General features: G+C 42.9%; 1 protein-coding gene across 2 annotated transcripts; it reads right to left on the bottom strand.

The window, feature by feature from the left end:
* Positions 1–49989: 49989 nt before the first annotated feature.
* Positions 49990–136715, bottom strand: LOC126339944 (uncharacterized). 2 transcript variants are annotated; one of them, XM_050001674.1, is made up of 8 exons: positions 136427–136715; positions 126569–126776; positions 116693–116978; positions 113729–113897; positions 81415–81693; positions 70115–70312; positions 66802–66967; positions 49990–50391 (listed from the first exon to the last, which is right to left on the bottom strand). In XM_050001674.1, the coding sequence occupies exons 1-8, from the start codon at positions 136571–136573 to the stop codon at positions 50252–50254; spliced, it is 1593 nt and encodes a 530-aa protein (XP_049857631.1). In that variant the 5' UTR covers positions 136574–136715; the 3' UTR covers positions 49990–50251. The 2 variants fall into 2 exon arrangements, with proteins under 2 accessions (XP_049857631.1, XP_049857632.1); XM_050001675.1 differs by lacking the exon at positions 81415–81693 and having other exon boundaries at positions 50048–50391; positions 136427–136580.
* Positions 136716–144179: the final 7464 nt, after the last annotated feature.

Here is a 144179-nt window from a genome sequence, read left to right as displayed (position 1 = left end):
AAAAAAAAGACTCTCATTCCCTAACAGAGGATGAGGTTACATAGCTAACTGTTTAGCCCACTACCCTGTCTCTGTATTTTGGACTGGTAATTCCCTCATCTGACAGCAATTGGTTTCCTACAACATACCTATATTCAAGCAACTGCCTGAGACTAACTTTGCTGACAGCATGTCATTTTGTATTAATTGTACGTCAGCAGCCTGTGCCAGCAACCTTCACTATTTACTGAATCCTTAGTCTAACACGTGTGCTTACAAAACTGTAAGGCGAAAGTAACTTTCGCATCATAGGTCACTGCCAAGTAATATATACCAATGGCAAGTAACGTAGCTCAATGAAACATTGACCATACATAGAGAAAGCTATTACAGTAATGTACAGAAGGTAATTGAAGGAAATGCGCTTAAAGACAGACAGAAATGGTACTTTTATTCAAAGACGATAATACACTCTAGTCAATACGATTCATGATAGTCCCCTTAACGTTACAAAAGGCGGAACACAGTTCTCAATATGGCGTGAGATGACCACAGACGATAGAGCATGCCCTGCAACGTGCTCCCATGTTTTCAGAGTTGGTAAGGATCCTATAGTAGGCCGTTCCATTCCTCCAAGAACAAGGTTGACAACCGCTGAATGGTCATTGGAGCAATGGGACGTGCTGGGATACGTCTTCCCAGCGCATTCCATACGTGCTTCATGGGACCGAAGAATGGGCAGGAAAGTCCATTTGCAGACCACTCCTACAGAGCTGCCGTCACACGGCAGGGCGTGGTACAGCGTGTCTTGTGGTTACATTTGCACACGGTGTTTGGCGAAGGTCCCTTGTTGCGTGCTGCACGATGCAGTGATCATTCTCATGACACTAAAACGTTGTTTCTGGATCATATTGTAATGAAGCACATCACATCAGTGCACTGTAGCTGCTAGCTGATTGACATACACTGTCTTTTCACGTTCCTTAAACTGCCTCGTGTTGTGGGGCTCGCTTGATACTGCTCTAAAGTCACGCTGATCTCAAGCAATGTGACTTTCTGCTTTCTGAGAACGATAGAAAGACATCTGGCAACATCATCTCGCACATCCATTCATATCCACTGAGTTCTTAATATGCTATGCTACCTCATCTAGTTGTTCCTTAAATTTTTCAGAGCAGTGTACATTAAAGCATTCAAATAATTCACATAGTAAGCTATACTGGCCTGCGACCTTTTTAACTATGAATGGCAGGTTGCCTCGCCTTACAACAACTTAATCAGTAATTCAGTTTCAGTCAAGGTGAACTGGATCGTAGCAGATCAGATAGCCATTTACTGCTGCTCCCCTGATGTTAACAACACTGGTTCTCTCATCTCCTGGCGAAGCCTGCCTGGGTAACGTCAGTACCTGTAAATGGCAGCTTCATGGGCCAACTCGTCCTTCCTGAACCAGCTTACGCCATGGACATCCCTGGCTACTATTTCTGCAACATACGAACAGAAAAGGTTTTTGGGTTGTGTGGACATACTTCTAAACAATACTGAAGTCAATTCGTTAATAGGTATTAACAACGTCAAGTGCATACACAGGAAATAACATAAAAAGGAGTCAGCAGTCAGTTCTCAAAATCTGCTAAACAGCAAATATAATACAGAACACTACTATATAATTTGCCCCGTAAAACTCAACCAAGTTTACAGAATAAAGGCACGAAAAAAAATGATCCAAATGATAACCCTATGTGAAAGGAGCGTAAGAAAAATCATAATAAGTTATTTTACGCTGCAGTATACCCAACCAAAGTAAAACCAAATCAATACTAAACAAGCAATACAAGAGAATGCATATCAGCAGTAACACCCTTGATCTAACTGCATCCTGTGAACTAGAAAATAAAACAATACAAGCCAGCAACAATGACATAAAAATTTCACTGAACACACTATAACCAGTGCAGCATCTCCAACTTGAATACTCCAGGCCTGACAACAACCTCTTTGTGTGTAACAAACATAGTTAGTTGGTGACTAGATTTGGACAACCCAGATACAGTCGCCAGCTTTTCAAAACAGCAGTGTCACTCCAGACACTGCCTAATTTAACTGTTGTTACCGAAGACTCACTAAAAGTAACAAAACTTGACTCTAGCCCCCACTGAGTTTCCTGGATCAGCAAAGGAAAGCACTGGCCGCTACTCCAGACTGGAGCTAAAACCACCACAAACTCCACCTGCAAATCAACCTCCCTGCCCCACTGCATTCTGCATAATTCCTGCTTCATTGGTTCAGCCGGCTGCCTTTTTCCAATTTGCTAGCAGTGTTGCTTCTTTGCTGGTCTTCCAGAAAAGCTCTGTCTGTCCCATTAAGGACGTCCGCAGCCGGTGGCAACAGCAATCGAATCGTCACCCGTGTGCAGTGAGCTGTGCTGACTCTGGCCATTCCTGGGCCATCATTGCTTCAGCGCCACATCAATGAGTTGTTTGCCACTGTCCATGGCATACGGGCGCTGATTCGAAGATGTTTCCACTACTCTTCCAGTCACCAGGTTCCTGGCGCTGCGTCTGCAAACTTACCGATATGCGCCCCCATAGTGGAGGGAGCCACACAAAAGCCGTCCTGGCACCGCCAGCTACGTGAAGCAGGTATTCAACGAGGCCTTTAATTTCTAATTCTTGACGCAGTATTTTATTTTAGAGCAAATCGTTGAGTTGTGGTACTTAAAGGAGGAAATATGAAAAAGAAACTATAGCATTACTACCAGTATCACTGAAAATGGCAAAGAAATAAAAAATGTAAGAATTATCATCACGAGATTAACACACACAGAAATCTCATCCAATGTACAAGATATTCATCTACTATGTTTATGCAGTGTCTTTAATTGCTGAGCATTCTTCTTCTTTTTTGATCCTCGGTAGCTGCGTGGTCAGCAAGGCAGATTGCTGACTGAATGCACCCGGGTCGATTTCTGGCCTTGTCGGTGAATTTCTCTTTTTAGGGTTGGGTGTTGTACTCACCTTCGTATCGCCATAAACGGAATTCTACAGTTGAGAAGGCCGCATGGGCACGTTTCAAAAACCAATAATTTGAAAAATAGTTTTTCTTCTTGTTATGTTTCTTTAATACTAACCGCCCATACTAACTGAGATTCCATTTCATCTATTTTACTCCTTCCCTCGACCCTTACCCAACAGTTACCTTGTTTCGGTGAAAGAAAGCCTTACTCTCGAGTAGTTTGCTGTACAGTTGTTCAGTAATGCATTTGGTTTGGTTCAAAATGGTTCAGATGGCTCTGAGCACTATGGGACGTAACTTCTGAGGTCATCAGTCCCCTAGAACGTAGAACTACTTAAACCTAACTAACCTAAGGACATCACAAACATCCATGCCAGAGGCAGGATTCGAACCTGAGACCGCAGGGGACGAGCGGTTCCAGACTGTACCGCCTAGAACCGCTCGGCCCCCCCGGCCAGCCATCTGGTTTGGTAGCCAAAATAAACATTATAACTGAATTCCACTGAGAAATATTCATACTACACGAAATGCATCTAAATAGAATGCACGTCGTTTTTGCGACGTTCACACAGTACTCACTTGCATTCGTTTTTGTCTCTTGTACCCCATGTGTCATTTCTGTATTACTCAGTCTTGTTTCGGTTTTCTGTCAGTACCAGTTGTAATTAACTAGTGGACAATGTGGATGAAACACATGTCCCCATGTATTCATGACGGCACGTGGTGCAACATTTTGCAATCTGCTGAACGATTGCCTTAAAGAAATTCTTCCGTACTGTTACGGACTGCACGATTCAAGAGTCGTTGCATTACTCTGCGGTCTGGACGTTTTCATTGTTTTGTCCAGTATACATGATATATGTGAGCTTGTTTCTCACTGTGTTGCCAACTTCGAGTACAAAGAGTCCAAGAAAAAGTTATCTTTGCACATGAAACACACTAAGTGAAATACAAGTGTTTCCATGTTCTTGTATTATTCTCAGAATAGTAATAGTGTAAAGGTACAGCCACAATTATTCAGTAACCAGCAGTTAAATACCATCCATTACTCATGTTCAAACAATCATATGTTGACTCCATTTTAGTAATGACTCTAGGGACCTGCTACAACCCCTAATGTTTCGTTCAAAGAGGGATCTTGAGGGAAAGATCAGAATAATTACAGCACACACAGAGACATTCAGTCATCCTTCCCACGCTCCATACGGGAATGTAACGGGCATCCTAAATACTGGTACAAAGTGACAAACAATCTTGACGAAGTTCTGGAATTTTGTTTGTACATTGTTATGTACGTTCTAAGTGAAATAATTTTATTGAAATTTTCTGGCATTCAGCTACTCCTCCTGCAATGGCCCAGATAAACCCATTAATGTGTAGCCCGATGGGCCACTGCTTTTCACACTAGTGGGTGTAACCTGTGTCGAAGCAAAAGGAAAGTTGTCACGGCATCATGATGGAAGGAGCTGTAGAAGGGATCCACTGACGTGTTGGAAGCATCTGCCCCCACATTAGAGAAAGCCTCATTCCCACAGGTTCAGCCAGCGTTGTTCAAGGACCATAGTACAGGCGCAATGGTGACACGAACTATGCCACAACCAAGCGTTGTACTGAGGCGCTTCCAGCGGCTATATAACCAAAGTTGTGGTGCTATCAAAATGACAGAACCGAGGGACGATAAATACGACATATCCCTGCTATACATTACCTCTCTTCGTTCAGAGCTAGGTACGAGAAGTACTCCACGACAGTCGTCGACATGTTATGACTCAGAGACTAATATTGGTAAACATAGACACCAGCGCTAGCTGCAGGAACATGGGGTACGCCTGGTCTTGAAGGTACCAAGGGCTGAAGTGGAGCCTTAAAGCTGGGAGCCATCTGCAGGCTGACTTCAATTGGCTTCAGGGTGCCAACCCGTGGTTCAAAAATGGTTCAAATGGCTCTGAGCACTATCGAACGTAACTTCTGAGGTCATCAGTCACCTAGAACTTAGAACTAACCTAAGGACATCACACACATCCATTCCCGAGGCAGGATTCGAACCTGCGACCGTAGCGGTCGCGCGGTTCCAGACCGTATCGCCTAGAACCGCTCGGCCACAACGGCCGGCCCAACCCGTGGGGCCAGGATTTGCACCACCCTTCATGTGGCTCCACCTGCCCTGATTGCACACATTCTGCTACCGAGGATTTGCGTCCGTTAGTCATTGTCGTGCTCAGGTGGTCCATACTCATCTGCGCCAAGCAGAATGACCAACCTACTACTTTCTGGACCAGACGTAGCACTACACTAGACAGGTGACCTCACTTTCTCATGGCTTCTGCCTGTTTGGCTCGGTACTTCTGTGGTCCAATCGTCTCCAGAGGCCGCCAGCTAAGGAGACTCCAATAACCAAGACCAGTCTGTGCCACTGGGTGCTAACCATAGCACGATGTCGTGTCAATTGCTGCATTGTATTTAATGAATCAAATGGGCAAGAGTTTGCTCAAGGCATCTATCACTTTATGACGACCATCCATCTGGCTCTGTGTACCGGCTGCTTCGAAAAACGTGATTCATCATCACGCGCTGCAGCGAGATCTCTAAGTTAAATAGCCATCTCGAACTCGTTGCTTGTTTAATGAATAGTGCTACTAGTCACACCTTTCGCTTTTTTTGCAAAACATAGATGAATACATTGTTCCATATTAAGAATAATGTCAGATACAGAGATTGCATTTAAAAATATGCTGAAGGAATGTGTTGTGCACTGTAAGACCACCTTCTACGTTTCATATCCACACATGGTCATTATTACACAGTTATAAATGTCAAAAAATGTTTATAAATACCGACAAACTGTAAATAAGTGCAACAATTTACACTTGCCTGACCATTGGCCACATTCTCAGGCTTGAGGATCGCCCTCACTGCCGATGTGGAGCCCATATGACAGTGGCTCACCCTTGCTCATAGACGCCTCTAATTTAACTGCTTTGAGGAAGCGTCTTAATATTCCTCAGATGCTACATCTGGTTCCAGCAGATGACGCCAACTCGGCGGACCGGGCTTTACAATTTGCCCGCAAAGGTGGCTTCCATTCATCCCTGTATGGTAGGGCTTTATTGCGTCATTGATTGCCTATGGGGTTGGTGGGGCATCCGTAAGCGGCTGCCCCTCCACACATCCACGAGTCCCTTGGCGGCCCTTGTTGGGTGGCCCAACCTGGCCTCTGCCCATTCCGCCCTTTTTACTCTCTTTATTCTTTTTCATTTCTGGGTTTTAATGCCTCATATTGATCTTTTAATGATTTCTCTATTCTGTCTTGCTTCTGGGCTTTATCTCTGTTTTTCAGTGTGCTCGTTAGAGGTAGGCTTTCTAGCATTTTCCATTCGTCTCCTTCCTTTGACGACTACTCCTGACTTGCCTCTTAACGGATGAACGGTCTGATTACCTTGCAGTTTAGTACTTTTCATTCCAAACCAAACAACCAAACTGTAGTCTAGGGACAGTATTGTGAACATCAGTGTACAGCACATCAGTACACACGGTGACAAATTGTCGTTGGACGTTATCTTCTAGCATACCTAATGAGGTCGGAAGATCGCGGAAGACTTCATTCAGGTGATCGCTCAACCAGTAATCACACGGACTGAGGTCTGGAGAGCAGGGAGACCAAAGTGATGGAAATGGCGGCTCAACACGCGATCCTCACCAAACTATATGCAGAAGAAATCTTTCACACATGTACCAGCATAGAGTAGAGAATCGTTCTGTAAGAAGTTGTACCTTCCAGTAGTCGTTTTATCAGCCAGGGTAGAGATGATATGATTCTGTAACATACCAGCATACCTTGCACCCGTCAAGCTGACAGTCTGAAAAGCAGAGACCTGAATTTTCTCAAAGAAAAATGGTCCGATCTTGATTGATGTGGTAAATATGCAGCACCCTGTGATCTCCTCGTCATGCAATGGGGTTTCCACAACAGCTCTAGGATTTTTGGTAACCCATATTCTGCAGCTGTGAGTGTTGACAAACGCTAGGAGTGTGAAATGGGCGTCGTCGGTCCACAAAACATTACACAACAAATCGACATCTTCCTCCACTTTTAGAAGTTACCACGCTGCACATTCTCTCCGCATAACAAACAGTATAAGGATCTTACGTCAAAGAAACTTGGCACGCCGGCACGTGTGCCTCTGAAGGTTATACTGACAAACAAGTCCGATGGACTTGATAACAGCGACAAATATCCCACTCGTGAAAAGCTGTTATCTATGTTGCACTTCGTTTCCCACGCCGTAATAAGGCATAAGAAAGCATTTTTGACCCTGTGCGGGTTATGTCTTATAAATGTTGGCAATTCAAGTGTTCTGCATTATTCCTTGCCTCATAGTGCACGGAAATCGCCTTTCTCGCGAGGTAACCTCCTTAACCTTTCATGCAGTAGTCACCTCGTTACAAGCTTGCGAGTATTTATGCTACCTCTGCAAGCTACCTACGCAAGCATTTGTAAAATACTAAGACGAATTATTTACAGACAAATGGAAAAACTGGTAGAAGCCGACCTCGCGGAAGATCAGTTTGGATTCCGTAGAAATGTTGGAACACGTGAGGCAATAAAGCACCTACGACTTATCTTAGAGAATAGATTAAGGAAAGGCAAGCCTACGTTTCTAGCATTTGTGGACTTAGAGATAGCTTTTCACGACGTTGGCTGGAATACGCTCTTTCATATTCTGAAGGTGGCAGGGGTAAAATATAGGGAGCGAAAGGCTATTTCCAATTTGTACAGAAAGCAGATGGCAGTTATAAGAGTCGAGGGGCATCAAAGGGAAGAAATGGTCGAAAAGGGAGTGAGGCAGGGTTTTAGCCTATCCCCAATGTTATTCAATCTGTATATTGAGCAAGCAGTAACGGAAATAAAAGAAAAATTCGGAGTAGGAATTAAAAACTAAGGAGAAGAAATAAAAACTTTGAGGTTCGCCGATGACATTGTAATTCTGTCAGAGACAGCAAAGGACCTGGAAGAGCAGCTGAACGGAATGTCGGGTTTTCTTGTCGGGAAGAAACCGATATGGTGTTTGTGACCAGCCAAGCAGATGGAAACGATCGAAGGCAGAACCTGGTGCTCCAAATGTAGTTTACGCACCGTGTGCCACCCACCTTCTTGCTCCGTCTGAAAGGACCTATGATCACACAAACGCCCAAAACGACCATGCAGTACTGTGTGGCTGGTGTCTGTGAAAGTATGTGTAATTTTATAGCCGTGCCGCCTCTCGCTGTTTCCATCTGCCTGGCAGTATATAAACAATCTCGACTTGTTCCCTACATGAAACCGAACCATTCTGCTGCAACAACCACACAGCCTGAAACGCAGAAGGAACACACGGCACGTGGTCAGAGGAACTTTCTTCAGTCAGCGCCAGTTACTGTGAAAACGATACATTTCCGGACACGCATTCATAGGACCTGTTTTTCTCTATTATCAGTTAGGAATCTGTCCGAGCAGTTTGTCGGTTCTGCTAATGTTTACCCTGTGCGGTATTTCACAGATGTCTTTTGTAGCTTTTCTCTTAAGATCAAAAACTATTTTCTGGCTGTGAATTTTGCCACCCGCTCTTTCTGCAAGGTTGTGGCCATCTTGACTGTCGAGCACATCTGTGTCTTCAATGGCTCATCTTCAGACCTTCATGCATATTCATGGACAATGACTGTACATGGAACAGGTACTACTGAATGATGATGGTCAGTTTATTAATAATACCACAGTTCAGTCACAGGTAATAAAGAAATAATTCATTTCCACAACACTTTTACAATAACTAATATTCTCATTAATACGTAACGCTTCACAATCCTCTTTACAACAAACACAATATTCCTCTTCATCGTTATCACGAATCACCATAGCCATCATTGTACCTAATACCACCAACAACATCAACGTATTTTCTCCTCACTCTGACAAAATACACTGCATGTCCACCAAATTAGATTTATACTTCTTCAATTAACACATCTAACTAACTTGGTTCCTTCATCACTCTTTCAATTCCTAAGCACAGTAATCTTGCAAATCAGTTATCTGCTTACTTTATTATAAGTGTCAAGCTCCTACCAAATCACAACAGTCCGATAAGTAATTTACTTCTTCATGTGTTTCATTTATGCATGTGTGTTTCTCGCCCTTTCCTGCATCTTTCAGTTTAATTGGTTGGCACATTTCTTTTTCAACAGATATTATGTTGGTAGGATAACAAACATTCTTAAAATTATTACTGATTACTTCATTTGAATCTTAATATTGGTACTATTGGTCCATTAATCATTTATTTCATACACCTCAACTTACAGACCATCACTGAAGTAATCATTAGCGTTTTATTACTTGATCTGATGAGTAATCGTATCTTTTTGTCTCATTGTACCCATGCCACTTCCTGTCTGTATCGTCAAAATGTTTCCTCACATTTATCGACGAATTATTTCCCTGCTGTCCCCTTGGAAAAAATTCTTAACATTATAATTATTGTGTTCTCTTCTATCCTGATTAGCTTTTCTCCAATTTTGATTGCTTCCCCTGTGTGGGTAACTACTGTTATTGTGAAAATATCTGTCATATTTATCTGTAATTCTGACTACTATGTCAACATATATTAATAATGTATCCATAGTGTCATCTGTCCCATTCACTAAGTCCCACTGCAACTCACATGGCAACATTATTTTCACAGTATCTATCTGAGCCAACTCATTAAACGATTTGTTCAAGTATGCTAAATTATCTGATTTTACAAAATTGTTTCATGCTACCATACCTGCGCCTAGAACGTGGTACAATCAGAAATTTGCTATTTTTCCAAACCTGCTCTGTTTTTGACTAGAACTTCTTTAACCCTAACAACACCAAAGCATTTTCTATAATGTACAGTACTAAGGGGAATGGGGAGTACGTTGTGCCACCACAAAAAACTAGAATAAGAACCAAAGTTTATCAAATGTGTTTAAGTGTTACTAACAACATATTTTTTTAATGTATCCTGATGTATTCTGATGTCCTTTTAGCACAATCTTAGCAACACCAATACATGTTGTCTTATGTTTGTCTTATGTTAACACATGATGACCACAAAAAAATTTAAAAAAATTGTTAATTGTCGTTGATTTTCAGTCAAAGTATACTTTTTAAAAATATGTAAATGTGTAACAAGGGTCCTGAACCTGGAAATATGAGAATGACATTTGTCATAAAAAATCACACACACTACTAAGAATTAAATTTTTGTGTTAAGTGTTGCCGGAAATTTTTAAACGATTATGAAATCTGATATAGTAAATCTTTAGGAACAATAAATATTCTTTTCAGAATTTCAAAATGTAAAGTACCTGTCTGGTGTTTTCAAAAGCTGAGCACAAAGTACCTGCCCATTTAGTACTGTGAGGGCGAGGACCCTTTTTTTAAAATTTTGGGTGTCTGTGCACAGAACAATTTTGATTAGTCCATAACAATCCTTCATCTTCCAAAAATATTTTGACAAACATAATTTTCATGCTGTCACTCATATTGGATACTGAACTTTATTTGAAAAGTTTTTTACAACATTTTAAAGAAAATTTTGTGTCCTGTCAGTAGCTTGTCAACTACACTCAACTAAAAACTTTTTTACTAGTGTGTTCCATGATGTAGTCCGAGAATTACAAGAAAGATTTCTACTAACTGCATCATTATTAAAATGTTCGAATTCCAAAGCCAACTCACGTGGGATGGCCAAGCAGTCTGTGGCATCTTGCCACAGTCCAAATGGCACCCCCTGTCAGAGGATTGATTCCTCCCTTGGACATGTGTGTGTGTGTGTGTGTGTGTGTGTGTGTGTGTGTGTGTGTGTGTGTGTGTGTGTGTGTGTGTGTTGTTCTTAGGGTAAGTTAGTTTAAGTTAGATAAATTAGTGTAAGAATAGGGACCAGTGACCTCAGCAGTTTGGTCCCATAGCCCATAGTAATATACCACAAACATATCACTTCAACTAGATGCTACGTTTGAATTTACTGCTTGACTTTTTCATCAAGATTTCAGTGACCATTAATTTTGTTTCAGCTACTAGAAATATAGGTTTTTACATTCTCATCAACATTTTTTCGTCTTCTACGTGTTTGATTTCACTATTTTGACTAATTCCACTTCTCTCATTTTAGTTTCTACATTTACATGTTATGTTTCTGCACTCACAATTTTCTCTCCAACTTTGTCAACTTCACAGTGTCATCTTTTTACCTACTGGAATTGTCCCAGATTTCAAAATCATTGTTTAATCTTCTCTGAACATACTTCACTTTTTAATGTAGTTTGGGCGATAATTGTTCTATTGCTTTTAAACTTTCTTCATATTTGAAACTAATTAATAGATTTTAACAATTCTGTCATAGGCTCAAAATCTGCTATCTAAATTGAAAGAATTCTTCTTATGTCTGAATCAGTCTATTGAGCTGTTTCAAACACTTCACCCACTTCTTTAGTTGTTTTATCTATCTCCCCTATCTCCAGTACTTCTTTGCACGTTTTCCCTCAGTTTCTTCACAAAATACATTTGTCCCTAAAATCTTCATTTGGAACAAATACTTTTTGTTAGACAAACAATAAAGGAAATAATCATTCCAGAAAGTAAATCGTTTGCTACATCACTTGTCCCTTACCTGCCACAGAAAATATTGTAACAGAGGCACAAATGAGTGGAAGGTTTGGATGAGTAAATGGGTTATTCTTAATAACAACTTTTATGGGAGAAATAAATACTTATTCCAATGGCCACCACACCAAAGAATCATAAAACTGAATTTAACAAGACTAAAAACTATAAAACTATAAAAATTATAAAAACCATATTTGGTTCGACTACATTCTTGAAGTATCCACAAATGACAAGAAACATTGTAGTGGAATGTTCTGTAATTGTATATATACCACATGTGTTCTGGCTGGAGGCAGTTTGCTCTGTGCCGTTGTATGTGCATGTGATGAATAATCCTTCATTAAGTGAAGTTAGAGTGTGTCATTAATCTAATTACACCTGCTTCTACATGACAATACAAATAAAATAGTCAAGCTTAATGTCTAGCTTATCAAACACTTAACACTGGAATTTATTGTAATGTCTAAATTTAATTGAAAGAGAATACAACAATAACAACAATTAGAACACTGTAATTAGGTGCAAAGGCCACTATACCAAACAACTTTCTACTAAGTTTAATAATCAGACCTAGTGGCTGCTTTATCAAATATTTAAATCTGAATTAGACTGTGAGACAACAGGAGCTACGATAAGAACTCTAATTTAAAGTCGATAAACAGACATGATGGTCACTTTACCAAAAAACATTGAAAAAAGGTTGATAACAGCCAGTAAAGGTCTTGAGACATAATATCTACCTCAGATAAACTGAATTTGAATTTCTACAATTAAAAATGCGGAAGATCCCTGCATCACCTCATTGAGAGAAAAGTGTGATTTTTCAGGTTCCTTGTGGGTGGCTAACATTTGCCTCAAGATTCCTGCTGATGTGCTGTGCAGTAGGACCCTTACACATCCGGTAAGATTTCTTTAGGTTAGCAGAGATGAAACTGTACTTCTCCATCAGCAACACTCAACCCCCATCCAAAGTAGATCAGATCATTCTAATTCGAGAAGCGTTCCTCCTGTGCAAATGCCTCACTGCTTCATAGCCTGTGGTCATCACATGCTCCCTATGTTGCCAATGTGGCACTTGATGCAACTACCACTAAATAGAAATTGTTACATCTGGCAACTGTCGATTGATGACAAGTCAAACACAACACAATCTGTGCCTCATTTCAGTACACATTGGTATTTATTTATATCTTAGTCGACCCACACAAACTTGCATCTCTATTTACTTATAATGAAAATTAGAGGTCTTTGGTTGCAAGTAGCAGAATTCATTACACTGATATTCATTGCATATAATATTCTTCCAGTAAGAGGAACTGTTAGATCTGATCATGTATTATTGGTTATACACAGAATTAGATAGTAATTACTTCATTACTTAATTCGATGTTTTATTGTCTTTTGTTAACTAGACTAGAACTTAGAATTCCTACATCCTAGAGAATGATATGGTTACTCTTCAAAACGTATACTCTAAATGAACTTGTCATAGGCAGTTTATCCTATACACAGAATTGACATTTAACATTCAATGATACATTAGAACAGAAAATAATTTTATAACACCCATTTCCAGCTTCCAAAGCAGAACAGCATATACACTCTCTATAAGCACAGTACCTCAGATAAACTATTATATCACGCAAAATCGACTTAGGCAGCAAGTGACGTTCAATGTGCATGTAACATCACAACTCAAAGATGCTAAAATGACATATAGATTGTCAGCAAACACAAAAAATCATAAGTCAGTAATATCTTATGATATGTTCACTGCACAAGTTATTCACATCACAATCTAATAGTTATTTAAATACTAATCATAACAGATTTGAATAATTTCAAAAGTTTCTCTGAAAATTATACAAACACCAAGTTCCACATTTGGAAATATCTGTGTGTTAGAAGTTTTATTATATTTGTTCCTAAGTTAAACAGTTTCCTACAATTTATTTAATTTTAGCAAAGGAAACCAAAATTGAAATGATTTCTAAAATATTTCTGGGTACTGGGTAATCTGGTTACCCAAGTGTATTGGATATGCCTAGTATTTGTTCATATTAAGTACTCATGGTGGAAACAGGGTAACTGATCAATTTAGTTACAGAGTGCATGTGGCCACATGCTGCACACCAATAGCAAACCTTAGAGTGGCACCGGAGGCTTATGCTATGTGCACATTTCCGATCACAGATAAAAAACTATACTGTCTACGCCCCACTCGCCTCATCTTTCATTACGATGATAACTTTGTTTGCTACCTTCATGCCAAGAGGGTTATCAACTTCATATCAGATGTACTTTATATCAGATGTACTGTGCAGCCATCACATGGATCACAACTTTTCATCCAAAAAATGAATCTGTCTATATCCATAAATAGAAAATTTGGGTCTTCAGAAGTGAGTTTTCTAAAATCTGAAAATGATGTGTGTTTCGTTTTCATAGTTCCAGTACACACATTCCATCGTAAAAAGTTCTTGTGAAATGTATTGCAGCCTCTGCCACCTCCACAGTCGCAAATTTTCGTCATGGAATTTGTTAGTGGGTTATAATTAGGTTTGGCAATCAACTATACTGTATAAGATCCAAACGCAGTATCCCCCATCCACCCCTAATGACCGACTAATTTAATATTTTGATTGTACTAACTAATTATCATTATCTTATGAAATATCGAGTTAATCATTAATATGCAAAAATCCATATCAAAAGTACGTGAGATGGATACTCTTTATTGCAGATGTTCAACAGGGACGCTTTATGAATTAATCACTGCAAACAAACAACCAAATTTTGCGAGAGGCTTCTGCAGTATACAGTATATTAATACTGTTAAAATTTGCAACAAGTAGGATACATCATCTATTGTTCGCCAGTGTCGTAATTGGAATGCGACGGAGACGCGTTGTGGTACTTGGTGCTCTGGACATCAAATAAAACCGCTGTCCAGAATGAGATTTTCACTCTGCAGTGGCGTGTGCGCTGACATGAAACTTCCTGGCAACAAGTGCTTTACCAAATGAGCTACCCCACCACAAGTCACGACCTATCCCCACAGCTTTAATTCCGCCAGTGCCTCGTCTCCTACCTTCCAAACTGCACAGAAGCTCTCCTGCATACCTTGCAGAACTAGCACTCCTGGAAGTAAGGATACTGCGGAGACATGGCTTAGCCACAGCGTGGAGGATGTTTCCACTGAACAGCTAGAGCACTTACCCGCGAAAGGCAAAGGTCTGTGTGTTCAAGTCTCGGCTGTCACACAGTTTTAATGTGTGAGGAAGTTCAAAACCACTGTGGTTGTGGTTGAAGTATTAGATACGCCAACTCAACAACAAAAACAAATCCTGCGTCAGAATCATCTGCCATATTTATGAACCTAATCCATCCATTTCACCACGAACTAAGCATCAAAGCCTTCCAATGGATAGAACGTACACTAACCAGAGAATGTTCCATTAGTCAATTCACCCACTCACAAATTATTTGCCTTCATGTGTGGATGAATACGTGGACAAAGTTCCCCATGAATCCTGTACGAGGTGCATTCAAGTTCCAAGGTCTCCGATTTTTTTTTCTCCGGACTGGAAAGAGATAGAAACATGTGCATTGTTTTAAAATGAGGCCGCGTTCATTGTCAATATGTCCCAGAGATGGTAGCACGGTACGGAAGATGTAATTTTACCGCCAGCGGCGAGAATGAGATCTGTTTTAAATACTTAAAATGGCGACTTTTCCTTACTTGAACAGCGTGCTATCATTCGTTTTCTGAATTTGCGTGGTGTGAAACCAATTGAAATTCATCGACAGTTGAAGGAGACATGTGGTGATGAAGTTATGGATGTGTCGAAAGTGCGTTCGTGGGTGCGACAGTTACATGAAGGCAGAACATCGTGTGACAACAAACTGAAACAACTTCGGGCTCGCACAAGCCGGTCTGACGATATGATCGAGAAAGTGGAGAGAATTGTTTTGGGGGATCGCCGAATGACTGTTGAACAGATCGCCTCCAGAGTTGGCATTTCTGTGGGTTCTGTGCACACAATCCTGCATGACAACCTGAAAATGCGAAAAGTGTCATCCTGGTGGGTGCCACGAATGCTGTCGGACGACCACATGGCGGCCCGTGTGGCATATTGCCAAGCAATGTTGACGCGCAACGACAGCATGAATGGGACTTTCTTTTCGTCGGTTGTGACAATGGACGAGACGTGGATGCCATTTTTCAATCCAGAAACAAAGCGCCAATCAGCTCAATGGAAGCACACAGATTCACCGCCACCAAAAAAATTTCGGGTAACCGCCAGTGCTGAAAAAATGGTGGTGTCCATGTACTGGGACAGCGAGGGCGTAATCCTTACCCATTGCGTTCCAAAGGGCACTGCGGTAACAGGTGCATCCTACGGAAATGTTTCGAAGAACAAATTCCTTCCTGCACTACAACAAAAACGTCTGGGAAGGGCTGCGCGTGTGCTGTTGCACCAAGAAAACGCACCAGCACGTCTAGCTAACGTTACGCAACAGTTTCTTCGTGATAACAACTTTGAAGTGATTCCTCATGCTCCCCACTCACCTGACCTGGCTCCTAGTGACTTTCGGCTTTTTCCAACAATGAAAGACACTCTCCATTCACCAGCCGTGCTGCTATTGCCTCAGCGATTTTCCAGTGGTCAAAACAGACTCCTAAAGAAGCCTTCGCCGCTGCCATGGAATCATGACGTCAGCGTTGTGAAAAATGTGTACGTCTGCAGGGCGATTATGTCAAGAAGTATCACCAGTTTCATAGATTTCGGGTGAGTAGTTAAGTAGAAAAAAAAATCGGAGGCCTTAGAACTTGAATGCACCTCGCACCCAAGGAATAACAGCGTTCGACGTCAGTTATGATTCAGAATTGTTCTGAGCACTATGGGACTTAACATCTGAGGTCATCATTCCCCTAGAACTTAGAACTTCTTAAACCTAACTAAGGACATCACACACATCCATGCCTGAGGCAGGATTCGAACCTGCGACCGAAGGAGAAACGCGTTTCTGGACTAAAGCGCCTAGAACCGCTCGGCCACCGTGGCTGGCGTCAGTTAAGAGCTCGACTACTAAAGTCGTGGTTTCCACTGTTGTGATCCAAGACAATCCCAGCATGATGCAACAGAAGGTAGGATCTAGCTTGTATGTAGTCACACATACACTCCAGGTTATTTATGTATGTACATGTCCACATAAGGTTTTGCATATTCCCCTAAATCTGAGATATAAAAAATTCCTTACAAACAAACATCACATGCTAATATTCTGCTTCAGATATGGCATCATTTATAAATTTACTGATAGGTATATTGGGTAGTATGGTTTCGTAGAGTTTCGCAGTTGAATCCCTATATTTGTAAGGTAATATTCCTTATGAGCTGTAAATTTGGAGTATCAGCACATGCATATCCTTCCAATGCAGCAGTTTAGCAATTTTCTAAAATGGTGCTTGCAAGAAACTGAAGGAATCCAAAGAGAGCAGTGCAACGTTCTTTGTAATTCTTTTGGAAAAAGGACATATATTTTCCTATGTTCTAACCTAAGACATTAAACTTATCATTGCCCAGACCAAAACCGATCAGATCTTTCATAGTGAAATGGACATCATTCCAGCTTAAATTGTGAAAAAAACACAGGTATGTGTCATGTAAGTTTCTAATTCATATTGTATGAATTGTGTGCTACGCTGTGATCTTTGAAAGTTAAATGGCAATGACCCACAAGTGGATTTTCGCTGATATTTGCTAACAGTAGCCCACAAATGTAACAGTCAACAGCTTTATCATACTTCCTGCATAATAGTTAGATGAATGGTAGTATGACAAATCTCATTGACTCCCTCTGAAAGAACATGAAGCTCTCAGACCAATCATCTTGTAAGTTCTTCTCCATCACACAATTTAAAACAATTATGACTCAATTTGTGTTATGATCTAAATGGGCTAGCAAAGTACTGATCAGTCCACGTTGACAAACCTTAAAACCTGTGTAATGTCACCTGCTGTCACTGACCTTGAAAGCATATCGTCAAAATTCGTGTTATTTATGATGTTATCATCTTCATGCGACAAGGCACAACCTCCTTCCCTGTCTATGATGTCGAAAATAAAGGTGTAGAGTATTAATAATGCTCATTTCATAAAAATTTTGAGGCATTACTTTTCAGTACATCCCGATATAACTTTGCAATTCACTGAATATTAGAAGTAAACACACAACATAGCCAGAGAAAATAACTGACAATGTTTTACACATAGAGACACACAAGTAGGTTGCTTATCATAAGACACACATAAAGTTACACATCTCTAACGACAATCAAAAATTCTATATTAAACGAAAATAAACGATTTATCAAAGTATGTAATGATTTCAAGTACAAGAGACATATGGCACTATCATCAAAACTTAATTCTTCTCTAATATAAAAGAACCACACATCACTCAGGTAGGACCCCTACTGATTAAGCTTAAATGCTGAACACCATTTGTCAGTGACTTATGTTTGACATCTTTAACACACCTCACAAATGACAACACTTAAATCAAATACATCCAATTCTAAATTGTTTGTATTACTTTTCAAAATACCATATTAGTTCAATCTTTGTACCAAACACTAAATTTTTGAAACGAAATAAAAAATTTGTTCCACACGATTACTTAACATACATGGATCAAACTTACAGTTTAAAATCTACTTTTCAAGGAGAATAGTTTGACCTTTGTCCCAAGGTAAACAATACATTTTCCACCTCTAAATTTGTTTTACTTCAAAAAGTCAGTCAAACATTATAATAATCCCAGTGGAATGGTACTAACTTTTAATTACAGATAAATATATTTTTTCACCTTCTGCTGGTAAAAGCTCATGCTATTGCACAGTGTGGTCTCCATGACACTCCACCCCTCCATGCATCGCCATGTTATAGCAAAATTGTAACCAAGTTTCCCCTAAAGCATCATGTTACAGCAAAATTGAAATAAAATGCTCCATTCATTGTGTGTCTGCAAAATACAGTTGGGTTTTAGATAATGTGTTTAGTTTGCAACTGTGCCATTGATGGCGGTTCAAAATCAGTAACAAAGTGAAATAACATTATTTCAAACAGCGCTGTGTTATATATTTAATGTATTTTTTAAAAATTTGTACAGATTATTTATCACCACTAAGCAAGACATTCAGTTGTGGCTGTGGCTTGTTCTTTTTCCAGTAGGTAGGCAGAAAGGAAATAAAACATCTTTGCTCCATAGATCATTGACCTCTGTTGCATGGTATCACAACCCAAGATAGTAGGTGCATATTGATTTACTGTTTTCTTTTAATGGTCAGTAAAATATAGCATTTTTAGTGACAAGATGTGCCAAAGTCACTGACCAGCTCATGATGTCAAGATGGTGTCTCAGTAAAGGGAAAGTGATTGTGATGTCATAGACAGGGTACAGATATGTGCATGTGACATTACGAATTTAACTAAGCAATTTACGTTCTGAAACAAGTTTTGGTTTGCTGTCATCGATGTTTCAGCTTGCTGACTAACCAGTTTTGCTTCTTGGAACAAGTCTCAGTTTGCTTAGTCGTTGACACACGGGGCAGGTCGTTAAAATTTTCTGTAACAGTCGTGATGTAATGTATACTTTTGTTGTTATATAACTATTTATAAGGTAGTCGGTTCATAGTTTTGCTATAACAGGTGCAATTTGTCATTTTTTCATGAAATAGTGGTTACATATGGACAATTCTTTGCCGTTCTACTGTGACATAACCTACTATGGGTCTGTTTGTTGGAATTTTGCTGTAACATGACAATGTAATCGAATCTATTGTTGTGCATTCAGTAGTTTACATGTATAGTGGGTGCAAAATGAGTTTAATCAGAATTAGTTCGTAAGTAACAAACTAAAACTTCGTGCCTGATGTTAAATTATTTCTGCAGGTACAGCATACAGGTAGAAAACAATAAACTTTTATCCTTTCAATATGTGTTCCCCTCAACTGGCCATGAAGAATATAATGAAATGTTTGTGTGCCACAGTGATTCACTCAGAACATGTGTAGAGTTTACGTTCAGACGACCAATAGATTATCTTGAAAGAGTTTAAGTAAGGCAGCAAACTGTCATCCACTGGTAGATATTTAAGTTTATACAACTGTTTTATATTGTATCTCAAAAACATTCTGGCACATTACCATGTTTTCCTATAAAAATACACATACAGTGGTTTTAAATATGCAAGTATTCTTGTCCAGTCCAGGAGCAGACTACATAATGTTGACGAAAAGGTTAATGAAATCAGAAAAATTTGCCTTCTGAAGATCGACTTGATAACTGGAAACGGGTTATGGTACTGAAAAACTTATTTTCAAAAGTATTTGCTTTATTCACAGACAACCATTGTAGGTGCAGACTTTAAAAGATCCCATAGGAATAAAGTAATGTTTGAAAGTTGTTTAGCAGAGTAAACTCAGCTTGTGTTACATTCAAACCCCACTGGAATTAGTTATACACTATTACATGGACTTATACATCCGTATTAATTCGCCATGGCTTTTTTCCATGAGATACTTAAAAATACTATCAACTGTGTCTTCCCATGTGGCTGTTACAGACAGAGTCCCACGACAGTGATCCACGTACCCATATTGACAAGACTAGAATGTTTTTATACATGCACTGAACAGACTTTCCTGATGATACTTGAGCATGGAGCTACCATACATGTTGACAACAAATGCTGCACTTTTGAAGATATTTATATTGAATAGAACAGGTCACTCTCTGTCGTCATCATAAAATATGTTAATTATCCCATACTGCTAAGTACATTTCCTCCTTCAATCTAAGTGAACTCCACTGCACTGTTGAGGATTTTCGACATCTGTAATCGGTCAAAAATCCGTATCAGGCGCTAATGCAACAATTAGATGTTTCACCCCAGGGAGAGATGGTAATCAACATTCTGAAACGAACTGTCTATATGAGCAAACTGATGGGTATTCTATATATACATACAACCCTCTCCCTGGTTGCAGCAGTGGCGGTGATGGAGGTGGCATGGCTCTTGTTCACAGTTGCTTAAACGTTTAATGCCTCGAAATTTGCTAAAACGATGTGTTTGCAGAAAATTACACATGATGGGGTTCAAACCAACAGCCTTCTGATTACAATGCATCACTGGATGTGAAATTAGGTCAAACATTACGGCTCTGGCGTACTCACATTTCCTGTTTATTGCCATATTGTCCAGGCTAACGGCAGCTAAAACCATACGCCGCCCTGTAGATGCAAGCCAGTGAGGGTAGAATAATGCTACTGCGAACATTCATCTGTGCGACAATAGTATTTGTGGTAGCAATCAAAGGCACCACACGGCTGTGAACTACGTGACCGTTACTGCCAACCATCTGCGTCCAATCATGTTTGATGTCTTCCCCGACGATGATGGGACGTTCCAGCAAGATATTTGACGTTGTCACAAGGCCAGAATCGTGTCATTTTAGGAGTACGACATTGAACTGAGAGTGATGGCATAGCCACCAAATTTGCATGATCTGAATCCTCTTTAACACATGCACAACACCATAGAGCTTTAGGTCCTTGTACACCAGCCGATTGTTTCAGCGACTTGCGTAACTTGTGCAAAGACATCTGATTGCAGATGCGTTCGAAAAACTTCCAGTGACTTGTCGAATCCATGCCACACGGAATGGAGTATTTACTGAATTCCACAGGTGGGTCAGTATGGTTTAAACAGGTACTCATGATGATTTGGCCAATCATTGTATATACGAGAGTGTGGTGAAAAGCAATGCCGCCAAAATTTATAAGTCAAAGATTTTAAAGATTTTTAAATGAACCGAACGTTATTAACATTCTACATCTTTGTTCTTCGTGTCTAAATATTTATTTTCAACATATAAACCCTGGCGACGGATACATTTCTTCTAACAAGAGGCCAACTTGTTGATACTGTCACTGCAGAATGTTTGACTTTGCCGACGGAGACACAGCCTCACCTCTGCTTGGAAACAGATGAAAACCGTATGGGGCCAAGTCGCAACTGCATAGAGGATGATAGAAGGTGTCGGATTGTTGCAGATGTGTTTACTTCGTAGATTCTTATTTAAATTGCGTGAGTTTCGTATAGGAGGTGCAATTTCGGGTTTTAGTTACTGTAATCGTAAATTCAGCAGATTGTAGCGCAGTCGTTAGGCATTTGTACAGGTTAGTTGATACATTCTTTGCGTGTTTCACTTGCGTTATATAGCCACGGACTCGTGTTTCAGTAACTGTTGTTCAACATCAATTAGAATGGACAGGAACTGCGATTGCTGTGTTCGGATGAGGGCTCACTTGGCATCACTTCGCTCACAGCTGCAATCGGCGCTGACTTCGGTCGCGCAGCTTGAGGCTGTTGCCAATGGGCACCACTGTGGGGAACCGGACTTGGGTATCACGGGGATGTCAACCTCGTCCCGTCTGTCCCCAGATCGGTCTGCCGCTGTGGTTGCCCCGGTTGCTGCCCGCAGTGGGGCTGAGCCCTCGCCTGTGGCTGATTGGAAGGTCGTTCCAAGGCGTGGCAGGCAGCGAAAGGCGTCCCCGGAGGCTGATCAGAAAGCCTCCCCGGTGCGTCTGACAAACCGGTTTCAGGCACTGTCTCTGGCTGAGCCAGATGCAGCGGCCTGCCCTGTTTCAGAGGATCATTCTCAGCCTTCAAGATCCGGGCAATCGCAGAGGGTGGGCTTACTGGTAGTTGGGAGCTCCAATGTTAGGCGCGTAATGGGGCCCCTTAGGGATACGGCGGCTAAGGAGGGGAAGAAATCCAGTGTGCACTCCGTGTGCATTCCGGGAGGAGTCATTCCTGATGTGGAAAGGGTCCTTCCGGATGCCATGAAGAGCACAGGGTGCAGCCAGCTGCAGGTGGTGGCACATGTCGGCACTAATGACGTGTGTCGCTTTGGATCTGAGGAAATTCTCTCTGGATTCCAGCGGCTATCTGATTTGGTGAAGGCTGCCGGTCTTGCTTACGAGATGAAGGCAGAGCTCACCATCTGCAGCATCGTTGACAGAACCGACTGCGGACTTTTGGTGCAGAGCCGGGTGGAGGGTTCTGAATCAGAGGCTCAGACGGTTTTGCGACCGTATTGGCTGCAGATTCCTTGACTTGCGCCATAGGGTGGTGGGGTTTCGGGTTCCGCTGAATAGGTCAGGAGTTCACTACACTCAGCTGGCGGCTACAGGGGTAGCGGAGGCTGTGTGGCGTGGACTGGGTGGTTTTTTTAGTTAGAAGGCCTCGGGAAAGTGCGGGATGGGCTGCAATGTCAAAGGGTGCTTGGCAATTACAGGACGTGCTTGGATCAAGGAACAGTCGGAATTATAGTTGTAAATTGTTGTAGTTGCGCTGGAAAAGTTCCTGAGCTTCAAGCGCTAATAGAAAGCACAGAAGCTGATATCGTTATAGGTACAGAAAGCTGGCTAAAGCCTGAAATAAGTTCTGCAGAAATTTTTACGAAGTCTCAGACGGTGTTCAGGAAAGATAGATTAGGGAGAATTGGTGGTGGCGTGTTTGTGTCTGTAAGTAGTGGTTTATCTTGTAGTGAAATCGAAGTAGATACTCCGTGCGAATTGGTGGGGGTGGAGGTTATACTTAACAGCCGAATTAAGTTAACAATTGGCTCCTTCTACCTACCCCCAGACTCCGATGATACAGTTGCGGAACAGTTCAGAGAAATTTTGAGTCTCGTAACAAATAAATACCCCACTCATACGGTTATAGTTGGTGGGGACTTCAACCTACCCTCGGTATGTTGGCAAAAATACTTGTTCAAAACCGGTGGTAGGCAGAAAACGTCTTCCGAGATTGTCCTAAATGCTTTCTCCGAAAATTATTTCGAGCAGTTAGTCCACGAACCCACGTGAATTGTAAATGGTTGCGAAAACACACTTGACCTCTTAGCCACAAACAATCCAGAGCTGATAGAGAGCATCATGACTGATACAGGGATTAGTGATCACAAGGTCATTGTAGCTAGGCTCAATACCATTTCTTCCAAATCCATCAGAAACAAACGCAAAATAATTTTATTTAAAAAAGCGGATAAAGTGCTACTAGAAGCCTTCCTAAAAGACAATTTCCATTCCTTCCGAACTGACTATGTGAATGTAGACGAGATGTGGCTCAAATTCAAAGATATAGTAGCAACAGCAATTGAGATATTCATACCTCATAAATTGGTAAGAGATGGAACGGATCCCCCGTGGTACACAAAAAAGGTCCGAACGCTGTTGCAGAGGCAACGGAAAAAGCATGCGAAGTTCAGAAGAACGCGAAATCCCGAAGATAGGGTAAAATTTACAGACGCGCGAAATTTGGCACGTACTTCGATGCGAGATGCCTTTAATAGGTTCCACAACGAAACATTGTCTCGAAATTTGGTAGAAAATCCGAAGAAATTCTGGTCGTATGTAAAGTACACAAGCGGCAAGACGCAGTCAATACCTTCGTTGCGCAGTGCAGATGGTACTGTTATCGACGACTGTGCCGCTAAAGCGGAGTTATTGAACGCAGTTTTCCGAAATTCCTTCACCAGGGAAGACGAATGGAATATTCCAGAATTTGAAACACGAACATCTGCTAGCATGAGTTTCTTAGAAGTAGATACCTTAGGGGTTGCGAAGCAACTCAAATCGTTTGATACGGGCAAGTCTTCAGGTCCAGATTGTATACCGATTAGGTTCCTTTCAGATTACGCTGATACTATAACTCCCTACTTAGCACTCATATACAACCGCTCGCTCACCGATAGATCTGTACCTACAGATTGGAAAATTGCGCAGGTCGCACCAGTGTTCAAGAAGGGTAGTAGGAGTAATCCATTTAATTACAGACCTATATCATTGACGTCGGTTTGCAGTAGGGTTTTGGAGCATATACTGTATTCAGACATTATGAATCACCTCGAAGGGAACGATCTATTGACATGTAATCAGCATGGCTTCAGAAAACATCGCTCTTGTGCAACGCAGCTAGCTCTTTATTCGCACGAAGTAATGGCCGCTATCGACAGGGGATCTCAAGTTGATTCCGTATTTCTAGATTTCCGGAAAGCTTTTGACACCGTTCCTCACAAGCGACTTCTAATCAAGCTGCGGAGCTATGGGGTATCGTCTCAGTTGTGCGACTGGATTCGTGATTTCCTGTCAGGAAGGTCGCAGTTCGTAGTAATAGACGGCAAATCATCGAGTAAAGCAGAAATAATATCTGGCTTTCCGCAAGGAAGTGTTATATGCCCTCTATTGATCCTGATCTATATTAACGACATAGAAGACAATCTGAATAGCTGTTTTCGTTTTTTTGCAGATGATGCAGTCAATTACCATCTTGTAAAGTCAATAGATTTCCAAACAGAATTAAAAATGATTTAGATAATGATGCTAAAAGTGGCAATTGACCCTGAATAAAGAAAAGTGAGAAGTTATCCACATAAGTAATGAAAGAAATCCGGTAAATTTCGATTACGCGAAAAGTCACAAAAATCTGAACGCTGTAAATTCAACTAAATACTTAGGGATTACAATGACAAATAACCAAAATTGGTACGATCACATAGATAATATTGTGGGTAGAGCAAACTAAAGACTGCGATTCATTGGCTGAACACTTAGAAGGTGCAACAGGTCTACTAAAGAGATTTCTTACATTACGTTCGTCCGCCCTATTCTGGAGTATTGCTGTGTGGTGTGGGATCCGCATCAGGTGGGAGCGACGGATGACATCGAAAAACTTCAAAGAAGGGTGGCTTGTTTTGTATTATCGTGAAATAGGGGATGTAGTGCCACAGACATGGTATGTGAATTGGAGTGGTAATCATTAAAACAAATGCGTTTGTTGCGACGGGATCTTATCATGAAATTTCAGTCATCAATTTTCTCCTCCGATTGCGAAAAAATTCGTGATTCCTGTCAGGAAGGTCGCAGTTCGTAGTAATAGACGGCAAATCATCGAGTAAAAGCTGAAGTGATATCAGGTGTTCCCCAGGGAAGCGTCCTGGGACCTCTACTGTTCCTGATCTATATAAATGACCTGGGTGACAATCTGAGCAGTTCTCTTAGACTGTTCGCAGATGATGCTGTAATTTACCGTCTAGTAAGGTCATCCGAAGACCAGTATCAGTTGCAAAGCGATTTAGAAAAGATTGCTGTATGGTGTGTCAGGTGGCAGTTGACGCTAAATAACGAAAAGTGTGAGATGATCCACATGAGTTCCAAAAGAAATCCGTTGAATTCGATTACTCGATAAATAGTACAATTCTCAAGGCTGTCAATTCAAATAAGTACCTGGGTGTTAAAATTATGAACAACTTCAGTTGGAAGGACCACATAGATAATATTGTCGGGAAGGCGAGCCAAAGGTTGCGTTTCATTGGCAGGACACTTAGAAGATGCAACAAGTCCACTAAAGAGACAGCTTACACTACACTCGTTCGTCCTCTGTTAGAATATTGCTGCGCGGTGTGGGATCCTTACCAGGTGGGATTGACGGAGGACATCGAAAGGGTGCAAAAAAGGGCAGCTCGTTTCGTATTATCACGTTATAGGTGAGAGAGTGTGGCAGATATGATACACGATTTGGGATGGAAGTCATTACAGCATAGACGTTTTTCGTCGCGGCGAGACCTTTTCACGAAATTTCAGTCACCAACTTTCTCTTCCGAATGCGAAAATATTTTGTTGAGCCCAACCTACATAGGTAGGAATGATCATCAAAATAAAATAAGAGAAATCAGAGCTCGAACAGAAAGGTTTAGGTGTTCATTTTTCCCGCTCGCTGTTCGGGAGTGGAATAGTAGAGAGATAGTATGATTGTGGTTCGATGAACCCTCTGCCAAGCACTTAAATGTGAATTGCAGAGTAGTCATGTAGATGTAGATGTAGATGTCGCGACGCTCGTGTGCGGTCTGGCATTGTCATCCTGAAGTACGGGGTGCTCCTAATTCCGCAGTGCCTATAGCAGTGTCCCCGGTTCGGTGCTCAGGCACTGCGTAACACCGAATGGAGCAGGGGTACCTTCATACTAGCGAGGAGGCATGAAATCGTGCTCACGTCACGACTGAATACTCCCAGCCCCAAAACAATGACTGTGTACACGAACTTGATGACACCTGGAACGTGAGCAGCATACGGTTTCAACACAAGAAAATCTGTTACAAATTTTAGAAACTTTAACGCAATACCATCCATTAGTAATTTGATAAACTGTTTCCGTTGATCAAGAATCATCTTCAGATCTTGGAAACAATCGGAAAAATTGTCTTTTAGTTCGGTAAGTATACGTAGAGACTTCCAAACCTTCTGACACATAAATTCTTTTAGAAACATTAGGACATTAAATGAAAAAACCAACATAGATTACTTCCAGTGATATCAGAGTTAATCACTATAAAATTATTAGTATGAGCAACCTTTGAAAATATCCATAATATGACCAAAGCGTATTTCCCGGAGTATGTGACCAGAAAAATACTATTCACAGCATGTGCCTGTCCAGCACCGATTCGGTAGTTACAATTTGGGCAAATACAAATTTAAGAACTTAACAGGAAGAATTATCATTGAGCCACGCCGCGACTCGCGTTGGTGCTGTTTGTAGGTTTCCTCCATCTGCTAGAGGCCAGACGGTATCGATTAGTTGGCTTGGTTGTGGTTGTTGTTCTTCTCGTGTTGACTGGCGCCACTCGGTTTCGCAAGCGTTGCCTGTCCGCTAGTGGCAGCAGCGGCGGTTATAGATATGTAGTAACTGTTGCCCTATCTTTGGGGAGACGTCGTTGTTTTTCGGGTCGTGTGAGTGAGCCATTTCGGTTGGTGACACAGGAGGAGCCGGGTCCGCGTAGTGTCAGAACACGTCAGGACCGCTGGCGGCACGCATGGACTGCCAGATGGAAGGGCTGTGGTCACGTGAGTGCAAGACCTCGTCGTAAACCGGATCCATCAAGCTTTAAGACGAGTGCATTTCAATCCAAGTGGAGAAACCTCTAAAAATGTGATATCTAGCGCTTCTCCAGTGACTTGGATTCGTGTTGCTGCTCGTAGTGTCGCAGATGCGAAGAGCAGCGAGTGGAGTGCTTGGGGAGGGCGGATCTGATTAGCTTTCCTCGACTTCTTATTACTATTTACTGCGTCCAGTTCGTTACAAATTGATAAGTTCAACCACGGGTATTTTTTCTTGCCTGGTGGTGGCCAACGCCAGTTACCGTCCCTGGGGTTTACTGTAAATAACAACAGTGTACGTTTCCTCGCCTTGCCGCTGCTGTCCGGTAAGACTTATAGTTTTGACATCTTTCTTTATTGTAGGCCGGTTGGTGATTCTTCTACTCTGGTGATAGTGATTCCTTTCTCGTTCCGGGAGCTCTAATCACTTAATTCTGGGGACGTAGTGCAGACCGCCGGTTCCGGCTTTGGCGTGTTGCTCCATCGTTGCATTTGGTTTACCGGACGTCAGGTAGCTTCAGCAAGATTATCTTTAGTCATTCGTTAGGCTGCCACTACTCTCAGTGAAGTGAATGTAACTCTTGGCTGCCTATCTCATCGCTCGCGTGTTTTTTTCCGGACCTTCTCAGAGAGGTCGATTCCTGGAGCACCGTCTGTGGCCCCGTGGTTCTTGTAAGACATGTGTATTCTAAAAGGAGGTCTGATGGGCAGTAGTTCAGTGTAACGCTCCTTCAATCCACCCCTTCTGCAGGTATAAACTGCCTCACTACCCTTTAAGGAACTTATGTACTGGTCCTTGAGTTTTATTATTGCATTATTTATTACAATATCTTGTAATGCCTAAATTAAAAATTATATATGTCTAGTTAATAGATCTGGTCACCTTCTGGAATAAATCTAGCTGTGTAGTGTTCAGTGGATGTTAAGGGTTGTGTTACAGAGTTTAGCATCGTCTTATTTCATCTGTTTCGTGATCAGTTGCCTGTTTTTTTTTTTTTTTTTTTTGTTTTTTTTAATTAACCTTTGCTATTGTATATGCTGTTTTACAGCAAGTATTTAATTTTTTTTTACATTATTTCCGTTCCTGGCGTGTAAGGTCTTCAGCCGTGATTATGGTCATTTTCCTAAAATTCTAATTTTGTATTTGTATTTTAGCAGTAAGCCTTCAAAACCTTATTTACTGCCATTCCTGGCGTCTGATGCGTTCTGCTGTGTTTGTGGTGACTTGCCTTTAATATTTCATACCTGTAATTTGTAATTTGCAGCCAGTTTTAAACAATTCTTAATTTATTGCCATTCCTGGCGTGTAAGGCCTTCTGCCCAGACCACAGTGGCTTGCTTTTAAAACATTATCTGCGGAATCTGTGTCTAATCGTGATTTGGTAGATTGTAACTCACTGAAAAAATATCATTTACATATTTGTTTATGCTTTCATTAATAACGTGTCGTATTTTTATTTATTGTTGGGTCTGGAATTACTGGTTTAAAATAAATTGTTTGTAACTGTAAAAGGCAACCAATAGTAACCGAATACTGCCTTCCCTTCACTACCAGGTTTCAATCATTATGTTAACACTGATAAACTTACGGCTCCAGTTTAAAAGCGGTATATCTAACTGATAATGTCAATTTCAGTTCATAAAAATTGCATCTAGGCTGTACTGGAGTAGACACGCTTGTTACCAAAATGCAAAAAGACGAAAGCAGAACAGAGGGTTGTTAAGATCCATTTATGGAGATTCTCTCCTACTAACCAGTACACGATAAGGTTTTGGAAACTTGTCTTTAAGGCAGCAGCAGTAATCCCACATTAGATTAAAACTACTAAAACCACTAACTGGCAGAAAATAGGGACAACGTCTTTACACTGTCCACCACAACTACAAAATCTTGATCAGGCCTATTGTCTCTAATGCAATCGTTCCATGCATATATCCTCCACCTAAGTTCTATCAGCCCTCCAAATTCTTGAATTTCATGTACTCTGCCTCGTTTCATGCATGCAACCTCCTCCACATACATTCTTAACCATATCTTCAAATCCTCATTTTTCCTCACCCTTATAGAGCACCTTAGTAAGACCTGTACGATCCGCAATACTCTCTAGTATTCCTATCATGTTTCTATTCTCAATTCCAATCCTGGTACGCTGTGGCGCCTAATCTACACACACTTCAAATCCTTGCCTAAGAAAATTTCAAACGAAACGTCTCCCTCTCCAATAGAGTGAAATCTGCCCTAATGTTGAACCGGATCAAATGTTGTTCCAACAAAAGCCTTCAAAAAATTTATTCATTTACAAATTTTAAAATCTCTTGTGTTTCCCCTTTCGATTATTTGTCGTCTCGTATGTGTATAAAAACATTGATTTAAGAGGGGTTGTTTTTACCGCTGGCAGCCCACCTCCTGCCCAAATAGCACGAAAGGGACGAAACAACAGACAAAGTAATGCCAAGAAATTGCAGTTAACCGAAACCTGTTTTCTGGTCACTTCGTGATCAAGACTATTAAAATTCGGAATAAATAAAACACTTCACCATGTCTCCTTCACCTGGCGATGCCCGGTATCCAGACGAGAAAAACTGTAGAGCCAGCGCTAGTTACTGTGCTTATGAGCTTGGTTGGGCAAAAGCACAAAGTCAACTGGAATGCCTGGCGCATCATTCAGAATCGGATATTAAGTGGGACATTTACAAATTAACCGTGTCGTTTAATCGAATCCATCATGAATTGAGGACTATTTAAAAAAGTAATTATAAGTACGAAGATCAAAGCATATATGTGTATCGTTGACCTCCTTCCAGTTAAGAAATTAAAAGCAGCTGGCTTCTATCTCTGACATTCACTAACGTTATCCTATTTCATAAAATATCTGTTCTGTGGATTATCATATACAGGGTGGTCTATTGATAGTGACCAGGCCAAATATCTCACGAAGTAAGCGTCAAACGAAAAACCTACAAAGAACGAAACTTGTGTAGCTTTAAGGGGGAAAAACAGATGGCGCTATGGTTGGCCCACTAGATGTCGCTGCCATAGATCAAACCGATATCAACTGCGTTTTTTAAATAGGAACACTCATTTTTGTTACATAATGGTGTAGTACGTTAGTAAATACACTCCTGGAAATTGAAATAAGAACACCGTGAATTCATTGTCCCAGGAAGGGGAAACTTTATTGACACATTCCTGGGGTCAGATACATCACATGATCACACTGACAGAACCACAGGCACATAGACACAGGCAACACAGCATGCACAATGTCGGCTCCAGTACAGTGTATATCCACCTTTCGCAGCAATGCAGGCTGCTATTCTCCCATCGAGACGATCGTAGAGATGCTGGATGTAGTCCTGTGGAACGGCTTGCCATGCCATTTCCACCTGGCGCCTCAGTTGGACCAGCGTTCGTGCTGGACGTGCAGACCGCGTGAGACGACGCTTCATCCAGTCCCAAACATGCTCAATGGGGGACAGATCCGGGGATCTTGCTGGCCAGGGTAGTTGACTTACACCTTCTAGAGCACGTTGGGTGGCACGGGATACATGCGGACGTGCATTGTCCTTTTGGAACAGCAAGTTCCCTTGCCGGTCTAGGAATGGTAGAACAATGGGTTCTATGACGGTTTGGATGTACCGTGCACTATTCAGTGTCCCATCGACGATCACCAGAGGTGTACGGCCAGTGTAGGAGATCGCTCCCCACACCATGATGCCGGGTGTTGACCCTGTGTGCCTCGGTCGTATGCAGTCCTGATTGTGGCGCTCACCTGCACGGCGCCCAACACGCATGCGACCATCATTGGCACCAAGGCAGAAGCGACTCTCATCTCTGAAGACGACACGTCTCCATTCGTCCCTCCCTTCACGCTTGTCGCGACACCACTGGAGGCGGGCTGCACGATGTTGGGGCGTGAGCGGAAGACGGCCTAACGGTGTGCGGGACCGTAGTCCAGCTTCATGGAGACGGTTGCGAATGGTCCTCGCCGATACCCCAGGAGCAACAGTGCCCCTAATTTGCTGGGAAGTTGCGGTGCGGTCCCCTACGGCACTGCGTAGGATCCTACGGTCTTGGCGTGCATCCGTGCGTCGCTGCGGTCAGGTCCCAGGTCGACGGGCACGTACCCTTCCGCCGACCACTGGCGACAACATCGATGTACTGTGGAGACCTCACGCCCCACGTGTTGAGCAATTCGGCGGTACGTTCACCCGGCCTCCCGCATGCCCACTATACGCCCTCGCTCAAAGTCCGTCAGCTGCACATACGGTTCACGTCCACGCTGTCGCGGCATGCTACCAGTGTTAAAGACTGCGATGGAGCTCCATATGCCACGGCAAACTGGCTGACACTGACGGCGGCGATGCACAAATGCTGCGCAGCTAGCGCCATTCGACGGCCAACATCGCGGTTCCTGGTGTGTCCGCTGTGCCGTGCGTGTGATCATTGCTTGTACAGCCCTCTCGCAGTGTCCGGAGCAAGTATGGTGGGTCTGACACACCGGTGTCAATGTGTTCTTTTTTCCATTTCCAGGAGTGTATAAATGTTTTAGTTTGATCACTTTTTCGCTTTGTGATAGATTGCACTGTAATAGTCACGTACATACGGCTCACAATTTTAGAAGAACAGTTTGTAATAGGAAGGTTTTTCAAATTAAAATACAGAACGTAGGTACGTTTGAACAGTTTATTTCGGTTGTTCCAATGTGATACATGTACCTTTGTGAACTTATCATTTCTGAGAACCCACGCTGTTACAGCGTGATTACCTGCAAATACCACATTAATCAATAAGTGCTCAAAATGATGTCCGTGAACCTCAATGAATTTGGCAATACGTGGGACGACATTCCTCTGAACAGCGAGTAGTTCGCCTTACATAATGTTCGCACATGCGTTGATAATGCGCTGACCATGTTGTCGGGCGTTGTCGGTCGATCACGAGAGCAAATATCCTTCCACAGAAGGAAATCCCGGGACCTCAGATCCGGTGAACATGCGGGCCATGGTATGGTGCTTTGACGAGCAATCCTCTTGTCATGAAATATGCAATTCAATACCGCCTCAACCGCACGTGAGCTATGTGCCAGACTTCCATCATGTTGGAAATACATCGCCATTCTGTCTTGCAGTGAAACATCTTGTAGTAACATTGGTAGAACATTAAGTGGGAAATCAGCATACATTGCACCATTTATAATACCGTCGATAAAATGGGGGCCAATTATCCTTCCTCCCATAATGCAGCATCATACATTGACTAGCGTAGGTCACTGATGTTCCACTTGTCGCAGCCATCGTGGATTTTCGTTGCCCAATAGTGCATATTATGCCGGTTTACGTTAGAGCTGTTGGTGAATGACGCTTCGCCGCTAAATCGAACGCGCGCAAAAAATCTCTCATCTTCCCGTAACTTCTACTGTGCCCAGTGGCAGAACTGTACACGACGTTCAAAGTCGTTGCCATGCAATTCCTGGTGCATAGAAATATGGTACGGATGCAATTGATGTTGATGTAGCATTCTCAACACCGACGTTTATGAGATTCTCGATTCTCGCGCAGTTTATCTGCTACTGATATGCGGATTACCCGTGACAGCAGCTAGAACACCTACTTGGGCATCATCATTTGTTGCAGGTCGTAGTTGACGTTTCACACGTGGCTGAACACTTCCTGTTTGCTTAAATAACGAAACTATCCGCCGAACGGTCCGGACACTTGGATGATGTCGTAAAGGATACGAAGCAGCATACATAGCACACTCCCGTTGATTTTGATCACAATAGCCATACATCAACACGATATTGACCTTTTCCCCAATTGGTAAACGGTCCATTTTAACACGGGTGAATGTATCACGAAGCAAATACCGTCCGCACTGGCGGAATGTTGCGTGATACCACGTACTTATACGCTTGCGACTATTAGAACGCCATCTATCACAAATCTGTGGTTCAAGTAAAACATTCATATTACTTTACGTACTACACGAGTATGTGATTAAAAATCGGGGTTCCTATTTTAACAAACGCAATTGATATCCGTTTGACCTATTCCAGCGCCATTTAGCGGGCCAACCATAGCGCCACCTGGCTTCCCCCTTCAAGCTAGACAAGTTTCGTTTGTAGTTTTTTCGTTTGATGCATATTTCGTGAGATATTTGTCCCGGTCACAATCAATGGACCGTTCTGTGTAACTGATTCGCCTCGATGGGCAATGAATCCACCACCTTCAATGCGGATGCACAAGTACGTACGACTTCCTAGGGAAGTCTCATAGTACCGAGCACTGAGGGAATGGACGGAGACTGTGGATAGGTCTGTTGGGTGCGAATGTGGGTCAGCCGAGACGCATGCCCAGATTGTCCCTGCAGTGCGATAAACAGTGTGTCCTGCATTAACGCAACTACATCGTCAGCAGGAGATCTCAAGTTCGTATCCCTGTCCGGCGTCAATTTTCATTCGTCGCCACTCACTATGCATAAAGTCCCAATATATCGGATATCAATAGTTCCTTGTCTTTCCTTTCGTCCCCTTCCACATTCAATTTCCGTAATACAAACAGATACATCGAGAGACTCAAGCAAAAACGCACGAGCGTCTTAGTTTTATAGTGTCCTCGCAGGTACTACTCGCAGAGGTGTTTCGAGCTGACTACAACTCGTACAGTTGAGGAGCGTACCTCGCAAACATAGCCGACACCTGTGCCTGAAACACTAGACAGCCCGCCGGTACGCAGAACACTGGCATATGCAGCAGATACTGGACCCATCCCGCACAAGGTCAGGCTTGTTTCGTCATGGCACGCCCAAGCCTGCAGGAGCGATGCGCAGTCCAGATAACATCTGTGCTTGAGTGGGATGTTTTCCGGTGTTATCAGGACCAGGTGACTTTATCAGCGTAACCAATAGAGGGCGTGCCAAGGTTGTTAGACGTAACATTCGTATATTTACGCTGTTTACTGCTATCACAATCATAATTTTCTCATTCTTGAAATCTTTCAAGTGGCACTAAGTAAGAACTTAACGAGATGGCGTCGTGATAGGACACTGACTGGTGTCTCACTGAAGATGGCAGCGGTTCAAATCCTCTTTCGTCCATCCAGATATAGGTTTAGCGTGGTTTAAATAAGTGGGAAAGGAATGTGCCGGAATGGTTCGTTTGAAAATGACGCGATCGAATTCCTTCTCCATCCTCTCGCATTAAGAACTTGTGGTTCGACTCTAATGACCTCATCGTCAACGGTGCGTCAAACTCTTACCATTTCTCAGGGAAGAGAAAAATCGGCGACTTTCGCTAGCCCCGTAAGAAATGTTAAAGAAACGGAACAACAAATAAAAACGCGACGCGATTCGAGATCTCAAAAACAATGTATTAAGAAAGTATACATATACATGTACATGGATACTTTGCATATCACATTTAATTGCCTGGCAGAACCACCTTCATAATTCTCTATTATTCCAATCTCTTATAGCGCGCAGAAAGAATGAACACCTATATCTTTCCGTAAGAGCTCTGATTTCCTTGTTTTATCGTGGTGATCGTTCCTCCCTCTCTATGTAAGTCGGTGTCAACAAAATATTTTCGCATTCAGAGGAGAAAGTTTGTGACTGGAATTTCGTGAGCAGATTCCGTCGCAACGAATAACGCCTTTCTTTTAATGATTTCCAGCGCAAATCCTCTATCATTTCTCTGACACTCTCTCCCATATTTCGCGATAATACAAAACGTGCTGCCTTTCTTTGAACTCTTTCGATGTACTCCGTCAGTCCTATCTGGTAAGGATTCTACAAGAGGTCTCTTCGACCCAAGCAAACCTCCAAATGATAATAAAAACTTAAAAATAACAACATTATCATCGTTATTATTACAGTTCTATGGATTTAAATAATTATATACTCAAAGTAATGAAATGTTACATTATCATGTGTATCCTTCAGAAGTAAACACAGGTAAAAGAAAACAAATCCGGTCACAACGTAGTTAAAAAGATGCTCTACTGTAAAAAAGCCAGAAAAACATGTACAGGCACCTGTAGTGAGAATATATATTATAACTGGGTTTTCATTAACGTCAATTGTGCACTTTGTAAGCGCGTTAAGAATTAATGCCATCAGAGTTTCGATATACACTGATATGCCAAACATTATGGCGAATGCTTAATACCGTGTTGTTACGAGGGGTCTTCAAAAAAAAATTTACTCATTATTATCTCAGAACAAGTTACTTTTATTGAACACTGCACTAAACCTGAAATTGACACACATACATGACACTATTTTTCAAAATAATTAGATAGTCTCTATAAATAACGGTCGGAGCGTTCCACCGATCGCTCAATTTAGAAGTCGTTCATCAGAATGTCAACTTTCAAATTGTTTACTCTTATGGGAACTCTAAGTAGGAAGTCTGTTGCAAGTCTGTACCCTGGTTATTGATTGCATAACAAACTATAATCGATGGCTGCTCAGTTGAAACTATGTCAACTGGGCAAACTTTAGACACATTGTGTATCACTGTACCAACAAAAGATCCTTGCGGAAGTGCAGCACGGCTGCAGCGGTGCAAAAAGCTTTCATTCTGATTTCCTCTCGCTTCTCGTCTAGACGCTTCCTCGTGTTTTATTCGATGGTTACGGACGAGGCGTGTCGCAGTTAGTTTCTTACGGGGGCTGGGTATCTGGACTGAGGTTACTTTCCGATGTCCATTCTCATGCAACGAATGAATTACGTTGAGGTGGCAACTTGAATTTGCAGCTTGACGTAATGTTCTATTTTGCACGGTTTTGGTACCTTCACACGTATTCGGTCTTAACGTCGATCGAAGAGGTGGATCGTTCCATGACCGTTTCATTTCTTCATTCCGGAGGTTTGCATACTTACTCCATCACATCTGCGCTAAATGAAATGTGTTTGGGATTTTCTGATCTGCATTTTCTCCCTTTTTAGATAATTTTTCATATACCGTTGATCTTCATATCACGTGGTCCGTAATAGGACAAGAGCAACTTTTTTTTGTTTGTTACTGCGTTTAAATTCAGTTTTATACGGAGGAATATAACTAAAACATCTACATGCGGTTTTCCTTTCTCAGTCACTGTGGTAGTAAATTTCGAATGCACACTTTGTTTTATGCTAATTTACTAGTCTGTACTTAATACGAGCACCAACGTTTTTCTCAGTTCTTTCTTCAGCAGGGATATTAGTGAATATGAAAGGAAATAGCAGTCAGCAGGAACTTCTTCAAAACTGGAAGCAGCATTAGATATCCCATTCCTTTGCACGTCTCTAGAGCTCGCATGGCAACAGACGCCTCTAAGACCACGAGAGTGATTATTATATTTGCAAATAATGCTTGGCGTGACTGTTACATTTCATGTTCCCGTGCGGACAAAAATTAAGGAATTCAGTATGAGGTTCACATCCTTGTTGCGTGTGATCTCCTTACACGGACAATCATCTATACAGTGTGTTACAAAACGGTACGGCCAAACTTTCAGAAAACATTCCTCACAAACAAATAAAGAAAAGATGTTATGTGGACATGTGTCCGGAAACGCTTAATTTCTATGTTAGAGCTCATTTTAGTTTCATTTCAACTTGATCAAATTGTAAATTTACACAGTCAACATGTGTGGGCTGATGAGAATCCGCACGCAATTGTGCAGTCATGTCATCAACACAGATTTTCTTTGAACGTTTGGGCAGGTATTGTTGGTGATGTCTTGATTGGGCCCCATGTTCTTCCACCTACGCTCAATGGAGCAAGTTATCATGATTTCATACGGGATATTCTACCTGTGCTGCTAGAACAAGTGCCTTTAAAAGTACGACACAACATGTGGTTCATGCACGATGGAGCTCCTGCACATTTCAGTCGAAGTGCTCGCAGGCTTCTTAACAACAGATTCGGTGACCGATGGATTGGTAGAGGCGGACCAATTCCAAGGCCTCTACGCTCTCCTGACCTCAACCCTCTTGACTTTCATTTATGGAGGCATTTGAAAGCTCTTGTCTACGCAACCCCGGTACCAAATGTAGAGACTCTTCGTGCTCGTATTGTGAACTGCTGTGATACAATACGCCATTCTCCAGCGCTGCATCAGCGCATCAGGGATTCCATGCGACGGAGGGTGGATGCATGTATCCTCGCTAACGGAGGACATTTTGAACATTTCCTGTAATAAAAGTTGGTACGTTCTGTTGCTGTGTGTTTCCATTCCATGATTAATGTGATTTGAAGAGAAGTAATAAAATGAGCTCTAACGTGGAAAGTAAGCGTTTCCGGACACGTGACCACGTAACATCTTTTCTTTATTTGTGTGAGGAATGTTTCCTGAAAGTTTGGCCGTACCTTTTTGTAACACCCTGTATATTCACTGAATCAGATTACGGAATTCCGAGCAGTAATCATTATTTGAAATACACTCCTGGAAATTGAAATAAGAACACCGTGAATTCATTGTCCCAGGAAGGGGAAATTTTATTGACACATTCCTGGGGTCAGATACATCACATGATCACACTGACAGAACCACAGGCACATAGACACAGGCAACAGAGCATGCACAATGTCGGCTCCAGTACAGTGTATATCCACCTTTCGCAGTAATGCAGGCTGCTATTCTCCCACGGAGAGGATCGTATAGATGCTGGATGTAGTCCTGTGGAACGGCTTGCCATGCCATTTCCACCTGGCGACTCAGTTGGACCAGCGTTCGTGCTGGACGTGCAGACCGCGTGAGACGACGCTTCATCCAGTCCCAAACATGCTCAATGGGGGACAGATCCGGAGATCTTGCTGGCCAGGGTAGTTGACTTACACCTTCTAGAGCACGTTGGGTGGCACGGGATACATGCGGACGTGCATTGTCCTGTTAGAACAGCAAGTTCCCTTGCCGGTCTAGGAATGGTAGAACGATGGGTTCGATGACGGTTTGGATGTACCGTGCACTATTCAGTGTCCCCTCGACGATCACCAGAGGTGTACGGGCCGTGTAGGAGATCGCTCGCCACACCATGATGCTGGGTGTTGGCCCTGTGTGCCTCGGCCGTATGCAGTCCTGATTGTGGCGCTCACCTGCACGGCGCCAAACACGCATACGACCATCATTGGCACCAAGGCAGAAGCGACTCTCATCGCTGAAGAAGACACGTCTCCATTCTTCCCTCCATTCACGCCTGTCGCGACACCACTGGAGGCGGGCTGCACGATGTTGGAGCGTGAGCTGAAGACGGCCTAACGGTGTGCGGGACCGTAGTCCAGCTTCATGGAGACGGTTGCGAATGGTCCTCGCCGATACCCCAGGAGCAACGGTGTCCCTAATTTGCTGGGAAGTGGCGGTGCGGTCCCCTACGGCACTGCGTAGGATCCTACGGTCTTGGCGTGCATCCGTGCGTCGCTGCAGACCGGTCCCAGGTCGACGGGCACGTGCACCTTCCGCCGACCACTGGCGACAACATCGATGTACTGTGGAGACCTCACGCCCCACGTGTTGAGCAATTCGGCGGTACGTCCACCCGGCCTCCCGCATGCCCACTATACGCCCTCGCCCAAATACAGTCAACTGCACATACGGTTCACGTCCACGCTGTCGCGGCATGCTACCAGTGTTAAAGACTGCGGTGGAGCTCCGTATGCCACGGCAAACTGGCTGACACTGACGGCGGCGGTGCACAAATGCTGCGCAGCTAGCGCCATTCGACGGCCAACACCGCGGTTCCTAGTGTGTCCGCTGTGCCGTGCGTGTGATCATTGCTTGTACAGCCCTCTCGCAGTGTCCGGAGCAAGTATGGTGGGTCTGACACACCGGTGTCAATGTGTTCTTTTTTACATTTCCAGGAGTGTACATTCAGATAATCATTCATGCCATCGTTTCGTTCCGTTGCTTAATATAAGCCTCTCCTTCTCGTGAATATGTTCATAAAACTATGGTCAGATGGCTACAATATTTCTTCTTGATGTCTAAATTTTGTATAAAAAATGGCACACTTTCATGGCATCGCAGTGAAGTCAATACAATATACCAATGTCCCTGTTGCGGCTACTGTCTGCCTCAGGTATACCGGTCACCTAGTGCAGGCCGTGAATTACATTGAATTTGCAGCTTGACGTCACTCCGGCGACTTATCGTCGATGAGGAATTGATGATGATGAAAACAATACAACACCAATCCCCGAGTGAAAAATTCGCCAACCCGGCAGGGAATCTAACCTAGTCCCCTGGCATGACATTCTGTTGGACTGACCACTAACGCAGGAAGTGTCACAACCCGATTATCTATCAACTTGACTCAGTGGAAGAGGTGTCAAAAGAAGCGAACACGTGTCTCGGCTTATCTGTAGATACTCGACCGTTTCTGAGAAATCCACTGTCAAGGTCTTCAAGATTATTTGTGTGGTTTTTAACGAGTAGATAGTTAAAGTGAAGAGGTGGCACACTTGAGAGCGTCGCGGCTTCGCACTTTTGCGTCCCCCGTTTGAAACCCGATTATTATTTTCATTTTTGTTTCCATTTATCTACCAGCGTCCGTAGATTACCGAACGAATGTTTTCCCAAGTGCACTGAAATAACGTTGTCCTTATTCTACTAAGTGTATGTGCGTTAAATGAATTTTTTCAATGAAAAATTATTTAAAACTGCTTTCTGTGCAATTCCTGTAGTGTGGTTTGATTGATAATCAATTGCAAGCAACTGTTTTTCGAAAAGTAATTCATTACGCGCAGTTTCCCGCAAAAGTATTGCCAACGTGTGGCACCGTTTATTTCCCCGCGTGAGATTCGTACTAAGAAATGTCACTATAGAAAACCTGCCTTCGAACAATGCTTTTGGTAATTGAAATTTCTGTGTGTAGAATGTTTCTACGATCGGTATTATCCAAAGGAATGTTCCAAATCTTATTGAAGAATAAACATGAGGATAAGATGTAAGAATTAAATTAAGAATTGATGTAAGACTGAAATATATGAATATGAAAACTTAAAAGACATTAACAACTGAAAATAGCACACACACATCTGTAACAAATGCGAAGCGCAGTTGTAGTATTTACAATTAATACCACCCCCCTGTATCTCCTAACTTGATAAGAAACATACGTGTAGTAAGCTTCTACAGACTTAGGTAGCTAAATGAAAAGAAAAATGAAATATATAAAACAATAACCAGGTTTCGAAACGGAGCCCAGAAGTGAGAGCCCGAGATGCTAATGAATGTGCCACCATTCCTACCGAGATTATTGGAGGCTGTAAGAAATCTAAATTACGCCGCAGTCTTTGACGGTATTTACTCAGACAGGCTCAAGTGTCTACGGATAAGCCGAGACTCGTGTTCGTTTATTCTGACACTTCATTAAATGAATGCAATTTCTGGGAAATCTCAAATGGTTCAAATGACTCTGAGCACTATGGGACTTAACATCTAAGGTCATCAGTCCCCTAGAACTTAGAACTACTCAAACCTAACTAACCTAAGGACATCACACACATCCATGCCCGAGACTTCGAACCTGCAACCGTAGCGGTCGCGTGGCTCCAGACTGAAGCGCCTAGAACCGCTCGGCCACACCAGCTGGCTGGAAATCTCATTATGGCACTTGTCGGGATCTCCTCGTCTCACGACATTCTGTAGTGCTAACCATTCCGCAGTGGAGGCGGACTAGATACGCAAGAAAGAGTAGAAGGTTTAGCAATTCCTCGGCGACGTATACACGCTCCTTGGACACAGGGCCACTCAAGAACCGATGTCTGAAGCTCAACGCAGCCGGAGAATCCGTGATTTCTTAGAACGAGCTCCCCATAGCCTGTGCACTGTCGTCTGTGGTCGACGTCTATGGGCTTCGCGACCACCATCACCCTCTTCTGTGCGGCTTTAGTCGCATTGTAGACGCCCTTTCAACAAGGATGCACGTCGGGTATCGTCCATATACCGTCAGAATTTCCCGGTGACCATGTTTTGCCATCAAGAATCGTGTACTTTAACTTTGGAGTGCGTTTCCAGCTGCCACACCATTTCACTCTCTCACTGCGATGTGCCTGTTAATTATCCGCATTGCAACAGATTTGCATCTGCAGGGAACCGAATACATAAGAACTTGATCCACATTTCACCTTCGATGATTCCGCCTCCACTGCAATCGTAAAAAGAAGTCGTATAGTCACTGCGGAAACATTTAGGGGGCGTATGGTGCGGAGCTTCGTATGCAGCGATGACGTCTGAAACGTGTGCTCCAAAATACTTGTGCCTTCACCAGCGTTGTAATTCAGACCGGCCACATGTCATCGCCTATCTTGTTTTACAGAGTCGGTTAGCCTCCTACCTTCACGTTCGGCGATGAGGCGTAGACGTCGAACTCCTCGTCTTCTACAAGTAGTTTAACCGTCCAGCTACATTCTGTAGAAGCTCACGACTGTTGGACGCGAACGACCAACCAACTCTGCCGTTTCCGTGTCCACGTTCCCAGGAACCCTACCACAACTAGCTTCTCTTTGTCAAAGTCACTTACGTCACTGTATTTCTCCATTTGCGGCCCACATAGTTGCTAAAATGATTCCCCATTAGGACCCTGCTATGCAGATAAACGTCCCCACAAAGCCACCAGGCGGCATTCTGTTTCGCGGAATTGCAATGGTTCTAATGTTTTGACACACAGGTATATATACGAGAAGACGTACATTACTTTATACCTACAAATACTTATCTCTAGATATTTTACGTGGAATTCTCCATTTTACAAATGCAATGTAATAGAATTTTACTATAGTGTCCTTCCTGTTTCTTTTTGCAACAATTTTCTGTTTCTAATTCTGTTTCATCTATTTTCGTATTATATGTTCTACTTAACTACCAGAACCAGTACTCAGGTGCTTAGTAGCGACACGCATTTTATGAGGATTAATGTTTTCAGGCAATTCGAGCCCATTCACAGGCTTTTGATCTGTAGCCCTCAAACAGAGATCTACACTACTGGGCATTAAAATTGCTACACCAAGAAAAAATGCAGATGACAAACAGGTATTCATTGGGCAAATATATTATACTAGAAATAACATGTGATTACATTTTCACGCAATTTTGGTGCATAGATCCTGAGAAATCAGTACCCACAACAACCACCTATGACCGTAATGACGGCCTTGATAATCCTGGGCATTGAGTCAAACCGAGCTTGGATGGCGTGTACAGGTACAGCTGCCCATGAAGATTCAACACGATACTACAGTTCATCAACAGTAGAGACTGGCGTATTGTGACGAGCCAGTTGCTCGCTCACCATTGACCAGATATTTTCATTTGGTGAGAGATCTGGATAATGTGCTAGCCAGGGCACCAGTCGAACATTTTCTGTATCCAGAAATGGCCGTACAGGACCTGTAACATGTGATCGTGCACTATCCTGCTGAAATGTAGTGGATCGAATGAAGGGTAGAGCCACGGGTCGTAACACATCTGAAATGTAACGTCCACTGTTCAAAGTGCCGTCAATGCACATAAGAGGTGACGGAGACGTGTAACCATTGGCAACCCATACCATCACGTCGGGTGATACGCTAGTCTGGCGATGAAGAATACACGCTTCCAATGTGCGTTCACTGCGATGTCGATGAACACGGATGCGACCTGGATTCATCCGAAAAAATGACGTTTTGCCATTCGTGCATCCAGGTTCGTCGTTGTGTACACCATTGCAGGCGCTCCTGCCTGTGATGCAGCGTCAAGGGCAACCGCAGCCATGGTCTCAGAGCTGATAGTCCATGCTGCTGCTAACGTCGTCGAACTGTTCGTGCAGATGGTTGGTTTTTGTCTTGCAATCGTCCCCATCTGTTGACTCAGGGATCGAGACGTAGCTGAACGATCCGTTACAGTCATGAGGATAAGATGCCTGTCATCTCGACTGCTAGCGATACGAGCCGTTGCGATCCAGCACGGCGTTCCCTGTTACCCTCCTGAACCTACCGATTCCACATTCTGCTAACACTCATTGGATCTCGACCGATGCGAGCAGCAATGTCGCAATACGATAAACCGCAATCGCGATAGGCTACAATTCGACCTTTATCAAAGTCGGAAACGTGATGGTACGCATTTCTTCTCCTTACACGAGGCATCACAACAATGTTTCACCAGGCAACGCCGGTCCACTGCTGTTTGTGAATGAGAAATCGGTGGGAAACTTTCCCCATGTCAGCACGTTGTAGGTGTCGCAACCGGCGCTAACCTGGTGTGAATTCTCTGAAAAGCCAATCATTTGTATATCACTGCACCTTCTTCTTGTCGGTTAAATTTCGCGTCTGTAGCATGTCATGTTCGTGGTGTAGCAATTTCAATGGCCAGTAGTGTAGGTCATCTCACCAACCTCTCTTTACCTACACGTCGTGCGTCAAACAGCATTTACGTGACTATTTGAGTAAGATATGTATTTTGCAAAGCGTCTGAGAGGATCGAGTAGATCTTGATGCCCTTGGGAAACATGTAATCTCCCACGTTATGTGACTGATATTCGCAATCTAGGTACCGCCAGAGACAGCTCGCGACTGTGGGACACAGCGCAAGCAAGAAAATTGTCTTGTTAATTTGGTATGAGTATACCGCTGGACGTCATGAATTCCTCCTTCTTTCATTCCTAGGATTGTTATCAGTTTCACGCATCCATCCTTCCGACCCTTGTATTTTTTATTCCATGAGGACTATTGATTAACACTTGCAGTTGATACCCTTTAGATCAAAGTTGAAACAATTGATTCTCCGTGGAAAAGTAAATAAATTAAGAGCAGAGGTAAACGATAAGCACATTTTTCGCCTTTGCTGATGCAGCGGCTCAGTAATAACCGACTTCGGTAGACCGAAAACTTTCCCACACCGTGGATTTATGTGTCTCACTATCAACTGCGCAGGCGAGCTGAAATAAAACATCGGCATGCTTTTCTCTGATACTGATGTCAACTCGTACGTTTAAAAAGCTTTCTGATAACATGAACAATTATTGCTTGCTTGCCTTTCTGAAGTTCTAAACGTTTCTAATGGTTATGTTAGTAAACACAAATGGAAACGGAAGAATTACTAATGACCTTCCGCCATCTAATATAATATTGAATAGTACATGAAAACGTAGACTTCCATTCATGGTCAGTATGTTAGTTATTTTAAGAACCTTTCTGCAGTTCATAATCGTTTACTACTACACCTCGTGTGAATATGAAAAGGTGAAAGGTGGTGTTACAACACTCGAGCGAATTCTTTAGCTTACATTCAAATGTCATAACTGTACGTGACACTATTCTTAATATGGAAGAATATCTTCACCTATGCTTTATAAAACAATATAAAAGGTGTAACTAGCAATTCTTTCCATTAGAGCTGCAACAGGGATGCCACGTCTTGAGTGCTTATAGACCTCACTGCCGATAGCAGCGGTGATGTACGATATTCGGCGGAGCAGCGCGTACGTAGACCCAAGTGAATGGCCGTCTTATTCATAGAAACAGTGAGAAAATAATTTCACTCGTATTTATTACAAGCAGTGCGGCAGTCGATACGAAGTGTTGCTGCGATCTGCGTCCAATGGGGCGGGCTGGCCCTGGAGAGTGATGTTTGCTTAGTTCATCTCGCGGCCTCTGCCTGCGGCCAAATCAGGAAGTCCTCAAGCCAAGCTGGTAGTAGTTACGAGAGTAAACATTATTGCTATATGGAGTATTGTCAGGCAGGAGACAGAACGGCCCATCAGTGTGCATGATACCGTAACAACGTGTCTTAATGACGATGTTGTGTTGCTAGTACTTTTAACAGTCACTTTCAAAATGAAGCAGAACAGAAATAAATGGCTCGTTTGAAGCAGCAAGAGAATACATTAAAAATGTAAGTCCACAAACAATTAAGCAATTGTAAGTAGTGCCAGCGTCATTCACTGATATTAATATAATTATAAAAACTCTGAAAAAAACGAAATCTCATAGTTATGGTGTTGACGGACATTATACAGAATTCTCAGAAGTTATTCTAACCAGATACGTAATGTCGTTCGTGATATACGGAATCCATCACTGGCAAGAAATTTACCAGACCAAAACATGCAGTTGATAAATCTCCCCGTGAGAAAAGTGTCAAGAAAGAATGAAGTAATTATTGCCCAGTTTCTTCACTTACATCTTTTTCCAGAATATTCGTGAAAGTAATTTACTCAATATTAGCGTCAAATTTAAGAAGAAGCAATTTACTTAGCGTTTCTCTCATAAAATTCACTCATCTAATAATATAAGCCTTAAGTAATTGTTACAACAACAAAATGTAATCATAACAATAAAACGTAGCTAGTTGGCATGTTTGCGATCTTTCCAATTCATTTGGCTTTGTGGACATGGGGTGGTTTTACTATATTCGTGGTACGGTCAATAGATGAAACTGCATTGAATGCGGGTATTACAAACAAGTTCACATGAAGTCAATAGGTGTCGCTATTTTCCTGTTCTGTATCCATGCACATCGTCAATGAATATCATAGATTATATTTTATCTCTGTTCCTCCTAATATGGTGCTTTGGAACCATTTAGATATGATGCAATTAGCATAATCACAGTTATAGCTTTTATTGCAAATGGCTCAGGTGTAGTAGAGGCTGTGTACAACTTTCGACAAATGTGACAATATTCACCAGTTGGGATACTGTGCCAAGGCTTTTTAAATGGCAGTAGACTGTTTCCTAAAATCGATTTCTAACTAACACCATCGTCTAAAATAACCACGTGACGGAAACACAAACACACACACACACACACACACACACACACACACACACACACACACACACACACACACACACACAGCTTGCATGCTGCTCATAATATGCAAGTATAATAGCAGATCGAAACAAATATTCGAGCGAAATAAAATTGTATTACTTCTCGAAGTTTGTAATATTTCATACACTTTACAAATGCAGTTAGTTTTCAAATTAATATTTCCGCATCTAAACTTTCTGTATTTGATATTAAAATACTGGCAAGTTGTTTATTGGCACAATAACAACCCCCATAACCCATTACTTACAACCTGCCTCCGTGGCCGAGGACGCCGGCACAGTAGTTCAGCGTGTTCGATCAGAAGGATGGCTGACCTCTGTAATAAGAACAGCTGGGTAAGACAGCATGATTGTGTGGCGGAAGTGGCATTGGGGGACGAGGTAGTGGTGTAAAGTACCTGATCACTAGTCTTTCTCACAGTGTCCCGGTTTAAACACCTAACCTCTCTGCAGTGTCTCATGGGTGAGGACATGTGACACTGTTGATGACGTTCGTCTGTTGGGGAGCTAAACTTGGCGGCCCCTTCGCTGCTACTCGTGAGCGAGTAGGCTTTGTGCCGGCACATGGTTAGACCCTCCCCCTTCTCTCGCCATCAACATCATTCAACACAAATATTGCACACAAAATACACACATGTATTCGTAGTATTTCAGATATTGTAATAGAGCATATCGCAAATAAATAAAGAAACCTATAACTGTAATTGGCAATTACTATCGTCGATTATATTTTCCTGCTATTTAACATGATGCATTATCCGTGTTCCTATTAAAATGGTGCTTGAGAACAATTTAGGTGCGAAACATTTTACTTAAAGGTGCATTGTGATTTATATCAAGAGTAGGCGTGCAGTAAAACAGGTTGTCTATTTTTCTGTGTCCTTGCTTGCTTAGCTAACACAAATTTTGTGTAGTTATAAGCCTGGTCAGGTTAGTTCTACGGTATCGAAGCCTTAGACCTCATTTCTAATGTCAACAGTAATTTTTTAACTATTTAGGCATGGAAATAAGATTTGAGTACTTCTTTTCCAGCTGACAGTTATCTTTTAGCCTATAATTTGACGAATACGTGAGCATGCGGAAAATAATATTGTGGTACTTGATGTAAACACTGCAGTTTTTTGTACTGGTGACGTATCCTTCCTGACATTTTAGACTTGTAAGGAAAATATAACATTTGACAAACATTATAGGTGTGGTAAATAAAAAGGTTGAGGCTCCGTTGTCTCTCAGACTGAACCATCAACGCCACGATATATTGGCGATCACAAGCTTAAAGCAGCAGTTGATTCTGTTTAGAGCTTTTGAAGTTTTGGGGCGTAGTATTTGAAATAAAACTCATCTTGCAGCGTTGATAACAATATTGTGTCAATAAACAAGAATCACAGTTGCTAAAAACAATTAATTTGAGATTGTTTGGTGTTACGCTGTAGCACATCTATCGCACTTTGAACGTAGTACCAGTGCATCCATTTGTTGATGAAGACTAGCAGTACGACCGTAAAGGCGGCGTTTATTGTTCTTTCATGTTTTCGAAGATTTGTGTAATAGTATGCTGTGATTGGCTGGAGAGGGGCGAGGGGGTGCGGTTTTTTAATGCGATTTTGATTGTTTTAGTTTAATATTACGCCCTGATGAGCTAGACAGATATGGAGAGGAGGAGTGGGTGGGAGGGGGAGTGGAGAGGCTGAGGTGACGGTGGGGAGGGAGGGATCTTGGCTTGTGATCTCATTGCTAAGTTGACCCATCGAGAAGTCAGTAGCCTTAATCATGTGACGCTAAATAGTGGGCCAGAAGGTACACTGCAAACAAAATAGCCTGGAGTCCAAACAGCCAAAGTACATTATTCGCGTACAATTGACGAAGGATACTGAATAACTGCAAAGAAATGTAGCTCGTTTTGTATTATCACGAAATAGGAGAGGGTGTCGTGGATATGATACCTGAGTTGATGTGTCGATCGTGAAAACACTGGCGTCCTACTTTGCAGTGAGATCTTTTCAAGAATTCACTCACCAGCTTTCTCCTCTGGAATTTAGATAGGAAGAAATGATCATCGTAATACATATGGTAAGAGAAATCACACGGCACGATTTAAGTATTCGCCATTACTGCACACTTTTTCAGAGTGGAACAATAGAGAAATAGTTTGAATCGATGAACAGTCTGGGAAGCACTGAAGTATAAATGTGAGAGCAGTCATGTAGGTGTAGATGTGGAAGTGCGTGAAAGCCTGTTCCAGCGGGCTAATGGTCGTCCCTTGAGGCAGTAATTTGTGGAGAAACGTTCTGACGTATTTCGCTACTAACTTTTACCTGCTGCAGTCACTGTCCTAGGAACGACTGTCCATGACAAAGATTTCTATAAATGTCGACGTTAAGCCAGCATGTCTGATACTTGAACAAATCCCACTTACCGGTTGAACGTACTGTAAATCCTTGAGTAGGTAGTCTTTCCTTTCCACCTGCCTTGACACTAGTTAGATTCCTATGGTACTATGTCTTAACGTTGCGTCGTCTGGGCAACAAATCGTTCACAGATAAAGTTCACTGTAGTGTACAAACAGGACTAACATACCTGTCATAACCCGTCGCAAAGCACGTAATACCGATACTTTCGTGAAAGTTTATTATTTTTATTTAATTTCCTTCACAATTTCGGTAACATAGAATGGTTACTAAAGATAGGGTTTACTCGTGCTGCATGCAGCAATAGTTAACATATCGCTTGAATGGATCGCCGGGTAAAATGGAAGGTATATTCAACGATTAGAATATGTTCCTGACATTATAGAGGATCTGGCAGGTACATACAGTTTAAAAAAGATTAACACAAACGGTGGGGGAAAGTATCAAACCAATCAAAAGAGCAATGACGTACAAGAGAAGAAGTCATAATTCATTTGCGGTTTTTCTTTGCAATATTAGCACGCTGCACACCGGAAATAGATTTTAACTACGTTAGACACATAATGCACTTATTTACAGACTTATACAAGCAATTCCTTTGAATAAAGTTACCACAAAATTTATGTTTGGGTAAATCACATATTTACCAAACACATAACGAATCCATCGCATGGCAGTAGAAAGAAAACTGACATATTCCACCATGCACCCCCCTCCCTCTGCACCCACCCACCCGCACACACACACACACACACACACACACACACACACACACACACACACACACACACACACACACACACACGCCCCCCCCCCCCCCCATCACACACACACGGTCTAGGCTGTCCCACATAGCTTCTAGATCACTTTTAGCACCAGACCCCTGCTAGTGTGGGAAACATCTGACCAACTTTTACACAATAACCTAGATAACTGCAAAGTAGCAAACATTTCGTCCATAAGATAATCTAAAAGAGAAAGAAGCGTGGAAAAATAAAACCTGTTCCCTTCAACGCTGACAGACTGCAACTCGGAATGTTGTTCAAGATCACTCGGTTGATCTGCTAACTGTTAGAACTAACATATATTATTAAATATTTTGCACATTTTTTTCGTACGGGAGAACTACATTTGACAGCTTGTCTCGTGATTGATATTAATTCATTTTGACTGAGTGCTTATTAAAGTAAAGCTAATTCAATTTATTACAGAAGTAATACTACACCAGTTAACAAAGATGCACATGAGATACCAAGTGAGTTATTATGTAGACCAAAGCCATACGGAAGTTGCTGTGCATAGTAATCGTTGCCCTGTGAGACTGCAGTGAAGCGCAGAAGACGTCAGTTGCTATTCGTGAGAATGTGCTTAGGCCCTTCCTTTGACCCTCTCCAGGAGAGAGTGCCGCAGTTGCCCCCTGCTGACCTTTCCAGTGGCCATGCGAGGGATGGAGTCTACTACGAAGACACCCCCATGTAGCAGTTTCTCCTCGCTGCCCCGGGCTTTCTCTGAAATGCAACAGATGCCGCGTCTTCATTTCTCTGCAGTGAGAACTGTGGGTTATGTAGACAACAGTGGTGTAGCACATACGGTGGTCCCTCTTAATGATAGGTATGAGAACACACCAGATGTGGGGGTAACTTGCAGCAATGGTAGACGATAATAATAATGATAAAAACCACACCATCATATGTAGAAATAGTGAATAATGTTTTATTATAACTTAAAAGTTGTATCTAAGTAGTTCTCAGAGGATGGACTTATATCTAAATGACAATGTCTCTGAAAAATAAGTTTCAGAAGTAGCTTTGAACACACTAAGCTGTTGCAGATAATTTGCTGCGAGAGTCAAGCGTAGTGCCTGTGAACATCTTTGTTACAGCCAATGGAGCCCCGTAGAAACACGATACTATGTTACAAAAAAAAAATGTGTCAAATCTTATGGGACTTAACTGCTAAGGCCATCAGTCCCTAGGCTTACACACTACTTAACCTAAATTATCCTAAGGACAAACACACACACCCATGACCGAGGGAGGACTCAAAACTCCTCTATGTTACAGTTTGCCAAAAACAATCAACAGAGACAGATGTGATGCTTACGTAAATGTACACATCAGACGTTGTTGGCAGTGATAAATGTTTCCACTGTACGTTCAGACTTCATCTTGAGGAATGTTATGATGAAGAAACACATTTGGTTCGGGTGTCAACAAACTTCTGGAACAAGTGTGACAGCGGCTGGCACGAAGTCGGCTGTTGTATCTGACGACGAAACCGTAGGAATTAATAGGGAAAGTGTTACTCCTATTAACCACGTTAATAAAGGTTTGCATGAGCGAAATGTTTTTCTTAATTTGTACGTCTCCTCCCTCCCCACCCACCCACCCACCCACCCACACACACACACACACACACACACACACGCACACACACACACACACACAAAGCGAATGGAAAAACGTATGGGATCCGTTTTTTCACAAGATCCATCTTCATATTGGGTGCTACTTGGTGTTGTAAGTTTGACGTCAGTTAGTATAAGACAGCTAATAATCATAGGGCACTGTTGTCTGTATATCGTTTCAACGGACGTCCAAGTAAGTGTGCTGTCAACGCTTAAATTGTTTCCAGAAGTCGTGTTCGTTGACACTTTCCAAAAATGTTAGAAACTTTGCCAAGATTGCATTTTTCTTTAGCATTCGTAGTCAGTGCAACCTGTCAGGACTGTAGGTTAAGGCTCTTGGTGTACCGTATGTCGCTCACTCAAAACTACACAGGTGTGAGCAAAAATTTTGAAACACCAAAAACATATTACCATATTTAATATGGTGCAGGAAAGCCGCTGCCATTCTAAACAGTTTCCAGTCGTCTCGGAATAGATAAATACGGAACCTGTATATTTTCAAGCAAATCTTATATCATTAATTCTGTATAATAGTTCAGATAATGATAACCAAGGTAAATAGCGGTCTTGCACCGTTCTCTGCAAAGTTGACCACGAAGGATCAATAATATTTACATCTGCTGACTGTGGTGCCCGCAAGCGATGCAACAACTTATCTTGTGCTCACAAATCCAGTCCTGAATGCTCCTAGCTGTGTGATCCGGAGCAGTGTAGTGTTGGAACACAGCATTACCATTAGGGAACCAAAACTGTAGCATGCGACGAATCTGATCTGCCAAAATCGACAACATTTCACTCTTGTGACGTAAACTCGACCAGAAGATGGAAACACTGTGAAACAAGAAAAATCAGATGAAATGACATTTTTGCATAATTGCTTCATAGTCAAGGTTTTAAGCCTTCGGTGTCAAATTATCTACTTACTGGTATTTTCGTCACTGATGACTGGTTTTGGAATTACAGCTCGCCCTCAGTTCCCTGATTACGGAGCTCCGTACGTCTTGTTTCGGTGCTGACAGTGTTCGAGAGTGCGAGCATTTACTTGATCGGTGGCTTTTGCAGTGGTCCTCATATTTTTCGTTACAATCCTCTTTAATAACGGTCCTTCACGACCACTCAACCTACACTTTTGTTCACGTTGTGACTTAGAGGTAGATGCTTTTATGCTTTCCCTGCAGGCGCAACCTACAAGCTTGGATAGCATCTGTAGTTCCGTTCATGCGTTTCTTTCTCATGGTGTTTGCATATTTTTGTCCAATCCCTGTGCATTACACATGTCCGACGTGACAAGCAGTGGTAGGTGAAAATCACCCCCAGTAGCGTGGATGGTAATTCGAAAGGGCTGCAAAAGAACCGATGCGTCCCCTTTGAGACACATGTATTGGCTTGCTACGGAGCAACCTCTCTTGCCGCCAAAACTACGGTGTTAACCACCGTAATACAACATGAACAAATCGCAGGCCAGCACTTAATTGTGGATGTGCTCTTTAATGCAGAAAATAGACAAAGAGAGCCTATGTTGCAGAATATCACCTAGGGTGATATTTTCCTTATTCTACATACAGCTGATATAAAATTAATACTAAAGATTTGAGTAAGGTACAAGAAGCTGCCGGCTCCTGACTAGATAACTCAACCAAAGTTGTGCGAACATGTCTGCAGAGGAAGGGTTCGCAAAGACAGTTGTTGCTGGGACCTCGAGAAGTGCAGATGCGTAGACGCAGCATCAGATTTGAGTGACGTTCCACAGTATCTAGATGTGGCTCTTCCAATACTTTGGTCGTACAGCGTTGTGGATTCCTCTTAACTGTCAATTCGTGGTTTAGTTAATTTTCAAGGAAGAAATTATTAGAAGCTGAGACTTCTGATTTTCTACCGCAAGTCAATGGTTTAATTGTGTTAAAATACTAGTCTGATAGTTAACTTAAACACCTTGTATAATTAGAAAGGGATTCGGTCGGACGTGTGATACACTAAAGTAGATTTAAATGGGTGATGCTCATAGCAATAAAAATCCAATTTACATGACTTCCATGTATTTATTTCAGGATGACAATGTGCAACTATTATATACAGAGTGTTAAATGAATCCGTTGAGCACAGGGCACAGAGATGACAGTTTGGGTTGGGAAATACGCGAAACTGTTTTTTTTTTTTTAATTTCGTCCTTCATTACACATACACACCAGACATCCGGTCCATATATATCATTTCGGCTCTTACAGAATCTGTCCAGAGAGTTCTTCATCAAAATGCTGTGTTGTTGTTGTTGTTGTTGTTGTTTTTGTGGTCTTCAGTCCAGAGACTGCTACTCTTTCCTCTGTGCAAGCTTCTTCATTTCTCAGTACCTACTGGAACCTACATCCTTCTGAATCTGTTCAGTGTATTCACCTCTTGGACTCCCTCTACGATTTTTACCCTCCACGCTGGCCTCCAGTACTAAATTGGTGATCCCTTGATGCCTCAGAATATGTCCTACCAACCGATCCCTGCTTCTAGTAAAGGTGTGCCAGAAATTTCTCTTCTCCCCAATTATATTCAGTACCTACCCATCTAATCTTCAGCATTCTTCTGTAGCACCACATTTCTAAAGCTCCTATTCTCTTCTTGTCTAAACTAATGGCTACACTCCAAACAAATACTTTCAGAAACGACTTCCTGACACTTAAAAATCTATACTCGATGTTAACAAATTTCTCTTCTTCAGAAACGCTTTCCTTGCCATTGCCGGTATACATTTTAAATCCTCTCTGCTTCGACCATCATCAGTTATTTTGCTCCACAAAGAGCAAAACTCGTTTACTACTTTAAGGGTCTCATTTCCTAATCTAATTCCCTCAGCATCGCCCGACTTATTTCGACTGCATTCCATTATCCTGTTTTTGCTTTTGTTGATATTCATCTTATGTCCTCCTTTTGAAGACACAGTCCATTCCGTTCAACTGTTCTTCCAAGTCCTTTGCTGTCTCTGACAGAATTGCAATGTCATCGGCGAACCTCAAAGTTTTTATTTCTTCTCCATGGATTTTAATTCCTACTCCGAATTTTTCTTTTGTTTCCTTTACTGCTTGCTCAATATACAGATTGAATAACATAGGGACACACACACACACATATATATATTTGCTACAGTTGCGCGATTCAACAGCAAAGGTTTTTAGTTGAGCAGCTGTGTACATTGTATTTGTTATTAAATCCCAGAACCTTATAGATGGCCCTTATGAGTAATGAGGTGTAGCAAGTCAGCGACTCTACTCGTAGCGCCCCACAGGGCGGAGCTGCTGTAACTGTCTTCGCTGACGTACAGTCTATGGGGACGCAGCACTCCTGTTGTACTCTGGCTGGTGCTCTCTGAATGCTCGAAGTCAGCGAGCATTCCCTGTTCTGGCAGTTAAGTGACAGTTCCCTTAAAATGGTAGAGTGTAGCTAATGTACGAAGGTCGTGAGCCAAGTAGTGTAAGCCCAGCCAAGCCAACAAAATGGTTCAAATGGCTCTAAGCACTATGGGACTTAACATCTGAGGTCATCAGTCCCCTTCGAGCTAACAGAGTGCCGTGATAACGATTGTCTCTTGAGATGTACAAATAGCCGAAAAACATCGTAGGTATTAGAAGGCTGTGCTTTCAAATAGCATTTACAGTCAATATTCTAACAAAATACTTGTTACTTTTATGTAATTAAAGCTTAAAAATCGTCGAATATCAAGATTCGATTACGTGATCCAAAACGTTCTTATTGACTGAAGCTCTGGTGACGTCACCGACTAGGAGTAAGACGAAGCTACACGTGTGTTACATGTGTGTTCGCGGAAGTTACAAGAATTTTGCATACTGTTTCTGCGTACGGTTTAGCCTCTGGAAAAGGCAGTTAAACTTTTAACTAACAATAGATAGGAAGATTGTAACCACTAATAGTGGAAACCTTGTGAAAGTTGATCCGTTTTTGCTCCATTCGTATAGAGCGGCGATATGTGCAACAGTGGAAATTCTCTTCCCTGCTCCCTGCAACATCATTAAACTCGTTCGAAACTAAAGAATGAGAGAACTTTTGCAAATTGTTTCGTATATTCTAACTAGATTGTAGACTACCAGTCCTGAGCTAGAACCCAAAGAACAAACAAATTATTCTTGCCAAATCTTGGTGCTGAAACGCAAGAAATTCGGTAGACACACACATCCTAGCAGGCGCTTTCTGCCATAGTGGATAGTGTATCTATCAGCGGGGCCAGACGTCACATATTCGACTCCAGGAATTGTCATTTATCATTAGATATTTCACACGAAATACAAAAATAGCCTTAGCAAGGAGAACTTATTGTAGCAGTTTTTTCGATGGTATAATGTGTTATATATAGCTTCACATTAATCTTAATCTATGAAATGGACATCAGAGGATAAATACATTTGCTACCCGAACAAACAATTCGCATTTTTGAAAAGCATTGCTAGTAGTGTAGATACCGTCATACACCCACAGCACAACGAGGTTTAGGAAGATGACGTTTTCTGTACGGAGAGAAATAAAGCGTGTACAACATGCACCTAACAAGAACTTACGGGCTGCGATGTTCGTGAGTGTAAACTAACGTCATTGTCTGAAGCAGACTTACTCCATCTTTATGTAAGATAACTAAACTACAAAAATTTGAACAATAAGGGTCATAGCTGGAAAATACGAAGATAAAAAGAACTTAGTTTCTCATAAAGTAAAACGTGTGTGGTCACATTAACTACAAAATATCTTTTTGAACGTGACGTGTGTGAACAGCAATTGCAATCGTAAGCGCAAGTAAACAGCAAGGAATACACAGTAATAACTTGTTTCTCATCGGTGTGGTGAAGTGTTGTACTTCTGAATATGAGAGGATTGTCGGGTCAATTGACAAATAAAATTACGAGCCTGATATTGGATATAACGACAATTTTCACAGCGAGTTTTATTTCGCTGAATAGCGCTGTCCTTCCTTGTAACAGAGAGAAAGCATATCTCTAACGTAAACACATTTTTAATTAACTTATGAACTTGTGCATGGAAGCGGTGGCAATTTGCCGGTAGAGTGCAACCACATTTTACGAATATTCTCATACTCCTGAACATTCAAAAACAATTTTTCAGCTGTTTTTGTATACTGGGTGGGGAAAAATTGCCTCACGAAATTTTAACTCTGGTTAGCTGATGCCAGTAGGAACCAATTTTTAAAGTACGGAAATTTGGCGCCGCGCCCTCTGATTGGCCGTGGGATTGCCCTGTTGCCGTTCGTCGGTTGACGAGCAGCGTTATGGTTGTCGGTTCACACATGCAATCGTCCCTCGCCCCATCACTGCCCAAACGTGATACACACACGTATCGAATAGGTCTTGCTTTTTGTCTCCACGTCAAACGAATTCACACCTAAGCTTCGCTCCGGAGCGCACACACACAAGTCAACTGTGATTTAGTCGTACAGTAAGCATGGCGGCACAGTATTCGTCTGAAGGACAACGACCGACCGGAGTGGAAGAGCGGTTCTAGGCGCTTCAGTCTGGAACCGCGCCACCGCTACGGTCGCAGACTCGAATCCTGCCTCGGACATGGATGTGTGTGATGTCCTTAGGTTAGTTAGGTTTAAGTAGTTCTAAGTTCTAGGGGACTGATGACCTCAGATGTTAAGTCCCATAGTGCTCATAGCCAGTTGAACCATTTGTTGAAGGACAGAGAGAGATGTGGCTTTTGTTTATGAACCAACCGACGGTAAAGCGCATGAAGCTCGACGGTTGTACGAGGAACGGTACCCAGCAAGACGCCACACACACCCGCAAACGTTTACAGCAATTCACCGACGACTGGGGGGAACCAGGCCCGTTAGCGGGATATCATGGTGAAGGATGATGGTGGGCGGCCTCGACCACGACGGAAAGCTGCATTTGAAGAGGCCGTTCTCGAGCGCTTCGAGGAAGCACCTACGACAAGTAATCGAGCGGTTGGACAGGACATGCGGGTCACTCATCGGTTATTCTGGGAGGGTCTGAGGGATGACGGCCAGCATCTATTTAGTTTCCAGCCTGTTCAAGATCTGATTCTGTGGCGGACTATGAACACAGGCTAGAGTATGCCGGTGGTTTCTGCAACGTGTTGCACGAGATGCCGACTTCTCCGCCATTGTGTCGTTTACCGACAAGTGCACCTTTCATCGGGATGGCCTTTACAACACTCTAAACGTTCATTACTGGGTAAGCAGAAATCCTCACGTCAAGTGTGTCCACGGACACCAGAAACGATTTTTGGTCAACGTTTCGATAGGCATTGTGGGTGACCATCTGATTTGGCCAGTCCGTCTACCTCCTCGATTTACCAGGGCTTCACTTTTTGCAAGAAACTCTACCCAGCCTGCTGGAAAACATTCCCCTGGACATACGGCTATGCATGTGGTTACAGCATGTTGGGGCGTCCGCACATAACCGTCGTGCTGTGCGCTGATATTTAAATGAACTCATCGACGGCCGGGTATTTGGCAGAGATTCTCGTAAGCCATGCCCTCCGCGTTCACCAGGCCTCACGCCACCGGACTTTTTCCTGTCGGGATTCTTCAGTGTTCTAGTTCACCCACCCGAATGAGAACCACCTAGAACTGAAGAGAAATTAATGGATCGCATTCAGCATTCCGCCAATCACGTCAGGGCAATGCCAGGAATCTTTGAAAGAGTTCGGCGTAACACCGTTCGACGTTACCATGCTTGTGTCGCGTCGGAGGGTCGCCAGTTCGAGCACCTGCTTTACGTAAGCAATGTCCTAGCTACAAAAAAGGCCCTTCCGGTGCCGACATAATTCGTAGGAGACTAACAGCTTTTGATGGATTTGTTCCCGGTACATCATGAAACTGCAGTGGATGTGTCGGGTCCACGGCGGATTCGCCCCCGGAGTGGAAGGCTGGGGCACTACGAACGGGCGTGCCGGCCGCCTTGGATACATCGCAATCTCCAGCAGACAAAGCATTCGCGGTCGTGCGTTGTCCAGACCATCCGGCGACAGGGCAGTCCCACGGCCAATCGGAGCGCGTGTCGCCAAGTTTCCGTAGTTTACGGTGTGCGGTGTCTACCTACACAACATTACTAATTTTGATTCCTACTGGCATGAGCTATCCAGGGTTAAAATTTCGTAACACAGTTTTTCTACACCCTGTATGTATTTGTACACTGTGATACTACACAAAATTTGTAGACGATTTTCCAAAACGTAGATTAAAAAGTAAGACGTCACTAAACTAGCATTATGGCAGTACGAGCAGCGAGCTAGACAGTGACTTTACAGGCAACACATGACTCGAATGAAGCGTTTTAGGGGGCCTTCAAATTGTTGATTTTCTTTTTCGTTTTTAAGGGAGGAAAAAACATGTTAGCAGCCTAAAATACCCTATTACCGTGCGCCAAGGGTTGTTTGTAGGCGCTGTTACAACACCTGCGTTGATTTGGTTTGTTGAATTTTGTTTCTTCCTTCTTTACGACACAGTTGGTTAATCGTGAGACAACTGTCGCCAAATTCTGTATTGTGCACGCAGAGTTCTTGTCTTCGTTTATCATTGTAGCTAACAACTATGAAGGATAGAACGAATCTATGTCACAACATTTATTACAAACAGTGCAAATACAATTCTAACTTTTCTGCATGGTATCAAAGCAAAAGTCTCTCGGTCACAAAGATCTAAACTAAACAGTTAGCTTGTCCCAGATTCCAAGTTCATTCGAGATGTGCTAGCTTGTACGATATCGTCCAGTATGTAGACACACTGTAACGTAGCAGATTATTATGGGATAACATTTATTGCAGTACGATACGCAGACGTGGAGCCGGTGGCTGAAAGGAGGCCGCAGAATTGTGTCTTAGCGATGACTCATAACACAGCTGTCGCTGCGAGACAGCGTGAGAACGATCTACTGTGTCATCTAGTAAGAAGGTCTATTCATACCCCCTACGAATCTAAATAATAAACTATAGTAAATATTATCCAATTCGTTTCAAACATGGTATACTAGTTTTTATTGTTCAGTAGAACTCATGGAAATTTTGACTTTTTCTAAAAAAAAAAAAAAAAAAAAAAAAGGCTCTAAGCCCTAAAGGACGTAAAACCTGAGGTCTTCAGTCCCCTAGACTTACACCTAACTAACCTAAGGACATCACACACATCCATTCCCGAGGCAGGATTCGAACCTGCGACCGTAGCAGGTGCGCGGTTCAGGACTGAAGCGCCTAGAACAGTTCGGTCACAGCCTTATTTATAGTTTCAGAGATCAAAAAAATTACTTAAGTCATAAAACCGACACTCAGTTTCTCAAATTTTGTTAGGAATAATAACAGTTGGTCCTTTGTTATCATTTGAAATCATTAGCAGAATTGTCAGGATATAAGATAATTTAATGGGATTTTTTCTTTTCAGAAACTTTAGTAACTTTGCATTTCGTAGTATAAAATACACGAAAAAATAATATCTGGTTATTATGTTGTGTGAATAAACGGATAAACGGGAGTGAATGAGAGTGTGTATGTAGGACATACGTTAAAATTCAATATATTTTTCTGTAAAACTTGTCGAAATTGAACCGTGGGAATGATGTATTGTACCCACGTTGCTGATTACGTATGTCGAGTTGTGCGTACTTTTGTAAAAGAGCAGCCAGAATATCAGCTAGAAGTGTAATCGGTTTCTAAATTATTTCAAGACTATTTTTTCAATTCGATCTTTTTTGCTAAACATTATATTAATATTTGCATTTTGGACTGACGTAAATAACTTTCTGAAGAGTGTTTGGCTTATGCAAGTTTTGCCACGAGAATGGTCTAGAAGGATCATTCTGATTGGTCTGTCAAACTGATCAGCCAATCAGTATTAAGAGGTTCCCGCATACTGAAAGTTAGATATGCAGAGAGTGGACTAGCATCGAGATAGTCGCTCGCTAGCTAGCGGACGATTAAAGTCATGTTAGATATCACGGTACGCGTTATGTATAATATGAAGGAATATTGAGTTCCCCGCGTTTAGTACGATTCGTGACTAAAGCTGTTTCAGTTACGCACATTTTGATGAAAGCGGGACATTTCTGGATTGATTTGTTGGAAAGTCATGAGAGTGAGAGATTTCGGCCTTTAGTGAAAACTCCTCACGGCAAATTCTTTGTTCATTATGGACTACTTGGCGAGCACTTGTATTATAGAGAACCACTGATAAGACCGAAAGTGAAACTCAATTACAGTAGCAGATCAGTGATTGTTAGTTTGCGTATTCTATCGGGTCGGACTGGAAATCGATTTCTGGCTGCTTTTGCGTGTGAAATTTGTTGGTTTAACTGTGAACTGAGAATGATAGAGTAGTATCTCACTAAATGTGGAATTGATAGCCACTTCCAATTGCTGCCTAAGCAATAAAAAGCCATGTCTTGAAATTTTCGGACACTATTAAAATCGAAGTACGTTATACCACCGCCCGAAATATAAGAAAAGTTGAACTTGGTTCAAATGGCTCTGAGCACTATGGGACTTAACTTCTAAGGTCATCGGTCGCGCGGTTCCAGGCTGTAGCGCGTAGAACCGATCGTCCACCCCGGCCGGTAATTGAACTTGCAGGGACTGTTTCGCAGCCAGAGTTACACGGCCTCTGGATGGTAGGTATTACGCGGTGTTTTCTTCAACGCTGTCTTTTTTTTTTTTTTTTTTTTCAGAAGTCAAATGGTTGAAATTGTTCTGAGCACTGTGGGACTAAAAATCTGAGGTCAACAGTACTCTATAGCTTAGAACTACTTAAATGTAACCAACCTAAGGACATCACACACATCCATGCCCGACGCAGGATTCGTACCTGCGACCGTAGCGGTCGCGCGGTTCGAGACCGTAGCGCCTAGAACCGCTCGGCCACCCCGACCAGACCTAGTAAGTACCTACGATTGCAAAGTGAAGGGACGTCGAACGGAAGCCGTACTGAGGTAGGTGGACATTTAATAAGATCAGTACGAGGTACGAACGAATCCCTCCCCGCCGCAACTCGTAGACCACTGCAGAACTCCCAAGTGACTCTCGTTGTCAACTCTTATAGTACTCGTAGACAACCAACTGTAGCTGGGCAGTGAGACCCCCAAAATACGCTGTGAGAGGAAGGATTCTATCAGTCTCTAGTTCAGTACACGGGACTGACGTCCTAAGGTACTTCGGTCAAGTTGGTGCCCTTTGGCAAAGTTGGTGCCCCCCCGACCGTCTGACGGAAACTACTGCATAATGTCGCTATATTGCTTACGTATGCTGAGCAGGCAACCCCGCAGACAGCGCCGTACTGCGGGAGGTCGCATCGCCACTTGCACACAACAGACGCAATCTCGTAACATCTTGGTCTCGGGTGTTTAAAGAATTTGTTCCTGGTTGTTGGTTGTTGCCTGGATTGTATACGTTTTTGCCTCCTAGAATGATGTAAAAATGTAACTATTATTAGAACTTAGTTAGATCTGTAGAATTCGTGGTGTGCGTGGTTCCATACAACGACGTAAACCATACGTGGAACATGTTAACCTAAAATTGATGTTCTGTGTAGGTACAAGGTTGGTAAAGAAACCTCCTCATAACTCTGGCTATATAATTACATCTATACTTTTAAAATCAGCAGCTAATAAAAGTTAAATCTTTTTTTGGACTAGAAACTTACAAAGGAAGTGAGATAGTGCCACAGATTCCTCCAAAGTCGCAACATTTCATTTGCATCCACATATTCACCTGACGAAGGCAGTTCATACCTTCAAAATGAGTCGTGGAGATAAATAGTGACTGGTAACAGTAAACCTGTTGTTTTATTTGATATCAGTAATAGTCATGTTCTCACTTAAAGTTCGTAATATACATTTGTACTTTTTAAGGAGAACTGAAAAGTAATAGTCGAGAAGTTTACCTGATGCATATTTTTGAAAACTGTTTTAATAACGGCAACTGTTAAATTAAAGTACGTTGCAAGAGAAAGTATGAATGGTCTTACATTGTAGTTAATGTATTGAAGTTATTTTTTTAAAGGATAGGAGAGGGGAATACAGTCAACGTAAATTGCAGATACTTCTCCTCCAAATTCTACTGTAAATAGCGAACGGTGACATTTTTGTAATATTATAAGTTAGGAGTAGAAAGATCAGTAAGCTGTACTTCCCAAACCCGTCTCCCTTCTCTATGATAATTCATAAAGAAAATAGTCCTCGACAAAAAACTTATATTTGATAAATTCTTGGTCAAAGTTTGTCGGCGAATCCATACCAAATGAATTCGAAAAAAGTCTGAAAGCTTACGAAGTGCCTTACTCGAAAATTACGTAACCGAATTACGTACCAAAGTAATACCACTACTTTGAGAGAGAAAAGTTATTATACTTGATTTCGTACTTTTTCGGCACCTGTGAGTTGATAACAAGCAGTAATTGTAGAAATCTTTGGATCAACTGATTTAATCTCCTCACGTTCAGTTTAGCTTCCGTGCGTCCGTTACGAAAATCAGTACAAATTTCCCTGTCCCCTGTTGCTCAAAGCGGACAAGGGTACGCCTGAAATGGAACCTGGATCATTTTCGATGTCTTCACTGAGGAGTGCACGGATTTGCGTTATGTCTGATGTTTTTGTAGAAGAGGGTGGAGGTGGCCAAGAATCAATGCACAGACTCAGCTCGGAGGTGGGGCAGTCACGTTTTGCGCTGGTATCATGTCTGACGCCCCTCATAATTCTCCAGTGTAGTTAAGGACTATGCATTATAGGTTCAGAATCATCCCACATTCTATCCATTGCTAGAATCATAAAGCACGAGCACACTGACCGTCCAGGAGCAAGGAACCAACCGAACTGCCTGTGATACCTGCTAACGTGAACCTGTTTGATTATGGATGAAACCAGTAGAGACCTGCACTGCATCATCAGAAACTCTCTTCACAGACTGGGTGATACCAAACGTCAAAGACTAGCACAGTATTTACCAGCAAGTTTCAACCACCTTGTGGACATCACACAAAGGAATATCGAAACACACTACAATGCACAGGATGGAGGTACTGAGTGCTACCTAGCAGATGATTTTTATTTCACAGTCGAGCAAAGCGTTGCATTTTTGAAGAGACGGCTTCTATTTTTGTTATTTTTTCTGTTTATTTTACAGCAAAATTATTATTTTTAAAATTTAATGAGGCTTATTGTTTCGTTCCCTGCAGTCGTTGAACCTAAGCCTGCCGTTCGCTCCCTCCCTCTCCATACACCAGGACTCAAACGTTTGCAAATATGCAGTGGCGCAATACTTCTGAGCAGGGGCGATGAAAATGTTTTAATTTTCGCGCGTTGCTGTGGTGTACACATAACATAATGATGCGGTTATATGAGCGCAGGCATTAAGGCAAGGAACTAGTGTGACATTAGTTTCTTTCCGAAGTGCATGCGATAAGTGCGTAAACTATGTCAACTATTCTGTTTCCTTTTTTCTCTTTTGCCCACCGAAGGACAACACACGATCGACAGCCAACGGAGAATGAAGAATGTTTAAAGGGTAAAATTGTAACGGACGTCGCATGAAAGACGTGGTGGGCACAATTGTATATATCCATCGTTATTACTGCTTTTAAGGCATATAACTGTACTTTGCGGGCAGGAGTGTCAATTAGCATCATATTGATTAAAATGGGGATAAATAGACTATTTTGGAAGAATTAAAAAGGGGAAAGTAATACGAAACTTTATAACGGCACAGTATTACTAAGAAGCAATATAATGAAAAGTAATAAAAAGCAAAGTAGCAAAGACCTAGCGGGACAGAATGATATAGGGGCGCGTTTGTATTTTAATACATATAAAAGAACATGTAACACATTATTGAGCTCTCTGCCTTCAGTTATCGCGATCGGGCTAGTCGATGAAAAAGTGGTACGCGACTGCGAAATTCGTTAAGGAGATTATTTAAAGACTCTTCAAGCACGTTTAAAATACATTAAATGTGATGAAGTGATCAGAGACGGTTATTGTCGGATGGAGTAAAAATTAATCCGACAACATAATTCAAACTTTGTGTTAGCTGGGAAAAATACTCTTGGGAAACTATTATGGTTGTGGAACCCACGGAAGTTCTGCGCAACCGAAAGCTATCTACATCTACATCTACATGACTACTCTGCAATTCACATTTAAGTGCTTGGCAGAGGGATCATCGAACCACAATCATACTATCTCTCTACTATTCCACTCCCGAACAGCGAGCGGGAAAAACGAACAACTAAACCTTTCTGTTCGAGCTCTGATTTTAGTTTACGTAATTCTGCATTTTATAAAATGGTGAAACGCGTATGCGCGGAACATTAATAGAATCTTATCCTTGGGTGGTAACTGATACAAACAACGTGACAGCATTAAAAATAGTTCGCTTATTAACTACCAGATATTAATTAAGAGGACCTAAAATAATAAAAAAGGAGGATAGCATCATCACCTCCAATCCCGATTCATATTTCATATTTAATTAGTGAAAAGAGAAGTGTTAATAAACAAACAACATTTCAGCTTTATCCACGATTTCGGCTTCATTACGTAGTCTTGACTACATAATAAACAATATCTGTGGAAGTTGTACGCAACGTATGGTCATAATATTTAGCCAACCAATATTGTGGGACACCAAAAATGTAAATGCATGAAATTGTTCTTACAGCGGATGTATAATGTGTGAGTGCGACGAACTACACTCCTGGAAATGGAAAAAAGAACACATTGACACCGGTCTGTCAGACCCATCATACTTGCTCCGGACACTGCGAGAGGGCTGTACAAGCAATGATCACACGCACGGCACAGCGGACACACTAGGAACCGCGGTGTTGGCCGTCGAATGGCGCTACCTGCGCAGCATTTGTGCACTGCCGCCGTCAGTGTCAGCCAGTTTGCCGTGGCATACGGAGCTCCATCGCAGTCTTTAACACTGGTAGCATGCCGCGACAGCGTGGACGTGAACCGAATGTGCAGTTGACGGACTTTGAGCGAGGGCGTATAGTGGGCATGCGGGACGCCGGGTTGACGTACCGCCGAATTGCTCAACACGTGGGGCGTGAGGTCTCCACAGTACATCGATGTTGTCGCCAGTGGTCGGCGGAAGGTGCACGTGCCCGTCGACCTGGGACCGGACCGCAGCGACGCACGGATGCACGCCAAGACCGTAGGATCCTACGCAGTGCCGTAGGGGACCGCACCGCCACTTCCCAGCAAATTAGGGACACTGTTGCTCCTGGGGTATCGGCGAGGACCATTTGCAACCGTCTCCATGAAGCTGGGCTACGGCCCCGCACACCGTTAGGCCGTCTTCCGCTCACGCCCCAACATCGTGCAGCCCGCCTCCAGTGGTGTCGCGACAGGCGTGAATGGAGGGACGAATGGAGACGTGTCGTCTTCAGCGATGAGAATCGCTTCTGCCTTGGTACCAATGATGGTCGTATGCGTGTTTGGCGCCGTGCAGGTGAGCGCCACAATCAGGACTGCATACGACCGAGGCACACAGGGCCAACACCCGGCATCATGGTGTGGGGAGCGATCTCCTACACTGGCCGTACACCTCTGGTGATCGTCGAGGGGACACTGAATAGTGCACGGTACATCCAAACCGTCATCGAACCCATCGTTCTACCATTCCTAGACCGGCAAGGGAACTTGCTGTTCCAACAGGACAATGCACGTCCGCATGTATCCCGTGCCACCCAACGTGCTCTAGAAGGTGTAAGTCAACTACTCTGGCCAGCAAGATCTCCGGATCTGTCCCCCATTGAGCATGTTTGGGACTGGTTGAAGCGTCGTCTCACGCGGTCTGCACGTCCAGCACGAACGCTGGTCCAACTGAGGCGCCAGGTGGAAATTGCATGGCAAGCCGTTCCACAGGACTACATCCAGCATCTCTACGATCGTCTCCATGGGAGAATAGCAACTTGCATTGCTGCGAAAGGTGGATATACACTGTACTAGTGCCGACATTGTGCATGCTCTGTTGCCTGTGTCTATGTGCCTGTGGTTCTGTCAGTGTGATCATGTGATGTATCTGACCCCAGGAATGTGTCAATAAAGTTTCCCCTTTATGGGACAATGAATTCACGGTGTTCTTATTTCAATTTCCAGGAGTGTATATTGAGAAACTGAACATCCATTACGTACTTGCATGTTTATCTGCGAAAATTGTCCGTTTCGGTACATCAGCATAGAGTTCGGATAGAATCGCTGAAACATTGCAAACCATTCAGATTAATCGAACATCAAAATATGCATAATGCTGGTACCACCAGGATGTGTTCTTCCTCCTCAGCCCCGTGGCAGTAATTCAATTAATTGACGACCATTGAGCTAGCGTCACGAATTTTCAAACGTCCACTGCCATGAATGAAGGCGAGTGACACCACGAGTGTTAACTTCGATCGAGGGGTGTCGTCGTGATCGTATTGAATGACACTGAGCGGTTACAGGCAGTAAATGCTAAGTCCTTATTGTGAGTCTTCCACCTCTCCTCGCCTCACCTTTTACCAGCTGCCTCAGCTCGTCAGTAGTGACGGTAGCGCCCTGGGCGAGCACGACGAAGGCTGCTGGGTGCTCCTGGTCCTCGTCGTGCGGCAGGCCCACCACCACCGCCTCAGACACCTGCGGGTGTCCCAGCAGCCACGCCTCCAGCTCTGAAGGCGATACCTGCCGAAACATTCACTGCTCTGCACACCGTTGCAAAGTACATATATCATGCAGTTACAAACAATGAACTATGCTTGGATGTTGAGGTGGAGAACGAGGAGATACTACTTTTGGAGATAATGTTCGCCACGTCTGTGGCGCTGTGTAAGCTGCACGTCCCTCCTAGATTGTGCGAAATGGCTCAGGGAGGGCAGCCTATGTTGTCTGGATACAGGTTTGGTGAATCCAGGTTTCTTGAGCTGGGGTCTCGTAATCACCTCCATTACTGTGTAACTGTAAGCTCTGGACAAGCAAAAATTCGATATTGAGGTGTGCTGCGTACCAATGAGATGAATGGCAGTTGAGGCGGAACAGTCGTTGGTGGGTGACTTCTGAGGAACCTCTCGCACTTCAGTTGAATAATCATTACCCGGGAAAGATGAGCTCTGTCTGCGTTGACCCTTATTTCCTAGCTCTTCGTGGCACGTCCACGAAGACCACATTAACTTCAGACAGTTTCAGTGGTGGGTGTGGTCTGCTGGACAGTGTTAACATCCAAATACCTAAGATATCTCGAAGTGTCTAATCACCTGAGACTCCATCAACATAAGAGACAGCAGAGCTAGTAACAGACCAAATCCTAAGGTAAATAACTTGCTCGTTGCTAACAAACATGTGGCAGGTTCGTTTGAAAAATTGAAGAATTTCTACCTTAACGAAGCCTTAGAAGGATTTCCTGGCCAACTGAAACCTAGCAAGAGCCTACGTAATTGAAAACTTTCTGTTCGTGACAGTGAAAGCTAGCTAAGTGAACAAGGTATTAAATGCCAAATCAATTGGAGGGTGTCATCTACAAGGAGTGGCACATAGTTTTAAATTCTGTAAACCTTAATTTTTCTAACTTCCGAGCATAATGGATATATGTGGCAAAGGGCTGCATCAGGAATGAGAAAGCGAAGATATCATCGATGTAAAGAAACTCATGAAAATCATAAGGGTAAGCATAAGTTACCTTTCCTAAGTCTGACTTTCTGCTTACCATAGTTAGCCGACCACATTTCAGGAAGTTTTATTTGCCTTGAGGTTAGGCTATTTAACTCGTAACCTCATCGCTGCTTTAAGCGCCAAAGCTGTGTCACGCCACCGTCCTACGCAAGAGGTAGTCTGCGTGCAGAAGATGTAGATTAGCAGGAGACGAAGATTACGAAACGCATTTATGCAACAGCAAATAAATAATTTCAGCAATATTATTCTGGGAGTACCATAAATACGAAGAGGTGGATTTCTATGCTTACGTCGCTTGAACATCGTCATGGCAGTCACAGCTACAATTTGGCACAGTAGAATACATGAAAATGCTTTTAGAAAGGTATGTACTATTCCTCTCAAGTGCACAATGTACCTCTTACTCGCTACCTCTTGCATGTCTCCTGCTTTCTTCTAAGTGGCGGACTTGTCCGTCAGTACGTACCAAAATATTTTAGTCGGAGATAATGTCGGTGACAGTAAGGTATCAAACAGACATTTCAAGTAATTACGAAACAGAGTGTTATCATTCTAGGATCATCAGTCCTTGGTCTCCCCTATGTAATAGCTATTTTGTAGCAGCAGCACAACCCGTCTTAGACGGAAATTTTCTTCGAGATTTCATTCATACATGTATTTTTAAATTGCCATTGTTTATGTGATATTTTATGCTTTCCTGTCGTATGATGATTTTGAACCTTCTCTCGGTTATTCAAACTGGTGGCATCCGCCTTAACACCTGGTATTTGGAAAATGAAATGTTTTCTGAAAAAAACAAATTTTACTTGTTCTTGTCAATGTTTTACACTTATATTTTTATTTAACTACAATTCTTAGAGAAATTCATATCAGCGTTAATTCAGAAAAACCAGAAGAAAAGGGAGGTTGAGAATTTTAGTGTGTGAAGAACGTGTAATGGCGTTTGTTGGCCTTATTAGTAGTTCTGTTCATGAGAGAGACACAAAAAGTCATAGCAGTGAACGGTAATTATTAGTTACACAAGGTGTAACGCGTGTAAATGTAGATATTTTTATTCGTGACAGGCAACCTGTACTGAACAACGTTACATCAGTATTTACTTCAAGTGCAGACTAGTAACTGTAGCTACTAGCAGTAGATGGTTTTTACATGGGTTGTATATCCAAGTACATGTGGCAAGCCATGAATGCTTACTTTTCTCTGGGAAGGAGGTCAGATGCTTAAGTGTGGATATTTGGACTCAAAACAGTTTGTACTGAAAGACGCAGTCCACTTAGTGTGCAGTTACAACCATGTAGAAACATAAGGCAGTAACTTACATGACGTTTCTGTGGGATGATTGCTCAGTACAAAAACAAAAAAAAATGAAAGAAAACTAGCAACCACCAGATTTTGTATCCCATGTGCTAATCTTATACGACAAAATTCGCCATTTAAAGCTAAATTTGTACAAAGACTTTGTAGAAGAAAAACGATGCGTCAGATTCGTAATGAATAAGAGATCGCCCTTTTGTTCAGATAAAAGCTGAGTAAAACCGGAATTTATTTTTCAATCCAAATGAAAATCCTGCCATATATTACATTTCACATTTTTGCCAAACTACTGCGATTATCAGCGATCTATAACGTTAACAACGAATTTGGTTGTACTAGTGAAGGAGAAATTTCAATACTGGATGCAGATGAACCACAGAGTGCAGTATCACTCGTCACATGCTAAACTCAGCTCTCTTGCATTCACCTTTGATCATTAATAACGATTGACAACAGTACTGAACCAAAAGAAATTGAGTCACATGGGAATTCAGAGTGTAGCAATCATTGATATTTCGAACCACTGTATAGATGAAAGACTTCATTCGTATTTTTATTGAAACATTATTTTAAAAGCTTTCTAAAACAATTTTATAACATTTCTGCTTATAAAAATTGTCTCAAAATTATGTAGATTCCATAGGCGTCCTGGTGTATTTGAATGAAGTTTATACCAATGCTCCGAATACAATTTTACGCCGAAGTAGAGTCCAGCGGTGGGAGGACAATTTTATAAGTGGTAAAGAAGAAAACTGGTGCAGGCTTAACGCACAGTGATTTAATGTAATGACCACAGGACTGAATAGGAAAGTTTTATTCCCGAGAACAAACGTAACTGCAAGAACTCACGTGAACACCACGGTATTTGACGAGTTCCTTTACTCTGTCGACGACGTAAAAGTTGCCATCAGCGTCGTAGTGCCCCACGTCTCCGGTGTGGATCCAGCCCTCTTTGTCCACGAACTCCTCCATGATGGCCCATCCTTTGAAGAACAGCTCGCCGTCGATTCCTGGACCGAGACACTTCCCAGTCTCTAAGTCCAATACCTGCAGTTAGAGCAATCGCAAACCTTGCAGATACGCAGTTCCTACACTAAGACCATCCACTGAAACCAGAACACATACAAAGAGAGCTACTTCGTGAAATGCATGGATCAAAAAGAAAGGCAAAGGTCAGAAGGAAAATGATCAGCACCTACTCATATACAGTGGAGTCGAGAAGGAGACAAGGGCTAAAAGCAGCAGTAGGGATATTTATCCACAAGAAATACAAAAATGTTATGAAAAGTGCCAATACATCTCTGAATGAATATTTTTACTAAAACAGAACGTGGCTCATCACAAATTAAACATTATTTCTCTGTATAGACCAGAGGATTGTAGACCTATAACGAAACGAGAAGCCTTCTATGAACAATAACAAGAAGTTATCAAACATATTCTTTGAAGCGAACTTACAGTGATAATGGGGCATTTCAATGCTCCAATTGCAAATAATTTTATCCCAAGAGTTAAATATCGATTTAATGATGACTTTCTAAATGATAATGGTTAGAGTAGCAACAGCTTATGACCAAGCAACGAACTGAGAATCAATAATATCCTCTGTGAGCACAAAAAGCGTTATAAGAACGTTTTCCAGAATACAAGAGTTCGTAAATCCACAAGAGATCACACTGTTACATACAATAACATGAATTTTCAGCAATAGCGACTCAATGTTAGAGTCGCTATGGAAAGAATTTACAAAAATTTTATATCATAAACGATCAGCAAACAAAATAAAGAAGACCAACACTGAAGAGGATAATGTTAGAAGTAAATCAAACGACATATTGAAGCAACAGACCAAGAGTTATACAGCATAACAGGGAAAGAAACAGAACACCATGGTTTCGCAAAGAGGTTCAAGAAATGTATAAAAAAGGTGTGTCTGTTTGAATTATGTATTACTCAAACAACAAAAATCTTATGAAGAGTTCCAAAGGCTTCATAATGAGACAAAATCACTAGTGAATCATTTTAAGAACGAACACTGGAAAATATTTTCTAAAAATATAGAACTTGAGTTCTGTGGGATGCAGAAACAAATTTAGAGAATGATACCAATACCGAGGAAAGAATGAGGAAGTGAATGACATAGATGAAACTGGAAAGTTTCGAAGACTAGCATAGAAGTAAACAATGGAGTAATTGCTTCACATGCAGAGATAGCTGAAGCCATAAGTCTACTAAAAGATAGGAACTCTCCAAAAAAGATAGAATTACCAAGGAATTATTAAAGTGTAGCATCCACTAAATGCAAAATTAACCAAAGTAGATAACAAGCTTTTAATCTGTAATAAAATTCCAAATGAATGGAGGAATTGTATCATTATTCCATTGTAAAAGAAAGGAAATAAGAGAGACCGTCCAATTGCATGCTGATATATCTACTCATTTCAGCTCATTAACTCATAACAATAATAATAAGAAATAAAGTAAAAACCATAACAACCCTTGCAGAGGAGTAGCATGGTTTTAAATCTTTTAGGCCACACACAGATGCAGTATTCATTCTTAGGCTGTGGATAATTCCGTTTACAACAGACCAGCTTACCTTTGTTTTATTGGTTTACAATATTGTTAGTTAAGGTGACTGTCTGAGTCCGAAACTTTCGAATTTAGTCATGGAAGGGGTGATGAGGTATTGGCTGGTAGTGATTATAGAATTCTGGACGACGAAATAAAAATGATTTGTTAACCTGACGATTTAGTTCTGTTAGATAACAACGAAGATAACATACAGAAAATTTTAGATATATGGCAACCAAAAACCTAACTATCATCATACAGACTCAGAAAATTATGACAACATCTGTAGAACCAATTAGATGCGAACTAGAAGTGGTTGGAAAAAGTTTTCAACAGGTAATGACATTTAAATATCTTGGCATTGAATTTTTCAGCAGTGAAAATGTCGTAAAGGACAGTAAACATACATACACAAGAGAGACACTTTTCATTATTTGTCTAGTGTAGTATTACATAACTATTTTAAAGTGTAATGAATTTTACATGCTTGTCATCTATACATTTCTTCCGATACTTGTGCTTCGTAATTGACTTGCATTTTACTTCTGTACCAAATGATTTTCATTCTTTTATATTTCCGGATTTTAAATTTAATAGGATTTCGAAAACGTTCTATCTTTTTTGGAGAGTTCCTATCTTTTAGTAGACTTATGGCTTCTGCTATCTCTGCATGAACCATGGACCTTGCCGTTGGTGGGGAGGCTTGCGTGCCTCAGCGATACAGATGGCCGTACCGTAGGTGCAACCACAACGGAGGGGTATCTGTTGAGAGGCCAGACAAACGTGTGGTTCCTGAAGAGGGGCAGCAGCCTTTTCAGTAGTTGCAGGGGCAACAGTCTGGATGATTGACTGATCTGGCCTTGCAACATTAACCAAAACGGCCTTGCTGTGCTGGTACTGTGAACGGCTGAAAGCAAGGGGAAACTACAGCCGTAATTTTTCCCGAGGACATGCAGCTTTACTGTATGATTAAATGATGATGGCATCCTCTTGGGTAAAATATTCCGGAGGTAAAATAGTCCCCCATTCGGATCTCCGGGCGGGGACTACTCAGGAGGATGTCGTTATCAGGAGAAAGAAAACTGGCGTTCTACGGATCGGAGCGTGGAACGTCAGATCCCTTAATCGGGCAGGTAGGTTAGAAAATTTAAAAAGGGAAATGGATAGGTTGAAGTTAGATATAGTGGGAATTAGTGAAGTTCGGTGGCAGGAGGAACAAGACTTCTGGTCAGGTGACTACAAGGTTATAAACACAAAATCAAATAGAGGTAATGCAGGAGTAGGTTTAATAATGAATAGGAAAATAGGAATGCGGGTAAGCTACTACAAACAGCATAGTGAACGCATTATTGTGGCCAAGATAGATACGAAGCCCACACCTACTACAGTAGTACAAGTTTATATGCCAACTAGCTCTGCAGATGATGAAGAAATTGAAGAAATGTACGATGAAATAAAAGAAATTATTCAGATAGTGAAGGGAGACGAAAATTTAATAGTAATGGGTGACTGGAATTCGAGTGTAGGAAAAGGGAGAGAAGGAAACATAGTAGGTGAATATGGATTGGGGCTAAGAAATGAAAGAGGAAGCCGCCTAGTAGAATTTTGCACAGAGCACAAATTAATATAGCTAACACTTGGTTTAAGAATCATGAAAGAAGGTTGTATACGTGGAAGAACCCTGGAGATACTAAAAGGTATCAGATAGATTATATAATGGTAAGACAGAGATTTAGGAACCAGGTTTTAAGTTGTAAGACATTTCCAGGGGCAGATGTGGACTCTGACCACAATCTATTGGTTATGACCTGTAGATTAAAACTGAAGAAACTGCAAAAATGTGAGAAATTAAGGAGATGGGACCTGGATAAACTGAAAGAACAAGAGGTTGTACAGAGTTTCAGAGAGAGCATAAGGGAACAATTGACAGGAATAGGGGAAAGAAATACAGTAGAAGAAGAATGGGTAGCTCTGAGGGATGTAGTAGTGAAGGCAGCAGAGGATAAAGTAGGTAAAAAGACGAGGGCTGCTAGAAATCCTTGGGTAACAGAAGAAATATTGAATTTAATTGATGAAAGGAGAAAATATAAAAATGCAGTAAATGAAGCAGGCAAAAAGGAATTCAAACGTCTCAAAAATGAGATCGACAGGAAGTGCAAAATGGCTAAACAGGGATGGCTAGAGGACAAATGTAAGGATGTAGAAGCTTATCTCACTAGGGGTAAGATAGATACTGCCTACAGGAAAATTAAAGAGACCTTTGGAGAGAAGAGAACCACGTGTATGAATATCAAGAGCTCAGCTGGCAGCCCAGTTCTAAGCAAAGAAGGGAATTCAGAAAGGTGGAAGGAGTATATAGAAGGTTTATACAAGGGCGATGTACTTGAGGACAATATTATGGAAATAGAAGAGGATGTAGATGAAGACGAAATGGGAGATACGATACTGCGTGAAGAGTTTGACAGAGCACTGAAAGACCTGAGTCGAAACAAGGCCCCCGGAGTAGACAAAATTCCATTAGAACTACTGACGGCCTTGGGAGAGCCAGTCATGACAAAACTCTACCAGCTGGTGAGCAAGATGTATGAGACAGGCGAAATACCCTCAGACTTCAAGAAGAATATAATAATTCCAATCCCAAAGAAAGCAGGTGCTGACAGATGTGAAAATTACCGAACTATCAGTTTAATAAGCCAAGGCTGCAAAATACTAACGCGAATTCTTTACAGACGAATGGAAAAACTGGTAGATGCAGACCTCGGGGAGGATCAGTTTGGATTCCGTCGAAATGTTGGAACACGTGAGGCAATACTGACCTTACGACTTATCTTAGAAGAAAGATTAAGAAAAGGCAAACCTACGTTTCTAGCATTTGTAGACTTAGAGAAAGCTTTTGACAATGTTGACTGGAATACTCTCTTTCAAATTCTAAAGGTAGCAGGGGTAAAATACAGGGAGCGAAAGGCTATTTATAATTTGTACAGAAACCAGATGGCAGTAATAAGAGTCGAGGGGCATGAAAGGGAAGCAGTGGTTGGGAAAGGAGTGAGACAGGGTTGTAGCCTCTCCCCGATGTTATTCAATCTGTATATTGAGCAAGCAGTAAAGGAAACAAAAGAAAAATTTGGAGTAGGTATTAAAATTCATGGAGACGAAGTAAAAACTTTGAGGTTCGCCGATGACATTGTAATTCTGTCAGAGACGGCAAAGGACTTGGAAGAGCAGTTGAACGGAATGGACAGTGTCTTGAAAGGAGGATATAAGATGAACATTAACAAAAGCAAAACGAGGATAATGGAATGTAGTCAAATTAAATCGGGTGATGCTGAGGGAATTAGATTAGGAAATGAGACACTTAAAGTAGTAAAGGAGTTTTGCTATTTAGGAAGTAAAATAACTGATGATGGTCGAAGTAGAGAGGATATAAAATGTAGACTGGCAATGGCAAGGAAAGCGTTTCTGAAGAAGAGAAATTTGTTAACATCGAATATAGATTTATGTATCAGGAAGTCGTTTCTGAAAGTATTTGTTTGGAGTGTAGCCATGTATGGAAGTGAAACATGGACGATTACTAGTTTGGACAAGAAGAGAATAGAAGCTTTCGAAATGTGGTGCTACAGAAGAATACTGAAGATAAGGTGGATAGATCACGTAACTAATGAGGAGGTATTGAATAGGATTGGGGAGAAGAGAAGTTTGTGGCACAACTTGACTAGAAGAAGGGATCGGTTAATAGGACATGTTTTGAGGCATCAAGGGATCACAAATTTAGCATTGGAGGGCAGCGTGGAGGGTAAAAATCGTAGAGGGAGACCGAGAGATGAGTACACTAAGCAGATTCAGAAGGATGTAGGTTGCAGTAGGTACTGGGAGATGAAGCAGCTTGCACAGGATAGAGTAGCATGGAGAGCTGCATCAAACCAGTCTCAGGACTGAAGACAACAACAACAACAACAACAACAACTTGTTCTCAACATCCACATTTTTCAGAACAATTATGGGTAGCAATTTGAAACCACCGTTATCGATATCCTATCTACGTGTGGCATCACGTACTACCCAGTGCACCTTATATATAAGAATTTTCTGTAATAGATTTCCAGGAACAGGTACGAATTCTGACTGTTATGTAAGTTATTTGAAACCTTCCCGTTTCTCCACGTGTCTTCAATATTTTTAAACTGAGTGTCAGCAATGATTAATTTATCCTGAATGTAAAATTCTACCAGGCGGCTCTTCGTGCCATTCTTCTCCTCCAGTCCATGTTCCCCTACTATTTTTCCTTCTTCTCCTTTGCCTGCTATTGAATTCTAATGCTCCATCACAGATAAACAATCTGAAAAATTTCTTTTACCTTGACGTAAATTCTTTCAATCCCTTCATCTCTAGAGCTAATAGGCATGTAAACTTCGTTGTTGACTTCGTATGTATCTTCACTATTACGATGCGTTCACTGTGCTCTTCATAGTAGCGTAGCCGAATTCCTATTTTCTTCTTCTTTATTAGAACCGGTCCAGCATCACTTGTGTTTCATTTTATGCTGGTAATGCTATACTGAGTTGAATAGAAGTCCTGTTCTTTGTGCCAAACTCCCTCAGCAACAACCACGACATCTAACTTCAGCTATCCGTTTACACTGTCTTACCTACTTACAGGATTTAAGGAGGTAAGGACCAGATCTTCGCCGCTAAACTTTCAAGAGGTTATTCAGGGATAGCATCTGAATATTTTGGTATCAGGATCATAAGGAATATTGCGGCACATTACAGAGTAATAATGTAATTACGATTAGTCATTTTGTTAAACCAGTTATATTTGTTTCTTAGAAAAGTTCTGTAGTATTTACTCGCCGAAACGTACAGCATAAAACACAGGATTTCGTTTCTCGTAGACGACTGTGTACATCTGACGTGCCTGCCGTCATTGTGGGGGTGGCTCAACTTCGCGTCGTTGCGCCGCTCTTCCATTGTGTTCAGTGCGTCCATACACGAAGTGCATACCGTCCAACTATTCATTACTAAATCTGTCCATTGTACTGTTAACGCACGAATAACACTGTCGGAAAACAAAATACTGCATTGAACAGAGCAGTATTCAATGCAAATATGAGAGCAACGATTCAAATACGGCATTATTGTTGTCAACAAAAGGTACCGTGAGGGAATGGAAACAAGACGCACAGCGCGTTATCGAAGACATTTGCATTGATGTGCACAATGTCCAGTGAATACCGAAAGAAAGCTAACTGCAGGTCTGCCTCGAATCCGCGCGGTCAGCATGGCGGATTCCTAACCGAAGGGACGCTGGTTCCGTTCCTGGCTGGGTGGGGGATTTTCTTCTCCTGGGGGCCGGGTATTGTATTGTCTTCACGCTCGTATTGTCATAATCGACATTAGAAAATTGAGGTGGCTGTATAGACACGTCCAGAAAGTCAGTAAATTTAAAAAGCTAATAGCACCAAAAATCAAACGAATTTAAACAACTCTTTAAAGAGCCGCCATAGGCAGTGGTTCAAGTGTAGCAAAGTAGGCAGAAGCTATCTCAGAACAACATCTGAAAATTCTTGCGTAATGTACTGGTTTATACACCACGCCCATTTTCAAAGTAAGGAACGATCAGCTGCGAATGAAAACCAGTGTAAAATTCAGATGAAGCTTTACACAAACGCGTTGGGCAGTGTCTATGGTATGCGACACATCGCTCTCTCAGTTGTCAGCCCACAATGAGCGCTTAAAGACGCCTAGAAAATAGTTTCTCTCACCAATTATGCGTACCTGCAGAGAGATTTCGTCTGATTTCGTGCATCCCCATATAACGTAACGGTCATGCAGTTCCTTCTTCAAGAAATTTCTCGACCGCACACTATATGGACAATGAGGACGCTCCTGCAACGTGTTCGATGGGAAGTGTTTGATGGCCCACCCTAAGCTCGGACTTGGCTCAAATAAACCGCTGGCAATGAAGAAAGCGTTATTTCACAGAAAACGCCATGCTGTCCGTCGTAGAAAATTGTCAGAAACCACAGGAGGCTGCCATCTATGACGAGGCTTTCGGAACGTTGGTTCAATGCTACGACAGATGTCTGAGTCAAGAAACGACTATGTAGAGAAGTAGCTGGAACGTGTATCTAACTGTTGCAAATAAAATAGTTTTGATTTTCAGTGTGGTTTCCACTTCACGACCGATCGTTTCATACATTCCGAATAGCCTTATTACATATACGTATCAATAGAAAATATGAAAACACAGAAACACCACACATACCATGCGTAGTATGGTGCAGGAAAGCTGTTGGCATTCAAAACAGTGACCTGCCGTCTCGGCTGAATAATATTCACATTTGGCTGTGGTGGGCGGGAAAGATGTGACAATTAATCCTCTTTCTCATAAAAACAATCCTGGAAGATGCCAGCTGTGTGAACAACTGCGCGGGTGTCTTGAAACAAACGCTGTAGTTTGTTATGGATCTGATCAGCACATAGCTCTTAGTAGTAATGCGTCTTTGCAGAGAAAACATGAGGACCACGGATTACCACGACATCGCTGCCCGAATCATCAGCAAATCCTCGCCATCTTTCACTATTGTGATGTAAACTCGGCCGAAAATTGTTATCAGCGTGAAACAAGACACATCTGACGAAATGACTTTCTTCCATCGCTATATAGTCCACGCTTTATGACTTCTGCACCACCTATCCCTGTTACGGTCATTTGCGTCACTGATGAGTAGTTTTTAAATTCCACTTCGCCACTCTTATTTCTCTTCACAATGCTCTTCAATGACCATCCGTCACGATTACTCTACACGAGCTTTCGTCCGCGTTGTGACATATCAGACGATGGATTTACGTTTTCTCTTTAGGGAGTGTAAATCTTCGATACAGCGCCTCAACAACATTTCGGTTACCTTAGTTAAAGAAGCATCCACCATACACTGGACCTTCACCTGCATTTTAATTCACTTAGATACGATATAATGGCTCACAGCAATACAAACCATGGTCCTCACAACGATTGACACTTGCTACGTACTGAGGCATTGTACAAACGCTGTTCGTTGTCAAATAGAACAGTGCAACCAAAACGCTTGACTAGTATCAGCATTTACGTTAAAGAATGTTCTCGTTGTGTTTCCATATTTTTGTCCAAAACACATACGAACAGCCAAAGAAACTAGTACAGCTGTCTAATAGAGTGTAGGGGCCACGCGAGCACGCAGGAATGCGGCAACACGATGTGACACGGACTCGACTAATGTCTGAGGTAGTGCTGGAGGGAACTGACACCATGAATCCTTCAGAGGTGTCCATAAATCCGTAAAAGTACGAGGAGATGGAGATCTTTTTTGAAGAGCATGTTGCATGGCACCCCAGATATGATCAATGATGTAGATGTCTGGGGAGTATGGTGACCAGTGAAAGTGGTTAAACTCAAAAGAGTGTTTCTGGAGCTACTCTGTAGCAGTTCTGCATTTTTGGGGTTTGGCATTGTCCTGCTGCAACTGTCCATGTTCCTTGGAATGCACAATGAACATGAATGGATGCAGGTGATCAGACAAGATGTTTACGTACGTGTCACCTGTCAGAGTCGTAGCTAGACTTACCAAGGGTCCCATAACACTCCAGCTGGACACACCCGACACCATTATAGCCTCCACCAGCTGGAACGGTCCCCTGCTGACATGAAGGGTCCATGGATTCATGAGGTTGTCTCCATACCCGTACACGTGCATCCAATCGATGCAATCCGAAACGAGACTCCTTCGAACAGGCAACATGTTTTCAGTCATCAACAGCCCCGTGTCGAGGCGTAAACCTTTGTGTTGTGCAGTCATCAAGGGTACACGAGCGGGTCGTTCGGCAATTCGCGGAAGGGTTGCACTTCTGTCACGCTGAAGGCTCCGCTTCAGTTGTCGTAGTCCCATTCTTGCAGGATCTCTTTCCGGCAGCAGCGATTTCAGATTTGATATTTTATCAGACTCCTGATAATCACGGCACGCTCTCTTCATCGTTGTCCCGGAGATGCTGTATCCCATCGTTCGTGCGGCGACTAACACGACGTTCAGACTCACTCAAATCTTGACAACCTACCATTTTAGCAGCAGTAATCCATCTAACGACTGCGCCAGAGACTTGTCTTATATAAGCCTTGCCGACGGCAGTGCCGTATTCTTCCTGTTCACAAATCTTTGTATTTGAATACGCATGCCTATATGAGTCCCTTTAGCGCTTTATTATGTATACCTTTCAGTAGAGATTACAAGTTTTGTGTCCATGTGTCCACACTTCAAAGCGCGAACTTCTGCCAAGGGGCATACTCTTGGTATTCGTACTTTGAGGTAGTAGCCAACCTGAAAACGCACTATTCCTAATAGGTGTAATTATTAGTCTCTAAATGAGATAAATTCTGGTGTAATGTTATTCAAAACACTGGCCTCATTTATCAATGGAAATATCTGCCTTTATACACCTAAAACTCGTCATAAATGGTTCATTGTAGTATGAATAGATAAATTATATTCACAATTACAATATCAAAGAAAAATACAGCCTTCATTTCTCTTTATTGAAGCTACCAATGGCTGAAACAGCTGAATTTGTAATTTACGAAGCAAAAATTTCTTATCATTTCTCCAGTAACATAAAATATCTAACAGACAGTAAAGCGAAATTTAAATATGATCTGGAATCATTTCTTCTGTACAAAACTTCTCTTCATCAGACATTTATTTATCTTGTCACTGGAGGCACGTGTGATGCAGAATAAAAATATATTTACTTCATTGTTACGTTTGTGCCTGAAACGCGATATATGTACAGATACAGCGCTTGACACAGTCATGTCGATTAAATATTTGGGCGTAACATTGCAGAGCGATATGAAGTGGGACAAGCATGTAATGGCAGTTGCGGGGAAGGCGGATAGTCGGCTCCGATTCACTGGTAGAATTTTGGGAAGATTTGGTTCATCTGTAAAGGAGACCGCTTATAAAACACTAATACGACCTATTCTTGAGTACTGGTCGAGCGTTTGGGATTCCTATCAGGTCGGATTGAGGGAGGACATAGAAGCATTTCAGAGGCGAGCTGCCAAATTTGTGACTGGTAGGTTTGATCATCACGCGAGTGTTACGAAAATGCTTCAGAAACTCTGGAGGAAAGGAAGCATTCTTTTAGTGAATCGCTGCTGAGGAAATTTAGAGAACGAGCATTTGACGCTGACTGCAGTACAGTTTTACTGCCGCCAACTTATATTTCGCGGAAAGACCACAAAGATAAGATAAGAGAGATTAGGGCTCGTACAGAGGCATATAGGCAGTCATTTTTCCCTCGTTCTGTTTAGGAGTGGAACAGCGAGAGGAGATGCTAGTTGTGGTACGAGGTAACCTCCACCACGCACCGTAGGGTGAATTGCAGAGTATGTACGTAGATGTAGATGTAGATGTACTGCAGTTGAAGAACACTTCCATTCGAAGGCAACTATGTTAATGGTCTATGGAATATGTAAGTAACTAAGTACTGCTAAACGACACTAAGGACTGACGCGCCCGGCCAATGTGTAGTAGTATGCAGTACCTTGGCTTGCACCCCGTCATTGACGCGCCCCACTGAGCCAGGTGGCACTGGGGGGCGACGGTTGAGCGCCATGCACAGGTGGAAGGCCTCGGTCTGGCCGTACCACTGTATCAGCGGGCGGCCCGTGCGCGCCTCGATCCAGGCGTGCGCCTCCGCCTTGAGCGCCGTCCCTGCTGTGACGCCCACGCGCAGCCGCTTCAGCGCAGACCGCAGCCGGCCCTCCGGAGCATGGCGCAGCAGCGACAGCCACTGGTTCGGCGGCATGAACATCACGGTGGGCTGCCAAAGAACACTCTGACAACACCTCCAACCTTCCCGTGACCCCTTACCCTACACTAGTGGCCAAAGCAAGCCGTTCCTGAACAGGACGTCAGAAACTTTACATTACCAGAATAAGCTTAATCGCAAGACATTGGGCATGTAATAGCTTGTAAAATACACTCCTGGAAACGGAAAAAAAACACATTGACACCGGTGTGTCAGACCCACCACACTTGCTCCGGACACTGCGAGAGGGCTGTACAAGCAATGATCACACGCACGGCACAGCGGACACACCAGGAACCGCGGTGTTGGCCGTCGAATGGCGCTAGCTGCGCAGCATTTGTGCACCGCCGCCGTCAGTGTCAGCCAGTTTGCCGTGGCATACGGACCTCCATCGCAGTCTTTAACACTGGTAACATGCCGCGACAGTGTGGACGTGAACCGTATGTGCACTTGACGGACTTTGAGCGAGGGCGTATAGTGGGCATGCGGGAGGCCGGGTGCACGTACCGCCGAATTGCTCAACACGTGGGGCGTGAGGTCTCCACAGTACATCGATGTTGTCGCCAGTGGTCGGCGGAAGGTGCACGTGCCCGTCGACCTGGGACCGGACCGCAGCGACGCACGGATGCACGCCAAGACCGTAGGATCCTACGCAGTGCCGTAGGGGACCGCACCGCCACTTCCCAGCAAATTAGGGACACTGTTGCTCCTGGGGTATCGGCGAGGACCATTCGCAACCGTCTCCATGAAGCTGGGCTACGGTCCCGCACACCGTTAGGCCGTCTTCCGCTCACGCCCCAACATCGTACAGCCCGCCTCCAGCGGTGTCGTGACAGGCGTGAATGGAGGGACGGATGGAGACGTGTCGTCTTCAGCGATGAGAGTCGCTTTTGCCTTGGTGCCAATGATGGTCGTATGCGTGTTTGGCGCCGTGCAGGTGAGCGCCACAATCAGGACTGCATACGACCGAGGCACACAGGGCCAACACCCGGCATCATGGTGTGGCGAGCGATCTCCTACACTGGCCGTACACATCTGGTGATCGTCGAGGGGACACTGAATAGTGCACGGTACATCCAAACCGTCATCGAACCCATCGTTCTACCATTCCTAGACCGGCAAGGGAACTTGCTGTTCCAACAGGACAATGCACGTCCGCATGTATCCCGTGCCACCCAACGTGCTCTAGAAGGTGTAAGTCAACTACCCTGGCCAGCAAGATCTCCGGATCTGTCCCCCGTTGAGCATGTTTGGGACTGGATGAAGCGTCGTCTCACGCGGTCTGCACGTCCAGCACGAACGCTGGTCCAACTGAGGCGCCAGGTGGAAATGGCATGGCAAGCCGTTCCACAGGACTACATCCAGCATCTCTACGATCGTCTCCGTGGGAGAATAGCAGCCTGCATTGCTGCGAAAGGTGGATATACACTGTACTAGTGCCGACATTGTGCATGCTCTGTTGCCTGTGTCTATGTGCCTGTGGTTCTGTCAGTGTGATCATGTGATGAATCTGACCCCAGGAATGTGTCAATAAAGTTTCCCCTTCCTGGGACAATGAGTTCACGGTGTTCTTATTTCAATTTCCAGGAGTGTATGTCATTTGAGGAGCTATTAAACTTAGCAAAATATGAGTAGGGCATGTTTCGCCAAGACTCCTCTTCTGGGGATTTCAGCCGACTGGTCCAAGTCTTTATTGGACGTCACTACGACGACTTGCTCTTCGATGATGATGAAAGTATGATCATCACAACAGACACATACAAACAAAATGTTCAAATGTGTGTGTGAAATCTTATGGGACCTAACTGCTAAGGCCATCAGTCCCTAAGCTTACACACTACTTAACCTAAATTATCCTAAGGACAAACACACACACCCATGCCCGAGGGAGGACTCGAATCTCCGCCGGGACCAGCCGCACAGTCCATGACTGCAGCAACCTGACCGCTTGGCTAGTCCCGCGCGGCCACTCACAAACCCAAACATGCACACGCGCACAGTCTCGAGTGGACAAATCCCCAACCTGGCCGGAAATCGAATCCAAGACCCAGCATTAACAACGCTAACAAAAGACTTCGTGTTGCTCACTATGACACATGACGACACACATCTAAAATTGTATTAAAAATAATTTTCTTGTATATACAAACCCAAAAAAATTTTAGAGCAAATAATGTCTCTAAGAGAATTGATGAGGTGAGAAATAAAATGCATGACACAGCTCGACTTACAAAAGGAGTCAGTTGATAGACTACATCATAAGGCAACAAGATATAGATACGAATTGCAAGAAGAGTTGTTAAAACTTAGCTTGACTACATTCAGCACGTTCAGATTGATGTTCTATCATGCTCAAAAGTATCTGAATGATCTAAATTTCTTTTCACCTCATCTGCATGCCGCCCATTATCATAACTTTCATGAATGTCCTCTTATCTCTTTTTGATACATTCGTTTGGCTATACAGATTGGTTATAAGAAACTGCTAGAAAACACATCTCTATATGGCAATTAATCTATGTATGACCTGACTTACTCCCGGCGTATAAAAATAACTTACAGGCGTCATCCGCATGGAGTCGTCGACAGCCACAAATATTTCGAAACGTGACCACCCTCTCATTTCCGAGGTAAAACTGTAGCAAGTAAGCTCTGTGCAAGTGAATTCAAAACCTCAATTCACCGAGCAATTCTGGAAAGATAAAACAAACACTCCCACATAGTGTAAACACTAGCGCCACCACACAACTAAAGATGCAAAGATGACCGACGCCAGGAGTTATCGGTAGTGAAAATTAATAAACGGTTGGTGAGGTACCATTGACTCTGTCCCTCTATTTTTTTTTTTTTTTTTTTTTTTTTTTTTGTAGAGAAAGAGAGGTTGAGAGAGAGCGGGATTCCACGAATAATTTAGGCAAAAACCTCCATCTATTCAATCTCAACTAATTCCATAATAACACTATCCCAATAGTTACAAGTGACTGCAAGAATCCCCATGTTGTTATATTCCCTACGCTGACCTACTGCAATAGCCGATTTGCTTGGCTGTTTAAGCGTGTGTGACTCTTATGCTCAGTACATCCGTCCTCCACGGACCTGATAGTCTGACCAATATATGACATCTCACAATTGCAAGAAATACGACAGACACATGTCTACAGACACCTGGCTTACGCAGATGCTGATAATCCTGAACGGAACCTAAGAGGACCTTAATCTCAAATGGCAGTTGGAAAACATATTTTACATCATATTACGGAAAAATTAGACCAGTCTTGTTGGAGATACTCCCAGCGAATGGCAGAAATGACTTTGGTGGCAACTCGATGTTATCGTCACTCACCCAGTGCACGATTGGTCGATAGCGCAACGCAAACCTGATCTGTCTTTCATTACATCCATTCTGACGGAAGATGACCTCAAGGAGGATTAACTCAGGGACTGGAATGACGTGGACCCTATGAACCAAGGTACGTAGTATCCCATCAGCGGAATCAGGCTGTGACAGCTATAAGCCTGTAGACACTACTCAGTGTGAGTAGGCTTACTATATACAGCGTGTCCTGATGTACCATCAACCTCCCTCATCAAGGGAGGGAAAGCAGCCATCCTTTTCACCTCCATCGTGAAACGAATATTAGGATGGACTGAATTTGGGTATTCTAAAAAGTGGTTAAAATTATTACTGTCATGAGGCGAAACAAGAAAAACATCGTCTATATATCTGAAAAAACGCACGCAGGTTTCAAAGCCACCGGCTCCAAGGCACGTCCCTCGAAGTCTTTTGTGAACAAAGATACAACAATTAGTCACAACGTCCTCCCAGAAGACGAATCTCTAGTCGAAATCGTGGGAGTCAGACAAAGTAATGTATGGCCTAAAGTGGTGAAATTTCGAGTGCCTGGGGACCGATGTGGTAGCTGTGAAGGTCCTATAGGACCTCTGAAAAATGGTGGCCAACGGTACTGTGGTGAAGATAAATGGGAGAAGATAGCAGAAGCAGAAGAAAAGTACTACATGGAGTGGTCAGAAGTAAGAACAGAGATGTGAGAGAGGATGCTACAATGATAGATGGAAATGGGAATGATGTACTAACATAGGGAAACTGAAGATAGTGTGGAAGGAGAACTTTGCGCATTTGCTAAATCCGAATGGTATTCGAGATACTGAAAGTACACTAAAGGAGGTAAAGTGAACTCTGGCGCGGTGGCGGGGGGGGGGGGGGGGGGGGGCAGAAAAGAGAAAAGATAACTGCTGACATGGAGAGAAATATGGAAATGACACTGGACAAGACGAAAGGAGAAAAGGCATCAATTATGATGGACGAATTACATATCGAAATGGTGAAGGCAGCAGGGGAGGTTGCGAAACTGTGACTGTATCGTGTGAAGAGGGTGATGTGGGAGGAGACGACTCAAAGAGATTAGAAGGGGGCACTAATTGCCCCTATAATCAAGAAATAGAGTAGGAAAGATTATGCAAACTACAGGCAATTCACGCTTATACTACACTATGCCAAGTTACATGAAAGAATCCTGGAGTGCAGAATGCAAGCAAGTGTACATAACAAACTGAGAGAGGATCAGCAGGTCTTCAAACGTGGGATGTCAACTGTTATCCACCATCATAAAAGAAAAGAGTGAAAAAACAGAAAATGTGAAGTCTGGAGGAGATATAAAGTGGAAGTCAATTTGAGCCTTGCGTGGCTCGTGTACGTGCCATATCTCATTAGAAATCTTGTTTTTACTGTACTACCACGTCGTTATGTTAATTTTAATTACTGGTGTCTCTTAGTTGCCTTAAGCCTAATTTAAGATAAGGCTTTGTTGTTTAAATGTATTTTACCTTGAGTGTTAAGTCATGGCGCCTTCAGCTATTATTAAATTAAGGATTTTGTCTTTCAAGCATCAGATTGTTCGATGCCTTCAGCCTAACTGAAGATAAGGCTTTCTGCCTTGTGATCTTTTTTTTATTTAATTTTACCTTTAGTCTTAAATCATGGGTCCTCAGCCGTCTTTAAATTAAATTCAAATTGTAGAACTTACTTAACGTGAGACCTTCTGCCCTCTAAATATTCTCCTTGGAGTCTGAATTTTGAGTTAATGGCTTTTAGACGTTTTTTTAATTACTGTGCTTGTACTCTTAAGGCATGAGATAGTGTGCCGTATTCGGCCGATAACTAAGTTCAAGAATTTGTACTGTAATGTTTGGTCAAATAAATAAAGTTATATGTGTTCGAGTGTAAATGACAGCCGCTCATTTTGGCCCCTTCTCCACAATTCCAACAACCTGTCCTGCCCTGTCGGTTTAGCAGGGCGTTTCACAATTGTTTGAAAGTGGGAAATGAAAGAACGAATTGGATCCAGCAAACAAGTAGTGGGACATGGCACTGATTGTTACCTCTCTTCTTTATTGTGCTCTTTGATGAGATAATGACGAAAGTGGCAGAAAAAACTGGAGAAGACGAGATGAAAGGAATGGTGTCCGCAGAAAACTTGACGATCTGGGGAAACAGGAAGGAGGGTACTCAGAAGCAGCTTGATGCTTTGAAAGAAGCTGTGGGACAGTATAGGATTAAATTTAATACAAACAAATGTGAGATCCTGGTTACAGCTAGAACAAAAGATAGATCAGCTAGCAGAGATGACTGGAGGTAAAAAATTGATGAAAGTGGAAGATAAGTATTCGGGACGTATGAATAACAAAAATGGAAGAAATAAGAAACAGATCAATGAAAGTGGCAAACATGGAGCAGCGTTACTACGAAGTGTTGAGAGCCTTGTTTGGAACAAAGATGTCCCACAAAAAGCAAGGATGATGATGATGATGATGGGGGTTTATGGGTCGCCCGACATCGTGGTCATCAGCGCCCTGACGAAAAATCAACATGAAATCTCATGGGTAGGGACGAAGGCTGTCCCCACATGCGGAGCAGTTTATAACGTACTGAAGTCTGCCGCCCTTCCCCACCAGTTTAGGGATGAGGCCTGACAGTTCACAAAATTTCACCACTCTCTTAACACTGGTATCGGGATCTGCGAGGATGGTGGGCAGATCTCCAGTGAGACCGAGAGCTGCCCTAATATCACTATACAGCACGCACGTAGCCACAATATGCTGAACTGAAAGCTGCACGCCATAAACTTTACAGAAAGGTGGATCCTCCCGCCGGAGGAGGAAGTCATGTGTGCAAGGGCTACGCCCGATGCACAGTCCGGTAAGCAAAACCTCCATCCAGCAGCGGGGCTGACACGAAGTTCGCCAAGCCTTTGCAGTCGATTTGAGCGACCGCAGTTTGTTGTCTGACACCTGCAACCATTCATTCTCCCACTGACACATGAGGCATCTGTCAGAAAATGAGATAATGGCATGCAACGGGATGGGACATTGATGGATAGCACTATCCCAACGTGCTAAGTTAGCAGCTTTGTTAGCCATGTCTTTACCCTGTATCCCAACGTGTCTAGGTACCCAGCAAAAAGTGAGCTCCTTGCCACAGCGTTGTCGCTGTGTAAGGAGTCATGGATGAGCTGAATCAGCGGTTCTACGGAATACATTTGGTGAAGTGCTTGCAGTGCTCTAATTGAGTCGGAACAGACAAGAAAACTAGTATGGTGATGTCTGTGAAACCTCTACAGTGCCATCAGAATGCCATATAACTCGCGCATCATAATCTGTAAAATGTTCTGGAAGACACACTTTAAAAACCCTATCAGGTAAAACCACAGAACAACTGAGAGCATTCTCCTGCTGGGATCCATCTGTATAAATAACGATAAAACTATGGTACATACTTAAAATAGATGAAAAAAAAGTTGTAAAAACCGTATCTGGAATAGGACTTTTCGTGTACTGTGCCATGCTTAAAATCACTTTGCGCCTCTGAAGACACCAAGGTGGCAGTGCGTTCCATCCCTGAGTGCCTATTTTCATGCCGGAGAGATATGGATCCTTGAGATCCAAAGCACGTATATGGTTCAAATAGATCTGAGAACTATGGGCCTTAACATCTCAGGTCATCAGTCCCCTAGAACTTAGAACTACTTAAACCTAACCTAAGGACATCACACACATCCAACCCGAGGCAGGATTCGAACCTGCGACAGTAGCGGTGCGCGGTTCCAGACTGAAGCGCCTAGAAACGCTCGGCCACCGGATAGCGCGTATACCAAATGGCTAGGTCGCTTGGGGCCGATTCCTGAACAGTCGTTCGAAGGTGGGTTGGATCACAGAACTAAATGCCAATGACTGAGGTGACGTTGAGATTTTCAGCGTATGAGAGTCAAAAGGATACGTCGCCGAATCCGGAGTGGTGGCTGACCAGCCTCTGTACACAGACTATGGACTGGGCTGGTACGAAAGGCTCCAGTAGATATCCGAATGCTCTCATGGTGGACAGCAGCTAACATCCGGAGGTAGGAAGGACGTGCCGATCCGTAGACCACGCTGTCATAGTCCAAGCGTGATCGAACTAAAGCCCTATAAAACTGAAGGAGCTGGGACCTGTCAGCTCTCCATGTTTTTCCGCCAAGGCATTTCAAAATGTTAAACAACCGGAAGCCCTTTGTTCGTAGGTCTTTCAGGTGTGGGAGCCATGTTAATTTCGAGTCAAATAATAAACCCAAGAAGCGCACAGTGTCTTTAAAACGTAAAATAAGGTCACCAATTGTAAGTTATGGTTGGGTAAAACTCCGACGAGCATCAGTAAAATAGACACACATGGTCTTATCAGATAAGAACCGAAAACCCGTTGTCTTGGCCCAGGTTTCCAGCCCCCTAATGGTCAGCTGTTGCTGTCTCGTTGTCGTCATAAGATCAGAGGAAGAGTAGAAGATTGCAAAGTCATTCACAAACTAAATGAAATGATCGTATGACGTTGTTGGCCGGGAGGCCCCATGCGGGGAAGTTCGGCCGCCATATTGGAAGTCCTTTTTAGTTGTCCACAATTTGGCGACTTGCGAGTCAATGATGATGAAAGACACACAACACCCAGTCATCACAAGGCAAAGAAAATCCCTGACCCCGCCGGGAATCGAACCCAGGACCCAGTACGCAGGAAGCGAGAACGCTACCGCAAGACCACGAGCTGCGGACCTGACAGGGCCCCTGACTATGGAGGATACGCCATTGCTTTTTTTTTTTTTTTGGTCATCAGTCTACTGACTGGTTTGATGCGGCCCGCCACGAATTCCTCCCCTGTGCTAACCACTTCATCTCAGAGTAGCACTTGCAACCTACGTCCTCAATTATTTGCTTGACGTATTCCAATCTCTGTCTTCCTCTACAGTTTTTGCCCTCTACAGCTCCCTCTAGTACCATAGAAGTCATTCCCTCATGTCTTAGCAGATGTCCTATCATCCTTTCCATTCTCCTTATCAGTGTTTTCCACATATTCCTTTCCTCTCCGATTCTGCGTAGAACCTCCTCATTCCTTACCTTATCAGTCCACCTAATTTTCAACATTCGTCTGTAGCACCACATCTCAAATGCTTCGATTCTCTTCTGTTCCGGTTTTCCCACAGTCCATGTTTCACTACCATACAATGCTGTACTCCAGACGTACATCCTCAGAAACTGCTTCCTCAAATTAAGTCCGGTATTTGATATTAGTAGACTTCTCTTGGCCAGAAATGCCTTTTTTACCATAGCGAGTCTGCTTTTGATGTCCTCCTTGCTCCGTCCGTCATTGGTTATTTTACTGCCTAGGTATCAGAATTCCTTAACTTCATTGACTTCGTGACCATCAATCCTGATGTTAAGTTTCTCGCTGTTCTCATTTCTACTACTTCTCATTACCTTCGTCTTTCTCCGATTTACTCTCAAACCATACTGTGTACTCATTAGACTGTTCATTCAGTTCAGCAGATCATTTAATTCTTCTTCACTATCACTCAGGATAGCAATGTCATCAGCGAATCGTATCACTGATATCCTTCACCTTGTATTTTAATTCCACTCCTGAACCTTTCTTTTATTTCCATCACTGCTTTCTCGATGTACAGATTGAAGAGTAGGGGCGAAAGGCTACAGCCTTGTCTTACACCCTTCTTAATACGAGCACTTCGTTCTTGATCGTCCACTCTTATTATTCCGTCTTGTTAGTTGTACATATTGTATATGACCCGTCTCTCCCTATAGCTTACCCCTACTTTTTTCAGAATCTCGAACAGCTTGCACCATTTTATATTGTCGAACGCTTTTTCCAGGTCGACAAATCCTATGAACATGTTTTGATTTTTCTTCAGCCTTGCTTCCATTATTAGCCGTAACGTCAGAATTGCCTCTCTCGTGCCTTTACTTTTCCTAAAGCCAAACTGATCGTCACCTAGCGCATTCTCAAATTTCTTTTTCCATTCTTCTGTATATTATTCTTGTCAGCAGCTTCGATGCATGACCTTTTAAGCTGATTGTGTGATAATTCTCGCACTTGTCAGCTCTTGCCGTCTTCGGAATTGTGTGGATGATGCTTTTCCGAAAGTCAGATGGTATGTCGCCAGACTCATATATTCTACACACCAACGTGAGTAGTCGTTTTGTTGCCACTTCCCCTAATGATTTTATAAATTCTGATGGAATGTTATCTATCCCTTCTACCTTATTTGACCGTAAGTCCTCCAAAGCTCTTTTATATTCCGATTCTAATACTGGATCCCCTATCTCTTCTAATTCGACTCCTGTTTCTTCTTCTATCACATCAGACAAATCTTCACCCTCATAGAGGCTTTCAATGTATTCTTTCCACCTATCTGCTCTCCCCTCTGCATTTAACAGTGGAATTCCCGTTGCACTCTTAATGTTACCACCGTTGCTTTTAATGTCACCAAAGGTTGTTTTGACTTTCCTGTATGCTGAGTCTGTGCTTCCGACAATCATATCTTTTTCGATGTCTTCACATTTTTCCTGCAGCCATTTCGTCTTAGCTTCCCTCCACTTCCTATTTATTTCATTCCTCAGCGACTTGTATTTCTGTATTCCTGATTTTCCCGGAAAATGTTTGTACTTCCTCCTTTCATCAATCAACTGAAGTATTTCTTCTGTTTCCCATGGTTTCTTCGCAGCTACCTTCTTTGTACCTATGTTTTCCTTCCCAATTTCTATAATGGATCTTTTTAGAGATGTCCATTCCTCTTCAACTGTGCTGCCTACTGCGCTGTTCCTTATTGCTGTATCTATAGCGCTAGAGAACTTCAAACGTATCTCGTCATTCCTTAGAACTTCCGTATCCCACTTCTTTGCGTATTGATTCTTCCTGACTAATGTCTTGAACTTCAGCCTACTCTTCATCACTACTGTATTGTGATCTGAGTCTATATCTGCTCCTGGGTACGCCTTACAATCCAGCATCTGATTTCGGAATCTCTGTTTGACCATGATGTAATCTAATTGAAATCTTCCCGTATCTCCCGCCCTTTTCCAAGTATACCTCCTCCTCTTGTGATTCTTGAACAGGATATTCGCTATTACTAGCTGAATCTTGTTACAGAACTCAATTAGTTTTCTCCTCTTTCATTCCTTGCCCCAAGCCCATATTCTCCTGTAACCTTTTCTTCTACTCCTTCCCCTACAACTGCATTCCAGTCGCCCATGACTATTAGATTTTCGCTATTAGATTTTCGTCCCCCTTTACACACTGTATTACCCTTTCAATATCCTCATACACTTTCTCTATCTGTTCACCTTCAGCTTGCGACGTCGGCATGTATACCTGAACTATCATTGTCGGTGTTGGTCTGCTGTCGATTCTGATTAGAACAACCCGGTCACTGAACTGTTCACAGTAACACACCCTCTGCCCTACCTTCCTATTTATAACGAATCCTACACCTGTTATACCATTTTCTGCTGCTGTTGACATTACCCCATACTTATCTGACCAGAAATCCTTGTCTTCCTTCCACTTCACTTCACTGACCCCTACTATATCTAGATTGAGCCTTTGAATTTCCCTTTTTCAGATTTTCTAACTTGCCTATCACGTTCAAGCTTCTGACATTCCACGCCCCGACTCGTAGAACATTATCCTTTCGTTGATTATTCAATCTTTTTTTCATGGTAATCTCCCCCTTGGCAGTCCCCTACCGCAGATCCTAATCGGGGGACTATTCCGGAATCTTTTGCCAATGGAGAGACCATCATGACACTTCTTCAACTACAGGCCACATGTCCTGTGGATACACGTTACGTGTCTTTAATGCAGTGGTTTCCAATGCCTTCTGCATCCTCATGTCTTTGATCATTGCTGATTCTTCCGTCTTTAGGGGCACTTTCCCACCCCTAGGACATGAGAGTGCCCTGAACCTCTATCCGCTCCTCCGCCCTCTTTTACAAGGCCGTTGGCAGAATGAGGCTGACTTCTTATGCCGGAAGTCTTCGGCCGCCAATGCTGATTATTTATCAAAATTTAGGCAGTGGCGAGGATCGAACCCGGGACCGGAGACGTTTTGATTATGAATCAAAGACGCTACCCCTTGACCACGGGTACCATTGACAGCGATGGCAAACAATGTGACGCTGTGGACATTACCTTGTGGCACACTATTCTCCTGAACAAAGCATTCAGACATGGCTTCGCCAATGCAATAACGAAAACGCCGGTCCTCGAGAAATGATTTGATCAGAAGCAGCAGGCCTCCACGTAGTTCACATTCATAAAGTTGGTGAAACACGTTGTACTGTACCTCCAAGTAGTGTCATATGCTTTTTCGAGGTCAAAAAAATACACACACTAAATGGTTTCGGAGTAAGAAGGGCTCCTGTATCGCCGTCTCCAGTAGAATTAAGTTGTCGAGAGTGGAACAGTAGTGCCTGAAAACGCACTGGGAGCGGCTCTGGTGCCCTCGGGACTCGAGCACCCAGACGTTGCGGCGGTTGACCATGCGTTCAAAGAGTTTTACCCGTAAAACTGGTAAGGGCAACACTCCTATAACTGTTAGGGGCGCTACGGTTCTTGCCTGGTTTCCAGATTTGAATTAATATCGCCTCTTTGCAAGTCGTGGAGTACTGTCCATCAAACTAGATCTGATTGAAACAAGAAAGGAGCTGACCTTTCGCTTGAGGGCACAGATGACGAAACATGGTATAATGTATCTCATCAGGTCTTGGGGCAGTGTCTCTGGCTGCAGATAAAGCTGTTTCCAGTTCCCCCATGGAGAATGGAAGGTTGTAGACTTCCTTATTAGGCGAGAAGAAATTGAACTGCAGTCCAACGGAATACTTACATAGCAGGAGCTTGTCTGGATGACTTAGTAACATTAAAGAGGCGTTCAGCTAAAATGCGAGCCATGTTTTCTGGCGTGTCCACCAAGACCACATTATTTGACAAGGCCGAAAGGGGATGTGGACTACACTTGCCTGAAATCCGTCTTATTGATTCCGAAACGCGTGCAGCGGAAGTGGACCGAATTATGGAAGTCGTGAATTCCCTCCAGGAAGCCCTCTTTCGTTCTTTGATCATTCGTCTTGCATGGGCTTTCGCCGACCTGAAGGCATAAAGATTGTCCATAGGCTGACACTGTCTGAAGTTCCGCAGATCTGTCCGTCTGGCCCTGATTGCCAACCGACAGTCGTCATTCCACCAAGGTACAGACCGTCGTCTGAAGTGGTGACTAGACCTGGGGACGGACTCTGCGGCAGCCCTTTGGATCTCATGAGTGACATGGGCCACCACCTCCTGTGCACAATCTTTTCTTTCAGAAATAGCCCGTCGACTGTACTGTAACCAATTTGCCCTTTGCATCAGCCACCTGTGTGGTCTCCTGCTGGCCACCATCCTAGGCGGCAGACGAATCCACACTGGGAAGTGGTCACTAGAATGCAAATCTGGAGCCTCTTCCCACTAAAACGAGTCTGCAATGGCTGGGGAACAATAACAAAGATCAATAACTGAAAAACAGGCTGCAGCTTTGGAAAAGTGAGTCATCTGATCCGCGTTCAGAAGGCAGATGTTCTCAGAATGGACGAGTCGCTCGATCATCCGACCCCTGGAGAAAGTAGTAGCCAAGCCCCACAGCACATTGCGGGCACTGAAGTCCCCCACAAGGAGGAATGGGAGTGGGAGTGCCTGGAAGAGGTCTGCCAGTGCTTCTGTATCCAAAGAGTCATTAGGAGGGCAAGTACAAAGAACACACTGTGACAGTAAAGGGTGCGAGAACTTGCACAACAACTGCTTGCATGGTCGTGGTAAGAGGCACAGGAGAGGAGTGGCATCTGTCGTCAAGGAAAATAGCCACTCCACCTTTAGCCCTGTTTCCAGTAGTACCATCCTTCCTCTATATGTGGTAGCCCCGTAATGTAGGAATATCTGGGACTTTAAGATGTGTCTCTTTTAAGCAGATGCAGAAATGTTTATCCTGGACTAGCAGCTGCAATTCTTCCAAATGTGAGCAATATCCATTCAAATTCCACTGCAACACAAAATTCCCTATGGAAGCCATTGGTAAGCGATGGTGATTCTTTTCTTTCTCCCTCGGCGGCGGTGATTTACCGGGGACGTCAGAAGGAACGTTAGAATTTTCCGTGCTCTCTGGTTCCTCCGACTGGAAGTCCAAATCCTCAAGAGCACATTCGCCATCAGTAAGTGAGGGAGCTCGTCGATCTGAAGGTTTACCTACCGCTTTCTTGGACTTATAACTGCTTTTCGAAAAACGTTTTTCTTTACTGACAGGAAGAGGCGACTACCTGGGTTGCGGGGATGGCTTACTTGGCTTCTGATCTTGAGGAGTGAAATGTGGGTTAGGTGCATCAGTGGCAAGTGGAGCGTTTCCCCCACAGGTACATCGACAAGTACATGTGCTCGTACTGGGACCTGTGGTCTGAGTTTGTGTGGAGGCGTCACATTTAGCTATTGGTAATGCAAAATAATTAGCAAAAACCGGTGGTTGCATGGCTTTGTCAGCCTATTTAGCTTCACCAAAGGGTATGCGTATCTTTACTTTCAGCTCTTGAATTTTCTTTTCCTCGTTGTAACTCCCACACTTTCTGCTCCATACCGGGTGATCCCCAGAGCAGTTGACACATTTCGGAGGAAGTGTACAAGAAGTGCTTGACTCGTGAGCGGAGCCTCCACAACTGCCACTCGTAGCCTTCCCGTTACATCCCTTAGTGGTATGGCCAAATCTTAGACATTTGTAGCATCGCATCGGATTAGGAACAAACGGGCGAACCTTAAGGCGGATATAGCCTGCAAGGATATGTTCCTGTAATTCGGGAGTACTAAAAGAATAAACGATGCCGATTTTTCCAAATTTCCCTTGACTCTCCTCATATAATTTGCACCTCCATGAAACCCACATTCTGCTACTCCTCACGTAACTAAGCGGGGTCCAACTCTATTATATCGGAGCAGGTAACCATGTCCTTACTATAGTTAAGGGTGTTACACAATTCAGTCTCTAGTGGGTAGCCACCTAAGGCCTTACATCCCAGAAGCTTAGATATTTGGTTGGAATTAGAAGTTTCCACTAAAAGCGTTCCATTACGAACTCGTTTGACACTTTTCAGAGACCCAGAAATACCTTCAACTGTCTTGTGGATATAGAAAGGGGATATCTTCTCAAAGCTTCCCCCGTTTCGCTTTATTACAATGAAAGTGTTATGGCACACTAATGCCCTGTTACTACCACTCAGAGACTTCTTTTCGGGCGGACTGAACAACTGAGCTCTCTTGGAGGAGTGGGTGTAGGTGTTGCCTAACTGTACATCCACCCCGTCAGTAGTAGTAGTTTCGTGAGACAGTTGCACAGGAATCCCACGAGATGCTAGAGAAACAACCGTCGATCCAGGCAGAGCCCTGCATGCCTGAGCAAGCCTGATACAACTGGGCGGCGGCAGGTGCTACAGAGGTTGCCCGCTAAAGACTGTTTTACCTAAACAGCCATTCACCTCCTCAGCATGTAGTACACCTTGAGGTTGAGGGGTGTTTTATGGTGGTGTGTACCTTCCTCGCGGTCCAGGCGGTGAAGCCAAGACCCCTGTTCTCCGAAAAACACAACATTCCACTGCTGTGTCGCACGGTGGTCCTTGAAGCATGACCACAGCTTATGGTGACAGAGGACTGGTGGCGCTTACCAGCCCCCAGCTCAGGAACCCCGGGGTCGCCAAGCCCGTGCTCAGCAAACGAATGCTGAGCCCCTGAGGGGAAAAAGGAAGGAAGTAATATATAGAAGTTGCTGCATCCATTATTGCCTAGGCATCTGAAACATGAGTAAAAAAGAAAAGAGATGTAAGCAGATTACAGGAATGTGAAATGAAGTTCTTCAGAAATTGGATAGAAGTAACAAGGGAAAGCAGAACAAGGAATGAAAAAGTGAAGAAACTTGTGAAAAAAGTTCTCTTAGAGCAGGATAGGCACTTAAAAAGAATGTAAAACAGGAGGATTCCCAAGAAGATACTCGAAATGAAAATGTGAAGGAAACGAGAAGTAGATCAACCCATTGATGACTGAAAGGTGTGGAGGAGTGTGTGAAAAAACCGACGAGGACTTGACCGGAGTGAACACAGAAAGACGGTGGGAAAACAGGATTAGATGGCGTGGCTTATGTGTTAAACAGAGTAATCTACAGTGTGATTATAATTAAAGTTAAACTCTCAAACCGCTGTACAAATAACATCACAGGTTAGAATGACACCAAATTGCAACGGAATATTATCAGAGGAGGAGGGAAAACGTTTGACAGAAGGAAAAAATAGTGTGAAAATTGATCAATTCATGTCTCTGTAAGTGTCAGAATACGTAAATGAAAACACCTGTCATGTGCACGACCCTTTGAAGTTGGTATAAAACTCCGGGTACACGATGTTTCTTCCTTTCGCGTCTGCGACGTTCGCCGTGACTGTCTCATTGCAGGATCGCGCTCTTCTTGTAAAGCTGTATTACAAGAATGATGACTCTGCACACGTCGCTCTGCAGAAGTTCCGGACACTGAAGGGTTTGGAAAAAGCCGTTGACCCGATAACTGCTGTGGCTTTGGAGAAAGTCAGTGGAAGCAGTGGCCACAGAAATGCACGAGGAGACGAGTGGTGGTGCGTAAACATGTGGTGCACGGAGAATTTCCCAACCATTCGACATACCCGTGAGCACGGTACCTAAAATCTTACGAAGCATCCTACATTGCTATCCATTCAAAATTACCCATGTGCACGAGATGCTTCCTGTTTACCTGCCAGCAAGAGAGACCTTTAGAATATCATGCTCCCATGGAATTTCATGCTCACATGGAAGTGGACAATGATTGGCCTTATGAGATTGTGGACAGACCAAGTCCATTTCCATCTGGCGGGATACGTCAATACACAGAATTGTCGAATATGGGCAACGGAAAATCCATAGGCAAATCAACCAGTAACACTTCATCCAGGAAAGGTCAGTGTGTGGTGCGGGTTTACGGCATCATTTAGCATAGGGCCATATTTTTTCGAAGAGACGTGCTTCCAGTCCTGTTACCTGTACTGTTACTGGTAAGCGCTATGAGTGTCTCTTGCGTAACCACGTCATTCTTGCTCTCCAACAGCGTGGATGTGTGGGTGAGATCATTTTTATACAATATGGCGCACCTACGCACATTCCAAATCCAATTAAGCAGCTGCTGAAGCGCCATTTCAGGAATGCTAGAATTATCAGCCGCCATTTTCCTGCAGCCTGGCCGTCCTGATTACCTAATCTTAATCCATATGACTTCTGGCTGTGGGGCTATCTGAAAGATGTTATGTTCAGTTTTCCGATCGCAAACTTAGCTGCCTTGAAGGCACGCACTGCGCAACACATTCTGAATGTGACCCCGGAAACAATTCGATCAGTTGTGGAACATTCTGTTTCTCGATTTCAGTTTGTTGCAGAAAACGGTGGACAGCATACTGAACATGGTTTGCGCCAATCACATTGAAATTAATAATCCGATTTGATTTTGATTGAAGATTTTTATGTAGTTTTGGCCACAGGACAATTAAAAACCGATTTTTCCCATCCGATGTGATATGGTCTTGCCGTCGTGGATGGGCTTACGTAACTAACCGTACCACAACTGTGGACACACGGACAGTGAGTAGTACAGTTTGTTTAACGTCAAACGTATACCTTAGGCATTGTTGCATGATTCATTTGTCATTTGTAGTCGATCACTATTAAATTATGATGCTTACCGTTCCATCTATTGATACATTTTGTAAATATTTATTTTGCCTCTGCCATACGTTTTCCCCCTTCTCCGATAATATTCCGTTGCAGTTTGACGTCATTCCGACCAGTGCGGGTCTGCTTTACATTCGGAATATTTTTCTGAAGAAGACGTCGTCATGGTTAAGCCATACAGTAGAGCTGCATGTCCTCGTAAAAACAATGGCGGCTGAAGTTTCGTCTTGCTTTCCATTGTTTGCGGTTACAGTATAGCAAGGTCTTGTGAACAAAGGTTACAAGGTCAGATCAAACCTGCAACTACTGTAAAGATCGTTGCCCCTCTTCAGGAACCGAGCGAGGTGGCGCAGTGGTTAGACACTGGACTCGCATTCGGGAAGACGACGGTTCAATCCTTCGTCCGGCCATCCTGATTTAGGTTTTCCGTGATGGCCTCGCTGTCTGTTCTCCTTCCCCAAACCAACCAACCAACCAACCCTCTTCAGGAAACACACGTTTCTGTCTTCTCTATAGGTGGATGTCCGTTGCGGTTACACCTACGGAACGACTATCTGTATGGTGGAGGCAAGCAAGCCGCCCGGCTACACCGTCGCACAGTCCATGCTTCCTGGAGGGACGTAACGTAAACCGTGATAGGAGACTAAACATGTGTACGATTCCGTAACGCAGTGTCATAGGTAGTCAGTGTGAATGCTGTGACATAATAGCCATTACTCATCTCTTAAACCATGGTGCTCTATAACAGGTACAAATTTTCGGAAGCTGTCAACCAGATCTCTCACAGCTTTGTACCAAAAGCAATGCCGAAATCTACAACCCACGTCAAATTTTCCCAAGCAGTCGATGTAGTTTTACAAGGAGCCCAGTCTAAAATCAAGATCAATTGGCTGCTATCTGGGTCATTCGATACAAAGCGATCATTTCTCAGAGTTCTCAACTATTGTTGGTGCTATATGCAGTTGCGGCCGAACCTCTCCTCAAAGTTTTACTTATTAGAATAGAACGTATGTCGACCTCTTTCAGATGATCCGAGCATATTTGTGTTAGCACAGGACCACATAATGCTTCTGAAACGCTTACTCTACACTTACTTGAAGCATCAGGAATCACTAACAACTTTAGCAAATCCATGATAGTGGACTCAGGGGAAGGGTTACAGCTTGACGAACAACAGTGATTACCCTCAGCAACAAATATATGAAGTCTAGGTCTAGATCTGGTATCAGATCCGAACATGATTCCAACTAGCAAACAACGCTCTATGTTGATGAAAGCAAATAGCTGAATTCTGAGTGAAGCCTAGTAAAGCTAGCGAACGATTTCATTTTATTGAAAGTGTACTACAATTCTAAAGGCGGCAGGGGTAAAAGAAAGGGAGAGAAAGGCTATTTACAATTTGTACAGAAACCAGATGCTAGTTATAAGAGTCGAGGGGCATGAAAGGGAAGCAGTGGTTGGGAAGGGAGTGAGAGAGGGTTGTAGACTAACCCCGATGTTATTCAATCTGTATACTGAGCAAGCAGTAAAGGACACAAAAGAAAAATTCATAGTAGGTTTTAAAATCCATGGAGAAAAAATAAAAACTTTGAGGTTCGCAGATGACATTGTAATTCTGTCAGAGACAGCAAAGGACTTGGAAGAGCAGTTGAACGGAATGTACAGTGTCTTAAAAGGAGGTATATAAGATGAACATCAACAAAAGCAAAACGACGATAATGGAATGTAGTCGAAATAAATCGAGTGATGCTGAGGGAATTAGATTAGGAAGTGAGACACCTAAAGTAGTAAAGGATTTTTGCTACTTGGGGAGCAAAGTAACTGATGATGGTCGAAGTAGAGAGGATATAAAATGTAGACTGGCAATGGCAAGGAAAGCGTTTCTGAAGAAGAGAAATTTGTTAACATCGAGTCTAGATTTAAATGTCAGGAAGTCGTTTCGGAAAGTTTTTGTATGGAGTGTAGCCATGTATGGATGTGAAAGATGGACGATAAATAGTTTGGACAAGAAGAGAATAGAAGCTTTCGAAATGTGGTGCTACAGAAGAATGCTGAAGATTAGATGGGTAGATCACATAACTAATGAGGAGGTATTAAATAGAATTGGAGAGAAGAGGAGTTTGTGGCACAACTTGACGAGGAGAAGAGATCGGTTGGTAGAACATGTTCTGAGGCATCAAGGGATCACAAATTTAGCATTGGAGGACAGCGTGGAGGCTAAAAATCGTAGAGGGAGACCAAGAGCTGAATACACTCAGCAGATTCAGAAGGATGTAGGTTGCACCAGGTACTGGGAGATGAAGAAACTTTCACAGGATAGGGTAGCATGGAGAGCTGAATCAAACCAGTCTCAGGACTGAAGACCAAAACAACAACAAACTACATTGAGCACAATCCGTGAAATATTTGGAAGTAATGGCTCAAATGACTCTAAACACTATGGAACTTAAAATATGAGGTCATCAGTCCCCTAGACTTAGAACTACTTAAATCTAACTAACCTAAGGACATCACACACATCCATGCCCGAGGCAGGATTCGAACCTGCAACCGTAGCAGCAGAGCTGTTCCGAACTGAAGTGCCTAGAAGCGCTCAGCCACAATGGCCGGCTTGAAAGTATTCGAAGAGGCGGACGTAATAGATATTGAGCAAAGCACCTAACATTAACATTACATAATGTCCTTCGAAGATAAAAATCAGCCCTACCAATATGACAAGTATACCCTTAAAAGCCTCGCGGTGTATACGATCCGTCTGGGCGCCTTGCCACTGTTTTCGCGGCTGCTCCCCGTCGGAGTTCGAGTCCTTCCTCGGGCATGGCTGTGTGTGCATGTTGTCCTTAGCGTAAGTTAGTTTAAGTTAGCATAGTAGCGTGTAAGCCTAAGGACCGGTGATCTCGGAAATTTGGTCCCATAGGATCTCACTACCAGCACCACCACAACCTCCGGTTTCACAGCACTTGCAGCTGCATCTTCAGGTGAAAATTTGTATATAAGCAGATAACCAACCACACAGAAATATAGGTAATCCCAGACATAAGATAAAACCGAAAATAAGTTCACTGGAGTCAAGTCAAAATACCTATAACATTACAGGATGACCCCTGGTTCATAGTCAGTGCCATGCTACAGATTACCCGCAAAAAAGGGGTATGTCCTACAAGTAATAAGATAAGGAGAGAATTCTTCCGCAAAATCCATGGAGACGGGTAAAAAAACAATGAAAAGAATTTTTTTCTAACGTCATTGTGGGTAAGAATGGGAGGTAAAAGGTACTCACCGAACCTCAAGTTGTAGAGGTGAACACCCACAATCACAAGTATCAGGTGGCAGCCCACCGGCTAAAAATTTATGCAGCCGTTATAGTAGTAGCAGTAGTAGTCCAGAGACTGGTGTGATGCATCTCTCCATACTACTCTATCCTGTGCAAGTTTCTCCATCTCCAAGTACCTACTGCAACCTACAACCTTCTGAATCCACTTAGTGTATTCATCTCTTGGTCTCCGCCTACGATTTTTACCCTCCGATACTAAATTGGTGTCCCCTTGATGCCTCAGAATGCGTCCTGGCAACTGATCCCTTCTTCTAGTCAAGTTGTGACCGAGAATTCCTCTTCTCCCCACTTCTATTCAGTACCTTCACTTTAGTTACGTGACTTGGCCATCGAATCTCCAGTATTCTTCTGTAGCATCAAATTTCTAAAGCTTCTATTCTCTTCTTGTCTAATCCATTTATCGCCCATGTTTCGCTTCCATACATCGCTACACTTCTTACAAATACTTTCAAAATGACTTACAGACACTTAAGTCTATACTCAATGTTAACAAATTTCTCTTCTTGAGAAAAGCTTTGCTAGTCACACGGATAGATAAGATTGTTCCTCGAAAGGTTTATAGTAACAGCTGAGTATTGTTTTAAACTGCAAGAGCCCACCAGAACAACACTTCCATGGAATCAGATGCTTTATGAGACAGCTAGTATTTCGTTACTCGTGAACTAAAGTGCGAAGTTTGGTACTTAATCACCAAGGATACAACAACTTTAGATATACATTCACTCAATAACGAGCAGTCTACTGGGCTTCCTTACATATAGCTGCAAATCCTTCATTAAGTGGTACGAAACTAAGATGGATAGCCCAAGCCGCGTTATCTTGCCACCCGTGACGTAATTTTGACATATCGGACTCGTCACCAAATTCACAATGAAGACAACATTAGTTAACCATTAACAAATACAGATAAGTACACAATTGCACCTGTTTAAATCAAACACACACCACATAGCCCGGCGAACGGTTAAAGCCAAGCGACTCTTCGAGAAGCTCTTCTTCTCAACATGCACCGAGTGGTGAGAAAGCCAAACAACACGCCTCGCGCCGGGACCCTAACCTTTCCGCCGTACTCCAGTAACACCACGGACAGTGAGCATGCGCACCAAGTAAGGGTCAACCTTCCGACCCCGTTGTAACCGCAACCGACAGACCGCACCATGGGGCACCTGCCTCGACGCTGAAAATTGATATAGCCGAACCCGAGATGAACAGCTGACTCGTGCTCGGCCAAAGCAAAATCGAAGGCAAAGACGACACTACAAGGAGGAGGTACTGGGGCCAGCCCCGCGACGTATCACCTCCGTTGTGGCTGCACCTACGTTACGGCTCTCTGTATCGCTCAGGCACCCAAGCCTGCCCATCAACGACGAGGTCCATGGTTCAAAAGAGGGGGGTTATAGTAATATATGAAAGAAACTTGACAGCAGTCAAGGGGGGTCCCAAATAAAACCTGAAATAGAAAATGATAGTATACCAGGCAGGGGTTATAACGACCTGGAAATTTTGCTGGTAACCCCAATCTTAAGGAACAGATTAAGGAAAGGCAAGCCTACGTTTCTAGCATTTGTAGACTTAGAGAAAGCTTTTGGCAATGTTGATTGGAATGCTCTCTTTCATATTATGAAGGTGGCAGGGATAAAATACAGGCAGCGAAAGACTATTTACAATTTGTACAGAAACCAGATGGCAGTTACAAGAGTCGAGGGACATGACAGGGAAGCATTGCTCGGGAAGGGAGTGAGACACGGTTGTAGACTAACTCCGATGTTATTCAATTTGTATATTGAGCAAGCAGTAAAGGAAACAAAAGAAAAATTCGGAGTGCGAATTAAAATCCATGGACAAGAAATAAAAACTTCGAGGTTTACCGATGACATTGTAATTCTGTCAGAGACCGCAAAGGATTTGGAAGAGCAGTTGAACGGAATGGATAATGTCTTGAAAGGAGGATATAAGATGAACATCAACAAACGAAAAACAAGGATAATGGAATGTAGTCGAATTAAGTCGGGTGATACTGAGGGGATTAGATTAGGAAATGAGACACTTAAAGTAGTAAAGGAGTTTTGATATTTGGGGAGGAAAATAACTGATGATGGTCGATGTAAAGGGATATAAAATGTAGACTGGCAATGGAAAGGAAGGCGTTTCTGAAGAAGAGAAATTTGTTAACATCGAGTATAGATTTAAGTGTCAGGAAGTCGTTTCTGAAAGAATTTGTATGCACTGTAGCCATGTACGGAAGTGAAACGTGGACGATAAATAGTTTATACAAGAAGAGAATAGAAGCTTTCGAAATGTGGTGTTACAGTGGAATGCTGAAGATTAGATGGGTAGATCACATAACTAATGAGAAATTATTGAACAGAACTGAGGAGAAGAGTAATTTGTGGCACAACTTGACTAGAAGAAGGGATCGGTTGGTAGGTCATATTCTGAGGCATCAAGGGATTACCAATTTAATATTGGAGGGCAGCGTGGAGGATAAAAATCGTAGAGGGAGACCAAGAGATGAATACACTAAGCAGATTCAGATGGATGTAGGTTGCAGTAGGTACTGGGAGATGAAGAAGCTTGAACAGGATAGAGTAGCATCGAGAGCTGCATCAAACCAGTCTCTGGACTGAAGACCGCAACAACAACAACAACCGAAATAACTTGTAAATGACGAAAAGATGAAATACTAACGTGTAACGCAGGAATTACAGTAAGCAAACTACATCGTACTCACAAAACATGATGATATGCTGCAAATATGAAAGGCATGATAAAGACTGATTCCAAAGGAAGAAATCAAAAACAGAAGTAGGCACCGATGTGGGAAGTGCACACCAAAATACCCAAGCACTACTGAGAAACACGTGTAACTGGCTAGTAAACAGCGGGGCACGCGCGATGGAATGTGATCACGAATACGGAAGCGCATCGATATGGAATGTGTGTGTCAAATTCTGCGTGTGTCGACGAGAAGGTTTGGAGAGACGTTAACGTACAATATGAAACCTTAACCTGTTGCTGAGTGAATCTAGGATAACTTAGGACAATAAATAGAAGAGCCAAAGCAGGGAAAAGCGTAGAAGTTGTATAGTTTATAGGTAAAATTAAAAATGAAGAATTAAAAGGTGAAAAACACCGTAAAATTGCCGACTTAACGATTACTTGGGAATGTGCAGGTATCCAGTTAAGGAATAAATAGCAATTACATAATTACATTGATGGTATTTTAAAAAATCTCATACAGGCCGAACATCTGTAAATTAGTCAAATGCTAGTAACAGAGTGACGATATTCCAAAAGTGAGAACTGAAGGCCGATTTTGAATTTGCCCTGTTTAGATGCTCTTTAAATATAACATCAAAGTTTCCGCCTGTCTGACAGATGTATCTCATCGGCAGTTGTCCCATGATACAGTAAAAACTGCATCACATCCAGATTTGGTTCATATACGGTTTCTCTAAAACATACAGGGCGAATGTCGGTATCATTCTTAAAATGAGACATTACTGGTTTCGTCCTCCTTCATCATCCAGTTCTTATTACACTACTGGCCATTAAAATTGCTACACCACGAAGATGACGTGCTACATACGCGAAATTTAAACGTCAGAAAGAAGATGCTGTGATACGCAAATGATAGTTTCTCAGAGCATTCACTCAAGGCTGGCACCGATGGCGACACCTACAACGTGCTGACATGACGAAAGTTTCCAACCAGTTTCTCATACACAAACAGCAGTTGACCGGCGTTGCCTGGCGAAACGTTCTTGTGATGCCTCGTGTAAGGAGGAGAAATGCTTACCATCATGTTTCCGACTTTGATAAAGGTCGTATAGTAGCCTATCGCGATTTCGATTTATCGTATCGGGACATTGCTGCTCGCGTTGGTCGACATCCAATGACTGTTAGCAGAATATCGAATCGGTGGGTTCAGAAGAGTAATACGGAACGCCGTGCTGGATCCCAACAGCCTCGTATCACTAGCAGTCGAGATGACAGTCATCTGATCGGCATGGCTGTAACGGATCGTGCAGCCACGTCTCGATCCCTGAGTCAACAACCATCTGCACGAACAGTTCGACGACGTTTGCATCAGCGTGGACTATCAGCTCTGAGACCATGGCTGCGGTTACCCTTGACGCGGCATCACAGACAGATGATGGTGTACTCAACAACGAACCTGAGTGCATTTTGTCGAATGAATCCAGGTTCTGTTTACAGCATCATGATGCTCGCATCCGTGTTTGGCGACATCGCGGTGAACGCACATTGGGAGCGTGTATTCGTCATCGCCATACTGGCATATCACCTGGCGTGTTGGTATGGGGTACCATTGGTTACACGTCTTGGTCACCTCTTGTACGCATTGACGGCACTTTGAACAGTGGATGTTACATTTCAGGTGTGTTACGACCAATGGCTCTACCCTTCATTCGATCCCTGCGAAACCCTACATTTCAGCAGGATAATGCAATACCGCATGTTGCAGGTCCTTACGGGTCTTTCTGGATACAGAAAATGTGCCCTGGCCAGCACATTATCCAGATCTCCCACCAAATGAAAACGTCAAGTCAATGATGAGCGAGCAACTGGCTCGTCACAATACGCCAGTCTCTACTGTTGATGAACTGTGGTACCGTGTTGAATCTTCATGGGCAGTTATACCTGTACACGCCGTCCAAACTCTGTTTGACTCAATGCCCAGGCGTATCAAGGCCGTTATTACGGCGAGAGGTGGTTGTTCTGGGTTCTGATTTCTCAGGATATATGCACCCAAATTGCTCGAAAATGTTATCACAAGTCACTTCTTGGATAATATATTTGTCCAATGAACATCATCTGCATCTTCTTCGAGTAGCAATTTTAATGGCTAGCAGGGCAATTGAAATCTTTTCAGCGAAAGGGTAAACATGCTACTTGTTTTGTTTTTCAAATAATTTTGCTTATTTCTTTATTTAACATGATCCGCTTAGGGGCATCAGGGCCTCTCTTACATAGAACTAGGATTTATATATACAGTATCTTTTTTATGGCATAGTTGCCTAACAAATAACAAACTTAATATGACGACTAGTGTTAAAATGGTTTTAGTGTCTGAAGTGGTAATGAGAGTAAATTGAACTGACTGTGAACTAATAAATTTAAAACCGGCAGCACTTGTACTGCTGTAGTTACTGCCGCTGACAGTGATGTAGGTAATAATAAAAATAAGGACAATAATAATGATAATAATAAAAATAATGGTAGTACAAATACAAGAAGAACTTATATGAATAAAAATCAGATGTTCCTGATACAACGAGTACTCGGAAAATGAGAATTTAAAGAGATGCATCAGTCAAGAATACTGAGAAATGAGGAAGATTTGATTGTTAAGATGGATGTACAATAGTAACGACTGCATCGAGGGACAGTTATTGTTGCTTTAGTAAATATCTCATTAATTGTCTTTCGAAGCTAAAGATGTTATTCAGTTCTGCAATATAATGCGGGAGGTATTACAAAGCCGGGTTTCTGCTACTGAGAACTATTTCGAACAAGTGGCTGTACAATACAGTGGCACAGAAAGTATTTTGCTCCGATGGGAGCGGTTGTTTCTCCCATGTTGTTCAGAAAAGGACGTGAAGGTCGACGAGAGGTACGATGTATAGTGTTCATTGCTAAGACAGTAGAAAAGGCAGAGGGTAAGGAAATCACTGTCCTTGTGTACACGCAGCTAGGATCGCTGTGCAAATGTTAGGGAACTGTTATCAAATAGTCGAACATCACAATTATAACGAACACAGGCATTCATAACCAGTTACGGGAATCAGGAGCTTTGCAGGATAACACCGCTGTAATCAGTAACTGGAAGCACAAGTCTCTGCACAAGTTACTTTTCCATATCAAGAGGGAACAGCTTTTTATATTTTTGGGGGGCATTGGGAGACGCTGATACACTCTTGCGCATTACGTCATCTGTCCAACTTATATTTTCATCTTCCTTGACTTATAGACTGTTTCGTGGAGGAGTTAAGTTTATATTTGTCCCATCTAGACTTTATGATGGTACCGATTCCCGGTATTTCAGAGTAATTAGCATACAATGATCAACCAGTCTCGCGTAAGTTTGGGATGAGTTGAGCTTTAACCCTATATCCTGCGACAGAAGTGGCGGAAACTGGGCGAGCTCACTCAGGAGACTTCAAATTATACGTACGTAACGTTTCGCATTGGTAGCATTTTTTTCGGTCGAGAAGAACAAATGGTGAGCATTACTTTCTGGGCAACACTTGTATGAAACGAAAAACCACAAACGAGTTACGCAAATTGTTCAAAAATGGATATTCATACAGGTATCGACGAAAAATGCGAAACTATTAACTTTGGCGGGCGATAGATGAATGTGTGACGCTGCAGCACAGTCTGACAGTGCAGCTGACAACGATAGTCAACAGGGGCGTCTCAACACCAGAAGATAAAGCTTTGCGAATTTCTTTCGTGAACTCAGTCTGACGTAACTACACATCGCAGACGCGTGAACAAAAAATGCAGATGTCGTCCCGTCCTTTGGGAGAGGACGTGTGGTTGGGCTCAGAGAAGCCGATTAGAGTAATCGGCGAATGACTCGACATTTGAACAGGAGCGATGGCACCATTCGACAATGATGGCAGGAAAGGGTGAACCGTGGTTGAACATAGTCAAGAAGGAAGGGGTCGACATAAACGACAGACGGTGAGGCCTGAGCAACTGTCAGAGAGGCACTTAGAGCACCGGATTCATCACTACTGTGTATCCTACATGCAACTAGCTCTTCGGTGACCTCAATGATTATAGATAGGTGGCTCACAGAGCCCCGGATTCATCACTACTGTGCATCCGACATGCAACTAGCTCTTTAGTGCCCACAATGATTATAGCTAGGTCGCTCACAGAGCCCCGGATTCATCACTACTGTGCATCCGACATGCAACTAGCTCTTCAGTGACCACAATGATTATAGACAGGTCGCTCACAGAGCCCCGGATTCATCACTACTGTGCATCCGACATGCAACTAGCTCTTCAGTGACCACAATGATTATAGACAGGTCGCTCACAGAGCCCCGGATTCATCACTACTGTGCATCCGACATGCAACTAGCTCTTCAGTGACCTCAATGATTATAGATAGGTGGCTCACAGAGCCCCGGATTCATCACTACTGTGCATCCGACTTGCAACTAGCTCTTCAGTGACCACAATGATTATAGATAGGTGGCTCACAGAGCCCCGGATTCATCACTACTGTGCATCCGACATGCAACTAGCTCTTCAGTGACCACAATGATTATAGACAGGTCGCTCACAGAGCCCCGGATTCATCACTACTGTGCATCCGACATGCAACTAGCTCTTCAGTGACCACAATGATTATAGACAGGTCGCTCACAGAGCCCCGGATTCATCACTACTGTGCATCCGACATGCAACTAGCTCTTCAGTGACCTCAATGATTATAGATAGGTGGCTCACAGAGCCCCGGATTCATCACTACTGTGCATCCGACTTGCAACTAGCTCTTCAGTGACCACAATGATTATAGATAGGTGGCTCACAGAGCCCCGGATTCATCACTACTGTGCATCCGACATGCAACTAGCTCTTCAGTGACCACAATGATTATAGACAGGTCGCTCACAGAGCCCCGGATTCATCACTACTGTGCATCCGACATGCAACTAGCTCTTCAGTGACCACAATGATTATAGACAGGTCGCTCACAGAGCCCCGGATTCATCACTACTGTGCATCCGACATGCAACTAGCTCTTCAGTGACCTCAATGATTATAGATAGGTGGCTCACAGAGCCCCGGATTCATCACTACTGTGCATCCGACTTGCAACTAGCTCTTCAGTGACCACAATGATTATAGATAGGTGGCTCACAGAGTCCCGGATTCATCACTACTGTGTATCCGACATGCAACTAGCTCTTCAGTGACCTCAATGATTATAGATAGGTGGCTCACAGAGCCCCGGATTCATCACTACTGTGCATCCGACATGCAACTAGCTCTTCAGTGACCACAATGATTATAGACAGGTCGCTCACAGAGCCCCGGATTCATCACTACTGTGCATCCGACATGCAACTAGCTCTTCAGTGACCTCAATGATTATAGATAGGTGGCTCACAGAGCCCCGGATTCATCACTACTGTGCATCCGACTTGCAACTAGCTCTTCAGTGACCACAATGATTATAGATAGGTGGCTCACAGAGCCCCGGATTCATCACTACTGTGCATCCGACATGCAACTAGCTCTTCAGTGACCACAATGATTATAGACAGGTCGCTCACAGAGCCCCGGATTCATCACTACTGTGCATCCGACATGCAACTAGCTCTTCAGTGACCACAATGATTATAGACAGGTCGCTCACAGAGCCCCGGATTCATCACTACTGTGCATCCGACATGCAACTAGCTCTTCAGTGACCTCAATGATTATAGATAGGTGGCTCACAGAGCCCAGGATTCATCACTACTGTGCATCCGACTTGCAACTAGCTCTTCAGTGACCACAATGATTATAGATAGGTGGCTCACAGAGTCCTGGATTCATCACTACTGTGTATCCGACATGCAACTAGCTCTTCAGTGATCACAATGATTATTGATAGGAGGCTCGCAGAAAGAGGGCTTATCTCAGGCCGCCACTTGCACCGACTACCATCGACCTGCGGCCACCCACAAGATCGTCTGCAGCGTTGCTGAGCACGGTCGAACTGGAATCTCATTGAAATCAGTAAAATTGTGCTTACTGACAAGCCCCGGTTCAAACTGAGACCCGATAACGAGCAAAGCCGTATCTGGAGACGCCCCAGCCAACGATGGAATAGCAACCATACAGCCCGACAGCCAGGGACGATGTTTTGGGATGCCATTCCCCCTTAGGTTGTCATCCGCGGAGACCTTACAGCACACTGGTTCGTCGACAATATTCTGCGCCCCGTTTTGTTGCCCTTTGTGGCAAGTCATCCCGGGGTTACATACCGGCAATGTAATGCCCGCCCGCAGACGGCGACAGTTTTCACTGTATGTCTTCGTGCTTGCCAAACCCTACGCTGGCTAGCACGTCCGCCAGATCGATCCCTAATAGAGCATTACAGGCAGCGCCCCCCAAACAGCTCGCCATTTCGACGATCTAACCCGGCAACTGAATAGAATTTGGCACGATATGCCTCAGTACAAACCCGAAAAACTCTATCAATAAGCGCCAAGCACAGTATCTGCTTCCTCAATTTTTGAAGCTGTTTCTTTGAATAAATCATCCAGTATTTCTTAAATTGTAATCATTTGATCATTTGTTTGTATATGTACCGGTTTCTGTACCATTCGATTTGCGTTTTTCCTATGCATCTGGCTGGCTGACTACTCATACAAAAAACAGGAGGATGCCGGCCACTCTGTTATATCTCCACCGTAACAATTTAAGTAAGAGTCATGATAGACATGATAGACGTATAAATCTGCTATATTCTTGAGCGTTCGTCACTTAAAACAGAGCGCAACTAGTTCATTTCAAGGATGTTGTCTCGTACAACACATGCGCCACATACCAGTGAGTTCTCTTGCCTCAGTGTGGAAGCCGTAAGCGACGTCTGATGAGAGAAAATTTGTGATACGTCTTTGGGTGAGAAGAAGTACGCCTCAAAAGCGTTCACATACCGTAGCTTTGTACGTACTAGTTGCAGCTATTGTCCCTCCGTAGTAGACGACCCAATTCCCCAACCCAACAACATAAAGAGCGGTACAGCGAGAAGCGCAGTTGAAAGACGTCTCCCTGACTGTGATAACTCTACTTTATTCTCCCTGATTACGATCTTTGCAATAAAGGAAAAATTCCTTGAATATATTGTATCGATTTCCCCGAGGCGACAGGTGCTGAATGCCTTTCAATGTCCTCTGACAAAAAAGGCAGGAGAGGAATTTTGGCACTTGATTATATGTAATTCACTCTAGTGGCATCGATATTGCAAAATTCTTGGGCAATGGTAGGCTGGGTGAATACTGCGTCTTTCAGTGTATCCTCAATGGTCATCAAAAATATATGGTCACTGTTGTGCATGACGTCCCTTATCCATACCAGTCTCCTGATCGAGGCGACACTGGCATATTACCCGGCGTGATGGTATGGGGTGCCATTGGATACACGTCTCGGTCACCTCTTGTTCGCATTGACGACACACTGAACAGTGGACGTTAAATTTCAGATGTGTTACGACCCGAGGCTCTACCCTTCATTCGAACCCAGCGAAACCCTACATTTCACCAGGATATTGCACGACCACATGTTGCAGGTCCTGTACGGGCCTTTCTGGATACAGAAACTGTTCGACTGCTGCCCTGGCCAGCACATTCTCCAGATCTGTCACCAATTGAAAACGTCTGGTCAATGGTGGCCGAGGAACTGGCTCGTCACAATACGCCAGTCACTATTCTTGATGAACTGTGGTATCGTGTTGAAGCTGCTTGGGCAGCTGTACCTGTACACGCCATCCGTTTGACTCAATGCCCAGGCGTACCAAAGCCGTTATTACGGCGAGAGGTGGTTGTTCTGGGTACTGATTTCTCAGGATATATGCACCCAAATTGCGTGAAAACGTAATCACATGTCAGTTTTAGTATAATACATGTGTCCAATAAATACCCGTTTATCATCTGCATTTTTTCTTGGTGTAGCAATTTTAATGGCCAGTAGTTCATAATTTATTATTATTATTATTGTGATTCAGTTTAATCGTTGTTTCGTCATGACTAGAGTTAAGCAGAAAGTTTTCGAACTACCACGAATTCAAAGTAATTCGACATAGAAGAAAGACTTATGTTCCGGAGAGTAAGTTTTATGCTACCACTGAAATAATCGCTCCCTTCTATGCACTTGAACTATGTCGACTAATTATTCCACAATTTTTTGTATCGACTTCTGGTTTTAACAAATGTTTTTATTAACTTACAGCACTAATGCGAACTATCTGACAGAAATTTAAGCGTTTTTATTTTTTTCACATGTAATTCATCAACAGTATTCCCCTTTGCGGAAACGCTACAAGTAACAAGCACTTAACAGAACCACAGACCATTCGTCGTGGCAGGAATACGCTAGGAGCTGCGTTGCACTTAACCCGAGAGTAGCATCCCTCGACGCAACGGGAAGCAACGTTCTTAGGAAGCCATCATACTCATGTCCGCGACAGCTCTTGAGATGTGAAGTTTCTACAGGATACAGACACCTTTTGTTTATATTTCATTCAAACCTCAACATCATATTTCCTGCTGACCTGTTTTGTTGCATAGCAAGAATCCATAAGCATTGTACGTAAGTGTTCCCAAAGTAGCACACCTGCTTGCAAAATGACGGATAATGTACAAATGAATGGACTGTTTTTTTTTTCATACTATTTCTATCGGACGCTGAGCTAGACTAGTGTGAAATCTACTGTAGGACTTGAAATAAAACGAAAACAAAAGGGAGGAGAGTGAAAAGGTGACTGTGATTGTCTTACGTATTAGGTGTTAGTAAGCGTACTAGAACCTGCTACTGTTTCGTTCATTGGTGGCTAACCTCGGATCTCTCGATGTGGTCCAGTACAGTTTGAGGACTGAATTCGGGCGTCATAACGAATTTCATCCCGCTGTCGATACTCCAGAACGTGAACAGCGTTCCAGTAATCCAGGAGAATCCGGTTGTGAACAACAAGGTGTCCTCTCCTCCGAAAAGTGCATCGTTTCTCCTGAAATCACAGGCGACGACTGCTAAGTGCCGAACTGAGCTACTCCAACCCTTTGCAATTGCTGCAATATGAACATTTCGTTTATGCACCTTTGTAAAAGTTATTACCTGTAAAACAAACATAAAAAAGATATAAATATATTATACCAAAGGGCAGCAGTCTTCTATTTACCATCTCACAGCAGATAATAATACTAAATGAAATTCACCTGAGCCATTACCGATTTCGAAACATCAGTCCATAATATTCAGATCTGTCTAGCCATAAAGTAAGAAAACTAATTAAGATGAAAACTAATACCATTATAGTGAGACACTTTTCAAGAAATTACAACTCACATGAGAGTGAATTGTGGTAACGACTTGAAATGCGATGGGTTACCAACCACCGATTATCTGGGTCATTGCACCTGCAAGCGCATTGCACCCAGTTCAACTTGATATCTGACGTCATTCATCGTATCCAGTTTGCATGGTTCTGAACCATTTTACTAGCAGCTAAACTAGTCTCATGTATTGAGTCCCTTAGTCAATAAATATGCAAAGCCTACATTAGATATTCCATTCCATTATACTGTTTTTGGAAATACAAGATTCGTCTTAGAAATTCAGTGAATGGCCTGATATCTGGATTTGCGAAACGTTTAAGTATTTCAAGGTATATGCGCTTGCAGAGGCATGTAGAAAAGGACAAGTATATGCACTTGTAGAGGCATGTCAAGAAGACCAAACCACCATCTAAGACGTGAAGCAAGTTTTTGTGCTTCATATGCTCGTATATAGTGGGTGCAAACCTTTATAGTACTCTTATGGTACGAGCGAAACATTTTGGTTGGAAGTAGATGTTTTAACATGGGTCTACTTTGTAACAAATGGTAATAGAGGAAAAAATTTATAACTATAACCAGTTACAAATGATGTTATGAAAACTGTCCGACACACTTTAAGGTTTAGAAATCCACTTTGCAGTACAATTGGTCTATGTTTGCATCTATGTTGGTGATAATCTGACTGACTTTATTGTATTATTTTGTTTCGAGGGTGATGTTTTAGCATAGGCCTACTTTGTAACAAATGTTATTAGAGAAAAAAATTGACATCTGTAACCAGTTACAACCAATTTTATGAAAACTGTCCCACACACATTAAGGTTTCAAAATACACTTTGAAGTACAGCTCTTCTACATTTGCATCTGTGTTGGAGATCATCTGAGTGATATTACTGTGTATTACGACATAACACTGTTGTTTATCGTTAACCTCACCAAGATAAACAAAAAACACAATTACGACTTCCATTCTTTCGCAACATTTCCGAAAATATTGTATAATAATTGTAAAAAATGGCGTCTCAGGCGCAGGTGAATTTGGTGTAAGTTTACGGAACAGAAGCTATAACAACAAACTGTTAGTATTATGAGCAGAAAGCAAACTGATAATGATTCACCACGTTCGAATGAACCATCAACAGACTTACTGAAAAATTATGTAATGGAGTTGTGACATATAATGATGTAAAATTAGCGACAGTCTGTGAGATTAGATTTTCATTGTGGTTAACAGCTACAAAACTGTCAAAAAAATGATCAGCATAAGAACTGTTATCAGTTTGTGCTGCCTAAACACACTGGACAGTATCTTCCGATTGCAATAACACGTAATCAGAGATCCATCCTCAGCGCAAACCACAGCACTACGACGCGACGTGATGCCACAACTTGATTTATAGAAGCAATGACCAGGACCGGGTTCAAATCCCTTTCTAATACCGACTTGGGCTTGATTTCATCTCGCTAAATCACTTGAGACAAATTGCAAACTGAGAAATTTTAACATTGCAGCGCGTCAGCAATCGTGAATAATTAAATTATTGTAAAGAATCCAAATGTTCAAAATGTTCAAATGTATGTGAAATCTTATGGGACTTAACTGCTAAGGTCATCAGTCCCTAAGCTTACACACTACTTAACCTAAATTATCCTAAGGACAAACACACTCACCCATGCCCGAGGGAGGACTCGAACCTCCGCCGGGACCAGCCGCACAGTCCATGACTGCAGTGCCCTAGACCGCTCGGCTAGTCCCGCGCGGCATAAAGAATCCACCTCTATTGCAAATAGAAACCGGAGGTTGACCTAGGTTTCGGCACGGACAACCACACCTTCTTCGGAACACATTAAAACTACTAGCTGCCTAAAGAGGCATGGTCCATTGCAATCGAAGCACATTCCTTATAACCATTAAATTTCAAAACGAGTCCCTTGAAAAGCACACCACTGATTAATTGCCCCATCTTTCCGCAGAACGAGCTTAGGGCTTGCATCTGATGTCTTCACCGGCGATGAGTCGTTTCATTTGAATTTTCCTTACTATTTAAGAATAGCGCAGTTAACCATCACTTCATCACTGAATGTTTGCACAGGTGTTGTGTCAAATTTCGGTAGAAATCCAAACATCTCGTAATACCCTGACCAGTCTGGGAAGAAACATTCACTAAGAGTTTACAACAATTTTAAGGATGTTGTAAAATTGTTCCTCTGGAACAGGTAAATTAAGATATTTTGCTTTTATGATTAGTTTTCTTTGGCTTGTGATAAAATTTAGCGAACTATTAGGACTCACAATTTTATCTTATAATTAGAATAACAGAATAAATTAAAATAGTGTCTTTAAATTATTTATGATACCTAGCTTAATTACTCTACTTCATTTCACCACTGTAGTGTTGAGAGAACTGTGTGACAAGTTTACTGAGACCACTGTCAAGTATTAAAACGCTAAATACATTCGCCTTACGCTAGTAAGCGCATCGATAAGGCCAAGTTGAGGCGAGTTGTGCGTATGATCTTGGGGTGCCCCGTGGTGCCAGAACTGAGCATAGCGAATGCAGGGGCCGTGTTGTCCGCCTTCAGCCCCTGAGCGCTCCGCATCAGCAGCTGCTGAGCGTCAGCTACCGACTCAGCAGACCCCAGCACCTGCAGCGGGCAGTCAATCGGTTTGGCATCTGACGCGCACTCGGCGAACTCTGGTTGGCACAGCACTGCTGCGGGCTTCAGCTCTCGTAGCACTCGGCGCAGGCTCTCTGCAGTGACAAAATTACCACCATGCTTTTTATTTCCACAAACTTGCATAATCACTTTACACAGCTCCATGCATTTACAAGACCACGGTTTTTATAACTTAACCTGAGCCAAATAGCCATGTGTCTTTTTAACCAACCCATCTAAAAAATGTGAGGACACTGTAAAACATAACCATACTAAATTAAGAAAATTTAACTAACCTACAAAATGTTGCCTACACAAACTAAAAAGCGACGTCATATTTATTGATGAAAACAGTGTATTTACTCTCAAAATTGTTTATTTTGTTAATATTATACTTTAACTTTTCTTGAGATGTAAGAAATTTAGTTAGAAACCATTTGCAGCTCGTGAAAAAAAGAAACTTTGCAATGTTACGTGAGCCTCACTGCCCTTTTCTTAACTAATATGTGCCTAATTTTATTGTGAGAAGCTCAGAAATGTATGTAAATACCAACTGAAACGCAGTTGGACAGCAAGAAACTCTTTAGCGCACAAACCCCGCAACGATAGTAGTTGTGAATCTTTAAGTACGGACTCTAAAATAAATTGGTTTATTAAAAAAAGAGGACTGTTAATCTGTATTTTGTGGAAAGAGGACGTGTTGTTACACCGTCGCTCAGACGGTATTGTTACATGTAATGACAATTGCTGTTGTAGTGATAAAACTGAGTGAAATATGTGTAAGAGTTGCCAAACATTTATGTATACAAATTTTTGGGGGGGAAGAATAGAAATATCTTGTTTTTGGAAAAGGAGGTGAACTTCATTGTCGTCGCCGGCTATCAATCAACAGAACCGTAAGTGTACAAAGTTCACTTAAATACAGGAAAGGAAATGCGTTCTCTGTTCTATTTTTCATTCAGTACGTACCAACTTCTCATAATTTCTTAATTAGAGTAATCGGATTATGATCTTGTACAATAGTATGGTGCTGAACTCCACTGACGAATTTTGATATAGCAGAACGAAGTTATGCGCCAAGCAATCTCCTTTTCTCACGAAAAGTAGATTACTGTTTCATTGTATTTGCTTACAACAGTGGTCCCATAGACGAAAACTTGGGCTCAAAGCTATCGGCAATACGGCCAAGTTACCAACAGAGTCGTACTTTAAATTTTAAAGAACAATAAATTCCTCCAAATCATAATACATAACCAAGTAATGCAGAAGCTGATCATTTAAGGAGGCAGCAACCAAAATTCAGATACCAGTTACGACTTAGAGTCTCAGTCAAAATCAATTTCTCTCTCTCTCTCTCTCTCCAAACACATATATAAATATTCATATTATTAAGATAAAAGTCATATTATAACTTTATCTTAATGAAGATTCTCTCAGTGGATGCAGTGCTTGCAGGGCAATAAATGATGCACTAATAAAATAGTTGTAAGAATGAGTTACTGGTTTGATAAATTTATCACATTAATTTAAACTGAACTCTTTAATCGTCAATAAGAAAATTTTCGAAAAAGACAATAGAAAACGAAAAAACCATTTTACCTACTGGTTTTTTCCTTCCTTTTGTAATTCCACAATTTCTTTCAACCCTGCCCAAGAGACAAAAAGTAACCGTGATAACAGAAATCACCATTTCAAAGGACGAAATTAAAATATGTAAATCATGAAGACACACTGCTGAGGAACTGACGGATACTCGTTGCAGGGAATAGATGCAGTAGAATACCTGATTATTACTTCTGAACGCACGTGAGCTGCACGTAATGTTGACTACCGGAGCACTGAAACAGACCGACGCACATTGCCCTCCCTCTACGCCCTGTGACCATACCACAAAACGTCACTTCAGTATATCGACAACACATGGAGCAATAAAAGTGTACCGACAATTATTAACAGACAAAACTACTGTAAAATTGTACGCCAATTATTACTTCACACGCTGTCAAATTCATGATACGCTGGAATATTAGAAAGTTCGGATAGTTGTGTACAAAAACAACTTAATCTCTAACTGAAAGATTTGTTTATTGATTCATCATATGGGAACATAAAATAACAGCTGCATTATATTTAAATGTCGATTAATAATATTATATAAAGTAGAATACTATGCACCACAATATAAATAAGAGCACCATCTGTTATGGCTTCGTCAGAGCTCCAAATCCAAGGAGTGCAGTCACTCCAATGCAGAGGGAGTCGCATTGACAATATCTCTTAAAGGACCAGTGACTTCCTTAAGGAGCGTTCCTAGGCAACGTGCTCACGGTTTGGTCACCGAAACCTCAGTCGGAATCGGTCGACACACAAGAAACTGTGGTAAGTTACAACGCCAAGGACAAATCTTGACCTATCCACTACCTTTGGATCACTTGAGAAAAGCTCGAAAATTTTTGGAGAAACTAACATCATCCCATAAAAATTACCATTGGTACTGAAAAAAGGATACGAAATTCATCAATAATCCCAGACGGAAGGTTAAGAAAGCTAACTAGACATAAATTCACCGGAAGTGGAGAGCAGTGCGAACTGGATGCCTCGAAAAAGGGAAAAAATTTGAAGACTTTTATATGGTTAACTGTAAAACGCCCTCAAAACTTTATGATGATGAAGGACAATGGCAAAGATTAATGGGAAACTTATACACACAACGTTTAATATTCAGCTTGTGAGCTGTTGGGAAGGATCAGTATCAAATCAACTCTGTGTATGCAGAAATTCCTGCTTAGCTGGAGCGTTAAATGGTGATAGTCTTATAGTTCTTGTAAGCCAGTTACCTGAAGAAATCGGATTGTGTAAACTTGAATTCTCTCCTTATAACCTTAATATCAATCCTACTTATCTCTGTAGCTAGCAATCAATATACAGGGTCGTCCATTGATCGTGACCGGGCCAAATATCTCACGAAATAAGTGTCAAATGAAAAAATTACAAAGAACGAAACTTGTCTAGCTTGAAGGGGGAAACCAGATGGCGCTGCCATAGGTCAAACGGATATCAACTGCGTTTTTTTAAATACGAACCCCCATTTTTATTACATATTCGTGTAGTACGTAAAGAAATATGAATGTTTTAGTTGCACCACTTTCTTCGCTTTATGACAGATGACGCTGTAATGGTCACAAACGTATACGTACGTGGTATCACGTAACATTCCGCCAGTGCGGACGGTATTTGCTTCGTGATACATTACCCGTGTTAAAATGGACCGTTTATCAATTACGGAAAAGGTCGATATCATGGTGATGTATGGCTATTGTAATCAAAATGCCAAACGGGCGTGTGCTAAGTATGCTGCTCGGTATCCTGGACGACATCATCCAAGCGCCCGAACCGTTCGCCGGATAGTTACATTAATTAAGGAAACAGGAAGCGTTCAGCCACAGGTGAAACGTCAACCATGACCTGCAACATGATGCCCAAGTAGGTGTTTTAGATGCTGTCGCGGCTAAGCCGCACATCAGTAACAGACAAATAGCGCGAGAATCGGGAATCTCAAAAACGTCGGTGTTGAGAATGCTACATCAACATCGATTGCACTTCTACCATATTTCTATGCACCAGGAATTGCATGGCGATGAATTTGAACGTCATGTACAGTTCTGCAACTGGACACAAGAGAAATTACGGGACGATGACAGATTTTTTACACGCTTTCTATTTAGCCACGAAGAAACATTCACCAATAGCGGTAATGTAAACCGGCATAATTTGCACTATTGGGCAACGGAAAATCCACGATGGCTGCGACTAGTGGAACATGAGGGACCTTGACGGGTTAAATTATGGTGCGGCCTCCATTTTATCGATGGCAATCTAAATGGTGCAATGTACACTCCTGGAAATTGAAAAAAGAACACATTGACACCGGTGTGTCAGACCAACAACACTTGCTCCGGATACTGCGAGAGGGCTGTACAAGCAATGATCACACGCACGGCACAGCGGACACACCAGGAACCGCGGTGTTGGCCGTCGAATGGCGCTAGCTGCGCAGCATTTGTGCACCGCCGCCGTCAGTGTCAGCCAGCTTGCCGTGGCATACGGAGCTCCATCGCAGTCTTTACCACTGGTAGCATGCCGCGACAGCGTGGACGTGAACCGTATGTGCAGTTGACGGACTTTGAGCGAGGGCATATAGTGGGCATGCTGGAGGCCGGGTGGACGTACCGCCGAATTGCTCAACACGTGGGGCGTGAGGTCTCCACAGTACATCGATGTTGTCGCCAGTGGTCGGCGGAAGGTGCACGTGCCCGTCGACCTGGAACCGGACCGCAGCGACGCACGGATGCACGCCAAGACCGTAGGATCCTACGCAGTGCCGTAGGGGACCGCACCGCCACTTCCCAGCAAATTAGGAACACTGTTGCTCCTGGGGTATCGGCGAGGACCATACGCAACCGTCTCCATGAGGCTGGGCTACGGTCCCGCACACCGTTAGGCCGTCTTCCGCTCACGCCCCAACATCGTGCAGCCCGCCTCCAGTGGTGTCGCGACAGGCGTGAATGGAGGGACGAATGGAGACGTGTCGTCTTCAGCGATGAGAGTCGCTTCTGCCTTGGTGTCAATGATGGTCGTATGCGTGTTTGGCGCCGTGCAGGTGAGCGCCACAATCAGGACTGCATACGACCGAGGCACACAGGGCCAACACCCGGCATCATGGTGTGGGGAGCGATCTCCTACACTCGCCGTACACCTCTGGTGATCGTCGAGGGGACACTGAATAGTGCACGGTACACCCAAACCGTCATCGAACCCATCGTTCTACCATTCCTAGACCGGCAAGAGAACTTGCTGTTCCAACAGGACAATGCACGTCCGCATGTATCCCGTGCCACCCAACGTGCTCTAGAAGGTGTAAGTCAACTACCCCGGCCAGCAAGATTTCCGGATCTGCCCCCCATTGAGTATGTTTGGGACTGGATGAAGCGTCGTCTCACGCGGTCTGCACGTCCATCACGAACGCTGGTCCAACTGAGGCGCCAGGTGCAAATGGCATGGCAAGCCGTTCCACAGGACTACATCCAGCATCTCTACGATCGTCTCCATGGGAGAATAGCAGCCTGCATTGCTGCGAAAGGTGGATATACACTGTACTAGTGCCGACATTGTGCATGCTCTGTTGCCTGTGTCTATGTGCCTGTGGTTCTGTCAGTGTGATCATGTGATGTATCTGACCCCAGGAATGTGTCAATAAAGTTTCCCCTTCCTGGTACAATGAATTCACGGTGTTCTTATTTCAATTTCCAGGAGTGTATGCTGGTTTCCTACGTTATATTCTACCGATGTTACTACAAAATGTTACACTGCTTGGCAGAATGGCGATGCACTTCGAAAATGATGGATGTCCGGCACATAGCTCGTGTGCAGTTGAAGCGGTATTGAATAGCATATTTCATGACAGGTGGATTGGTCGTCGAAGAACCATACTATGGCCCGCACGTTCACCGGATCTGACGTCCCCGGATTTCTTTCTGTGGGAAAAGGTGAAGGGTATTTGCTGCCGTGATCCACCGACAACGCCTGAAAACATGTGTCAGCCCATTGTCAATGCATGTGCGAACATTGCGGCAGGCGAACTACATGTATCACATTGGAACAACCGAAATAAAATATTCAAACGTACCTACGCTCTGTGTTTTAATTTAAAATACCTACCTATTACCAACTGTACATCTAAAATTGTGAGCCGTATGTTTGTGACTATTACAGCGCCATCTATCACATAGCGAGAAAAGTGGTCAAGCTAAAACATTCATATTTCTTTACGTACTACAAGAATATGTAATAAAAAGGGGGGCCCTATTTAAAAAGAACGCAGCTGATATCCGTTTGACCTATGGAAACGCCATCTAGCGGGCCAACCATAGCGCCATCTGGTTTCCCCCTTCAAGCTAGACAAGTTTCGTTCTTTGTAATTTTTTCATTTGACACCTATTTCGTGAGATATTTGGCCCGGTCACTATTAATGGACCACCCCGTATAAGACACTATAATGGATTTCCAGTATGCTGGATTAATTGCAGGACAGTGACTTTCGTTAACCAATTCAATATAGAAACAGGAAATGGTGCAAGAATTGATAGTGAAGTCTGGAACTTTAGCTGTTTCTACATTGTCCACTCAAATTAATGCGACCACGTGTCAAAAATCTGAACATCCACATTTCATAACACGGACCGCAGCGAGACGTGCAGGAAGACAGTCGGTGAGGTTCTGGAAGGTACCGACAGGTACGTGGAGTCAGGGCGACTACAGTTCACTATTGGTCAGCTGTGATAGGTTTAATGAGTGAAGATCGATTCTGCGAAGAGCCCGATCGAGGTGGTCCCTCAGATTCTCGTTTGGGTTTAAATCTGGGAATCTGGTGGATTGTACGGTAGACTCATCCTGGTGCTCTTCAAACCACGCACATACACCGCGAGCTGTGTGATAGGTTGCATTGCCCTGCTGGTAGATGCCATCGTGCTGAGGAAAGACAAACTGCATGGAGGAGTGATCATGGTTTCCAAGGATAGAAGCGTACTTATATTGGTCCTTTGCTCCATCCAGAATGACGAGATAGCCATGGAAATGCCGCGAAAACATTGTCCAGTCCAGACGATGGTTGTAGGGTGTATGCTTTGGACGGTTCAGAGCGGTGCAGCACAAAGCGGCATTCAATTGAAACGGCCACCTGTGGCCACTCTGCAGAGTCGAGTTTCGATAATGGCGTGCAAATTTCAGCCAATGAACATAAGTAAGTACGGCTGCATGAATCAGGTGGCTGCTGCAGAGGCCAATACACAGCAACTTACGATGAAAGGTCGTGAAAGAGACACTGTTGGTAGCAAGGTCAGTCACTCAACAGTTGCATGTCTACTCACCCGTACAAATCTTCGAAGCCGTTGTTCACCCCTATCATCTATGGACCGTGGGGCAACACAGTTGCCTCAGCTCCACTTTCGGATAGTGCCATTTTGCCATGCGCGGTATAGTTAACCATGGTGGCATGCAAAAAGTTTACAAACGTAGCCATTTGGGAAATGCTTCCAATCATGGTCCGAAAGCCAATGATTATGCCCTTTTGAAATCAAATAAAGCACTCAGTTTCCGCATTACGACAACGATTGCACTCTTATCCCCCAAACTCGATTTGTATGCCACCCACTGCTCCTGCTGCCACCTGCCACCTGTAAGTAGTTGTCACCCGTTGACATCGAACATAGGCGGCAATTATGTTAATGCGACAGTACCGTGTATATTGAACTGAATACCTGTAGGAGCTACAGAACTGCTCATCTCACTGCAGGTGTAAAGGAAAAATGTACCTGAAGTTGCATGCGTCATCTTAATGCAATTACAGCTTTCACTGGTCGACAGTATGGAAATATGGAATAATGTCATACCATCTTTTGTAGGATACACGCAGAAAGGAACTATCTTCTTTGGACATACTCATGACCACGTAGTGAATCAAGTTACCGTATTTTTTATCGATGTGTACCGTCAAACATGTATGCAGGTAATGGTATACCACACGCTGCGTTGTAAGATTTGTCGTACGTTCTCATCGGCAGAGACTTGACTACTGCTCGCCTTTCTTTCGTAATTGATCCCAACCCCCACAGGATTTGCAAAGTTCATTGAACGCATTTCAATCTCAATCGGTCTTTGACAGAAACATTAAAGGCAACTACATAAAGCGGACGTCCGTATTCAAGCATGTGGCAAAACAGCATTGTTCACAGCGCCACAAAAAGCTGCACACCTTCAACGCACCAAATAGTGGACAGTAGCTGATTGGTGTGATGTAGTGTCGACCGACGAGTCGGGGGTTTGCCTCTTTGCGAATGATGAAAGGCGGCGTGTGCACTGCTGGCGTAGCGAGGCACCCACCCAGTGGTGTGTGTACGGTGTTTCAGTAGCGTTTTTCGCATCATGACCAGTTCGCTTCACTGTTTACTTAAAGCCGAATGTTTATTTCATTATTATCAGTAAACAGAGGTTCCTCTTTGTACTACATCTTCATGATGAGCATGCCGTGGTTCTTCGGAAGTGATTGCATCCGTGTTCACAGGGCGGAGCGAATTCGATGCTCGTTTGATTAACGCCTTATCGAACCTGGACTGTCCCGCATAATCACTCGATCCTAATACAGTACATTTCAGGAATGAAATTTTCACTCTGCTGCGGAGTGTGCGCAGATTTTAAAACATCCTGGCAGATTAAAACTGTGTGCCGGGTCGAGACTCGAACTCGGGACCTTTGCCTTTCGCGGACAAGTGCTCTACCGACTGAGCTACCCAAGCACAACTCACGCCCCGTCCTCACAGCTTTACTTCCGCCAGTACCTCGCCTCCTACCTTCCAAAATTGGCCGCGAAACGTAAAGGTCCCGAGTTCGAGTCTCGGCCCGGCACACAGTTTTAGTCTGCCAGGAAATTTCATATCAGCGCACACTCCACTGCAGAGTGAAAATCTCATTCTGGAAACATCCCCAAGCTGTGGCTAAGCCATGGCTCGACAATATCCTTTCTTTCAGGTGTGCTAGTCCTGCAAGCTTCGCAGGAGAGCTTCTGTAAAGTTTGGAAGGTAGGAGACGAGGTACTGGCGGAAGTAAAGCTGTGAGTACCGGGTGTGAGTCGTGCTTCGGTAGCTCAGTTGGTAGAGCACTTGCCCGCGAAAGGCAAAGGTCCCGAGTTCGAGTCTCGGTCGGGCACACAGTTTTAATCTGCCAGGAAGTTTCATATCAGCGCACACTCCGCTGCAGAGTGAAAATCTCATTCTGGAAACATCCCCAAGCTGTGGCTAAGCCATGGCTCGACAATATCCTTTCTTTCAGGTGTGCTAGTCCTGCAAGCTTCGCAGGAGAGCTTCTGTAAAGTTTGGAAGGTAGGAGACGAGGTACTGGCGGAAGTAAAGCTGTGAGTACCGGGTGTGAGTCGTGCTTCGGTAGCTCAGTTGGTAGAGCACTTGCCCGCGAGAGGCAAAGGTCCCGAGTTCGAGTCTCGGTCGGGCACACAGTTTTAATCTGCCAGGAAGTTTCATATCAGCGCACACTCCGCTGCAGAGTGAAAATCTCATTCTGGAAACATCCCCAAGCTGTGGCTAAGCCATGGCTCGACAATATCCTTTCTTTCAGGTGTGCTAGTCCTGCAAGCTTCGCAGGAGAGCTTCTGTAAAGTTTGGAAGGTAGGAGACGAGGTACTGGAGGAAGTAAAGCTGTGATGATGGGGCGTGCGTCGTGCTTGGGTAGCTCAGTTGGTAGAGCACTTACCCGCGAAAGGCAAAGGTCCTGAGTTCGAGTCTCGGCCCGGCACACAGTCTTAATCCGCCAGGAAGTTTCACAGTAGATTTGTTTGGAATTCTTTGGAACAGTGGGTGAAATGTGATAACCAACGTGCTCGTAGTTGGGTAGCTGTAACGGATCCGATCAGTAACAAGCGCGTTCAGCTGGAGCAACTTGTGGACTGCGATCCATGCCGATTTGAGGACATTGTCGAGTCTGGAGGTGTTATTGGGCGGTGTTTGCGTGACGCCACCTGGAGACCCCCAAATTTTTTAAAATTTTTTGGCCGGTGTACTTATTTACTAAGGTGCAACGAACTCCGTCTGAATAATAACAGAGAGGCAGGAATCCGTACCGTGAGGCAGGGCGGCGTTGACGACGGCGCAGACGGCCCCAGAGCAGAGCGCGGCCAGCAGGGCCGGCGCGAAGAGCGCGGAGCGGCCGATGCAGACGGCCACGGTGTCTCCCTCCCGCAGGCCGGACGCAGCCCTCCGCAGCGCCGACAGCTCCGCCGCCGCCTGCCGCAGCACCCAGTCCGCCCGCCACTTCTGGCCCAACACCACCTGCCCCACGCGACACACTCGTAGTCACAATCAGCAGGAAGTGGGCATTATTATCGTGTGGGGGGGACAATATGATCGTGTTGAACTTCTACAGATTTAGCTGGGCTCGCACGTTCCGCAAGGGACGTAACTTCAAATACCCATCCATATTACGAGGAAACTCTTGAAGCTTACTAAATAAAACAAACTTTATTAGCATTCTACAACGTTAATCTTCATTTATGCATATTTGGAGCCCTCTGCCACTAGAGGTTTCCTAATAGTCGCGTGTAGCATGATGACGTGACGGCAACTACGTCGGCAAGTGACGAACAGCTTGCTGTAATCGAGTTTTATGATGTATCATGCAGCGTAACGTGCTGTGACAGTGCGAGAGAGAGACAGACAAAGATATTGTTTATTACTCTGTGGCGGTCAGCGCTCGCATAATTATTCTTAGGAGATAGAGCTTTTGTTCTTCTTAAGAGTAAAAAATTTTAGGAGAGGAGAGCCATTCATGTGATGTAAAAATCGACGCCATTGAGAGTTTTTGATTCACATTGTAAAATAAATGTGTATATCGAAGGAAATCAGTTAATAGAACAATAAAATATTGTTCATTTCAAGAAGATACGTGTTGTTATACACCCAGCGATAATTTATATTGTGATTTACTAATAAACACCAGCTTCAGAACAGTTCCGACGGGAGCGTTCAGTTCTAGTGAAATAGTTCGATGTTTTCTTCGGAAAAGAAGTCACTTCATGGATCATTCAAATCCACAATAGTACCTGGACATTTGTCAGAACTGAAATCAATCTGATTGCTATGCAACAGAGCCCCGAAGAATATTTCACGGTACTTTGGTTACCACTTTCAGCTCCACACGGTATCTGCAGCATCTGGAGCAGATTTCTACAACAGCGGAAGCGTGTAATCGCTATCAGTTTCACACATCGCCCTGTGTACGCTGTATGTATTTACCCACAACAGTGAACATACAGTTAATCTCACACATACGAAGACAATACTAGGTGGTGTGGGGAAACATTTCAGTATAAAGGCCCTGTAAACAGTAATTAGCCTAGTAGTAGTAGTGGTAACAGAGCAAAAAAAATTATTTTTTTTCAAAGCAGTCTTTATAGTTTCCACTCCGTAGCATTCGTCCACTCATCGAGAACCCTGTCCTTCAGCATGATACTGCCACACCTCACGGTAGCGCTGCGACACTCCTTGCATTCACTATCATCGATCATCCTCCATACAGTCATCAGGCGGTACCATCCGATTTTCATCTGTTTTCATGTACTAAAGAACACCTTGGAGGACTTAACTTAGATAGTGACGAAGCGGTGCAAACAGAGACGAGGCTTTGGCTCCGTCAACCAAGTCAAACATTCTACAATGACGATTTAAAAAAAAAAAAAAAAAAAAAAAAAAAAAAAAAAAAAAGTAACTCCCCTTGGGAGAAATCTGTTCGTTGCCAGTGTGACTATGCTGAGAAATCAATACATAGACACGAAGAATAAAGATGCAGAATGTTAGTAAGGTTTGTTTTATTTAAAAAGCTTTAGCAGTCTTCACATGCAAAATTAGTTAGCATTACATTTCAGTGCGCAGTCGTACATTTTCTGTGGTTTCCCTTAATCTTTTAAGGCGTATTTGTGGATGGTACCTTCCGCAAGGATGAGGCTGATATCCTTTCCCAACCTGCTCCCCTCGTCTTGGCTGGCACGTTACACACTAATCTTTCTTTGCACAGAAGATTTTTCCCTCAGTTTAAAATCAGGCTGTAATGGCTTCGGTTGCACAGCTTGAGGCTGCAGTGGATAGGCACCACTGTTGTGGGTCGGCCGTGGGGATCCAACGGATGTCCAACACTTCCGAGTCCTCCGATCGGTCGTCACCGGTGGCCAACCCACTCACCTGTGGTCGAGTTGGAGGTCGCCCCGGGGCGAAGCACGCGGCGAAAGACTTCCCAGGCGGCCGAACGTAAGGACTCCCCGGTCTGTCTGACAAACAGGTTCCAGGTGCTGTCTGTGGCTGACACTGTCGCTGAGCCGGATGATGTCGCCTGTCCTGTTTCAGAGGAAACCACTCAGCCTGCTAGATCCGGACATTCGCAAAGGGTGAGACTGTTGGTAGCTGGGAGCTCCAACGTTAGGCCCATTATGGGGCCCCTTAGGGAATTGGCTTACAAGGAGGGTAAGAAAACCAATGTGCACTCATACCGGGTGGAGTCATTCGAGATAAGGAGAGGGTCCTCCTGGATGCCATGAAGAGCACAGGGTGCAGCCAGCTGCAGGTGTTTGCTCACGTCGGTACCAATGATGTGTGTCGCTTTGGATCAGAAGAGATGCTCTCTGGTTTCCAGCGGCTAACACAAGTGGTGAAGGCTGCCAGTCTTGCTTGCAAGATGAAAGAAGAGCTGATCATTTGCAGCATAGTCGACAGGACCGATAGCGGACCTCTGGTACAGAGCCGAGCGGAGGGTCTGAATCACAGCCTCAGACGATTCTGCGACCGTGTAGGCTGCTGATTCCTCGACTTGCGCCAAAGCTTGTTTGGATTTCGGGTTCCGCTGAATAGGTCAGGTGTCCACTATACGCAGGAGGCGGCCACACGGGTAGCAGTGTCTGTGTGGCGTGACCTGGGCGGTTTTGTAGGTTAGAGGGTCTTGGCAAAACACAAGAAGGGCTTCAGTCACAAAGTGTGCAGGCTGAACACAGGAAGAACATAGACACAAGAACCATTGATATAACAGTTGTAAATTGTCGTAGCTGTGTTGAGAAAGTGCCAGAGCTCCAAGCGTTAATAGTAAGCACTGATGCTCAAATCGCTATAGGCACTGAAAGCTGGATAAAGCCGGATATAAGCTCAGCTGAAACTTCTGCGAAGAACCTAACGGTGTTCCGAAAAGATAGGCTAAACACGGTTGGCGGGGCCGTGTTTGTTGCTGTTAGAAGTAGTTTAACTTATCGCAAAAATTGAAGTAGATACTTCTTGTGAGTTAGTATGGGCAGAGGTCATTGCTGGCAACCGGAATAAAATAACAATTCGATTCTTTTACCGACCTCCCAGTTAGGATGATACAGTTGCTGAAAGGTTCAAAGAAAAATTGAGTTTCATTTCACACACGTACCCGACTCATTCAAAAATAGTTGGTGGTGACTTTAATTTGTCCTCGATATGTTGGCGAAAATACATGTTTAATTCCGGAGGTACGCATAAAATATCATCCGAAATTGTACTAAACGAATTCTCTGGAAATTATTTCGAGCAGTTACTTCATGAGCCCAGGCGAATAGTAAACGGTTGTATAAACACACCTGACCTCTTACCATCAAAACCGATATAGGTATTAGTGAACACAGGGATGTCGTAGAGAGACTGAATATTGTAATCCCCAAATCCTCGAAAAATAAGCGAAAAATATACCTCTTCAAAAAAGCGTTTAAAAATTCACTTGACGCCTTCCTGACAGACAATCTCCACTCATTCCAAATTAATAAGTGTAGACTAGATGTGGCTTAAATTCAAAGAAATAGTATCGGCAGCAATTGAAGGGTTTATATTAAATAAACTAACAAACGACGGAGCTGATCCTCTTAGGTACACAAAACTGGTTAGAACACTGTTGCAGAAACAACGAAACAAACATGCAAAATTTAAACCGACGCAAAATCCCCAAGATAGGCGATCCTTTACAGAAGCTCGAAACTTAGCGCGGAGTTCAATGCGAGACGACTATAACAGTTTCCACAACGAAACTTTGTCTCGAAACCTGGCAGAAAATCCAAAGAGATTCTGGTCGTATGTTAGCGGCAAGAAACAATCAATGCCTTCTCTGTGCGATAACAATGAAGATACTATCCAAGACAGTGCTGCCAAAGCAGATTTACTAAACACAGCCTTTCGAAATGCTTTCACAAAAGAAGACGAAATAAATATTCCAGAATTCGAATCGAGAACAGCTGCCGGCCTAAGTAACGTAAAAGTAAATATCCTCGGAGTAGTGAAGCAACTCAAATCACTTAATAAAAGCAAGTCTTCTGGTCCAGAGTGTATACCAACTAGGTTGCTTTCGGAGTATGCTGTAGCATTAGCTCCATACTTAACAATCATATACAAGCGTTCACTCGACGAGAGATCCGTACCCAAAGACTGGAAAGTTGCACAGGTCACACCAATATTGAAAAAAGGTAGTAGGAGTAATCCACTAAATTACGGGCCCATATCGTAAATGTCGATATGCAGCATGATTGTAGAACATATATTGTGTTCGAACATTATGAATTACCTCGAAGGAAACGGTCTATTGACACACAGTCAACATGGGTTTAGAAAACATCGTTCCTGTGAAACACAACTAGCTCTTTATTCGCATGAAGTGCTGAGTGCTATTGCCAAGGGATTTCAGATCGATTCCGTATTCCTGGGTTTCCGGAAGGCTTTTGACACTGTACCACACAAGGAGCTCGTAGTAAAATTGCATGCTTATGGAATATCGTCTCAGTTACGTGACTGGATTTGCGATTTCCTGTCAGAGAGATCACAGTTCGTAGTAATCGACGGAAAGTTATCGAGTAAAACAGAAGTGATTTCAGGCGTTCCCCAAGGTAGTGTTATAGGCCCTTTGATGTTCCTTATCTATATAAACGATTTGGGAGACAATCTGAGCAGCCGTCTTCGATTGTTTGCAGATGACGCTGTCGTTTATCGATTAATAAAGTCATCAGAAGATCAAAACAAACTGTAAAACGATTTAGAAAAAATATCTGAATGGTGCGAAAAGTGGCAGTTGACACTAAATAACGAAAAGTGTGAGGTCATCCACATGAGTACAAAAAGAAACTCGTTAAACTTCGGCTACACGATAAATCAGTCTAACCTAAAAGACGCAAATTCAACTAAATACCTAAGTATTACAATTACGAACAGCTTAGACTGGAAAGAACACGTAGAAAATGTTGTGGGTAAGGCTAACCAAGGGCTGCCTTTTATTGGCAGGACACTTAGAAAATGTAACAGACCTACGAAGAAGACTGCCTACACTAAGCTTGTCCGTCCTCTTTTGGAATACTGCTGCGCGCTGTGGGATCCTTACCAGCTAGGACTGACGGAGTACATCGAAAAAGTTCGAAGTAAGGTAGCTCCTTTTGTATTATCACGAAATATGGGAGAGAGAGTCACAGAAATGATACGGGATTTGGGCAAGAAATGATTAGAAGAAAGGCGTTTTTCGTTGCAAAGGAATCTTCTCACGAAATTACAACCACCAGCTTTCCCCTCCGAATGCGAAAATACTTTGTGGACACCGACCTGCATAGGGCGGAACGATCACCACGATAAAATAATAGAAATCAGAGCTCGCACGGAGAAACATAGGTGTTCATTCTTTCCGCGCGCTATACGAGATTGGAATAATAGAAAATTGTGAAGGTGGTTCGATGAACCCTCTGCCAGGCACTTAAATGTGATTTGCGGAGTATCCATGTAGGTGTAGATGTAGAAACCGGTAAACTCTTTATTCTTCAAAAAGGTTAACCCTAATGTATAAAACAATTTCAAACATTTTGTGACTTTACAAATGAGTTACTGCGTTAACATTTGACGTTAAGCACATAAAGGAGAAAAAATTTGGACTAAATTTCAAATTACGCTTAATGTTTGTTGGAAGCTGCCAAGAGTTCTCGTTGTGCACTACTGGATTACACACGCCGGTAATGTGCAATTCCTTTTTAACCAAAGCTAATTTGTCAAGAATCTCAATGTTTATGAACGCTTTCATGCCGGTGTGGTCATCGCAGCAGAATACTGTGTGAGGGGCCTAGGTTCGATTCCTGGCTGGTCGGAAAATTTCTCCTCTCGGGGTCTGGGTATCGTGCTTTCTTCGTCTTCATTTGATGCTTATCACGCACAACAGACAAAAAAACAGACTCATCGAAGAGGCGACAACTAAAAAAGATTTGCACCAGTCTATCGGTCTATCCGGTGGAAGGCCCTCGTCACTCGACATTTCTTTTCCTGAACTTTGTATCCTACAATGACATATCTTGCAGGTACACTCAGTCATGTATGTAGATACTGCCTCCAAAGTGAGTTACTAATAGAGTTTGTAATAAATAACTGATAAAAGATAATGGCCTTCCTCATGCTGAAGTTTTGCTGCATGAACGGTGAAAATGTTATAAGTGATAAACATTTTTCCTTTCATCATTCTGCAGGGGACGTCAGCGAGAATATGTTTTGTAAACGTTTGGAATTATATGTAAAGTTAGTGGGAAGTCGCGAAGTGCTCTCATTCTTAAATATTGGATAAATGAAGTTCGTTGTTAGTTACGCTGCCTCAGGACAACCATACAGTTTGTAACTGTTGTACTTTCCTTACTGTGTTCAACTTTTAACATAAGAGAACACCTCTTAAGGAGCAGATTATTACAGCATTTTAAGTTTTTCAATTCAGCCGGTTATTATTCGACATATTGAAAATCAAATTGATGTTGCCCCTGGAAGCCATTCCATAGGCAACCTACAATTGATATCTGGCTACGTATTCTAGAGCAATCTCTCAGTTGTATATATATCTCTCAATATTCGTAAATTGCACATGTAATCGTTGAGTCCATCTGTAGTGGGCTCCAGAAATAGGGTAGACTGAAGTGGATCCTTGGTGACTGTAATCAGTCTTGACGATACTACAAGAACGGTGACAGGTGCCCTACCCATTCGCCTTAACCTGGTAACTGTGTCGTTGAATACTGATGCCTGCAGCCCTCAAGCGTACTGCCAATCTTTCCATCACCGTTCTTTGTCACAGAGCAACATTTTTAAAAACAGACTTCCAGTACTGACAAATACACTGCTTCTTTCAACTACTACCAAACAGGACTCCGAGCATAATGTCGATATTTGAAGGCCCGATCATTGCCAGCAATTTTTTTCCTTTCTTTTTATCTTCTTATTGACAAATTAGGATCATATAATAACCTTAAATCCACTACTTTCTTATTGTTTCCTATTTTTCCGGTACTCCTGTGTCTTCACCACATGATGTCTTCTCTACAATAAAATTGTAGGTTATTCGAGCAATGAAATGCGAGAAGTAAGTAGCACCCACATTCAGAGGCTATCAGCAAACCTCAACCTTAGTTCCAGAATAAGTATTTGCATTTAATGAAACGTTTCTGATAAGCTACTGCTCACTAGCCTCTTTTACAATAGATTTCTTCAACCCGTTCTTGGATGTAGTTTACAACAAACAGGAAAAGAAACAAACAGCTCTTCCATAAATAACAAAACAACATAATATACTGAGTACTGTTCACTTATTTATTAAAGTGGGAGGATTCCCAAAAAATATTGAAAACAAGAATAAATTCGTGTCACATCGTGAAACCAACTCAAGGCAAACCTGCTATTATGAAGCCCCAAGATTGAGAAGCCAAATCAGCCTTGATAGCAGGCATAAAAAGTGTATGAGATAACACATATATTGAGAAATGGAAATACAATATCCTACATACATGAATCTTAAATGAGCTGCCACAGTTATAGCTTAGACAGGTCTTTATTGGCTTTAGAACATACTGATAAAGATGGTGTCTGGTTTCAAAAACTACGAATTCATCTTAACGTGACTTGCTGAAAAGCATCTAAATAGTCTCTACAAACATCAATATCTTCTTTTTTTCCTCTTTTCATCTTGTTCTAAATAAATGAATTAATTAAATTCAAGGGTTAAATAAGAAAGTTTTCTGAATAAATGGCATGTAAAATGGTCGAACGAAGCATCAGCGGGTCAACGTTTTCAAAATACCACGTAACTGCGTGTACTTTAGCTCTAATATTTTACAACTTAATAATAATAATTAAACGATTCGTCATCAGGATGGCTAGTGAAAAAAGTAATTTTTTGCTTTCTTTTTAAATGTTTGTGGATGTTATACGGACGGAGCACGAACTCGAGTTGGATAAGGGTAGAGTACAGTAGTGAAGTGTTCTTAAGTTACTTTGAAAATCCACCCAGGAATTTTTCCTTACACCTTTTGCTAAAATACTGCAAATCTAAATTTCAGCAGGTGTAAACAGTAGGTTATTGTGTCTTCACTATGAGAAGTTAGTCGAATTAACTTCTTATTAATAAATTCCATATCATATACTAGGGCAAAGTGATGGCCCACAGAAAAGAGACTTTCTCTAGTTCGCGCCCCAACATTCAGTATCACAGTTCCTAGTACTCAGCATATGGCTGAGCATTTGTGATATCTGCAGGGGAGCAGAGACTCAATGGCTAACTGAAGCTGTGGCGTAGCAGTATTGGTTCCCACGGTGATTAATAATCTGACTCAAGTGCAAGTGTTTTCACTTGTCACACTTGACTTTGATCTCAATACGAACTATTATCAACATCAAATAACAAATTTAATGAGCTTAAGAATTATAGAGCTTTAATGTGATCAGGGCGAAGCGGGAAAAAATGAAACATGGAAAGGAAACGATTACGTTACAACTTCGCGCAGATCATTAGTGACAGAACATCACCTCTGTAGGTCTCGTAGATGAGAAAGACAACTTTTGCAGGGTACTTCAGATAATTCAATAGATATGATTTAAAGAACTAAAGGACAGGAATGTGGACCAGGTTTCTTTTTTAAAAAAAAGGAAAAGAAGACGTCAGTATCTCAACCATACGGAGGACTACTCCTAAGTTTATGTTGATGGCTGTAAACTCACCATTTCTGAAAGGGTTCTGACGTTCCCGATAATTTCTAATACCATCTAGAAGTTTCCTGAAAGACATACACTGTAAATTCTGGATTTACGAGGGCAATTCGTTTATTAAAGTCCAATCGGCCGTGAAAATCCTATGAAGCTTTCCACAGATGTTTTGGACAATGTTTGCAGTATGGCCGTCGATCGCTTCACGTCTCTCTGCTCGGTTCTGAGCACACAGTGAGCACGCAAAGATGTCTAGAAAATAATGTAGCCCGTGAAATAAGAGTGAAATGGCTCTGAGCACTATGGGACTTCATATTTGAGATCATCAGTCCCCTAGAACTTAGAACTACTTAAACCTAACTAACATAAGGACATCACACACATTCATGCCCGAAGCAGGATTCGAACCTGCGACCGGAGCGGTCATGCTGTACCAGACTGAAGCGCCTAGACCCGCTCGGCCACACCAGCCGGCAGATATGAGTGACTGATGAAAGATTTCACCTGATTTCATGTAGCCCACATAACGTAAATGACATGCATTCCCTTTTTCATGACAATTCTCGGATGCTCACTGTAGATACACTGAAGACGTCCTACAGTGTTTTCGATGCGGAGTGTTTGATCACCCGCCATTCAACCTTGATTTGGGTCCTTCAATTTTCATCTTTTTACTCACATGAATCGCTTGCTATGAAGACAGCATATTGGCAGACTAACGTAGAAAGCACAGGTGGCAGCCTTCTGTGACAGGAATATTGGAAAGTTGATACAACGCTAAGACAAACGCCTGAGTGAGGCTGCGACTATGTAGAGAAATAGCTGGAAGGTGTAGCTATTGCCAATAAAAAAATTTGTTTTTCACTGTGGTTCCCATTTCACGGCCGATTTGCCCTTAATAAATGAACAGAGCTTTCAGATGTGCGCGTGTGGTTCGTCCGCGCACCGACCTGCAGGACGCGGTCTCCGTGGGCGGCCAGCTTCTGGACGAGGTAGGGCGCCAGGGGCAGCTCGGCCCGCGCCAGCTCCTCCTCGGTCAGCGGCGGACCGCTCAGCACGTGCCGGCCCTCCTGCTCGCCGCTGCCTGGCGTGGCCATGGTGGGCGACTACTGGCGACAGCACAACGCTCACCCTACTGGCTGCAGTTGTCGTCTTATCTCGTGCAGTGCACACATGCATTGATAACGCAAGTGAGCTAGGGTTAACTGCTGCAGCGGCAAAATTTCTCGAGTTTCTGCGCTGTCGTGAGTGGAAAAATAAGAAAGAAATGAAATCACGTTGCCAGCTGTCTGAGCTGAACACGAAGATACACTACTGGCCATTAAAATTGCTACACTAACAAGAAATGCAGATGATACATGCGTATTCATTGCACAAATATATTATACTAGAACTGACATGTGATTACATTTTCACGCAATCTGGGTGCATAGATCCTGAGAAATCAGTACCCAGAAACACAACCTCTGGCCGTAATAACGGCCTTGATAGCCCTAGGCATTGAGTCAAGCAGAGCTTGGATGGCGTGTACAGGTAGAGGTGCCCTGCAGCTTCAACACGATATCACAGTTCATCAAGAGTAGTGACTGGTGTATTGTGATGAGCCAGTTGCTCGGCCACCATTGACCAGACGTTTCCAATTGGTGATAGATCTGGAGAATGTGCTGGACAGGGCAGCACTCGAACATTTTATGTATCCAGAAAGGCCCGAACAGGACCTCGAACATGTGGTCGTGCATTATCCTACTGAAATGTAGGGTTTCGCAGGGATCAAATGAAGGGTAGAGCTACGGGTCGTAACACATCTGAAATGTAACGCCCACTATTCAAAGTGCCGTCAATGCGAAAAAGAAGTGACCGAGACGTGTAACAAATGGCACCCCATAACATCAAGCCGGGTCATTCGCCAGTATGGCGATGACGAATATAAGCTTCCAATGTGGGTTCACCGCGATGTCGCCAAACACGGATGCGACCTTCATTATGCTGTAAACAGAATCTGGATTCATCCGAAAAAATGACGTTTTGCCATTCCAGCACCGAGGTTCGTCGTTGAGTACACCATCGTAGGCGCTCCTGTCTGTGATGTAGCGTCAAGGCTAACCGCAGCCATGGTCTCCGATCTGATAGTCCATACTGCTGCAAACGTCGTCGAACTGTTCGTGCAGATGGTTGTTGTCTTGCAAACTTCCCCATCTGTTGACTCAGGGATCCAGACGTGGCTGCACGATCCGTTACAGCCATGCGGATAAGATACCTGTCATCTCGACTGCTAGTGATACGAAGCCGTTGGGACCCAACACGGCGTTCCGTATTACCCTCCTGAACCCATCGATTCCATATTCTGCTAAAAGTCATTGGATCTCAACCAACGCGAGCAGCAATGTAGCGATACGATAAACCGCAATCGCGATAGGCTACTATCCGACTTTTATCAAAGTCGGAAACGTGATGGTATGCATTTCTCCTCCTTACACAAGGCATCACCACAACGTTTCACCAGGCAACGCCGGTCAACTGCTGTTTCTGTATGAGAAATCGGTTGGAAAATTTGGTTCAAATGGTTCAAATGGCTCTGAGCCCTATGGGACTTAATATCTGAGGTCATCAGTCCCCTAGAACTTAGAACTACTTAAACCTAACTAACCTAAGGACATCACACACATCCATGCCCCAGGCAGGATTCGAACCAGCGACCGTAGCGGTCACGCGGTTCCAGACTGAAGGGCCTAGAACCGCACGGCCACACCGGCCGGCGCTTGGAAACTTTCCTCATGTCAGCAGCTTCTAGGTGTCGCCACCGGTGTCAACCTTATGTGAATGCTCTAAAAAGCTAATAATATGCATATCACAGCGTCTTCTTCCTGTCGGTGAAATTTCGCGTCCTTAGCATGTCATCTTAGTGGTGTAGCAATTTTAATGGTCAGTAGTGTAAAGATGTTTGTGATGTGACAGTAATGCGACAGTCATCATCAATGTTTTGAGACACAATGGAATAACAGACATTGGCAGTGAATCGGCACTGATTTGTCGCTGAGGAAAGTTTGAAAATTCGGGATTCGAACCTGGGTCTCCTGCGCTGACCACTGAGGAATGTAGTTGCCCTCGCCCACTATTATTACTTGCTGCATTTCGCCTCTTCCGCAAAAAGGTCAGGCCTACTGTGCAACCACACCGAAGATATCAATGGCTGTCCTCGCCTCAAATGTGTGTGTGTGTGTGTGTGTGTGTGTGTGTGTGTGTGTGCGGTGTTATATGTGGTGTCATTTTTCCTTACATACTTTAAATTCTTTTAGGTATGCGTCATCTATGTAACAAATTGAAGGCTGTTTGTTGCAATATGCGTTTCGCACATTCGATTGATATACTATGCTGCTATATTACATTTTGTCGTGCATTTCTATTGTTTCTTGGGTTAAAAACAACTTTTGGAGCGCTAAGTTCGTAATTTGAACTTATCGTTCGGTATTACTTACGATTTCCAGTGCTGTTAACTCATGCGTGCGGTCCTAGAGATGTATTCGCTAGTTTCCATACTCCAGCTGGCCGATTTCTGGCGTTCTTTCACTTACATTTCTCACATTGCATATCTCACTTGCACACAACCAGCACCAAGTGACTGACTCGTTTTGTAATACAAATGCTGTAGCGTAACTGTTAGTAGAGAGAAGTACCATCAGTGATGCGAGAACTGCGCAACTAACGCCTTTAGTCACCTAGGAGATGTGTGATATTTTTTGATGTGAAGAACACGATATCTGACATAGCGGAAAATGATGGCAAATCCGTTGTAACTGAAAAAAGCGTACTTTCGAGCATTGGCGACAGAAGAAAGGTAGCCTGGGGAGGGAGAATGGTGGAGTGGGGAGCATAGTATAAAATCGTGATCTTTGGTATAAATGATTTTTTCAGTTTAGAGACGTGCCTTGCAACAACAATTAAATTTTGTAGGTTGCAAAAGGTCGGTTGTGTCTTGGCTTTATCGCCACACTGTGCATGATACTAGTTGCATTGTACAATAACCAGTACGCTCCCCACTACCCCAGTAATCAAATATTAAGTGTCTTTTTAACTTTGTAGGTCATATGTTAGCACGATAACGGGTCTGCTCCTTTACATAGTTTATTCATGAAATCAAGGGAAGTGGTCACGACATCTGTAACTTAATGGAATTGTCGAGGTCCAAGAAATTTAACATTTATTCTAGTGCAGATTACATACGCTAAATCCCATTCTCAGTATTGTAATCTACGAACTCCCTGTTTAAGGAAACACCAGGCTTAAACAATACAGCTTACAGTCATTCATGCGTCGGAGAGCGGATGGCAGATGCCTAAAGGTTCGTTATATGACTCAATTACTCACACATTTCCATAGACATAACTACTCTGATCACTTTGCCGGTAAATGTTTACATCCAGGAGTGATAGTAGTACACTACTGTCAGTCAGTTGGTTATGGTGAGGGGGAGGGGGGGGGGGCGTAAGTGCCCTCTCTTATTTCAAGTCACCCGTCCCCACCCGCCAGCGCTTTTGCCTTCAATGAGATTTCATCATATTTTGATAACGTATTTCTGAACTGCTTCTGCAAACACACCATCCGAAACTATGCTTGGTCAATGGCGAAAAGTATCACGCTTGTTCATAATAAATAAATAAGTTGCTGCGCTATTTCATATAGTTTCTCTGCACATTGCACAAATTTACGATCTCTTCTACAGTAAGTAAACATTACCCACTGCGCTACTGTCCAACAGTGAACTCGGCCACAACTGAGGTTGAAGTGAACCAATGTAAATTGGTAAAAGAACTGCGACGTCATATATCAGTTAAACCGATTTTTTTTCTCTCTAAGTGGGTAGAAGTGTATGTTCCAACTAACAGGAAAATCACCAAAAAGGCAGCTATAATTTTTGAGTTTAATTGTCCGTCGTGATCGCTATGATATCATTATTTTTTTAAAAAAAAATAGGTCTTAATGCGTTTCGATCACAGTCATCATCAGAATCTGTCAAATGAACGGAACAAATGAGAAGTAATGTAAATGGGATGAAGACGTACCACATTTAAAATCTCAATACAGCGCATATCATCAGTTAAACGTACTCTTTGGACCTTAACTAGTGTTGTCCAGTGGGGCACCTGCACTTATCTGACAGATTCTGATGATAGAAGTGTCCGTAATGCGATCAGGTGCTCATTTTTTTAAAAAATACCAGCGATCAAGACAGACAACTACATTGACTACTGGTAGAGATCGCGGACTCGTATAATGATTTTATGTCATTTATAGACAAAACTATAATTTTCTCATAGTCATTGACGGAGCTCTACTTAAAATACTAAAATAAGAGAAAATATTATGTTGATAGTTGCGATGTTTCTACTATAAATAAGTTTGTCATCGACTAGTATCGCATACCGAGACGTGGTTGTAACCACTGTATTTGAATAAACATTGACAGCCTAAATCGCAATTTCCTTTATTTGTATTTGTGGCGACAATTTTGCTTTGTCATAACCAAAATTGAGTCACAATAGTTTACTGTAGTACATTGTGGCTCAGAACAAAAACTCCTTGTATAGGCTGGGTACATTAACTTTGGTCAGATGCTGGTTTGACAAACAAAATTGGTCACTATCAATAAAAATAAAATTCATATTTACACTGTTAGAATTTAGTCTTTTGTAAATCAAAACCTCCAAACTTCCGTGTTTTTTTCTCTACTGCAGTAGAACAAACTACTTGAAATGTTATACAATGTTAGTTTTCTCGTTTGTCTCTTACTAGCAGTCAGTTGTCTACTGAATGTAAGTGCACCCAGAGAGGGATCAAACGAAAAGTGCAGGATATATATCTTTTAAAGTTTTGTCTCTTTGTATCCCTCTTACTCCATTGTAGATAATGTTCTCCTGGTACCTTCCGAGTTCCATAACCAAGTGTTAGGCTTTAATGGAACTGCTGTACCTGTTCATGTCGCCAGAGTGACGTCTGAGCGTGGAGCAGTGGTTCAAGTGTACACAACTGTTGGCCGTCCAACATTTACGTCATACTGGCGGCCCGCCGTACCTTTACAAGTTTTCAGAAAATGGTGATAGTCTTACCAAGGTATGATGATTCTATAACAATCTTGAACATTTGAGAATTGATTGACCTAACAAGACGCTCAGGTTACTAAGCACAATGTATATAGAATGAGGTTGTTGTAAGGTGTACAATATCATATTAACGACAAAATGTCTTACGCGAGAGCTCTGTGAACTGTAACACATTCTAAACCTTTAGTGACGAAGCTCTCAAATCACACATTTACAATGGCATGTTTTCTTATATTTGACCTCATACTAAGAGTAAGAAAAAGTTAATTTAAGGATGGCCCAGAAAACTCAAAGTGAACATAGCTGTATGCTGTGAAACAAAACTGATTATCATCCTGATACTTTTTGGTACACTCCTGGCATGTGCATATCAACTTTTCCATGACATTAAATAATCATGTACTATAATCTTGAGGATAGACAAGGTTTTAGTCCCATGTGTCCCCATTACCCTTCTTGCAAGAGGGAAAGAATCTTAGGTCAGGAGAAATTTTGAATCTCCACTTGGTACTGATCTGACTAAATGATAAAACTGTGAATCTTCATGTCCATTGTGAATTTGAATAATATCCTCTTGGGCATCAGGTTTCATCATTTTCAATCCACATTCAAAGTTATGTATCTTAGTGTCCAAAAAGATCTTATTGAAGTTGACCGACTAATTACGATCAAAAACTACTGTTCGTTCAACAGTTTGTGTCTTTGCAGAAAGAAAGTCCACAGTAAAAGATTATTGAAATTTATTTCGTATCACAGTTTTCTAAGCCATGTTATCTGCATCAACACGGATAACGTTAGAGTTTGTGATGCTTTGTGCAGGGTTAAAGGACAATTATGTTTCTTAACTTAATCCTAATCCTGTTATACCCGGTGTTGTTTCCAGTCCCTAATCGAGAACATTCTTCATATTAGCATTTTTCGAGTTAATGAACAATGAAAGAAATTGTTACAGGCATGAGGAGAAGTCAGTTGTTGCTGAAGGCACTGCATCACACGTTCTATGCAAACCGCAAAGAGGGCTACATTGCCTTCTGATCAATAACCCCGTTTCTTTAGCACAGTTAATGGCTAATTTAATAAATTATTTGCACCTGGTTCAGCATGTTTGATGAAAATGCAATTGGTTGATGGCTTTTATTCAAGTTGTTATGTATGATCACAAGGTCTGTTCCACAGCATGACTCATCTGCTGCCCAGGCTGTTAACCTGGCTTATAAATGTCATCTACGGAGAAGATCTGAGGGCCATTTTCAGTGTAAAGAGCGCTGCATCATATAGTTAGGTCCATTAACCCAGAACACGTTTACACCTAAAGTGATTTAGTGGGTTCTTAATTGAGTACTTGGAAAATTTGCCATAACAGTTAATACTATTTAGAAAAGCTTGTACCTGTGTCTGGTTGAAAGGTGTTAGTAACACTTGTATGTTAATGTTTCAAATGTCCCTGAGTTGGTGATATTGCTTAAACTGAGGTGATACTGAAGACTTTTAATTTTTTCTCGATTAAAAATGTATTTGTTAAGTTATCTTTTTGTAGCTGAATCGTTTAGCCAAACAAAAACTGTTGAGAAGTTATTTAAACACTTTCTCTATTTTATTGCAGTAGCACAAAAGTCGTCTAGTTAGTTCAGTACACGTTGGTGTGTGCGAAGTTAATTGTTAATTTTTGGTACTGACCGCACATCTCAAACTTAGAAGCGCTGCTTTCCAGAAATTAATCACAATCTGCTACATTTGTGAAAACGCAGAAATGTGTTCACAAGGGACGTGGATGCCTACTCTTTGACCAAAGTTACTTAAGAAAATGTTTCATACTACTTAATATCAATGGCATCTCTCAAGTTAAGAAACCAAGTACTTGTTAAATTATGAAAACCTTTATTGAATGTAATCTGTCCTTTCTCAAGACCGAAATGACTGGTAGGGGACTAGCCTGAAAACATTAACGGATGACGATTGACCTCACTTTAGTGGCTACTTTGAAGCGAACTGTATTTCTGCAAATTGGTACAATTTTTCCCTGCCCTTATAGAGAAAAGTAAATGGATACGCTCACTGATCACAAACACTACAAAAGAATTAGTATTTTAAGCAGTGTTGTAAGCACAGTTTCATCTACTCCGACGACTATTAAAGTCATAGCTCAGGAGAGAAATTCATGTCTGGGCTCCAATGGTGTTTTGTTTTTGACCATGACAACTGTTTGTTCACAGCTAGACTCGCTATCATCGTAACCCACCATGTGGAGTGGAGTGTCCTGGCATAGGACAGAGGCAGCGTATTGGAACTTAAAGAGGGCAAGATGGGTTAAGTCAGTCTACAATTTCTGACAGCTTAGGAGAGAATGCAGGAAGACAACTTCAATTGATAGGTGATTGCTCCGATCAGCGCCAACACTCTCACAGTCTACCTACGAGAAGTGTCGATTGTAGGACACGATAAGGATACTTACAGGAAGCACAAGGAACTCAGTGGTCTGAGGTACACTTGTTTGTTACCTTCAGCCTAATTTGTACACAAAAGGCTATATTTCATCATTATCTAGAAGCAACAACCCAAGTCAGTGTCTGAGCGCGAGGGGCGATAGCTAAGAGAAGTGGTAATC

Source organism: Schistocerca gregaria, chromosome 1, assembly GCF_023897955.1.
Source record: "Schistocerca gregaria isolate iqSchGreg1 chromosome 1, iqSchGreg1.2, whole genome shotgun sequence".
NCBI classification, from domain to species: Eukaryota; Metazoa; Arthropoda; class Insecta; order Orthoptera; family Acrididae; genus Schistocerca; species Schistocerca gregaria.
The sequence above is the reverse complement of the archived record's forward strand: the minus strand, read 5'-3'. Positions and strand labels throughout refer to the sequence as shown.

Coding starts and splice junctions, on each gene's coding strand:
- LOC126339944 (XM_050001674.1), bottom strand. CDS start 136,573: ATGGCCACGCCAGGCAGCGGCGAGCAGGAGGGCCGGCACGTGCTGAGC. Junction 116,979..126,568: donor CAACGCCGCCCTGCCTCACG/GTACGGATTCCT, acceptor TTGTCACTGCAG/AGAGCCTGCGCCGAGTGCTA. Junction 70,313..81,414: donor ATGACGGGGTGCAAGCCAAG/GTACTGCATACT, acceptor CTCTAACTGCAG/GTATTGGACTTAGAGACTGG.